Source organism: Epinephelus fuscoguttatus, linkage group LG20, assembly GCF_011397635.1.
Source record: "Epinephelus fuscoguttatus linkage group LG20, E.fuscoguttatus.final_Chr_v1".
NCBI classification, from domain to species: domain Eukaryota; kingdom Metazoa; phylum Chordata; class Actinopteri; order Perciformes; family Serranidae; genus Epinephelus; species Epinephelus fuscoguttatus.
Genome location: NC_064771.1, coordinates 14,695,820 through 14,826,331, shown reverse-complemented (window position 1 = coordinate 14,826,331; position 130,512 = coordinate 14,695,820). Strand labels below are relative to the sequence as shown.

The following is a 130,512-nucleotide window of genomic DNA, read 5'->3' as shown; positions in this document are numbered from 1 at the left end:
TGCAATTTGATGTTAAACTGATGTGCTGCACTGAGAGTTTATAGCTACTGCCAGTTTTCTCTTGTCTCTTATAGCTGGGTTTTTCCATGTACAGGAAAGTTAAAATATACAGCACATCACACAATACTCATACATACACCAGTACACCTTGATAATTTAACATACAGTTTGCTAAAAATCTAAAAAAGAATTTATTTGATAACAGCTGTCATTTTGATCAGTGACATGGTATTTTACAGTTGCCTTTCACCTAGTTTTTTCTGTTATTGTCTTGTCTTTGGATATACCTGGAAAGAGGCTCTTGGGCTGGACTGTTACTACATTTAAATTTGAGAAAATAGGAATTAGTAAAGCTCTCAAAGCTAAGCGGATTGTATGTTTTTTAGTGTGTGACAGTGATGCCACTGTACAGGCTTTTTGTCCATTATTTCCAGTGCCTGATAAGGATGTTTTATATCAATGTATAAATCTGGTTCTTGCTTTGCTTTGCTTTAAAAAAGAATAAAACATGGTTCCTTTTTTTTTTAGAACCTTTTTTCCCTTGTAGTGCTAAAAAAATAAATAAAATAAAAATGATATAATTAATTTTGCAGCTCAGTTTTGATCTTTGGAAGCCAGAGATGGCACGCTGAAATTCTTACTTCTACAAATTATTGCCATTGTACAAACTGTTTTAGCAGTTCCTGTACAAAATTTCAACCATTTATATTAACAGATGATGATGCAAATGTTACAAAGGATCTCAATCAAACTGCAATTTTGGAAAGTGACTGCCAGGTACATTCCTAAGAACTTCAAAATAGAAAGCAAAATGTTTTTAAGATTTAATTTTTGTTTTTCCGAGACTTTTTTTTAAAGCTGTTTCACCCAAGAGTAATTTTTTTTTAGCTGTGAGCTGCTCCTCTATTTTCTTTATGCATTGCATTGCGGGAGAATACTGTGCATTAAGAGCACACTAAAAATTTGTACATGTTCAGGGCATATTGTCTGCTTTGAGGATACTTCAACAGACTTCATACTAAAAACTTGCTTATATCAAACCCAGTCACCACAGTAAATGTTGTCATTGTGCGTTTCTGCAAGCCAGGGATATGTTCAATTTACCATGTAGGGGACTGTGTTGAAACTTTGTTTGTATATCAGACACAATGGTGGACTCACAAATGCAGACCAAGATGAAATCCAAGGTTCAGGGTGTTTTAATCCAGTCAGGGTCAGTATACAAAAGGCAGCACAGACATAGGTAACCAAATCAACAGGCAAAAAAAAGTCAATCTCACAAGGAATACACACTCAGAAAAACAGCAGAAAGCTCACATGAAGGACAAGACAATCTAGCAGAGAACAAAGGGAAGACACAGACATATATACACTCTGACAGGGGAGATAACGAGACACAGGTGAAAGCTATCAGACAATCAGGGCGGCGGGAAACTTGACAGGACATAGGGAGACAAACAGCAGACTTTCAGTTTCAGTTTTCAATATTATCGTTAAGTTTAGGCACACGAAACACTTGGGTAGGGTTGGGAAAACGTCATGTTTTGGCTTAGAATACTGGTTTTTCGTCGCTACAAATGCTGCTGAAAATGTCCCAACCAATGTCTCTTTAAAAAAGACCCGCTTTTGTCACCACAAACTCCTCTTGATGAAAAACTCATCTCATATACATGTCATCTTAAATCTGTCACTTTAGAAATGTTGGTATGCTACGTATGAAATTACAAATGTAACATATGCATACATACACATTGCCAACATTTTATTTTGGTGATTAGGCTGTTATATCAGTATTTGTCATGGATTTGGGACACAATATAAGACTCTAATGTCATTCTAGCAGCGTGTGACAATCAAACTTGTGGACAAAGATATTTAACTGGAACAGTGAACATTTTAGTTTGCTTGTGGCAACTGGGGAAAAATCAGGGGAACAACAGAGTCATGGATTCATCCTCTGAACAGCATGAATGTCTGTAAAAACTTTCATAAACTTCCATTCAGTAGTTGTTGAAATATTTCAGTCTGGATCACCCCTTTATCACAACACACTTTTCCCAAATGAAGATAATTAAGCCTTACTGGTGTAAACACATCATATTACATATTGCTCTATACATTAGCTGAGTACATGAGATACTTAGCGAGACATCATTTGGCACAAAGTAATATGTGCTAATTATTGACTAAGAAAATATCAGAGTGTTGAGAGAGAAAGAGTTGAATAAAATTTAACTAAAAAGGAGAAAATCCTTGAATCTTTCCAACCGTGCTGACGTTAGTCAGATTATTTTTATACCGCTGAGTACCTTGATGGTGTTTAATGACAGCTCGTCCTCTGTTTGAGATGTCACAACATTATTAATTGTGAGTTGTCTGATGAATGCCAGCTGTCAAAGACGCTGTGGAGAACTGCAGGTGCTTAGATGAATACCTACCACTTCAATCAGACGATCGACCTTGAGCTTAAACACTGCTATGGTTAAAGTGTGCAGCTTTCCACAGTTTTTTAGCAGAAGAACATTTAACGGACCTGGCTTTTAACTCTGTTACATTCACTCACATTTACTGAAGCTCTATTATGCATGAAAATGTGTGGTTGGGCAGTTTCTCAAAAATCATTCATAAAAGAATAAACCTAAAATAAATGCTGCATCTTCAATCACTGGTGGGTAGCTGTCAAAATAAAAATCAGACATGTAGAAGATGAAGATTCACTAAGAGATTTAAAGTTTCTGATGTGGCAGCTTGTTTCTCTGGATTGCTGTTTGGTTTAAAACAAGGTCCTTGGTGCAAGGACAATCTCTTATTACAGCCCAGTTGCCAGAGCAAAGTGTTGGCATTGTACATTTCTGCAAACCATGGATACATTACATTTGTACATTTCATATGCATCCTACCAACATTTCTGAAGTAATGCTGATCTGATTACATAAGCTGACTTTGTCACTGGGAGGTGGAGGGGATGGTGAATGGTGTGACACATAAGCTAGATGACTGCCGAGGTGCAGACCATCGTTTCAGACCAACAATAAAACCGTTGATGGCATTTCCAGCCTTGAGTGTGCCACCAAAACCAGGTATTTTAAGCCAAAACATGATCTTTTCCTAAACATAATAGTGTTTTTGGTGCCTGAACACAACCACACATTAACAGCAGTGTTGTTAAAACATAAAGAAATGTAAAGTTTTAACATATCCACTACTTAATAAAGTACAAATCCATGATTTGCAGAAACGTACAATGGCAACATTTATTCTGGTGGTTTGGCTGTAAATAACCTACATATAAATGCCCAGCTCCCCCAAGCACACCCTAAATGTACAACAGCTTGTGGGCATACCACTAAGCACAACAGGCTTAAAATTTATGAGCATAAATACAAAAAAAAATGTAAATTTAAGGTTTTGCGTGTGTTCCTGGTTTTGTATCAAACACTGACTAGGTGTTAATTTATCAGCTTTATCGGCCTGAGCAAAGCAGCTTAAGCTGATGTGGTGAACATGTTAGCAAATGGTTGCCCATTTACACGTACAGCAGATGCAGAGTAACATAGGCATTCATTCTGAGGCATGTTTGTTGCCATCTGATCAATGTAAGTCCAATAGTCACTCTCCTTTTAGCCCATTTTTGGCCTCCACCAGCTCCTTAAGGAAACGTGTGGCTCCTTAGCTAACTGCCCCACTATGGTTAGGTGCTGGTCAGACAGTGTGCTATAGTTTTATCACAGCTAATTCAGTGAAAACAGCTGCCTGCTGTGGCTAAAAGCAATGCTAAGTTGTGAGAGAACGAAAACATTGGGCCTCATTTATCAATATCTTCTTTAGTTTTTCCTAAATTTCAATAAAAGTCTATGTTATGACAACTAGTTTCATGATGTGTCAGCACAAAATGTGTGTAAGAATGATCTTGAGTGTGTGTAGATTACTGTTCTTAAAACAGGAACAAAGCGAAGAACAAATCCCAAATAAGAATACATTGGTGAACGTCAGAATCTTCTTAGAAACTGTGTAAGTGCATTTTAAGAGAAAATGTTGTTGTAAGAACGGTTGGTGAATGAGGCTGAATGTGAAGGTCTCTAGTCACTGGAAAAAAAGCCTGTAAATTTATTCAAAAGAACATAATTCTCCACTTCATTATATCTATTTTTATTCAATAACTTTCACCTGGGGTGGCACGGTGGTGTGGTGGTTAGCACTCTCGCCTCACAGCAAGAGGGTTGCCGGTTCGATCCCGGGCGTGGGAGCCCTTCTGTGCGGAGTTTGCATGTTCTCCCCGTGTCAGCGTGGGTTCTCTCCGGGCACTCCGGCTTCCTCCCACAGTCCAAAGACATGCAGATTGGGGACTAGGTTAACTCTAGTTAACTCTAAAATTGTCCGTAGATGTGAATGTGAGCGTGAATGGTTGTTTGTCTCTATGTGTCAGCCCTGTGATAGTCTGGCGACCTGTCCAGGGTGTACCCTGGCTCTCGCCCGATGTCAGCTGGGATAGGCTCCAGCCCCCCCGCGACCCTCAAGAGGATGAAGCGGTTAGAAGATGAATGAATGAATGAATGAACTTTCACCTGGTGGTCATGGAAGATTTGTACGCTGTTTTAGGTTCAAAGTGATTTGCTTGTAGTCTTTTCATCGTTTGTACTAAATCATCAACTTTACATCTTGCCACATTATAAATAAACCAACTATTAATCAACCAACCTTGTTTTATTCATTTATTCAGCTTTTACAGTCAGACATAAAACACAGGCTAATAAAGTATGCACAAGTACAGACTGGCCTTGGACATCTTCTTTTCCATCTCCATGTCCATTATTGATTGAATTCAGCTCTGCATAGCCAGATGGAGCCAGAGATTTTTATGTAATTGCTTTTTTTCTTTCTTTCATCCCACATAAAAGGCTACAACATACAGAGCATGCTGTGCCATTGGAAATGACATGTTGTGAAGAGAGGGACAAAGAAGTGTCTAACACTATGGCATGAACATTCAAGCAGCATAAATTGTGTGCCCGCACAAGGCCACCTGAAAAACATCCCTGTGTGAATTATACAAGTTAATCAGACGACTTTGCCCCGAGATCATAGTGTAAAGGCTGCAGCAACAAAACCCTAATCCTGTACATGGAGACTCATATCAGTCCAATGTCACGATTTCTTTGTCTTATATTATCCAGTATTATCCAGCAACCTCAACAACTACAAGTAAAGGTAATTTCAATTTAGCTTCCTTTTCAGTGAGCTTGGCATTTGACCCCTTTCTTAAGCAACATAATTAGGCCACTGTAAGCGTTGTGTTTAGCTACGTCATGAGTAACGTACAGTACAGGTCAAAAGTTTGGACACACCTTCTCATTCAATGCGTTTTCTTTATTTTCATGACTATTTACATTGTAGATTCTCACTGAAGGCATCAAAACTATGAATGAACACATGTGGAGTTATGTACTTAACAAAAAAAGGTGAAATAACTGAAAACATGTTTTATATTCTAGTTTCTTCAAAATAGCCACCCTTTGCTCTAATTACTGCTTTGCACACTCTTGGCATTCTCTCCATGAGCTTCAAGAGGTAGTCACCTGAAATGGTTTCCACTTCACAGGTGTGCCTTATCAGGGTTAATTAGTGGAATTTCTTGCTTTATCAATGGGGTTGGGACCATCAGTTGTGTTGTGCAGAAGTCAGGTTAATACACAGCCGACAGCCCTATTGGACAACTGTTAAAATTCATATTATGGCAAGAACCAATCAGCTAACTAAAGAAAAACGAGTGGCCATCATTACTTTAAGAAATGAAGGTCAGTCAGTCCGGAAAATTGCAAAAACTTTAAATGTGTCCCCAAGTGGAGTTGCAAAAACCATCAAGCGCTACAACGAAACTGGCACACATGAGGACCGACCCAGGAAAGGAAGACCAAGAGTCACCTCTGCTTCTGAGGATAAGTTCATTCGAGTCACCAGCCTCAGAAATCGCAAGTTAACAGCAGCTCAGATCAGTTCTAGCAGCAGACCCATCTCTAGAACAACTGTTAAGAGGAGACTGCGCGAATCAGGCCTTCATGGTCAAATAGCTGCTAGGAAACCACTGCTAAGGAGAGGCAACAAGCAGAAGAGATTTGTTTGGGCCAAGAAACACAAGGAATGGACATTAGACCCGTGGAAATCTGTGCTTTGGTCTGATGAGTCCAAATTTGAGATCTTTGGTTCCAACCGCCGTGTCTTTGTGAGACGCAGAAAAGGTGAACGGATGGATTCCACATGCCTGGTTCCCACTGTGAAGCATGGAGGAGGAGGTGTGATGGTGTGGGGGTGTTTTGCTGGTGACACTGTTGGGGATTTATTCAAAACTGAAGGCACACTGAACCAGCATGGCTACCACAGCATCCTGCAGCGACATGCCATCCCATCCGGTTGGCGTTTAGTTGGACGATCATTTATTTTTCAACAGGACAATGACCCCAAACACACCTCCAGGCTGTGTAAGGGCTATTTGACCAAGAAGGAGAGTGATGGAGTGCTGCGGCAGATGACCTGGCCTCCACAGTCACCGGACCTGAACCCAATCGAGAGGGTTTGGGGTGAGCTGGACCGCAGAGTGAAGGCAAAGGGGCCAACAAGTGCTAAACACCTCTGGGAACTCCTTCAAGACTGCTGGAAAACCATTTCAGGTGACTACCTCTTGAAGCTCATGGAGAGAATGCCAAGAGTGTGCAAAGCAGTAATCAGAGCAAAGGGTGGCTATTTTGAAGAAACTAGAATATAAAACATGTTTTCAGTTATTTCACCTTTTTTTGTTAAGTACATAACTCCACGTGTTCATTCATAGTTTTGATGCCTTCAGTGAGAATCTACAATGTAAATAGTCATGAAAATAAAGAAAACGCATTGAATGAGAAGGTGTGTCCAAACTTTTGGCCTGTACTGTAGGTCCTTTTTTTCTCATTAAATAGTCTCCCGTTTTAAAAAGATATTCAAAAGGAAATTGTTTAATTACTGTATGTATGTTTGGCCACGACAGTATTAGTCTTGCTAATATTATCTTAGCATAGAGAAAATGGAGCCATCAGGTGCTAATGTTAACATTAAGGTCGTGTTTACACCAAAAACAATCTGCTGAAAATGGAATTGTTTCTTATTTTCGTTTTGAAAAAAGTTCTGCGTTCAGATGACAATTGCCGTTCACACGGATCCGCAAAAATACAAAAAACGCTGAAGCATACGTGCCAGGCCAGTAGTCGGCAATTTAAGTGAAGTTAAATTAGTCCCAGAGCGCTAACCTCAATAATATTAAACAAGTAGAATTTGGAATAACAAGTATGCTAACTAATATTATACTCCATGGAAATAACATTAACACCTAACATTACATCCAAATTGTGATGGGGTTCGCTTAAAGCTACCCTTACCTTTCCTGTATTTCACACAGCACTTAAAAAATTTGAACATCCACAACTCCACCTCCCTCCAAAGGCCTACTCCCCCCTCCTCCATTACGTCCTCATTACATCTATGATAAACGTAGGCGTTGGCAAGGTAATGTTAGATACACGGAAGAGGAGAGCCAGTGTAACGTTACAACCAAGACTGTCAAACGCAATCCCAGAGTTTTCAAACTCCACCAGAGTCAGTGATGACTTATGAGTTTCAGAATAAGGTTACAGTGCTGTTAGATAGTAGCGTTAACATTACTAGTAAGTGGAAATGCAAAGAAAGATAACGTTAATGTTTCAGAGGCTACGCTACAGTAGGCTAACGTTAGCCATTAGCAACTGGATGCTGTGTTGTCATATAATGTTATATGTTATATTAGAAGCAAACAAAACATAACATTACCTGTCCTGCTCAGTCGAACGTAACCCTGGAGTTTTGAAACTTATCCGGGGTCAGTGATGACTGATGAGTTTTATGATATGACGTAAACGCTAACGTTAGATAGTACTGGTGACTGGCAACAAACAAGGAATAATACAGAGGCTCAGGCATTGGTCTGAGTTTTCGTAGAACCATATGAGAATGGAATAATTATGAGTTTTTATCTCTGGTGGAATTCACTTACATTTTAGTGTGCCATCAGCTTATTAATAGGATTTTAACCTAAACAAAGAAAAGCGTAAAATTTCCAGCTCAACCTTCTTTGGCTAATTAACAGTCTCAGACTTGACATAAAGTCATACAAGGTTATCATTACACTACGCTAACTAAGGCGTGTGGACAGTCAAAAAGTTAGCAGTCTGGAGTACACCATGTCAAGCATGTACCATTAAGGCTGACTCCTTACTGCAGGGGCCTTGGGTTCAAGTTCAGCCCACGGCCCTTTGCTGCAGGTCCCCCCCTGTCTCTCCCCTTTTGTATTTGTCCCTGTCTTTTAATAAAGCATGAAAAATAGTAAAACATATCTGAAAAAATTGGCATTCATGTGCGTGAGTCACACAAATTACCTATCTTGCATTCAAAATGATGATGTTTTGCTAAAAGGTGACGAGTTTGCACTCCTAATTAGTGGCAGCCCAAGAAATTTTTCATGAGGGTGGCCAGATGGGCCACTGAAAGTCTCTGGTTGGCACACATAAACCAAAAGCTGCAACTGAATTTCAGGAATTTAATTAAGCTGTTGAAGTATGTAGCCATCATTTCAGGGTGTTGCAACGTTGCGATCACAGCGGTTAATGCAAATTCAGCCAGTCACCATGAATTCTAAAGAACCTGCAATTTTGTTCAGTCACCACAATTTTACTGCAAATCTGACTATTTAAATGGATAATCTTTCATAGCACAGCAGCAAATGCACCAGGGGGGGCATTGGGACGCCACTGCTTTTGATTATCCCAAGACAAAGAGATGCATTTGACAGACATGGACCCACAACCTTCACTGCACATTTTATCTAATTGCTTGTTCAGTTTTGCTCAGATTCAGCAGCCCATATTGCGTTTAATGAGCTGCTTAAAGTATTTTATTTGGCTGGATTTTATTAGAGCTTATATATCCTTTAACAAACATGTAGTTTCAGCCCTACTTGAGGAGTTGTCAGAGCACTATGTGGTTGAAAAGAGCTGCCTTGTCAATGTGACGCCACCCCGACCTTTCAACCTCTCTCATCTGTTAAGTGTCGCTAATGCCACCCAGGACACCTGTTGTTGTTGTCTTGACCCAAGCCTTGAGCCTAAAGATCCCGCTCAGCCTGTGTAATTAACTCATGTCACTCCTGTGTCACCTCACCAGCTTAACCGATACTGCTGACATGAGGCAATGTGGTTTTAAACTGATGTAGATTTCCCACTAAACATGAACAATCACACATTAAGCGAATAATCAAACACCAGTTTTATGTAAATTGGACTACAGAAATCACTGATTAGCAGGAAACGACAGATAAAACACAGACATTTGCAAATTTATTTTGCAGCAGCATTTTTCTTTATTTTCCACATTTTCATTCGTTGGCAAAGCAAATGATTTTCAACACTTGGAAAACATGAAATGGCACTTTATTCTCCATACAAAGGCCACAAGACAAGACAGAGAATGCCTTATAGATGTGCTCAAAACAGACATGACATATAAAAACTCTATTTTTTCTGGACACAGAGACACATGGACACAATAGAAAATTACACTCTACATACAAATGATTAATGTACATTTAAAAAAAAAAAGCATTTTTGAGACTTTTAATCAGTCGAATCTGTTACATTTTCTGCCGGATGCTTTGTTAGACAATCCACTGCAACAATGGTACAAGTAAAAATATATCACAACATTAAAGCTATGAATATATTTCCAACATGATTTGTCATTTAAACAGGGTTTGTTCAAATGGGAAAAAGGCAAGGAAAAAAGCACTGTGATAGACTCATTAATATCACTGGTATGACTTACGTTTGCCAAGAATAAAGCTTCCCAACAAGGTCTAGTTTTAACTTATATCAAAGCTGGAAAACTCATTTAACAATAGTATTTCTACCAGAAAATTAAGCCTGTTGTATAATAATCCAATACCATCTTAAACACATAACAGATAAAGGGCCAAAATTGTACTTTTCCAGGTATCTTCCCCTTAAAAATGACTGAAAATGTCAGGATCGGATATGTGATTGATGCTGGCACTAAGCCCATTTCCTAGTTAAGGAATAGACATAACATTAGCCAGACCTGTAATCTTTCCTCACTCCCACACTGCACGCAACACCAACTCACATGTCAACGCCGAACTGTCAGCGACTCTGGACCTTGTAGTAGTAGCAGTACATGCATGCGTCTGTGCCAGACTAGAGTGGATTTTCATTACTTCAGAGCTTTCAGAGTGTGGAGGGAGGGGTGTGTGGGAGACTGTGTGGGGATGATGATGTATATTATGTCTTAGCACTGATACCTGAGGGGACCTTTTACCGTGGTGGTGGGTGTTTTGAAGGATTGAAGTACCTTAGTCATGGCGAAGACTGAAATGTTAGTACATTGCCCTCTGATCGCCAGTTGTAATAAAACAGACACCAGCCATCACATAAACTGTAAATATCTCTTTGTGCAAAGCAGATAAAATCAAGTTTTTACAACTCAGTGTTTAATGTAAAGTCCATAAACTGCCTCGCAGTAAGAGCAGACAATAAAATAATGCTGAGTGGATGAAAAAACCAGCTAATCTACACAGAGGCAGACATGAGTTTTAAGCATTGGGCAGTCGCTCCTGACACATCTCCAAAGGCCGCTTGAATGCTCCTCTCCCAAAAACTTCAACGTTGGTCGCTAGCCAGGAGATCACATTCCCAGGGATATAAGAACTGCAGTTAGCCATGGACTGGATCTCGACCGGCTTCAGGACACGGTCCCAAATATTTACCTGACTCAGCTCGCCCACGAAGGCCTGTCCGGCATCAAAGCGCCCGCCCACCACGTCCTGTAAGGGCCATAAACAGCAGGATGTGAATTTGAAAAGCATCAACGATATAATCAAAGGTGATCACCTCTATGAGATAGAGGAAGTAGTCTGTGGGACTATGGGTGGACCGGTCATTAAACGTTTGGGTTTAATGAGTCCTTTATTCCTTGCTTTGTTCAATGATGCAAATGTTGAAGCACCTAAAATGGTGCAACGTGTGTAAATGTCTAAATATCCGAGATGCCACTGACAGGATGGCCACTACAATGTTTGAATACCCCACTATGCACACTATGGCTGTATTTGGAATTACATGCTAACATACCACCTACAACGTACTTCCTACTACACACTCAATCTGTATGTATCGCATACTGTGGACTAAATGAACAATGGCTGATGAGAATGTCATTAGTATTCATAAATTTGGTCATAAACCAAAGTATTGGACTAACTACAATTTTGACCTGATGGCAAAGCTGCATAAAACCTCAGGGGATCATCAAAGCTCATCCTGAGGGGGCCATGAATGTCTGGACCAAATTTCATGGTAATCAATCCAACAGCTGTTCAGATATTGTTGTGGAAGTTTTTCTCTTAATAAAATACAAAGCATGAATTCACTGAGAGCATCTGTCTTTTCTGATTTTTTACTGCAATAAACAGAGTTTGTATTTGCAAATCCATGTCTCCCACCTTGTCAAACTGACAAAGGGAGCTACTGAAAGAGGTTCAGAAGAGGCACTTATACACAGAGGCATGTATCACGAACGTTGCTGACAGGTGTCCTTAAACACATAGTGTTTTGTCTGTGGATTCACAACATTATGTGTCTGAACTCCACGGCTTTGGTTACAATAACATTGGCTAGGAGGCTGAAGGTCGAATTCCACCACTGCTTCTTGTGATGCAACAGTTAAACACTTTCACACAGGAAGAACGAAAAGACAAGGTCTATAGGCGTAATAAAAGGCAGTGTGACTGTGACATAATCGCAAGTGCATATGATTTTAAACTGCCAATACAGGCATTTAAGTCAAAACAACAAATGTCAGCCTGACTGTGGCACTACAAAAACAGTCAGAGGATCACTAATATCATTAGGGCACATCATCTGGGAACCATGAATATCTGTACAACATTTGATGACAAGCAGTTTAATAGATGTTAAGATTTTTTACTTGATAACTGAAGAATTTAACTGGCTGTTGGTGCTAGATAAAAAGTCAGATCATCACCAAAGTCATTTGGATTCATCCTCTGGGGAGCATACTTGTCTGTACAAAATTTTAAGGCAATCAATCCAATAATTGTTGAGATATTTCAGTCTGAACCAAAGTGGTGGACTGGCAGACTGACATCACCACTCAGAGCTGGTACTGTGGCTAAAAACACAATTTATCATTCAATTGTGAAAACAAAAATCCATTAGATTTAATTTGAATTTGCTGCTTTTCACACTTTGCTGTCCGCCACGTAGCTACAAAATGTCCTCCTGATAAGAACAACCTTCAAACACTGATTTGATTTCCACAGAAGTTGACAGACTGATGCAGCTCACTCTGATATTTTTTAATAATGCACAGATTGGTCCCAAGGGAGACCTCAGCATCTGTGGGCGGTGACAGGCTTACCATTGTCCTGTTAATTGTGTTGCCATGATAACCTGTCACCATCTTATTACTGCTGCTTCAGGTCGGCTTCAATTTTCTTGTTTCCATCTGCGGTTTGCAAAGGCGCTCCGTAAATAACACTGCTTATTAACAGAACTACTTGACATTGTACTTGGAAGTGTCTGTCTTGTGATAATGTGAAAGTGCTGCACTAGGTAGTTGATGTTGCATTATTAGCGTTCTACTTTGTGTAAAAAATGAATATGGAAGAAAAGGCGTCGGTGATGTAATTCCAGGTAAGTGGCTGCTTTCTTTGACCATGACAAAAGAGTTAGAGTGATGGCATAGCTGTCAAACACATACTGCACTTCAGTACCTGCTCCTGCCCGAGGATGATGACCCCTCCGGGTTTGATGGGGTGCCAGGCCGCCAGGTTGTCGCCAGTTCCCAGCTTCTCTCCATCTTGGTAAGCGTCCCATTGGCCGTCCCGTGTGGTCCAGCAGATGCAAATGTGGTGCCACCTTCCATCACGTACCTCCAAGGGCAACTGGGCGACCTGTGGTCAAATACAATGTTAAGTTGTGGTTTGCTTACATATACATGGTTGCTGAAGGAAAACTGTACAAGCTGTAGTAAGAGATAGTTTGTGATGCTGAAGTTAAAGTTCCCCTCTAGAATTTTTTTTAAAGTAAATACTTTGCCATCATAAATATTTCGTGTACCATTGTTTTCCCACACAAAAGTTTAAAATAAAACTAATCAAAGGGGCTGGAAGCAGATCTTTTCTTTTTCCCGCACTGAAAAATGCAGGCCCCTGCTCATGCTAGGTGGGCCAGTAAAAGAGCAGTGTGTATCAAAATGGCTAGCGTCAGCGTTAGGAGACTTTAGAGAGATTCAGCCACACATGTTTGACCCTCAGTCAGATGCGTCTGTTGTGTGCCAAAATTAGCGACTAGCAGACGTATCAGAACTGCAAGTGTAGTTAGCATCTTTCATTTATTTGGATGGTTAGTTTGTTAGCTTGTAGGCTAACTGGCAGTGGCTGACACAACATTAGAGGTTGTAAAACATACAATAATATCTGCTACGAAGGGGTTTTTGGTAGATGGTGGAAGGAAGCTCCAGGGTCCGGTTTACACTCAAAAACTGCTCACTCTGTCATGTTTGATGTCAAAACGTTCAGCTACGCTAATGCTAACTCTGCTCTGTGCTGGAGGTTCCTGGTTTCTTTGTTGGTATTGTGTCAAAGTCTGTTTCCCCATAGATATATTTACCCTGTATTAGACAGTAATTTGCTTTCGTATTACGAAACTTAGCTAGTTTGTTTGGCGTATATTTCAATATTTTGAACAGACATCGCCCCCTTCAGTAGAGGAATGTGAAAACACTTCTCTAGTGACAAACTTTGCACAGATTCAAGTCAGTAAAGTCAAGGTCAGACATCTTAGGGGACATAAACTGAAGAAAAACACAATTTGAGTGGTGTAGGACATAAACATTTTATCATATAACCATAAAAGTTAAGTCAGTTTAGGAAACCATAAACTTCTTGCCTTGTCATTGATGAGCAGCTCTATTGGGTTGTTACCCCATTCGATCAGCACAATCTCATTCGCTTGGCCCGGCACGCCATAAGAGAAAGGCGTCCCTATGCCGGGACTGGCGCTGGACTTGATCCACATGCAGAGTGTGAAGGCGTACATCTCTGGCAGGCTCTTGGTGATGCGGCCGTACAGGTAGTTGGTCCTCTGGGGGAGGGACAGCTTAAACTGCTCTGGGGACTTGAAGTCTCCTCCTCCTGTAGTGACGCAGAGGTAGACAGAAGAGAAAGGGACAGGATGGGAGAGGTGTGCCGTTAGGTGTTTCCTTAAACCGTTAATCACTGCTACGGGGTGAAAGCAAGGGAACAACAGCCTCACTTCTGTTTCTGTTTGACACACAGACAGACGTGACGTAAAACCTCAACAAAGGACCCTTTTATATAAAAACTGTTCATGTCTGCCACCCCATCTCTGATTCATCAAACCCCCTCAACTCTTTTATTCCCCTGCGTGCCTTCCTCTGCCTCCTCTCCATTAGATGTACATCAGGTTGCATCCCTTATAGTCTCATACTATATGTTTTCCTTCTGAGCAATGCCGTTTTCAATTTACTCCTCCTCTCTACTACCCACCTGATTATCTCAAAACAATATCTCTCTTGATTTTATCTGTACACTTATGCTGATGTGAATTTAACAGTTGCCGAATGACATCTTTTACCTTTCTCCAGCTCACTGATCCTCTCTACCAGGGCGTTCAGTGTGCTCTCTGTCTTCAGCCTGTAGGCGGCTGTGGCATTGGACAGCATGCTCTTCTCCTCCTCCAGGTTGCTGACTTTCTTCAGGAGCTGCTTCTCCAACTCCCCAAGCCGACGCTGCAGCAGGTCGCGGAGTTCGCTGGGGAACGCAGCACCGGATATATTGGCCCGCAGCTGCTGTTGCTAGGGGAGGATGGACAGGACAACATGAGGAGGAAGTGCACAGAGATAGTCAAAGACATTGAGCCCCCTCGATCCCCCACTCCTGCAAGTGGTGACTTACATCACAGCTCTATGACGTACCTCTGTATGATGGATTGACAAGTCTCCTTATCTAGTTTCAGGACTGTATGAGGTTTTGGACAGTTTTCCAATCCTGTTTTATGAGAACTTTAATTTATACCTTTATGTAAGCGTGGCAAAAATCCGTCCCCAGCATTCTTTTTAAACTAGAACTATACCCATTTTCAAAACTCAAACATGCTATTCCCATGGTTTAAAACAGTGTAAAAAATAGTAAACAACTATCCAAATCAAAAAGCTGGAGTGCTGAAACTCAAATGATATCATAGGGTATAAAGTTTGAAGCTCCTCCATAAACATTGAACTGGGAAAGATGCACCCAGGGGACTGTTCTGAATATATGGGTACATTTTCTGTTTTACAAGTGAGTACACTACAATAGAATGAAGCCCATCTGGGTATAAAAAGAAAACAAACATTCTGTGGGTCCACAAAATCAGTCTCCCGTGGATTCAGACTTTATACTTCATGACACCATAAGTTTGACATTTGCTTCTCTGGTTTCTGGCTTTGACAAAGAGTAGCTCATGTTCACAGATATTGATTGAAAACTCCTAGGCTATGAAAATAACAGATTGGATTTTTTTTAATTTAGCTGGTGTTCCCCTTTAAAGCACTGCACTGGTCGGACGAGCATAATAAGACACATAACACACATGTCACATAATCGGCCGTGCGTGATAGGAAGTTTAAAGCTGTCCAATTAAACAATTAATCTGTTTGTCACGGATACTTCTGTTTGATCACCACAATACTTTACCTAATGATTCTCAGAAGAGCCAGTCTCCTACAGAGCAGTGAGTCGGCATGGTGTGGTAATCCTATAAATCCGCTCCGAGAATCAAACTGTGCTTTTACGCACGGATTTGGCACTGAGGGGCATTTGTTTCCGACTTACCTCCAAGTTCTCCAACCGGTCCTTGAGCCCTTGCATGGTCTTTCCCAGACTGTCAATGGTGTCATTTGGATCTCTGGGAACATCTCCCATCGTGTTTTGCTTTTCTTTGCCCCAGGGAGCCCCCTTTTCATACTTTCCCTCGTCGGTGGCTGAGGCGCAGAGGGACAGCTTGGTGGTTAGCTCGTTGATGGTGCCTATCTGTTTGGAAATCGTTTCTTTCTGCTGTAAAATTGTCTCTCGCAGCTGCATGACAGTATTTCTGAGCTCCTCTTCCTGGCTCCCGGCGTTTAGTTCGGGTAACAGTGTCACAGGGCAGCTGGCATCGCCGCTGAGGGGTATCGCCCTGCAGATGTATCGCTTTCCGTCGTCCACCTGGCTGCTCGGTGGTTGACCGCAGCTCAGGGCACACAAGCATAACAATCCATACAGGAGTAAAAACATACCGGCGGCGTTTACCGTAAAGCAAAGTCAAAGGGAAAGTAAAAAGCCAAACACTGAACCCCGAGCACTCTCTAACTAAACGCACTCCTAAGTTTGGTGCGTAAAACTTTACCCCACATAGGTATACCCAAAAACATCACGTATAACTATTTCTACAGAGTAGCGCCATCCTTGATGAGCAAAATGAAGAAATTCCGAGCAGAAAATCCGATCACCAGTGACTCGGTCAGTGTAAGCCCGCTTAATGTGGCTTGTGTTATTTCCGGCCAAACAGAGCGCGCAGTGTGGTGCTGATCGGACAGCTCCTCTTAGGAAAGAGGATTACCAAAAAAAGGTGTCTGTAGAGGCTCCCGGATTGGTTGTAGTAGGTTGACGTCACCAAGCAGCTGGGTCAGACATTTGTTGATTTATTTATTTGGAAAGTTAATTAAGCAACGAAGAGTGAGGAGTTAAGTATCTCATAACAGTTAAGCTGATGAGTGGGGGGTGCCATGCACCAGCACCGGAAAGGTGTGATCAATTTTTGTTGCATCTCAGTATGATTTCATGCCCCCATTTTGTTCTCATTTATGCTGATGTCCTCTGGTTCTCTGGTTTATTTATTGCCGCAGATAGCAGTTGTTAATTAAACATTGAATTCTAGTCAGAGTTAAAATGATCTCAATGTTCATGCGGCCAGCTCTCTTATCAAAATATGTTTGAACCAAATGAGGCTTGGGTAACAACCATCTTAGGGATGTGTGGGACAAATTTTATTTCATTCACTGTGATGTGTGCAACTTGTTTGGTTTTAGATGACTAAATCTGTAATTAGAAAAGCATCTAAAAGTCATTTTTGGAGGAAAATGACGAAGAGGAGGGAGAGTCACACCATCTCCTTGAGGAAAAAAAAGCTAAATTGTTTAATTAACGAAAATGCTAAGTAAACTTCTAGCTGCAATACAGTTTTGGTAAATTGGTCCCTTTATTGTAACAGCTATAAAATTTGATGGTGATCTGGCGTGGCTCGAGCACTCTTCTTCACATCCAGATCCTCAGCTACCTCTTAATCTCATCTCATCACCACCACCAGCGTTTAGACTCCATCGGGGGTTTTCCTAATCTACTACGTCTTTACCACTTTTCACTTTTCTTATACTTATGTGTACATATAAATAGATATTCTTTTCTCTCACAGCAAGTCTCCTCTGCATGAAATATTCATACAAATAAAGTGTCATAGAAGGTAGTTAGTCAGTGGTGTCCTGAAAGAAGGAGGCCAATAGTACTGTGTTGTGTAAGCTTGAGCCAAGTGGTATCTTGTAAAATTCAGACAAAAAAAAAAAGACGTCCACTGATACCAACCATGTCAACATAGCTTTTTGGAGTGGGGCTAAATAATGCTTCAAAGTTAGACTAAATTTTGGTGAGGGAACAACTGACATGACCATCTTCACAAGGGTCCCTTGAGCTCTCACTTCAAGATATCCAAATGAAAATGGGTTCTATGGGTAACTGAGTCTCTCCGAAACCCAAGAAGACTTGCTCCCAGTAAATGTTTTGTTCCTTGCAATCAATATACTCCTTCAAATTAAAGCAATGTTTTTGTGTTTTCAAGGAAAATGACATTCAGCCTGTTTGAAGAACAAAAAAACACCGAACATGTTCATACGGATACATATTAAAACAGGACTGTTGTTAGTTGCACTGATAATAGTCTATGCACATCACATAATTAAAATTTTAAAACAAGAAACCAAAGTATATCAGTGTGTGATTCCTTATCTCTTCATACTGACATGGTTTTCAACCAGCCTCTACTCCAACAGCATAACTAAATCCTGAAATTCAGTTTTATCTTTTAGTCTTTGGGCCCTATCTAGCCACCCCCGTGAAAATTTTCTGGAGGTGTCACTGAAGTTAATCAGCGTAACATTGTGTCAGCATGTCAAAATAAACTAGAATTCAATCCCAGGCTCCTTTTAGATAATGGACGAACCAGTTTTGATTCAGTATCATGATGGAAATGAAAAATCTGATGTTTATTCAACATAAAACATTTCACTTAAGTTTCAGTGGCAGACATCAGTGTACTTCCACCTAAAAACATTTCAGTGTTCAATCATATTTTGCTGGGTGATGGAGTGTGTACAATCTCCGGGTCATAAATTCAATAAATACAGAACTCAATCACTGCATAAGATCAGTGCAGTTACATTTACTCTTGTAAAATTCAGAACATACACTATGCTATCTGCTTGTTTACATAAAAAAAATTACACCAAGATTCAGAGATGTCAAGGCCATTTAAGGCGAACAGTTTCCCAGCCGTCAAAAACATGACAAATCATTATGAGTGTAGGTGAGTCTCTTCAATAAAGGAAGCAGTAGAGAAACAGGATGTGGTGGTAAACAATTAGCAACAGCTGCCTGCCTGGCTGTGAAAGGTCAATAAAGCCTGGTGTGCAGACTGGAAGACTTACCACTGTGCTTTGAACACGGCGTCCAACCACGCTCCAAATCACACAGTTAATCAGGGACTTCTTTATGACAGTAGAAAGAGTCTGGTTTTATTCACCAGGTAAACATTGTTCAATTTTGGTGTTTTAAAACAACGAGGAGCTCAGTTGTAGAAATTTGCTCTTCATTAAGGATCAGATAAAGACGTGTCAGTAAGAACACTGGTATTCAAGTGATTATGTGAGAAGATGTTTGTAACTAGGTTACCAGTCTCACAGGCAGTTTCAGACTATAACGTCAGTGCATTACATCAGCATATGATACCAGCAAAGACTGTTCTATTTCCAAAACACATTGTACCATTTGAAGTGGTTTGTTCAGTAGGTTCTCCTTATGCAAGGAGTCTGTGGTTGTCAGGTAATCAGCGCTCTACATGTGACTCTTTCTCTCTTTTACATAGCTAACCCCATTCATATGAAACAGGTGGTTTTAATTTTGAACGACAGAGGAAATTTTCAAAGCTTTTACTGAAGTAAAAGTACTGATACAGCAAAACTGTTACACAGTGCTAATGCATCACTGCGTCAGAAGCATTGCACTGGTTGAGGTAAGGTAAGGTAAGGTAAGGTAAAACTTTAATGTTCCCAGGGGGCAATTTGGGATACAGACAGTAGTCATAAGTAAAACAAAACAGACGGTACAATACATAACACACAGGATCCAGACTCACACACTGTCAGGGGTAAATCATGGACAATTAGTGGTCACTGCAGGTTAAGATAAGCGATAGCAGACGGAACAAAGGATGATCTGTGATGATTAGTGCTGCATTTAAGGAGGCAAATCCTCCGTCCTGATGGAAGCATCCGAAACTCAACATGGAGGGGATGTTGAGAGTCTGAGACAATCGACCAAGCTTTAGAGGGGACCCCGGTCACACCAATTAACAAATTCATCCAGTACTGGGCCATGATCATATTCTGATCCATAAGGAAGACCTACAATAACAGAGTCATCTGCGTATCTAAGGACAAATCTTGATGCGTGGTTACTCCAACATTCATTTGTGTATAAACAAAATAAAAGGAGGGAAAGAACACATCCTTGAGGGGATCCAGTAGAAGAAAAACAGGTACTTGACAGTGTCCTTTTAACTTGGAGGTGGAACTAAGTTTACCTAATGTGCATACACATATGAAGGTAGTTTAGTCCAATGGTTCCCAACCTAAGGGTCAAGAACCATCCAAAAGGTCATGAAATACATTGTGTGAGATCATTATGGGGTTGTGGGAAATGTTCTGCTTTATGCGAAATATTTATTATAAGTCGCAGCACATTGGTGAACCATATATTCACACAGGATTTTTACTCACAGTCAAAATGCCTTGGTTGCTTTTCAGACTGCCAACCTATACCATAGACTTCTACATTAAGTGAGCTGAACAGTCATTGTTTTTATCTGACTACTTGCCCTACCTTTGAAGAGCAGCTGATTTTTTTTTTTACCATCACCAACAGTGACCCAGTGTAGCACTTCCTGTTTTTTCTCCAGACTTATTCACGAGGGGTCACAAGCCAACAGTGACCGGACCAATAGTTTCATGCAGTGGCATAAGGTAGTTACAATGGGCCCCAGTGCACGCTAATATGACAGGCCCCAGAATGTACGCTATTGTGCACTTATCGTCTAACATACATATCACCCAGCAAACATCATTGCATATCTGTGTATCACAAAAAAACAAAGAAAATTAGAAATTATTAATTTAATTAATAATAGTTTATTTGGAATAAGCATATAATTTTGTTAAATATGCTATTGACTATTTTACAACCAAAAAAAAAAAAAAAAATTTCCAAGGTGGCAATCACTCACAAGGCCCCATTCTCCATCCAGCACATTGTTGGAGGGCCCACTCTCTCTATGCCATGTAAAATATGCATTTGAAAGTAACTACATCTGGCAAATAAGTGTAACAGAGTATAAGAGTATTGCCTGACACATAGAGGTAGACATGCTCACATTCGCACATACAGGCAACTGAAAGTCACCAACTAACCTAACGTGCATGTCTTTGGACTGTGGGAGGAAGCTGGAGAACCTGGAGGAATTATTAATTATTATTATTATTAATCAATTAGGCCTCATGGCTCCCTTATGACAAATCAAACAAACTCAGGAGTGCATAAATAGAGTAAAGAAAAACAAACAAAATTAGACAAAGAATAACCTTAAAAAACCATTTTCTAAATCAAAAACAAAAGCAACGACTCTCCCGTCTCCCCAACAGAGCACAGATCCCCATCCACCGTCCAGACTGCTCTGAAAGCCTCCAGATTGTTGTCTGATAGAAAGCATGTTCAACCTTCAGGCTAGCAGCCACCAGTCCCCCCATGACCTGAACACCATCTGTACACCCTGCCCTCTTAACCTTTCTTCTCCTGGATATCCAGATAGTGAGCTTAGTCATTGCAGACGTGCTTTTTCCTCACCAGATAGTTAGTCTTTTATGTAAATAGATCTGGAGTAGGGATGTCAAACTCTTTTTAACTCATGGGCCACACACAGTCCAATCTGATCTCAAATGAGCTGGTCCGTGAAACCTTTGCATAATAACCTATTAATAGCAACACCTCCAAATATTTCCCTTACTTTCAATGTAAAGAAGTATTTTGAAGTCTGATACAGATTATTTTGTACTGAAGCAGCTGACTGACAATATTTTGCACGTATCATTACGACAAATATTGATTGTTTTTTTCAGAGAACAATACTCTGGTCAGGATAGAAATGCTTCGGAAGCATCTTTTTACACCAAGTAGGCCACTCATTGTTTAACTTGCTCCTGATACCTGGCATGTCTTACACCCTGGCCACACTGTGCGTGAGCAGTGCATGACAGTTACCTCACTGACCTGCTGTGGCTCACATGCATCCGGTGTTCACACAGACAGTGTTGCTGCTGCAGTGCTCACTGCTGCTGTATTCTCATGATTAAAAGCTGGTGTTCCACTCATTTTTGGAGCTGTGAGGCCACTGCATTGTCAACAACATGGTCATGCAAATATTTCACAATAAAAGTGTTAACAAATGTCCACAGAAACATTGTCAGATGGGCTTTTATTTTGAAATGGAAACAGGAAATGTTGAGTTAAAAAGAAATATTTATATCTTTTTCATGTCTGTGTCAGATAAATACATTAGAACTGTAGTAAAAACTGTACAAAACTGTAGTTAAAATGTAAACAGTAAACATTACATCACCTCTAATGTCAGGCGAGACTCCTATTCTCTTTAGGTTCCACAGCTGAGCAGCAGCCACGCCACACCTGAGTAGCACTGCTCATGGGGCAGTGTGGCTGCTCTAGTCTGTTAACATGGGCACCAAAAAATGAACGAACAAACAAACAAAAACAAGACCTTCCACAAAGCGCGCGTGATGCTCACGCTGGCAGCGTAGCTCGATTGTTAGCCTTCACAAGTGCGTCAATCTTAGGTCTGCAAAGTCTTCCAGTGGGATGGATTGGACCATTTGGTGGGCTGGTTCTGGCCCACTCACCACATGGTTGATACCCCTGATCTCAAATCACATACTTCCGTTGATACACTTCCATGTAGTATACTATGTGCACTATGTACTTATTGGCGTAGTGCACGAATTTCAACAGGGTAGTGTTGTCTCAAACCAAACGTGGCCTCACCGGAAATGACGGCCGCAAATAAGCTAGTTAGCAAACTAGCATTAGCATTCACGTTATCGTTCGCGGTACAAATCATTACAGACTGCTAAATTAACCCAATAAACATACTGCTGGCTTATACCCGACAACAGTATAGCGGTGCTTAGTGCAAAAAACACATGTATTTGTACAATGCAGTGACATTCACGGTTGCACAGTCCCTGGCCGCCATTTCCAGTTTGAAAAGTGGTCCCTCCCCTTCCGTTATGTAGCCAAGATAGTGACCATTGAGGGCGAGAAGTTTCCATAGTTCCACACTCAACTTCTTGACCGTTTTGAGTGCACTATCTGGGTACTTCTCAGTGTGAATGCACTTATGCACACAAATATTAAGTGTAAGTACAGAAGTACGCGATTTGAGACACAGCATAAGACTCTAAACCCCTCAGCGGACGAGCTAACCTTGGACACTCACTGAATAAATGTTCCAGTGATTCCTCCTATGTGAGCAGAACAGACAGCCCACCCCATGGCGAGGATCCAGGTGTGCTACGTGTCTGTTCGCTGCTATTGCTCTGTGAAGTATCCTCCATTGGAGGTCAGCTTATAGAAAGACCGCCAGATGCCTTTCTGAGACTTCAGCTGAAAAACCCTCAGTCCACTTCAACACTTGAATCCCACCCTAAAAGAAAAAAAAGAAAGAAAGAAAGACGCACAATTATTGACCTTCACTCCGCTGTGCTACCAGCTTTGCAAAGCATGTTCAGACCAGTTACCATCATTAGTGACAGACTACACCTCCCTCAGTTTAACACAGAATGTTTTACTCTGACATCACACCTATTCTCCACTCACCAGGTGACAAAGACAAAAAGTATCTGCCGGTTTGATTTAAACTCCAGCTAATCAAAAACAGTCTCTGGAAACTGAGATATTGACTTTGATTACATCAGGGACAACACTCACATTATTAAAAAAATAATAAGATGTATAATGACAACCATATTCACAAAGCTGGAGTCTTTTACACTGCCTGGTTCAAAGAGACTATGTCCTCTTATTCTGCAGGCCTGGGGACTGCGTATGGGTAGAAAGAATGAATGCGCATGGGCGCTGTAGATGCATGAATAGGTTTTCAGGGTATTGTTGATGATTCAGACCCCGTCTCAAGGAAAGTGCACTTCTTTCTATATGAGAAATAATACAGGGTTGATCAGGCTTCATCATAAGGGCATCAGCAGCCGCAGCAGCACACTGAGAAAACACAAACCTAATGGACACATGAGTGGTTTTGGAAAGCCAGAGAACCAGCGTGTCATCTACTCTCCCCTCTCAGGATAAAGCCCCCTGTCACACACACACACACTCACACAAAAACCACACTAATGAAACGAACAGGACAGCGCAATAAGCCTGAGACAAACATCTTTTAGCAGATCATCATTACTTAGGGAACAGAGAGCGAGAAAGAGAATGGGACTGTCACATTATATGTCAAATTACCTCTTGCATTATATACGGCATTAACTGAAAGGAATATCTCATTCTGCGGTCTTCTGCCAGTGGGTTCACTCTATGGAAGGAGGAGGATGTGAAGGAGAGAATTATGAACTAAAACCCATTAGTAAAGCATGTGGGCAGGAGACAGGCCAAGATAAATAATGACCATCTTTCAACCTGACTTCATTATTTCCAACGCTGTTGAGACCAGCATTATGAAAAAAAAAAAAAAAAAACCCTCAAGTCCCCTTGTCGTATACACTTTCATTAGCGAACCACAGAAGAAGAGGAGGAAGTGTGCATGACACCAGCTTAATATGGTGACAATGATACTTAGGAACAACCTCTAAAATGTTTAAGAGAGGTAATCCAATTTGAGTTGTGACTGTTTTGCCTGTGTGACCAAATCAAAGCAAGAAGGAAAAGGGGAAAAACTAGAGGATCGATGAAAAGCAGCCATTGCAAAATCTACATTTTTTGCCGTCCTCTGAAGGACAAATAAGCAAAGGTGGGACCAAGTCATTGTTTTGCAAGTCACAAATAGGTCTCAAGTGTTTGCACTCAAGTCCCAAGTCCTAAAATTTGAGTTTCGAGTCCTGACATGTCATAATGTACTCTTCACCAAATGTAAAGCCATTTTAACACATTAGCAATACATTAAATTCTAAAGTTTATTAGTTAAAACAAGTTAGCTGGAAGTCATTGTATCACCAAATTTCCAACCTGCATATTTGGCATACTGAAATTTGTTTTTTGTTGACCACCAAATTGTTTTTGCACATGAACAAAATCATTTTTGGTATCATTCTGTCCAACTAGGACTCAGTTGCCGAATGTTAGTTCTTCATGGTTCTCTCCTGCAACTTGACTGGATGCTGTTGGACTGGCTCAGACAAAGTAGATCTGGGGAATCAAATGTCGACTTGCAGGGAATGAATAGCGTTAATGTTAGTTGATTCCGAGAATAAAGGGAAATTAATTAATTTGTGGCACACTTTTTCAAAAACACATTTTTAGTCTTCAGGTTTTTGGAAAGGTATCAAGTATTTTTGAGTTAAAAGGCTCAAGTCCAAGTGAAGTCCTTGGTGTTAAAGTCCAAGTCGAGATGCAAGTCTTTTTGAATTTTGTCAAGTTGAGTCTAAAGTCATTGTATGTGTGGCTGCAGACAACACCTCTGCAAATAAGACCTACAAAACAATAAAACAAAGACTATGTCATTAATATTTGACACCTTATAAACTGGTAGTTTCTTGAGCCATATCTCGTCTAAATATTTTAAACCCCACAATACTTCCTATTCCTGATTCCTGGCAGATCTCCATTAATGTAGCACCATCTTATGAAAGTCTCAGTTATTAAAAACATCATGTCTAAAGATCAAAATCTTGGACCAATTTCCTATGTTTAAGAAACACATACATCTGTACCAGGTATCAGATAAGAATATGATATGGTAGTATCATGTATGCAATGTGTCACGCCAACTTCATTACCTGCTTTGTTCAAAGGAGTCCTTCAGCACACGTTGGCCTCAGTTCAAGAACTTAAATGCAGTCCCTGGTGTGTCATTATTCATAAAGGATTGGCACTACGCTTGTTTTACTTGGAGCACTGTGGATCTCAGAGCATTGAGTTTACGCAGCCTCTGTCTCTGTCAGTGGGCTGCCATCTTGTGGTAAAAACAAACCATGCTAAGTAATGCAGTCATCACTCAGTATACACCAACTGTGCTATCTAAACTTGAAACATGCATAATGTGACTTTTAGCCATTTAGCCAAGTCAAGGTTGAAGAGTTATCTGTTTGCCACTGCCTTTTATTAAATCAAATATTTATCATTTCTTACACTGCACTGTCATTCTTATTACTCAAATACTTTTACTGATTTAACTGCACTGCAACTTTTATTTTGTATTTTATGCCTGTCTTTGTATATTTTAACTTTTTATTTTGTATTCTCTAGTTCTTTAATGAATTGCTTTTATATGTCCTTTATATTGTTTCTTTTGCATGTTGTCTTGATGGGTTGGATGTTTTATATAGAGCACTTTGAATCGCTTTGTTGATGAAATGTACTATACAAATAAACTTGCCTTGCCTATATGCTACATTGTATAATTGCACTATTCCCTTTGCTGCTGTAATGATGCGAATTCCCTGCTATTAGATGAATAAAGAATTATCTTATTTTATCATGTTATCTTATAAAAATTAAAAATATTATTTTTAATAAGAAGAGAAGACACAACAGCAATGGGGGTTTTCACAATCTGGCAAACCACAAATAGTTCTTTTAAACTGATCTATAAACCATTAGTAAATGTTTTATCTGCTATTATTAATATAGCCATTAGTTAGAATTTATACCACTAAACAAAATCTGCATAACAGCAATATGACTTACAGCAAAGCCTATAGAGTGATAACGTTGGCAAGCCAAAGTTGCCAATATAAATCAGTTGCCTGACTTCTGGTTAAGTTTATAATTTAGCAAACATATATCAGCAATATAGGCCTATGTAAAGTCTGCCAAATACTGCAGTATGTGTTGAAGAACTCGTCTCCCATAGAATACTGCCCACATGAGTATACTGCCGCCAGTAAGCATGCGCAGTTAGCCGCAAATGTACTTCCTCTGCCAATATCCTGGAGCCAGAAGACCATCGAAAACGATGGTCTTATAACCACTGCTTTACAGTGTATCGTTCCGCTCGTACTAGAATAAAACATTTTGACTAATAAAAAAAATATACAGACGTAAACATTGGCTGCACCGCTTCTAGGCATCTAGTTTTGTTAATCAAACATTATTACACTGTACGCATACATTCATATACGATACGGATTAGGCGGAGGGATATCACACATCCTTGCGAGTCGCAAGCTCTGAGCAACGCGAGCGCGGCGGTTACGGAGCGACGGCTTCCTGTCTGTGGTGCTGGGTGAGTGCAAACGGTCCGCTCTTTCTTAAACTTTGGAGAAATTGTGGGTGTTATCTACACCCTGCTGTATTATAATAACTTTAAACTGTCTCCTGTCTGAGAACATGTGCTTTCTTCTCTTGGCTAGCGTTTATTTTCTCTTAAAGTTTGAGTTTGACGCTTGGGGATGCGCGAGCGCTTTCTTTCTTTTGGAAAGCTAGCTTATTAGCTAACGGCTGCTAACGTCTTCTGCAAAATTAATATTATATGTGGCTTTTGTGGCTTTATTGAGCAGATGCATAAGTGTGTAACGTATCTTTAAAACGGGAAGTTTTCCACTTTGACGCCGAAAATACGGTTTTTTTAATTCACAAACACTGTCGGAGTATACGGAAATTGTGCTAGCCGGCGCTTGCAGTGATGTCATCACTGTGCGCCCGTTGAGAGGCATGTTTGTGGATCTGTTATCGGTCACCGGTCTAAGTTAAAGTTACTGTTTTCCCGTAGCAACGCTGATTTTTGCCAAAAATGTTCAGCAAATATAACATTAGTATCTTCATTTAGATTAACAACTACGCTATCTTTTCCTATGATGTCTGTAGCTTACATGAGACCACACTGAGATCTGTGCAGAGCAGACTACCGTCTGCCCCCTTTCCCCTCAGCTGCCTGGTCTGTTCCATCTACCACCATGGCCTTTGTGCCTGCGCCCAGCCCCACTGTGGTGGACCAGACCACACTTATGAAGAAGTACCTGCAGTTTGTGGCAGCACTCACAGATGCTAACACACGTAAGTTCGTAGGCCTTGCAGTTTACTGCTAATCAGGAGTTATACCAGATGCCTGAAAATGGCAGGCCTGAATATCTTGCAGTTTGAAAAGCCTACCAACATTTAATAGCATTTAAAGTACAGATTTACTTAAATTACTTGTTATTTTATGTAAGTCATAATATGGATGCACGTTCTCATGAATTTGTTATTAACCCAAGAAGTGTCATCCAACAATAATCCAGCACCTGCAGTAATATGTTTAACCTGCAGTAATCTAGAGGCATGAGCAGGTGCTTAGATGCAGGATGGATTAGTGTGAATTTATCTTTTTTCATTTGGGTAAAATTTGCATTAATTTAAATGCTTAGACATTTGGCAATTAAAAAGAGGAGTAAGAAGATGCTTTTACAATAGGACTTCATGTAAGAATGAATGTTGCTATTCTTGTTAAAAAAAAAAAAAAAAAAGGTAAAGTATTTTGTAATATTACTCATTTGGAACTTCAATAATTAAAGTTAGAAACACTTTTGTCATACAGATTTGTTAATAAATTGTATGCCCCTTCTTATTTCATTGAACTTTTTTGTTAGTACTTACTTTTTTTTCTCAGTATCAGTAAAATAAATTATGGTTTAGTAGAGGCACTTGGGCTTAGCATGGGCGATGTGATGAGAGCGATATGCTTTAGTCCAGTCAAAGGTACGTGTGTCTGGGTGAGTGCTTGTCTGTGTGAGTGTTGTTGTGTGAGTGTGATTCTTAATGTACCTTTTGAACAACCTGGACGCTGAAAGTAAAACTGATAAGATCTGAGAGTCCCTGCTGAGCACATTGAGACGGCCATGAAAAGTGGAACTGTATCATTAGCCAGTGTGATTAATGGCGACATTCTGTCCTTCAACTTCCAGCTGATGAAACTAAGCTGAAGATGATGCAGGAGGTCAGCGAGAACTTTGAGGTAAGTTTGATGAATGTTCTCAGTGTGTGCAGGAGGGGATTGATTTTCATTGTCTCTTTTGATGTATTATGATGGATTTTAAGAAGTTTTAGAGGTTCCAGAAAAGTTTAATTTTCTCAGGACCTTTTGAGTTGTAACTGAACTGAGGGAAAATGCACTATTTTTTTAATTAAATGAGTCTGCAGCAACAAAGAAAAATCTTTGACTAAATACTCATACCACTGAAACATGAATGCGGGATATACAAGTTACTACATGACGTAAGACATCTTGGACTTTCAATTTCAGAATGTGACTTCGTCGCCTCAGTACTCCACCTTCTTGGAACACATCATTCCTCGCTTCCTCACGTTCCTTCAGGATGGAGAGGTGCAGTTCCTACAAGAAAAACCTACACAGGTATGTTACCAAACACAACAGTTTGGGTTCCTTCCTATGCTCACCAATTTTAATCTATGTTCAAAAACTGTACCAACAGAAATCTAGTCTAGCAGAAAACTGATTTGGTCGCAGACACTATCCTCAATAATAATGATAATTGACCCTTCACTAAGTCCCGGCCCTTTGCGATGGTCTGTCCACATCACAAGCAATCGAGACAGAAGACAATGAATATAAGGGGAAACTTTGCCAATATTCAGCCAGCTGTGTGTGAAGATGAATGATGTTTGGTGTGCCGCCAGCTGCCAGATGGGTAGGGAGCTTCGGGAAAAGCCAAACACTGTTCATCTGCGCACTCTGTGATGACACGCAGCTGCTTGAATAATAACAAAGTTTCCCTGGACTGTTCCTGTAAGAGCAGGATAGGCCTTTATTCAGTGTTATAATCATTAAAAAGCAAAAGCATGTGTGTACATCCAGCTGGCCAGACCTTCGGTAGCTGTCTAGCTAGCTAACTCTACATTTTTCAGAGTCTGACTTTGGTTTTGAAACTGGGAAGAAGTTTATATCTCCTTCCAACCTCTCCAGGTAACAAGTATCATTAATTCATGATGTGCCCCAGTGGTATAATTAACATCTTCTTTTTCAGCAACTGAGGAAGCTGGTCCTGGAAATCATTCACCGCATACCAACAAATGAACACCTTCGTCCACACACCAAGAACATCCTGTCCGTAATGTTCCGCTTCCTTGAGGTAAGAGTCCTGTTCTCTTACAACAGAAGATGTTACATTTTGTCATTTTGCAGTATTCAGTTACTATAAAACTGTCTTTTACAGCTTGTAGTTGATTTTCCGTACTGTCTCACAGCTGATCAGTTTCCAAAGTGCTGGAAAATTAATATTAATGAAAAGCTGCTACATGTCTGTGGTAGTCATAGTTTTGTTGTTTAGTAAATATTTTACAAAGAATTAATTAAACGAGTAGGCTTTGTTTCTACAGCGGATTGGAAAACAGTGAAAATGATTGACACTGTGGATAGTGGACAAAAGAAATATTCTGCAGTTATTTCATTTCACATTCATCTTTGTTCTTTTTTTGTTGTCACAGATTGAAAGTGAGGAAAATGTGCTGATTTGCCTACGCATTATTATTGAGCTGCACAAACAGTTCCGGCCACCAATCTCTCAGGAGGTGAGAATCTCAGCCTTATTGCTTGAAAAAGAATTGAGTCGCGAAATATTGTTTTGAAACTTGCAGAGCGATGTTTTGTTGTCTAGTTCTTATAAAGATAAAAGCATATTTGTTAGTAATCCTGTGATGTCAGGGATGTGATTATCATTACACAGTTATAACTAATGACTAATACCTCATTCACAGCAGTAAAACATAAACATGAAAGAATGAGTGATCAGTTAACATTTTCTGTTGACCAAGACCTGATTGAAAAACAATAAAGGCAATAAAATACTGTTGTAGACAGAATTTTTCAGCTTCTCTTAAGCAGGAAAAATACAACAAAGAATTATTGATATCTTATTTTTCTTTATGAAAAATAAAAGGAACATGTGAACATTTTCTTGAAGTCGTGGATTAACATGTTTTCCATAATCTTCTCCTTTCAGATTCATCACTTTCTGGACTTTGTGAAGCAGATCTACAAAGACCTTCCGAAAGTTGTTGTAAGTACAGCCTTCACAGCAGGTGGCTCTGCTTTCAGTGAAGTTGTGGTTGCTTCTGATTTGATTATATTTTTAACGGAAGCACTGGGTAACTTGCCACTGTCTTCCCCTCATGTTTCTTTCTTCCTTTCCACCTGTGTCTGTGTTCTCTCTAACCACCGTCTCTTTGTGCTCCCACCAGGCCAGGTACTTTGAGAACCCACAGGTGATAGCAGAGAACACTGTTCCCTCCCCAGAAATGGTTGGGATGATCACATCGGTACTGGTCAAGACTGCACCAGAGAGGGAAGACAGCGAGACACGGACAGTAAGCTAACCAACCGTTAATCTCCATACTGCATACTTATACAGTACTGTCTGTAGCCACAGGATGGCAGTGTTGGCACACTAATAGGGGAAACCACAAAACTGCCCTCTTACTGACTCAGAGAGAACATACATTAAAAAGTACTTGATACGCTCTCTCAGCACACATTTTCAAACTGAAGTTTTATAGCATGCGCCCTCTTGTCGGTTTAATACGAAGCTGATCTGAATTTTGTCTCATTGACAGTTTCTTAGTTTTATTATATGATTAATTTCCTTAAGATGAATTTCGGTCTTTATTTTTCAAAGACTGTACTGAAAACATAATCTTACAGCAAGGAAAGAATCTTGAAGTGTAACATTTTGTAATGGAGAATGTACAAGAAGAACTGATGTGGATTTAAAGTGTACTTGCCAACCTTGAGAACTCAAAGATAGGGAGGATTTTGAAATCAAAGCCCGGGGGTCGGATGTTCCCCCTGAAAACTTTCTAGACATTCGTATGACTTGCAAAGAATGAAAAGAACAAAAAAATAAATACACTGCATCATGTTTTTTTATGTTCAATCATTTAATTCAGTTTAGTTTTTAGTTTATGACTCTAGTACTCCAGCCGAGTACCAGGAGGAGGGAGAGGGGCCAGGCTGCAGGTTTGACTCACGGCAGGGACTCAAAGCTGGCTGTCCTCCCTGGCCCTCACACCTCTGGGGTCCTGGATGCCTAAGTGAGGCAGAACGGGAGGCTCATGGTCTGTGGAAAACAGCTGGGTACCCCGCCTTGGCGGAGGAGGGCAAGCTGGGTTTCCCCCAACCCTGATGCCATGCCCGACTCATGTGGGCCTGATGATTTCCCCTTTCGAGCCCTGGGGTTGGAGGGGGAAGCGCCAGTGTGTAGGAAACAGTACACCTTTAGAGTCATAGGGCTTATACACTCTGTACAGTGCCAGAAACAGGCTGTAATAATGGGGGAAAAGGTGTGAAAATTTGTCATGAATAGGAAGAAATACTGCAGCTTTGTGAAAAACAGAAGTCTCACTGAAAAAATGGGAGGTTTGGCAAGAATGATTTAAGCCAGCAAACTTGTGTTCAGAAGTCCACTCCTCTAAACTTGACTTTATTTAGCTTTTGTTTACTAGGGCAATGGTACATCTAAAAGCAACACTTTTAAATACCTAACAAAGACCTCTTGCACTTTGTCTTCTACACTTGGAGTTATCTGAAATTTACTGGGAACAACCTTTCCATACAGAGACATTTGTCAGGTTATTTTCTAAACAACATTTTCTAGAATAACCTGATGGAAGTGTTTGTGCCAAAACATTGTTCCCAATAAATTTCTCATTATTGCAGGTGTAGAAGACAGTGCGCAGAAGTGTCTTTGTTGTGCAGTGGTATATCTGTCAGAATCGCTATGTCAGCTGTAGAAGGGTGTGGCAAGTATCCAGCTTTTACGTCATCCAGTTTTCATCCTCATTGTGTTTCTCACTTTGTCTCTGCCTCTAGCACACCATCATCCCACGGGGGTCCTTGTCTCTCAAGGTGCTGGCAGAGCTTCCCATCATAGTGGTGCTGATGTATCAGGTTTGTGAGACACTCCTGAACTTCTCTAAATATAACCATCACACAGTAACCCTTGGTAGGACAGTTGAATTACAGCAAAAAGGAATACGTAATGGCAAGAAATGTGCTTTTTGCCTTAAAACATTTCACTTTACATGCAAAGTAAACAAAAAAACAACATTTAACTTGAAGGGTTTTAGGGTTGGAAGATAAGTTGACATTTATTTTAAAGATTTTGACACGGCTAACTAAATTGGCTCATCTGCTTTTTTTGATAATTGGAGTCATGGGAGTTTTAGTGCACTCCCCCAAAAATACATCTTAAAAAGGTTTTGGAAAGAATCACTTCAGCTGTAATAATAAGTGTGTATTTAAATGAGGTCAGTTTTTCATTAACTGAGACTGTGTGTTCTCTCTGTCCCCTCAGCTATACAAGCTGAACATTCACAATGTGGTGTCAGAATTTGTACCCCTCATCATGAACACCATTATGCTCCAGGTGTCTCCACAGGCCAGGTAAGCTGTTTGTGTGTATGTGCACGCTTGTATGTGGGCTTTGTCTGAGCTAGGAGTTTGTGTGTGCCTTTAACAAATTTCATTTTCACTTTACAGCTCTCAAAATGAGTTTGGGCAAGTTTAAGAGAATGAATTTTTTTCTCTCCTCCCCATCTTCCTCCCTAGCACTCAGTTTGTTGATGCTGTTGCCCGGCACTTTGCCTGCCAAACCCGGAGTTAAAATCCATTTTGGGGAAGTTAAAATTGTAGAAATTGGCTTAGCAGGAGGTGAAACCTCTCAGGGTAGGAAGAGGCTTGTGTTAAGCATTCGGAACAGAAAGGAAATGGAGCAGAGTTAATTTAGAAAAAATACCTCAGCGGTCTCTGGCAGGTATATAGAGAGAGTTTTCTTCCTGACGCGCAGTAACAGCTGTGACGCAGACAAACAAGTCAACCATGTAGAATTGAGTCCCATATGTAGCCCCACAATTTCAACCTCTGTAATTGCCACCTACTGCAGGTATACAACATCATTAATGTCTTTGATGGAGCCAAATGTCTTTTTTATGTAAATCGTGCTGTTTCCTTTGCAGGCAACACAAGCTTTATAACAAGGAGTTGTATGCCGACTTCATTGCTGCGCAGATTAAGACTCTGTCATTTCTAGCCTACATCATCCGAATCTACCAGGTACACCTGTTTGATTGCTTTAAAATATATCCTCTTGTCAAACTTGGCCTCACATTATCTAGTAGCAAATATTTGCAGAACATAGAGATGTAGTAAAACAGACATGTTTTGAAGGATATTTTTCTGAATATCAATTCTTTTTGTGGGTGTCAGGTGATTGGCAGGAAGCAGAGTGTAACATAATGTGCTCACTGATATGAGGACACCGAAGCTTGCGAGAATAAAGATAAAACAGACACTTTGAAAAATTAAATTAAGACTTTTGCATTTACTTTACTTCATATTTAGTTTTTGCACACTGAACTAAAGTGAATGGTACAAATAGCTTCCTCTGAAGCAATCCCCTGCTACACTGACTGTGTGCAGACATTATCAGCAACAGTGTTAAAGACAGTAGAAACTCAGGCAATTGGCACAAACATCAAAAAACACTGATAATACCATAAAAAGAAGAATTCTAATAGGGGATTTAGTGAACTGTTGTTTTGGCTGTTACAGACACCCTGCCTGTCCAAATTAAATTAAAAGATATCAAATTGAAAAAAACTGAATACTCGCTCAAACATTTGACTTGTATTAGTATTGACTTGTATGGTAATTATTTTTGTCGAACATAGCTTGCCTCAGTTGACGGTGATTTTAAGAATTAATTGTGCTGTTAATAATATGTTGTGTGTGTGTGTGTGTGTGTGTGTATGTGTGCATATCCTATCAGGACCTGGTAGGGAAATACTCTCAGCAGATGGTAAAGGGCATGCTGCAGCTGCTGACCAACTGCCCCTCTGAGACTGCTCACCTCCGCAAGGAACTGCTCATTGCAGCCAAGCACATCCTTACAACTGACCTACGTAGCCGTATGTACACACACACCCACATACATACATACACGGACACACAAATGCATATAAATTAGTGAACAGGAAAATGAGAAGGGTGGGTGAATTATTTTTAATACTGGTTCATGTTTCTTTTCACAGTGCACATCATTTTTTAACAGTTTTTTCTCCTCAGTGAGAGTTGAAGAAACTTCAGGGCTAATTGTAGTTTAATGTGTTCTTCCTGGTCAAAACATTAGCGGCCTACGTTCTTGCCAAGTCACACTTCATTTTTCACATTTCACACTTCTGAAATAACATTTTTATTAGCTGTCAAACCGTGGCTTTAGACCCTCATTTGGATTTGGTGACTGAGCAGTGAAAAGTGAGACTGAATGAATGGAATAAACGCTTAACCACCCATCAGAAAGCTTGAGACAGCGATACACATTTTGCTTGATTTTCTACATGATATTGTGAGTTACTTCTGCTTCTGTGGCTCAAACCATTGTGATTGTGATTCGGCTTTTTTTTTTTTTTTTTGCCAGAGATTTGGTGTCATAGAGTTGCAGAGGATTGAGGAAACTTTCTAAACATAATTAGGTGTTTTAGTGAGAGTTGTCCTCTGGCTGCCAAAGCAGGGGATGGAGCACTGATACAGTTATCACTGCATATATTAAAACAAATGTGTTTTATTTTATGTATGTTAATTATTTTCTTGTCTTGGAAAAATGTATTATTATGCACCGTGTCTTGCAACACATGTCAGAGTCCTGTGTCAAATTGGATACACACTGGTACCCAGCAGGCAACCCATAAAAAAGGTGGCCGGGGGTGGTATTTTGTCTTAATTTTATCTGCGGTGTTGGCTCTGGGTGAAAAAAAGAAACATGCAGGTTGGTTCATGGGTGTTGGATGATAAATATATTAAAATAAACTGTGAATAATTCTAATTAAATTCAGTGTTTTAACATTTTAATCCTCTGCTGACTTTTTTTGTTGGCTCTGTCTTCGGTGCCAGCTGGAATATGAGAGCCGCTTCAGTCAGGTGCGTTACTAATGGGCACGTTAACTGTGAAGATGTACGGCTCAATATTATGAAAATAAGCACAAAATGTGTTATCTTAGTTTCACATTAATGAAATGTCCCAAAATGATCACTTAAAACATGCTGTCTACCTGAATTATTTGAACAGCGCATGGTTATTAAAGGATGTGTGGTTTTGGGTCAGGCTGCGGATCTTGTGTGGACAGCTTGGGTCGGGTTGTGGAACTAATTGGCACGTGGCACGGTGAGTGCGTTAATGCACGCCTCAGTTCTGGTTCGGGAACAAGTCTTGAAAATCATACCCATAGAGGACTCTGACATGTAGGATTTATTTATTTACCAACTTCTTTTTCTGGGGCGCACCTACAATCTTTGAATAATTTCATAAAAATGTATCTTATTCTGTTTCAGAGTTTATACCTTGCATGGACAAACTTTTCGATGAATCCATCCTAATTGGTTCTGGTTACACGGCCCGGGAGACACTCAGGTGAGTTTTGTGTGTGTTCACGATCATTTGATCTCCTTGGTGTTGGTACGCGCTCTCTCTCGTGGTTGATTGCTCAGCCAGGTGCATGCTAAGTGTCCTAGCATATTAATCAGGCAGTTCTCAGCGCCGCTGAGATTCTCAGGGAAGCGAACTCTCACCACTGCAGCACAGACCGCGCTGTCAAGTTGTCATGTACACCCGCATCTCCAGAGGGCAGGCTGCTTGCACATCCCCTCTTTAGGTCGATTTCAAACCCTTGTTGACCCCCTTCAGATGCCAAACTAGCTCACCTCATCAACAAAATAGCTGTCATTTCGCATTAGTACTACATAGGAAACAAGGCAGTTGGCGGAGACCTGGCAGGACTATCAGTGTCACTCATTAGCTCACTTTCTCTCTCCCTTTCTCGTCCACATCTCCCTTGCAGTTTCAGATGCATCCCAAAGCTGCTTTCCATATCTGTCAAACTTTTCCTGACTACTGCTTCCCCGATTACTACTTTTTCTGCCTTTTAGAAAATGTCAGTTCACTGGAGCATGGTCTTTTCAGTTTTCACTACTATGAAGTCATAAAATGTGATTATAATTCAGCTCCAAATGTTACAGTGATGTGTTTCCATTTCTTTCCAGACCCTTGGCCTACAGCACTCTAGCCGACCTGGTGCACCATGTTCGTCAGAACTTGCCCCTGACAGATTTATCCCTAGCAGTGCAGCTCTTCGCCAAGAACATTGATGACGAGTCACTTCCCAGTAACATCCAGACTATGTCGTGCAAGCTGCTGCTCAACCTGGTCGACTGTATCCGCTCAAAGTCTGAGCAAGAGAATGGCAATGGACGGGACATCCTGATGAGGATGCTGGAGGTAGGCAGCACAGAGTGTGGATCAGCAGAAAAGGCACTGATGTATATCACATACACTTTGATAAAAAAAAATGTTGAGTCATGTTTTCCCTCTTCTGTCTCTCCTGTAAATCAGGTGTTTGTGCTGAAGTTTCACACCATTGCGCGCTACCAGCTCGTCTCCATCTTTAAAAAGTGCAAGCCCCAGTCAGAGATGGGTGTTGTCGACCCAGGGGTGTTACCAGGGGTACCTGCCACACCCACTCCATCCACCACCCCTGCCATTCCACCTCCCGCTCCTCCCACACCCGTTGCCGCGACGCCTCAACCCCCAACAGCGTCCTTTGACCGAGCTGGTGAGAAGGAGGACAAGCAGACTTTTCAGGTGTCGGACTGCCGCAGCTTAGTCAAGACACTGGTGTGTGGAGTGAAGACAATTACGTGGGGCATCACCTCGTGCAAGGCCCCAGGAGGTGAGATGACACAGATCCATGCTCAACATCCATGATGGCATTAGGCATAGCATATGAATACAAAGCTATCAATAATTGTTGGATAAAACTTACATGCACTCTTTAAGTTTGTTGTTTATTCTTGTTTACTTTTCCAGAGGCTCAGTTTATTCCTAACAAGCAGCTTCAGCCAAAGGAAACACAAATCTACATTAAGCTGGTAAAATACGCCATGCAGGCCTTGGACATCTACCAGGTACAGCCGAAGCTTTTGACTAGAGCAGTTTGCCCATGTAAAAATCCTTAACAAATAATCATACGTCAGTAATATAAGACATAGCTCTGATAAATAGAATGATTTAAATCTGACAACAGCCCAGTGCAACACCTTATCTTTCTCCTGCCCAGGTCCAGGTTGCCAATAACCAGCAGACCTACATTAGAGTGGCCAACTGTCAGACTGTGCGCATGAAGGAGGAGAAAGAAGTTCTGGAGCACTTTGCTGGGGTCTTCACCATGATGAACCCGCTCACGTTCAAGGAGATTTTTCAGACAACTGTGCCATACATGGTGGAGAGGATCTCTAAAAACTATGCGCTGCAGGTACATGCCATCTCACATATAAATAAGTGTCGCATGTATAAATTGGTTTTGGATCACAGGTGATGTTTTTTCTTACAGTTACTTTAGTCAGTACAAATCAGTTCAGATAATACGGTCTTCAGTCTTAATTTACTTGTGCTCAAATTATAATTCTTGTTTTCTGTTTTTACCAGATTGTGGCAAATTCTTTCCTGGCCAACCTGTCAACGTCTGCTCTATTTGCCACCATCCTAGTGGAGTATCTTCTTGAGAGACTACCAGAGATGGGCTCCAATGTTGAGCTCTCAAATCTTTACCTCAAGCTCTTCAAACTAGTGTTTGGCTCGGTGTCACTGTTTGCTGCTGAGAATGAGCAGATGCTGAAGGTAAGAGGAGGTTATTGTGTGTTACTTGTTAGACTATTTTTTATGTTTGGCTTTCTTTACTAATATGATTGTCCCTGTCTCCTCAGCCACACCTCCACAAGATAGTGAACAGCTCCATGGAGCTGGCCCAATCAGCTAAGGAACCCTATAACTACTTCCTGCTTCTCCGGGCTCTCTTTCGCTCCATTGGTGGAGGCAGCCATGACCTGCTCTACCAGGAGTTCCTACCCCTTCTACCAAACCTGCTGCAAGGTAAAGCCTCACACAGCATTGCTCTGAATTTTATAAGTTGTATTGAAAAGACGGAAAAAGGTTCACCCCTCCTCTGATAGCATCTTTTTGCCTAATATCCAGTATTCTGTTTTCATGTTGTTAGGTCTGAACATGCTGCAGAGTGGCCTCCACAAGCAGCACATGAAGGATCTATTTGTGGAGTTGTGTTTGACAGTGCCAGTGCGTCTGAGCTCCTTACTGCCCTACTTACCCATGTTAATGGATCCACTGGTGTCTGCCCTCAATGGCTCTCAGACTCTGGTCAGCCAGGGCCTTCGCACCCTGGAGCTGTGTGTGGACAACCTACAGCCCGACTTCCTCTACGACCACATTCAGCCTGTCAGGGCAGAGCTCATGCAGGTGGGTGGTTATCTCATCGTCATGCCAGATACAATTTTTGTAGAGCTGCATGGCTGGATAGTTTAACATCCAAAAAATAACTGATTCATACCCACCCATTCGCTTAATATCACTTAACATATCTGCCCTCTAGTGGTCAACAGTGGGTGTTTAGTGTAGTGTAGCAGTAATGATTATAATCTCCTATCACAGTTTTGACAGTGATCCGCTCTTTTAAGAGAAACGGTTTAATTCCCTGCTTCTTTCCTTCTATTAACAGTAAAGCTTATAATTTCTCTCCTCTTCCTGTGCTGCAGGCCTTGTGGCGCACCCTCCGTAACCCGGCTGAGAGCATCTCTCACGTTGCCTACCGTGTGTTGGGAAAGTTTGGTGGCAGCAACAGGAAGATGCTGAAGGAGTCTCAGAGGCTGCATTATGTGGTGACCGAGGTCCAGGGTCCGAGCATCAAGGCCGAATTCACTGACTGCAAAGCGTCCATACAGCTGCCCATGGAGAAGGTAAGACTACACAGTGACTGGTAGTGAATGCTTGTTGATGTTCTCCACTTTAAGTTGTTTGCAGAACTCTGAGGAGGAAAGTTTGTGTTTGATTTCACGTTGTTGCATTTCCTTTCTCCCCCTTGCTACCTTTGTATTTCAGTTTTAGAAAGAGAGAATTAAATGTAAAAGAGCTTGATACTCCTCATTATTGTGCTCCACTGAGAGCAATACATCTTTGTCAAGGGTTTGTGTGTGAGAAGGAGAGCGAGTGAGTGGGGAGATGTGTGTGTCCTCCAGGTAATTAAATTCATCTCCTGTTTCTCCTCCTCATCCCCAGTCAGTAATCATCAATCTAGTGTGGGCTGCCATGACGGCATTATTTACTCTCACTAATGGCTGCTCCTTCTTTCTGGCTATCCATCTGTGTGTTTGCCATCATCATGGGTGCAGGCAGCACACACAGACTCACTCACTCTCACATGCCGCACACCCACATGCACAGGGCTGAAGGCATGAATCTTTAGCAGGCTCATGATACAGCCATATGGACAGTTGGCATATTGAGGGAGAGACGGTGTAAAGTGCTGTAAGGTAAACAGAGAGATTAAATAACAGTGATTTGAATAACTTGAATCTCTTCAAGATAGTATGAGTAAGACACTCTTATGGGATTTGAGCAGCATATATCTGAATTTCTTCAGCGTCTTTTGCCTCTTGAATCTTTTTAACTGACCTCTGAAATATCTTACAGTAAGCTGTGTTTTCACAGAAGTTTGCATTCTTACTTTCTCCTTCAATTTCACATCTAAGCGCTAGTAATAGAGTACTGGTCAGAGTTTCAGTCCTGACAGAAATATCCTGGTATCCTAATACACTGACAGGTTCACAATTCAGTTCTGCTGTGCCCTCATCTCTCCTCTCACCCTCCTACTATTCTTGCATCCTCCTCATCTTCTCCCCTCTGTTCTGAGTGGCATTAATTAGTTCATTTTCATCTTTTTTAAGTGCCTGGCTGCTGTGGCTTGTCAGCCCATAATGTAGAAATCATAATGACCTTTGCTTGGCCAGATGGCGCGTTGTGTTACCTCCTACAAATTAATCACATATAGAGCCTTATAATGCATTTGAATTTCCATATTGGTAACATGGAATTTTGGTATTTTACAATATAGTAAGTTGTTTTATCGAAGACTTTGAAGTAAGATTTGTTTGACGTACTCTTTTCAAGGCAATAGAGACGGCTCTGGACTGTCTCAAGAGTGCCAACACAGAGCCCTACTACAGACGACAGGCCTGGGAGGTCATTAAGTGTTTCCTGGTGGCCATGACCAGTCTGGATGACAACAAGCACGCTCTCTACCAGCTTCTGTCTCATCCGAAGTAAGTAAACAGTCTGGCTTTGGTTTTTTTTAACGTGGCATATGCTTTGGCCTGTCAGGATAATTACGTTGTTGACTTACCGTTATCGATATATGGACATGACTTTGACCAGTGTGCTGACCTCGATATTGTCTGTTATGTTTACATGCATGTTTGTTTACATAAGAATGCCTCCAGCATTTTAACCAGCATGATGCCAGAATAAACAGATGGGTGTCTCCCATTGATGCCCACAAAGCAGGGGAAGACTATAAGAAGATAGCAAAGTGTTTTCAGGTAGCTGTTTCCTCAGTGCATAATGTAATTAAGAAATGGAAGTTAACAGGAACTGTGGAGGTCAAGTTGAGGTCTGGATGACCAAGAAAACTTTCTGAGAGAGCTGCTCGTAGGATTGTTAGAAAGGCAAATCAAATATGATCTTTAAATAAGACTTCAGGAGAAAACCTGTCCTGTGTCCTCACCACAAAAGTTGGCATCAGAAGTTTGCAAAGGAACATCTAAACAAGCTTGGTGCTTTTTGGAAACAAGTTTTACCTCCCAGTAACTTCATCCTTCACTCTGTAAATCCACCACCGAACTGTCTGTATCCCAGGCCGTTCATCCCTGGCAGCAGAGATTACGGAGGTATCTGCAGTGTACCTGAAGCTTCCTTAAGATTGTTTATTAGTCACAAGAGGCGTCACTTGGTTTTGTTCTTGATGGCCAAACTTTGTATTAAGTCTCAAACTAAGTTATTTTGGCCTACCCCTATAAATATACTATGATTTTACACATACTTTCATTCTACATATTAACAGGTATTAGTAACTTTATTAGAAATATGTTAAAAAATCTTCCCATATTACAGTTACAATGTTTAAATATTCCTAAGAATGAAACATTCATTGCTCTTTCAAATGGTGTATTTGCTTCATTATGCTATTATCATTTTATCAGTGGCATAAAATGGTTTTAAAATGACAGTAATATTGTTTATTACATTTATTTCTGTGGCAGCATATTTTCCAACTAAAGTAGTCATTGTGACAGGCTTTCATATGCCTAGTTATTGTGGTGATTGTGGTACTTAGTCGAATTAATATTACTATCTCAGTTTTAATTCAGTATTTAATACTGGATTAAAGATGTGTTAGACTATTTTTGACCAAAAATACTTGTCATGTGTTTATTAAGGAACGCCTTTGACAGTGCATTTACCTCAAAACATTCTAGAGGTGATATGAACATCTTATGCATTTGACGTTTGAGTCCACACAAAGCCATGTCTCTGATTAATCATCCACCTCTTTAACCTTAACTTGACCCATCTTGGCCTTGACCTCCACCTCTGCCCATGGCTTACCCCACCGTTCCTTTCTGCCCTCTTCCAACCCCACCCACAGCACCAGCTCTGTTTATCATCTCATCTCCCCATCACATCCAACCCTATCTCGCCACCTGCTGACATGCCCTGCTTTCAGCGTTGCTCGTCATGTCTTCACCACTTTCCCCACCACACACACTGCCTCATCAATTCCATCTCAAGAGCGGGAGTTGCTAATTACACACTCGCAGGCCCCCCACCCATCCTCTGGCAGGCTACACCGTGAGGTGGGGACACATACATGAACAGACAAACAGGAAGGGGGGTTAGTCACATTACCATCATTGATCCTCGGGCAGGGGCTAATTGACTTTTTCCCTGTCTGTTTACGCTACACCATGCCCCTTACACTCTCCTGTCATTATGCACTAACACACTCATGCACATGAATACGTCTGTGTGCACATTTCTGCGGGGATAATGAAGTGTGTCATTTATGATCAGGGGACCTGTGCAAGCCCCCTCCTCTTGTAAGCTGTCTCGATTTGCAGTGTCCTCTCCTTCATTTCTCTCTCTCTGCCTCCTTTCATCTTGTTTATACACATTGCTCTTTGCCTCAGTATTTGGGCACTGTAAATATACCCTTTCAGTTTTAAAAGAAAAAAAATCCTAAACAGAGCAAATCATGAAATGCCAACTTGAGAGAAGGCAGAAGTGTTTGAGTGGCAGGCCCCTCGATGAGTGAAGGGCAATCTATCTGACATTCTGTCAACCATGCCGCCCCCTACTTTCTCCAGCCGCCACGTTCCTTGCTAGCCTCTATCCTCTCCTCTCACCCCCACCCTCCCGCCACTCCGCTTCTTCTCTCTCCTCCCTCAAAAGAGCAGTCTTTTAAATGGCAATAATGAAATGAAGCGATCCATCAGGTCTGCCCCTGGCGTGTGGCATTATAAAACACAAGCTCAAGCATGGAGAAAACAGCTGCTCAATCACACCAAGGCCCAGTTGCCTTCAGCTGCAGTAAATAACAAAAATACCAACAGGGGACAAAGAAGAAGGCAGAGGAATAGAAAGGCAGCAGGAGGTAACAGGAGAGAGGAAATTTATAGACGAAGAGAATCAGAGTTGCAGGTTTGGTGACTGCAAACAGGCAGTGCACATGGATCCCATTTGGAATATTAGCAAAATGGGCTGAACACAAACCTTTGAATGCTTTTTTTTTTGGCTTAAATAAAGTTTCAGTGGTACAGCCACATATTATTATATTGTCCTTGTTAATATGTAATCCTCTAATTCATTGTGTGGTTTTCTCCCCCATTAGCTTCGCTGAGAAGTGGATCCCCAATGTCATCATTTCTCACCGCTACAAAGCACAAGACACGCCTGCCCGCAGAACTTTTGAACAGGCCCTGACTGGGGCATTCATGTCTGCTGTGATAAAGGACCTGAGGCCCAGCGCGCTGCCCTTCGTAGCCAGCCTGATTCGCCATTACACCATGGTCGCTGTGGCTCAGCAGTGTGGTGAGGGACTGGAGCTCTTTCTACTCCCTACGTCTAATATTAGCTTTCTGTTTTGCCCTGGCATCGGCATCGATTCCCAGCTGCACAAGAATATCAGTCACTTTCCAATTTGTCCTTTCACTGGTTTTATTAAAATTAAGATTTTCAATTTGTATTTGAAACAAACTAAGAGAATAATAGAAATTTAACTTTTACTTTTACTGTAACGCATAGGTATAGCTCTCATATCTTTTAATCTTTAGTAAGATGATATATGTTTTATATTAAACATAATTTCTTTCCACTTGCCCACCTCTGCCATCCCAGGTCCGTTCCTGCTGCCAAGCTACCAGCTGGGCAGCCAGCCAAGCACAGCCATGTTCCACAGTGAGGAGAATGGCTCAAAGGGCATGGATCCGTTGGTTCTGATTGATGCCATTGCTATATGCATGGCCTATGAGGAGAAGGAGCTGTGTAAGATTGGAGAAGTGGCCCTGGCCGTCATCTTTGATGTTGCCAGCATCATTCTTGGCTCCAAGGAGAGGGTAAGTCACTGTGAAGAGGGTGTTGAAGGGTTCAGTTATTCGTGTATGTAATAAAGAGATTGGCACTAATGCTAAATGTGCCACTTGTTTTGTAACTGTTGTGAACTGTGCTGGCATTATAACTTAGGAGTTGATCTTTCTCTCAATCCTGTGTTCGATCGTACCTTCGAATACAGTTGTTCTGACAAAAAGATTATTGCATTTCCATATTGATGATTGGAATGAACATCTTGCTATTTGTGATTATTATTCTATGTGTTTTATTGGTGTTTTCACATGTGGTCGTTTTAAAATGGGAGACAGTTAATTATCTCAGCCTCTTGTCTACATCTTCAGGCATGCCAGCTGCCCTTGTTCTCCTACATTGTGGAGCGTCTGTGTGCCTGCTGCTATGAGCAGGCCTGGTATGCCAAGCTCGGCGGTGTGGTGTCCATCAAGTTCCTAATGGAGAGACTGCCTCTGATCTGGGTGCTACAGAACCAGCTCACCTTTCTCAAAGCCCTGCTCTTTGTCATGATGGACCTCACAGGAGAGGTGAGAGTCATTTAAGTAAAAGTCTGTTTATTATTGAGGTATTGGGCGCAAAGGTTTGCCCTGCTTTCATTTGTTGTCGACATTTGTTTTCTCATGATGTTTTACAAAGGCTTGTAAGTTTCCTCTCTTGTAGCACCACTTACTGCAGTGGCATTGAACGTATTAACTTATTGATTTTCACAACAAGGTGTCAAATGGAGCAGTAGCCATGGCTAAGACCACCCTGGAGCAGCTGCTTGTGCGCTGTGCCACTCCACTGAAAGATGAAGAAAAGACTGAGGAGCTGCTGGCTGCCCAGGACAAGTCTTTCCATATGGTCACGCATGACCTGGTGCGAGAGGTCACCTCCCCCAACTCAACCGTCAGAAAGCAGGCCATGCACTCCCTGCAGGTGCTGGCTCAGGTCACTGGCAAGAGTGTTACCGTCATCATGGAGCCACACAAAGAGGTGAGACCAAGGACTGAAAAGTTTTCTCTTACTGTACATGAGGATTTAATGCTGTGCAAGACCTTTATGTAAAATGCATCAGCGGAAACTCAAAAAAGGTTACAATTACTGAGAGTGTGTGATCACTCTGGACTGAAACGCCGAGAATCTTTAAATTTTCAAAATATAGTTCAGAGTAAAATACAGAATTTCTTTCAGTCTCCTTTAATTAATTGTTGCTGACTGATTGTTTCCTTCCCTTCAGGTGCTGCAAGATATGGTTCCCCCCAAGAAACACCTGCTGCGCCACCAGCCTGCTAATGCCCAGATTGGTCTGATGGAGGGCAACACCTTCTGCACCACCCTGCAGCCCCGCCTCTTCACAATGGACCTCAATGTCATGGAGCACAAGGTCTTCTACACAGAGGTATGCAGAATGCAGAAGTCACACACAATTTTCAGATCAATTTTCTTATTTAATTATTTATTTATTTTTACCAAATATTCATTCTGTTGTTCTTGTTTTTATGGCTTGGACTCTATCAGATTTAAACATCTTAAATCGCTACCTTTAGCCCTCAGATTTTTTACCTCTGACCTTTGTCTTTTTTCCTCTCCTCTCTTTCTAGCTGTTGAACCTGTGTGAGGCAGAGGATGCTGCTCTGATGAAGCTGCCATGTTACAAGAGCCTTCCCTCTCTGGTTCCCCTCCGCATCGCTGCTCTCAGTGAGTAGGCCCCGCTGAAGTTGATATTGGTCTCTTGTGTTGTTGGAATCTTGCAGTTGACACTTACTTGTCTTTTGTGTTCGTTGCAAGTCATTCTGGTCGAAGCGAAATACCTTAAGTTTGCAAACTATTCATAATTCATGCAACTACTGGCATGTCAGCAGAGACTGTTTTGAAAATTACTGCTCACTTTATTTTGTTACTTTGTCGTGACTGTTACTGATGTTTTTTTTTTATTGTCTAGATGCCCTGGCTGCTTGTAATTACCTGCCACAGTCCAGAGAGAAGATCATCGCTGCCCTGTTTAAAGCCCTCAACTCCACCAACAACGAGCTGCAGGAGGCGGGCGAGGCATGTATGAGGAAGGTCAGTGCAACATCGCTTGTCCTTTTCCCTTTGTTACTTTGTAATAGGTTAAGATCTGAGTGATAACACATTACATCATGCCTTAGAAGAAATGTTATGCTTGGAATTGTTATTGCTCCTCAGTTCCATCATCTTTATCAGGTATAACCAGTCTGTTTTGATGTGGAATAGGTTTTAAAGTGGAAGTTTTATTTGCTTTAACCTAACATTATAGAGTATTGGTTGATTGCACAGTATAATGGCTATAGAATGATGACACCATCAGCGTTTAGATTGGTTCCCTATAAGCCTTGCTTTCACTTTACAGTTGTGTCCACCACTGGGTACAATCTCCCGGAAAAAATGAAGGCAGAGGAAGTGCGTCAACCATTGCGCATCCAAAACAGGAATAGGATTGCACTTTCGTTTTATAACGCACAGTCTCCAGAACCTGCTGTAAGATGCTTGTCGTCTAACAACACCATCTTTGTTTCACTCCCATCTTAGCATCTTTACATTGGCTCCTGGTTTGTTTTAATTGAGTTGCAATTAATTTCAAGACTTTATTGATTACTTAGAAGGCTCAGACCTGGGTTACATCACTCACTTCAAATGCAACTCCCTTTGATCAAAAACCACAGCCTGAGACCCACAGACATGACCTTTCTAAATCTGGATTAAAGACCGTGCCTTTAAGCTCTGAAGCAATCTACCCAAGATCACACTGGTGAATTTGGTGGCACCCTTTAAATCTTTTCTTTTTAAATCACATTTTCTACACCTTGGAAATGGCAGTCTACTATGGCGCCCTTATGCTTTCCCCTTCTATGTTATCTGTTTGTATCATTTACTCTTATGTTATTTTATGTTTTGCTTGTGTTTTTTTTATGTATAGTTTTTTTATTACCTTGTTTTTCTTGGTCCTCTTCCTTTAGTCTTTTATCTGTATCACTCATGTCATTTGCAATCTTAGAGGTCCTTTGTTAATCCTCCCCTCATACCATTTCTCCACCCAGTTATCTTCATATGGACCTCCCTCTGCTTTATCACACTCTCCATGAACCAGCCCTGCTTCTATTCATCAAGTATCCATACCATCTTAGCCTCTATCCATCTACCTCGCGCTCTCTGTCCCTTTTCCCCCCTTCCATTTCTGTGTCCTTCATTTTCTCTTTTTACCACCATCACTCCTTTTCACTATCCTGTGAGTTGTTTTTTTTTTTTTTTTTTGCCTAGCTATTCTCTGCTCTCTCCATTCTTTCATCTCTGCCCTGCTCGCACTAATGAGCGTTGCCATGGACCGATCGATACAGGATGGAGTGTTTGTTCTCAGCACTGAGAGGAAAATGAATGTGGCTGCCATGCATCATTCCCTCCTGTCTGTGTGAGGGTGTGTGTGTGTGTGTGTGTGTGTGTGTGTGTGTGTGTGTGTGTGTGCGCGTCATCAGTGTTTGGTGTTGGCATGTATGCTTGTTTATGGCTGGTCATGCCCTCATTTGAGTGGCCTTAGTTTCTTAATGGAGACACAAGAGGTAGCGAGCAGTTCACGGGACTAGAAAACCTGACAAGGCCACGTCTAATGTGGAGAAAAAATGATTTGTGGAAGGGCACTGATGGTACAATGTTTGATAACGACAGAGCCAAACAAGCCTGTATTTTGAGTCATGATATTAATGTCAAAAAATCTGTGGGGCATATTATTTTTCAACAACACTTTCTTGTTTCTTTCACAGTGCTAATTTTAAGAGTTGTAAAATGTATTTGAACTTTTTGAAATTACAAATGACATTTCCTTGTTCTCTATTTTAGTTCCTGGAAGGTGCAACCATTGAGGTGGACCAGATCCACACGCACATGCGGCCCCTGCTGATGATGCTGGGTGACTACCGCAGCCTGACGCTCAACGTAGTGAACCGCCTGACCTCTGTGACACGTCTTTTCCCCAACTCCTTCAATGACAAGTTCTGTGATCAGATGATGGTGAGAAACTTTGACCTCTGTGCGCCTCTCCTCACATCTATTATTCAAAACACATGACAGCACAGAATACATTTTATAATGGCATCCATCTTAAAACCAAACCTTTTGACTGTGGCAGTGTTGGTGTCAGGCTTTAATCTGTAGACTGTTTTCTAGAATCTTAATATCTGATTGCATATTACCTATACAACTTTTCTTTTTCATTACTAGTTTCTTATTCTAAAACATGTTTAATAAAAAAATAAAATTGATTAGGCCTGGTGCAGCAATGATTATTGTCTGCACACTTGTTCATTATGAAATAAAGCTCTGATGCAGAGATTTTGTTAATTAAGGCAAGATTTGTCATTTATTACTTGAATCTTTTGAGTAAATATTCTGTATTGCTATATATAGACAGACATGACACTGTCTCAGCCTTATTTCTTTCTGTCTCTCAGCAACACCTGAGGAAGTGGATGGAGGTGGTTGTAATAACACACAAGGGAGGCCAGCGCAGTGATGGCAGTGTAAGTATACGTCATTTAGGCAGTTCCATACACGCTCCATACAGTGGTGAGGAATTGAATACAAATGTAAAACTTTGAACAGTCATAACATGTATTCGAATTTTGTTAAAATGTAATATAAAAGCAGTCACCGCCTGTTGGAGCAGGTCAATACAGCTGTCTCCTGCCACCGTTTTTGTTCTGTCGATCCGTCCTGCCTAAACCAAACAGCACACACAGAAGGGGGCAGAGAAATTGCCCCTTATACACACAAAGCCATAGTCACATGTAGTCAACACCTCCTCAGTGTGGCCTCCTCCCAGATGAGTTGTGAGTGGCCGTATTACAATCAATGATTAATTAGGCGCCAGGCAGGCGGTGGTGGGCCCAGCGCTGCGTCTCCTCATTATCTCCCCGACAGATAACCTTGTAAAGGCAGAGAAAAGGTGAGAGACAGAGAGAGGGGAAAAAAACTGCTGCCTCTCCCTCATAGAGCCCATTTTTTTCCTCCCTTCTTTTTATGTGAGTTCATCCTGCCCCATCTCAAAATGGTGTGTTTAATTAGATGCAAATTGGCCCTTTGTCTTTCCCTCCCTCCAACCACTGGTCTTTGTGCGTGTTGACAGCAAGGCTGGCAGCGACAATAAAGCCAGGGTCAAGGGGTCAATTAGCCAAAGTTGATAAAGACAAAAACTGGAGAAAGGGGGATGGAGCAGGTCTGAGGAGGATGGTCTGGAGACATGAAAGCTGGTTTTGACAGGGAAGTGTGTATGGAGCAGAGTTCTGGGGTGTAAGAGGAAACAGCTCATAGCGTCACTTTCTCTATTCCTGACCTGATATCTGTCACAAGTTGTGTTTTTCCTCTAAATATCATTGATTCTGCGTTGCTCGACTGATGTTCCAGCACAGCCCCTGCCTGTTATTCACCAAAAGCTGAGGAAAGTTGTTCCTGACGTCACTCGTAAAGGTTGCTGCTGTCTGCCCATTCATTTCATTATCACCCTGTCTTATCTGCTCACCTTCCATATGGAACAAAGACAGACAACACGCACCCACACAAAAATGCACACATACTGCTCTGCTGACTCTGATCATTGTCTCCCGTTCCGGTACAGCCTGCGTTGGAGGGCGTTGAGGTGAGATGTGACCTGGTGTTGCGCCCTCTGTTGGTGACTCTCTGTCAGTGATTTCAACTTAGTTGAACCAATGTTGTGCTGTTATATTGAACCAATGTCGTGGTAGTGGTGCTGGTGGAGTTGCCCCGTATTTCTGTGTCCGTGTCTGTGGTCGTCTTCAGAAATGTTACTGTCATCTCAGCCTTGCTCTAACCTCGCATTTTGACTGTTTTAGAAATGTCCAGTCACCCCTCTTTCACTCTGACTTTTGCACCTCTAAGATATTGATAATACAAGGTTTATGAAAACGATCATGCATAATGTCCTTTATTTGATTGTAATCCAAGATTTCATGCAAGTATGGTGCCCTGCACCTTTCCTGTGGGATATTAACTGAGCACAGATTGCATTTTCAGTGGTTTGACTAAGATTCATCCTCGTCTTTCCACAGTGGCTGTCCATCAGGACTGTCTGTCAGAAATGATGCCCGTGTCTAGTTTCATCATCTTCCCAGAAATTCATTCACTGCCTTTTTTTTCTCCTGCTCTTTTCTCTGACTCTCTCCAGGAAATGAAGATATGTTCAGCCATCATTAACCTTTTCCACCTGATCCCAGCCGCACCTCAGACTCTGGTCAAACCTCTGCTGGAGGTGGTTATGAAGACGGAGAGGGCCATGCTCATAGAGGTAGGATGCCGACTTCACGTTATTCATTCTAGATTTCATTGTTATTATGAGGGCAGTTGTGTTGTGTAGAGGAATGAAGCAAGAAAAGAAGAGTTTGGTCTAAATTAATTGGTACAGTGGAAAAGATGAGGAAAGTGTCTTGAAGTTCGTAGCTTAATGTCGCGACGTACTTGCAGCCGGTGAATGACTGTGTATAGTTGCACTTTGTCCCATTACAAATCCTCATCAAAAGCTTGTAAGTACAACTGAACATCCAGCAGGAATTTGATCTGAAATTGGAAATAAATTTACAACATGAGCCACCAAGTTTACATGTTTCCCTGACATTAGCATGTAGCTTTATGTAGCAGTGTATGTAATGCACACACCTGCAATAGCTTGCCTGGAGCAGATGAGCTGAAGTCTTGAAAGAGAAAATGGTTGGAAAAAAGTTTTTGCTCACAGGGATTATGTTCACATACATTTTCATTATTATATGAAACTTTGGTCACATTTAAAATGAATATCCAACATTGTACTATTAAATGTATATCAAAGAAAATAAGAAAGCACAAGAAGTCCCCTTTAAGACATTTACGGGAGAAGTAGGCAATGCATGTTAATTTTACAATAAATACTTTGAAAACTCTCTCAATAATCTCATTAATTTCTTAGATCCTGCGATAAACCCTCTAATCCTTTTTGATCTCTATCTGATGTATGGTGTTATTGGCAATTATACTCTGTTATTCAGCGCAGATCTTCGCAAGAAAGTGCATTTGCTTTCATGAAATCGTTGTAATCTTTCCCGTTTCTGTCTGTTTCTCTTCTCCCTCACTCACCCCTCCTGAACCAGGCTGGCAGTCCGTTCAGGGAGCCTTTGATCAAGTTCCTGACGCGTCACCCATCTCAGACGGTGGAGCTGTTCATGATGGAGGCTACGCTGAATGACCCCCAGTGGAGCCGCATGTTCATGGTCAGACGCTGGCAGCTCTAAGTAGCACTCCCTTCAGTCTTTTTATTGACACATTTGCCATTAAAACTGCATTTTGCCACCTCAGTAATAGGCTATAATCGGGGATATATTGGGTGTTTTGAGGCTCAGTGGTCCGGTTAACACCAAATTGAGACGGATCGCTCTCGCTAAAAATTCTTAATTTTCTGTATTATGTTTCTTTAAATGCGTCGTTACCAGGGGCGTCATAGTGGGGGGAAAAGTGGGACTGATTGCTCAGAACTTTGTGCTACACTCCTGGTTGTTATAGGTGTTGATCCAATGCAGTAAACAATGTTTTGTCTTGTTGTTACATACAGAGTTTCCTGAAACACAAAGATGCCAAGCCACTAAGAGACGTGCTGGCCTCTAACCCCAACCGCTTCGTCCCCCTGCTGGTTCCTGCTGGCACTGCAGCAACTGTTCGACCTGGATCACCCTCCACCACCACAGCCAGATTGGACCTGCAGTTTCAGGCTATTAAAGTATACCTGTTTTCATTACGTATCCTGTACACACACTTACAGACACATTTTGTCAGGGTAGATGTATACATGTAGAGTAAACTGAGGTTAGTCAGTGGTGCTGAATCCTAATCTAAATACTACCTAACTCTCAGTGTTTCCGTCATACAGTATGCCCTCCAACCTTCTTCCTTTCTTCATCCCCTCTGTTCAGATTATCAGTATCATAGTGAAGAATGATGAGGGTTGGCTGGCAGGGCAGCACTCCCTGGTCAGCCAGCTGAGGCGAGTCTGGGTTAGCGAGGCCTTCCAGGAGAGACATCGCAAAGACAACATGGCTGCCACCAACTGGAAGGAGCCCAAGCTGCTGGCTTTTTGCCTGCTTAGCTACTGCAAGTATGTGCACTTATTCAAATTGCCAAAATGTTTGACAAAATTGTCTGACAATTGACGTTTGATATGACAATGTGGGTTAGGATGTGATGAGAAACAAAAAGTCCTCTCTTATCAACTACTGCTGATGAGCCTTTGGGCCAATGGATACTCTGAAATTAACAATGCTACGAGTAGCGCCAGACTTAATGACTTAAGTGACCTTTTGAGTACTGTACTCGAGTTATTAGCTTGTTTAAGGACTACATGTTAATGATGCAAATTTTTAAAGTAAGTGCAATTTCTTTCTTTAACTAACTTAATGGCATTCCAATCATGAATGACCTTCTCAGCCCACCTCTCTGTCTGAGCACAGAGAAAGTGCTTAAACTCTTGGTGCACTGGGCACTTAGCAGATGTTTATTTCAGACGCTGCAATTAACCCCCGACCAGTCCAGCCAGTGATTTTGAAGTGTATTCATTCAGTCAACCTTCTAATGATTAAGTTTTTTTAAGTGTAATTACCTGAGTCACATCCAAGATTATTTGAAACTTCTGATATACAATACCACTGTTGTTGAAACATCTCTATCTGTACACTGAACCAATTTACCCCCTCTTTCCTCAACAGACGTAACTACTCAGAGATCGAGCTGCTGTTCCAGCTGCTGCGGGCCTTTACAGGTCGCTTCTTATGCAACATGACCTTCCTGAAGGAGTACATGGAGGAGGAGATTCCCAGGAACTACTCCATCGCCCAAAAACGGGCCCTGTTCTTCCGCTTCGTTGAGTTCAATGACCCACACTTCAACGATGAGCTTAAAGCTAAGGTATGTACGACGTACTTACATAAAATTCCCAATAGCTTTCACCATTTTGCCAACTATCTTCGATATTAAAATGATGGTCAGAGGTATAATACACAGCCTTGTTAACAACACTGGAAAAAAGTAAAAGAAATGATGGATACATTTAGTTTAGTTCACAATTATGTTTTTTTTAATATGTAAAATGTCTTAATTTGGAAGAGTTGTCAGAACATGGGTAAATTGTTTACTTTCAGTAAAACACTACACTGGGGAGGGATTAAGGGTCCCTCTGCAGTTTTGCTGTTGTGTTTCTCTTTTGTTTTAGCACAGCAGTTATTACTTATTTTTGGTCTTATAAAGCCTGCTAAAGAAAAAAAATACATATTTAAAATTAATATGCTAATTTATGTGGCACATGTTAGCCTTGATTGGAGAAAAAAACACATATGAATTATGTTTTGGACTTTCTGCATTGTGCTGGAAAATTGATTAAAATCTTGGATCATCCATAAGCTTGCAAAAAAAAAAGAGAGAGAGTTTATTTTTGGCCATATTGCCCAGTCCTAGACTTAATGATGCATTATAAATCATGTTTTTAAAGGCATCTCATCAGCTTACTTACTTTGCTTCCTCAGTGTGGGACCTGATCTCTGTGACTTTTATGGTTGGTGTGTTTTGTACCAGAAGTTCTTTGATAGAGTCAGGAAGGTCATTTTGTCTGGTTCTAGACCCTCAGAGGCTCACAGATGAATGCTTCTGTCCTCTCTACCTGACCTGCTGCTGCAAGCATTACAATCATTCGGGCTGCTTTTTAATTAAGCTCACTCTCCCGCATGCATGATCTCGTGCACACATACACACGCACGTACTCTCTCTCTCGCTCTCGCTCTCGCTCTCGCTCTCGCACACACACTCACACATTTTGCACAGCTGTAATAGGCACACAACCTGGCACAGAAGAGCAACAGCACTGCTGTTAAGTACAAACGGGTCAGTGGGGAAGGCCTGCCCCGGCACACTATAGCACATGGCCAAATGGCTGTGCGGCAAAGAACACACAACTGTACACATACACACAGATGCACACACAAGGAGCTGGCAAGTGCACCCAGACTCCAAAATCCAAGGACATACACTTGTATTTATGCTGCTGCTCACTCCACCCTGCCCTTTTTTGCTCATGCTCAGTTTGAGTTGCCTCAGCGGCATATGGACTGGTGGGAGTTGGGGTGGGGTGGCAAAATCAAGGCAGGGCATAAGTTCAGCTCAGTCACTGTGGTGTGTCTTTTTAGACCCAAATGCTGCATTTGAATTTTTTGGCAGAACAGAGTGAAGTCTCTCAGATAGCAGCGCCGCAATACCCCCACCCCTCATCAGAAATATGCTCATATTGTTGTTTTTCCCTTAATTGTCCTCCTCTGGTGCACAGCAGATGCTAGCTGTGCATATGAGGCGGAGAGACAGACAGACAGACAGACAGAAAGGAAGAGAGTGGATGTATCTGTGTGTGAATATGTTTGTGTTGATTGGTGTATGAGTCGTGAGCAAGAGAATGAGTGTGGCAGTCTGACATTTAAGTAATTGCCTTTAGCATTTTGCCGGAAGCATAATATCACAGGGAAGTGTGTCTGTGTGTGTGCACGTTCTCAGTATGCCTGGGAGTTAGATGGAGGCTCAGGTTCTTGCCTCACAGGGGTCTCTGAGAATATTTCACTCTGAGCGAGACACAGAGAGGAGTGTGTAGGAGAGAGACAGTGTGGGACAGCAGCAATGAATCATCTGCGATGGCACAGACTGACCTCATGCTGCTCCTGTATCGTTTTTTTTTTGTTTCATCCAAACAGTTCTTAGAGAAAACCACTTTTGTTCAAAAGTGTCTGGTTATTCACGGAATAGATTTCAAGCAGACAAGCAAACAAACAAGTGTATGAAATTTATGAAGCACAGCGCGTCTGTTTTGCATTCTGGTACTTCTTTTTATGTTTCCGACATGGCATGCAGCTTAGCAGAATTTTCTACAATGTCAGAATATGTCTACATGCTGTGTGAGCATCATCTCCTCAGTGGAGATTAGAATCAAACTGTAGTGTTAAGTTGAACTAACAAATACATATTTTTGTTAGTTCCTGTTACACTCATCTTTAGGCATGTGCATTACCCCTGTAAAATGTGTCTTGGGCAATCAGATCACAAAAGTGATCAGCGCTGAATACAAGTGTAAACAGCCATAAATTGATCCTATCACTCAAACCACTTGCCAAGATGGTCTGGGACACACTTGACCACATATCTTTTGTAATGTAAATTAGAGCTTGATGTAGAGTTGCGAGATCAAATCAAGTTTTTGTCACTGTATTGCCCTTTTCTCACCTAAAATGTCTTTAGACACATATTTTAGTGCACTGTTTGGCTGTTTTAGGAGGGTTTGTGAACAGAAAGTGGGCACTGTACTGTTTGTTGTACTAGGCTGAAAAACTGAGATCAAACGGTAAAACTAAGCAGTGCTGATTATGAACAAAGATTCTGTTACTCTGTTGCCGATTTCTCGCCTAAAATGTTTTCAGAAACACAATATAGTTTACTGTAATTCAAGATCTTTTGTCATCAGCCGGCTGCTGTGTTGTTTCCTGTATCAAAACAGCCAAACTACCATTACATCACCCACCAGTGGGAGCGTTTATTCATCCAGTGTGGGGCAGTGCATAGGTAGTACTTAGGTTTTCTACCTTATGAGCAAAAGCGAATGCCGCAGCACATTTTCTCTGTTTTCCCTGGTCATGTAGCACCAATTATTCGACTCATTTTAACTGCATAGACAGCCCAGTTTGAGACAGACTATCTTTCTAGCAGTGAAAAACCTGTTAACAAAGGATTAATTAAAATACAAAGAAGAAAAATGACAAAGAATTTCTCAGAACATGTTTTAAAAAGAAGTACAGCAGTTTAAAATGATTAAAATGAGTGTAATTGCATTATCAACACAGATTAAATGCCTTTTAGTTGGCTTGTCCAAGCAGTAGAGTTAAGACACATAAAAAAACCATTAAATAAAATTACAATATTGATGCTGAGTTGTTAATATCAGTGGCTTACCTTGATTATGTGAGGGTTGACGTTTGCCCAGAGTGAAAGGAGAGCCTGTAGCTCTTCACCTAACTGTGTGTAAAACTGATCTACTGACAAAAAAGTAAGTGCTTAAAATACCCCACTGACTTTAAAACCAACTTATAACTTATAACTAACCAAGACAACTAGTGGTGGCTATTGTAAAAGATGTCCTGTGGCTACTTCACTATAAAATTCATGCATTATTTGCACATACCTGGTGTGTACGGGGGCATAATACATATTCTGGGCCCCCCTTGCCACCATCCCTCCCTTTGTGGTTGGAGAGGAACCCCAGTGGCACTGCAACACAAACACACACACACACACACACACACACACACACACACTCTTGTTGTTTGTTTAAGGGTATGGAAATGGGATTTAAGATAATTAAGACACCTGCAGAACGAGATCTCGGCTACTTGCCCAGAGGTATTGTGTGTGCGCACATGCACCAACACACAGCCCGCAGAAGCACAACAACTAATGGCATTACAGAAATTTGCTGTGATCTCACCGTGATTGATGTCGGTGACGCTTAGAATTAATAGGAACAGATGAGACTGAAGAACAGACTGGCGCTCCATGCATTTTCTTTGTATCTTCATTTAGGGGTGCGCGCGTGTTTCTGCATGCGTGTGTGAGTCCATCAGCCATGCATGTACATTGTGCAGAGCCCGTTTGAATAATGTGCTAGTGGAGGAGCTTGAATATATGCTGCCACAGCTCGTTCTCCACTGAGCGATGCCCTGTCCTCCCCAATGATGGATTGAATAGGGGGGTTCATTAACAGATAGCAGCTTCTTTAATAAATGCAGTCGTTAGCTGTATTGTGGTTGGGTTATTTCTGCATTTTACTAGCTAATCAAGCCTTTGTCTTCATCCGCAGATGCCTGGTAACAACCCCTGCAGGTTTCAGGGTGTTCGTTAATTGCATTTTCATCCCTTGCCTCAGCAATCATTTAGATTTTATTTTATTTTATTGCTCTCAGTGCTTATGGATTAATTAAGATAACATGTTATGGTTACTATTATCTCAAGAGAAGAAACTGTTTTCTTCTGTGAAATGTCACATTTTTATTACCATTGTTTTGGGCCACATTTGACATTGTTGTGCCTCAAGTGCTCCATGTTCACGCTCTAATAGAAAAGTTTTTGTCTGAAAGTGTTTTTTCCTGTTACCACCTGTGTCCCTCTAATTTAGAATAGATTTGAGAGTAGCTCTTTGAAAATCTGAAGTAGGACTTGGTACAGTTGAAAAAATTGTGATGCCAGACTAGTATCCTCAAAGCGATACTGATGCAGGTAACGTGAATTGAGTGGGAGAGTCTGCCCGAACACGCACATAGTGACAAGGCTAACTGTTAGCATCACACAGCTAACATTACCTAATGGTTATTATTGGGTTTGAGGACAGAGTCGAGCCATTTCGGTGTTGGTTTGGTGGGACCATTTAAAGGCTCAATGTTGGATGTTAGCTGCTGCTGCTGCTGTGTAAGTGTGTGCTTACCAGGCAGATGTCGAGATGCCCGTTGACCTGGAAGAGAGCGGGTGGGATGGTCCAGGATAAAACCCCCAACACAAAAACAATTGAATGCAGGTTTTGTTTGACTGGAGAAGTTCCAATACTTCTTCCATTTTCTCATATGAAATTCAGACATTGTGCAGAGAATCGGGTCTGGGCGTTGTCCAGAGTTTCTCTTTCGATCATGTAACACGAAACGGGATTGTCTGGGACCATTTGGTTTGGATGAGGGATGGCGCTTGGGTAGAACGTGCAGGAGGCAGGAAATGATGCAGATTACACTGCAGTCATGTAGCCGGTTTGTAATTTGGTCATTGGTGTCAAGGTAGAAACGTCATGGACACGCCCACTCGCTCGCTGTGATTTCTCCAGACAGTGACCTGCTCTATTCACACGAGTTCAATCAGACATTACACAGATTTTGTACTAAAGAGCTGGCAGGTTAAAGTCTGTTTAATGTCTGATCCAACTGATTCCAACCGAACCAGTTTGCAGTGCATGTGTAAAAGGAGCTGAAGTAAATGGTAAAAAATGTTTTTTTAATTCATAAAATTATATCAACATGTGTTTTTCTACTGTCATAGGTACTGCAGCACATCCTGAATCCAGCCTTCCTGTACAGCTTTGAGAAGGGAGAAGGTGAGCAGCTGCTTGGACCGCCCAACCCCGAAGGAGACAATCCTGAAAGCATCACCAGTGTTTTCATTACTAAGGTACACATGCACACATACACTTGCAGGTATCCTTTCCTCCCAACATCTTTCCTCACATTCAGTCTGCTCACACACACACACACCCCGTCTTCCTTTGTTCATTACTCACCAGCTTTGTCTCTCCATCCGTCTCCCTGATTTCATTACCTGCTGCATTTCCTCTCATAATGTCTTATCAGTCCAGCAGATCTCCATACTCCCAGTCATCATCAACTATGTCCCACTTAGTCTGATTCTTCTTCTCCCAAGGCCTCCACGCATTACTTGATCATTTAATTGCTGTCATCCCATCTTTCCCTTCTTCCTTTTCGTCTCTTCCATCTGTCTTTGTTGCTCTCTTTCCCTCCCGCCATCCCACCGGTCGCTCTTTCCATCACGTTTCATTCATCAGGCCGGACTATAATTCCTGGTGTAAATGTCACAGTGTGACCATGCTAAAGGTCAGCATGTTTGTTTGTGCTGTGGCAGATCTCATCACTGACTAACACCAGTCCTAATGGCCGCTAATGGCTCCTCTACGGTATGGTTAAAACTCATTTCCTCACTCAGCCCCCCTCTTTCTGAATGTTCTCCTCTCCTCTGTACTCTCAGGGGAATACAGATGTTGATGGGTTGATGGGTGTTGTGAATGGGGAGTTGTCCTTTTGTCATTATGTGGAAAAAGTATACTGTCGCTGTGGTGCAATGTCATTCAAATGTAATTTATGGAAGTGAACATTAGTCAGAACTGCAGTATATGTTGGCAGTGCAGGCAAACAGTATATTCAGTAGAATGTGTTGCTCTTTCTTATTGATGCACTAAAGGGGCATTAAGTAATCCAAGACTTCTATTGACCTCTGTCGGCACCTGGTAAGAATTACAGCTGCACCAACAGGTCTTAGGCAGTTTTGTTCTCGTACACTCAAAAAATGTGTTTTTGTTTTGTACACAAACATCTGACCACCTGGGAAAATAATAATTGATTCACTGTTATTGACCCTGCACATTAAGGGCCCTATTTAGATGGTCTAAAGCGGACGGCGGAGGGCGCGTAATCCATGTCGCAAGTGTCATTGCTATTTAGATGCAGGCGCAGTTATCATTTTCACGCCCTGCACCTTCGTCGTCTAACTAGCAAATGAACTTGCGCTTCTCTGGGTGTGTTGGTCTAAAATGAGGAGTGGTCAGGCGCAGTCATGGCGCGTTGCTAGTTAGATGACATAAAAAGCAAATGCGCCAGTGACCAACAAAAACCTGGTCTAAACTCAACGGCGCAGTATTTCGCTGTTAAATAATATGCGTCTCTAGGCGGGTGCACAACGCGCCTGCACTCTGCTCAGACACACACGGAGCAGCCACACATAATCATCATCGTAATTCGGGAGGTCCAAGCTTGCAGTGTCCGAATATGCGGAACTGCGAGCAGACCTCCACGGGCTGATGATCCTGTAAAATGAACTTGTCTTTCTCAATTGAATTGTGATCATTTTGGCATGTAAATCACAAAATCAAAGATGTGAAAATGTTTGATAAACTTTATTTTGACATAAACACAACAATAACCAGCTTCTGTGAACTAAAAACGTAAACGTATAGCCCTACAAGTACAAATGTATATGTAAAAAAAAAAAAAAAAGCTTTTAGAACATAAAACTAAATATCATCTTGTCAGGAGGAGGAGGAGGAGGATGACCCCAGCTCCGCAGCCAGACCAGACGGTGCAGCCACGGGACCAGCCCTTCCTGCACCTTCAGGCGGGGGGGTTCAGGATGCTGGAGAGGGAGCTGGGCTCTCTAACCTCCCGGGTTAACATAAAATAAATTGAATAATTTGCAATTTGTTGACAGCGTTTCTCCCATGCGCTCGCGCTCTCTCTTTCTCTCTCGCAGTCTCACTCTGTTTCTTTTCTTTTGTCTTTTCTAAGATGACAGATGCTGAATATATACTCCCTATCTGATGCTGTGGCTGTTTGTGGTTGGCTGAGAGGGATGTGAACTTATTAGATTGCAGTTGTGTTAATCAAATCAGGTTGGGTTTCCATTACGCATGCCAAACGGTGCCAATCCACTTTGATCTGACATCAGATGTGACGGGACAGTTGATATAGAGATACATTTATCGTCTCCTCAGCTGTATAACGCTCACTCTTTGCAGTTGGTAGGTCCGCCATCTAACTAGCTCTCCGCCGTGCGCTCCAATCGCACCACTTTTAAAGGGAATGAGAGGTGACACTTTGATTGGCTTATGGAATGATATGCCCAAAACACACCCATGACTAATTCACAGAGTAAGTCCAACCCTTTTAGACTCTCCGCCATGGCGCACAGTCTGAAAACGCGCTGTCTAACTAGCAAGTGACTGGGACACGCCCATGCGCTGCATGCCTGGCGCTTTGCGTTTTAGACCATCTAAATAGGGCCCTAAGTGTGCTTACTCTGTGCTATGGGCAGCAAAAACTGTACCCATTTCCCTGTCACTCAACAGTCTTTAACCTCACATCTCTCTCATCCCTCTCCAAGGTCCTGGACCCAGAGAAGCAGGCTGACCTGCTGGACTCGCTGCGAATCTGCCTGCTGCAGTTCTCCACTCTCCTGGTGGAGCACGCACCCCACCACATTCATGACAACAACAAGTCACGCAACAGCAAGCTGCGGCGCCTCATGACCTTCGCCTGGCCGTGCCTGCTGCCCAAAGCCTGCGTGGACCCTGCCTGTAAATACAGCGGCCACTTACTTCTGGCTCACATCATCGCAAAGTTCGCCATTCACAAGAAGATTGTGCTGCAGGTGAGGAGGAATACAAAGAGAGAAGAAGTGTATGTTACCAGATGTATACAAAATAGAAAGGTATGATTAAAAAGTACCTTACCTTGCCTCTGTACAGGTCTTCCACAGCCTGCTGAAGGCCCACACCATGGAGGCTCGGGCTATCGTACGGCAAGCCATGGCCATCCTGACCCCAGCTGTGCCCGCCCGCATGGAGGATGGCCACCAGATGTTGACCCACTGGACTCGCAAAATCATTGTGGAGGAGGGACACACTGTACCGCAGCTGGTCCACATACTGCATCTCATTGTGCAGCACTTCAGGGTGAGCAGATGTATAAGAACACACACACAGACATTACAGTTTATCAATAATGCACCACCTTCTGTGGGCCCATAACTATTGTATATCATCTGGGCTGGGTGGGGCAGACAGAACAGTCAAAACAAATCTGTTTTCTGTCCCAATAATATATAGTACTCATAAGGGACTAGTCTGTGTTGTTCATCCCAATTTTTAACACCCTACATAACTACTGATTACTATATTAGTATAGAATATGATTATCTTATACTTACATTTTGTGGTTAACTGAGGTAAGATTCCATAACATGGAGTAAGAGGGCAACTGTCACTGCAAATCCACAGCCATTTGTTGCTGCTGCCATCTCTCTGCTCAGTGTGGCTTCGGCAACTGCAGTGAGCCACATGGGGGGAAAACAGTTGAGAAGCTATTTTTACTGATTATCTGAGTGCCCTGAATTAAATGATGCCTCTTAACCAGTCCTAATGGGAATGGAGCATCATCATTAAAAGTTGGATTATCTTGTATGACCCAGTTAATAGTTTTTATGATACTAGTTGGCAGGCTTAAGCAGTATTTTCTTCATACATTCATACCTTACCTTGACATTTCACATTAACATTTGAACCAAAACCAGCACTGGCTCCGATATGATTCTGTACTGGTAACCAAAGGCACCCTGCTATGGTACATCACTGTCTCTATAATAACAAAAATGTAATTTTTGAATAAGCTGCAGGGGGTGACATAATAGACTAAAATGCAATCCTGGTCCTCTGTTCTTTTCTAATCACACATAGAGCTAATCTTCTGCCTCTGTCTGTCTGCGTGTGTGTGCCTAGCAGTGATACTAGGCTGTTACTAAAATAGTATAGGAAAGAAAATAGACCAGATGCCAAAACTGTTGATGCAGATCGGCTCTGCAGTGATAGTTTTAGCTCGCTGGGAAGCTGATGTAGCAGCCATGGTACCCTGAGGCCGTCTCCAGGCTTCAGAGTGCTTCCACCTCCTGTCTGAAGTTGAACCAGTTGGCTACACCGAGCTTCAGAGCTCTGTGGCTGTCCTCCAGGCTCCGGGGTGCTTCCCAACCAGATGCACTCTCAAGTATCAACGTTTAATGTGAAATGGTACTCAGTAGTAGCAATATAATTTGGTCAGTACTGAGTTTGGTACCCGACAGTAAAAGCTGAGCTGATGGTCAGAATTAACGAATACCCTGGCACACCGTAATACCATGATACCACCCAAGCCTACTAGTTGGTTCACTGAATTTGAGTTTCATATTGACAGCAGACACGACAACAGCTTTGTGCCCTGTTGCCTCCTAGTCAAAAGCTACATCATTCATCACTGGGCAGCGGAGCTAATGGTAACCGCCTGCTGCCTTTAATCGCCTTAATGCAGACACAGTCCCAGGCACACCCTTCTCAGAGATGATCAGCGGAGTCAGAGAGCGCCAAGTCTGTTCACAAGTCAACACCAGCAAAGGATCATTGGCCTTTATGTTCGCCTTCCTCCTTAAACTTCAGCGACACTTTCTGCCCTCTCACTCCGTCAGCTGATGTTTGCTGCCTCGCCAGTCAGAGAGCGGCAGTCTCTTAGCAAAAGACTGACATTTTCCTCAGCTCCCCTCTCTATCTCACTGACAGGCTGCTCTCACTGGGCCAGATGACTAATCTAATGTAATCACATCAGCATAATTACGCTGGGGAGAAGATAATGACAGACAGATGAGAGACTTTGTGCGTGTGTGTATGTGTCTGTTTGATAAAGAAATGGAGAGATTGTGTGCGTGTTTGTCTGCGTGCACACGTGATGGACAGGGCTTAGCCACTCTGTCATTAAGGGGCTGTGAAGCCCTGCTCTATCGACTATAATTACCCTCAAAGTGAGAAGCTTTAATATTCTTTGACACTGGCAACAGCCCTCAGATAGACATCTCATCTCTTGCTCTTTTGTCTGCATGTTTGAGAGTCCCAGTTCAGTTTGCGATGAAGCTAAGTGACTCTTGAGTGTGACGCTTGAGAGTGTGAATTCTCGGGGCTAAGTGTGTGTCATCATGTCCTTGAGACTAAGTGGGAATACGACTTCAGAGTTTGCCTCTTCTGACTCAGTGTCTCAAAGTGATTGAGCACCCCGTTAAACTTTGCATGTTTTATTGCCCAAAATCTAGAGCAAAATATCAGCAGTGTACAAAAAAAAAAATCTCACTTTCACCATAAATACATGTTGTTGCCTTTGAGTCTCTTTTTATTTTCGTTAGCATTCATGATCATGATTGTGGGCAGGCTGACCGGATCTGTTTCAGTGAGGTGGCGCTGATGCGAGGCAGCATTGTAGGCAGTTCACAAGGCTCTCAGTTGCCTGGAAACCTCTGATTTTTAGCCATTTAGACAAACGGCCTGCTTGGGAAACCTTAAGTTTGGTTCTCGGAGAAGAATCGCACAATAACTCACTCTTGTAATTGCTTTTGGATGGTTGCTAGGGCAATGAAGCCAGTCTCATTTATATGTTTATAATACTGGCAAGACAGTCAATTTAACCTGAAGCTAAGGGAAGGCAGAAGTTCTTCTTGTCTGTCGTGGATGATCTGAGAACCAGACTAGCATGTCAAAATCAAAAGTGTAAATTAATATGAAAAACAGTGCTGGGGCTGATCAAGGCATTTGGATTCGGCTTATTGAACTATAAAGAGCCTGATCTGATCCTTTGTGTCACCTCAGCTGTCACGCAGGTGTTTTTACTCGCGGAGCTTTCATGCGCAGCTAAGCAAAAGCCTGGAAGAGTTTTTTTTTTAATGTAATCTATGGAAAAGATGTACAGACAATGAAAACGAACACGGAAAACACTAACAACTTATATAAAAACGAAATACCATTTCATAGAGGTGACGAGCAGAGGCCACACCGATGCAACAAGCAGTGGAGAGAAATTCTCTCGAGACACTGACAAGGCCAAAGACAAAAAAAGAGAGGATTTGCTATTTTGTACTTTGTTTTCTAAAATAAATGAATAAAAAAAACTACTAAGGAACAGCTTGGATGCAGGCAGTTTTCTCTTAATGCATTGCAGAACTATTCAGTTGTCCAATATATACATTGGATTGATTTTAATAACTATAAAGTACTTGAAGTGTGGACTTTGTATAATTAGGAAAATTGAAGTATCAGATTGGGACTTTACATCAGCAGATACTCACTATTTAATGGATTGAGATTGGGGGCAAAAAAACTTGGTTGGGACGTCCCTTTTTAGCCCTACTGAGATTCATGTGTGTCAGTATGTGTTTGGGCTCACCCTCTGATAGGCATGCAGGCGGGAAGGACGAGTGTATTTGTGTGACAAAGTGGATGTTTTTCCTCTCATGCAAAACAGGATTGTTTGTAAGCTTATAATCTTGCAAAATGTATCACTCTTTCCCCACTCTACCAAATTTGGATTCTACATCTGGTTTTTGCAGAGTGGAGGCTCAAGTTGTGCATGCAAAACAGGCCCCAAGCTACAGTGGCATTTTATTTAGAAGTCTATCTATCTGTCTGTCATTGCTTCTATATATGTACTTCTTCTGTTTCTTTTGGAATATTATTCCCTAAATTTTTACTTGTGTCTTTCCAGGTGTACTACCCTGTGCGCCACCACCTGGTGCAGCACATGATCAGTGCAATGCAGCGTCTGGGCTTCACCCCCAGTGTGACCATAGAGCAGAGGAAACTGGCTGTGGACCTGGCCGAGGTCGTCATCAAATGGGAGTTACAGAGGATCAAAGACCAGCAGGTGTGTTCTTGGATTGCCATAAATAACACAATCACAACAAAAATCCAGGTTTAGGAACATGAATTTCAGTCCATGTCAGGCGCCTTGTTGTCATTACTGTGCCATAATATGTCCCTCACTTTGCACAATGCTTTATTTTAAACTTTGCTAATGCATCACTGCAGGCTGGAGATGCTTATTATTTCACAAGAAAAGACCATTAATCATAGAGATAAAAGTGTTTTCTTAGTCGTATTCCACAAATACTCATGGCTCATAATGCTATAGTTAGAAACCTTGATAATACACACGTTTCATTCTGTAAACTGTAATTATGCTAACTGAGGGACTGGTCTTCTCTCCCCTCCTGTCCCTTTCTTTGGTGTGGCAGCCGGAGTCCGAAGCTGAAGTAGGGGCTGGCGGTGAAGGGACAAGTGGGGGTGCTGTGAAAAGAGGACTGTCACTGGAAGCTGCTGCTGCAGCTGCTGCTGCCGGACAAGACGTCAAGAGATTCCGCACAGCAACTGGGGCTGCCTCCACGGTGAGATCAATCCACCATCAATCAGTTGCCAGTAGAACGTGGCTGTGAGTGACAGGTCCCTGTGGCCAGTCACTCCAGCCTGGAATTGGCAATACAGTCGTTAATTATCTGTTACGAAGCTCGACCTTTCAGCCTGAATTTCCACTGTAAAAAAAAAAAAAAAAGTCAATTAATATTAAAACATTTATTACAGGCTCAAATCATCATTATAAATATATAGATATAGATATATAGATGTGTAGATAGGGATGGGTTGATGCTAACACAGTCCATACATTATTCGTGACTTCAGACAGACTATAAGGCAGACGTTGCGCTAGACTTTTTCATCGCCCGTCATCCGGTCATAATCTATTTTTACCGGTCATTTTAATTTTCGTTTTTAAATGATAATAAAGATATTCAAAGACATTCGTTCTTTTTTAATAAATCCAACAAGCAAGTTATAAAGTGTGCATTAATAAGGACATGAATGAAAAGATGAACAGACCTGTGCCATTAAGCTTCGCCCTGGACACACCGGACGGCACTAACGCATGGGATGTGTCCAGGGCGTTATGTAGTTATGCCTGTAGGCTCAGTGACACAAAATTAAAATTGTAATGAAGTGATTAGGGTATTGAAAAATGTGTTCGGTTATGCACTGTTGTGTTTTTTTTTAATTGTAAACACGCTATTTTCTCCTCACGTTCCACAGTGCGTGCTGTTGTTATTTTATTTTGAAAATTGGCCGGATTCTCTCGTCTTTTCTGTGTCCGACTTCCTGTTTGGTACGATCCGCTCTATCCAGCTTGACAGAAGCGCTCGCGGCTCGCATGAAAATTAGACCAGACGCCGAACTGAAGCGCTGCCTCCACGGGTGCTCCGCTCTGCTCAGCAGCCTGTGTGGACAGTCAAATAGGTTAACATGGGCACCGATTGAAAACTGCCTTTGCTGCTGGGCGCTGCGCTTCGGCTCCGCGTCCGGTGTGTCCAGAGCGTTATGTCAACAGCGCTACATGAAGCAGATGAATGACTTTTTCTCTGCAGTGTGAAAACGGCAGCCACTTAAACCACTGACTGTGCACTTTGCCGCCAAGTGGGCACGGGTGGTAATTGCAACTGGTTAAAATGACCGACAGCCTTCAGATTTTCCGGTCATTGTTGTAAAAAACCGCTCAGTGACTGAGAATATCCGGTTAACGCGACCCCTGCTATAAGGGAACGAATTCAAGCCCGGGGTAATTTTCAGAAACCTGTCAGATGAGTTTTGGCCCAAATCCAATCAGGTCTAGGCAGAGAATCCAAGCTCCACGCCAAAATTAACAACTCTATCCTTATGCCTTCAAAATTCTTGCTGGCTGTCCCTCTGTTCCACACTTGATTGGAGAACACTTGGAAAGATACTTTGATCAAGCAGCCATTTTTACATCTGTCTGAGACAGAAATTGCCAACAGGAGGTGACAGCACAGTTGTTGTTGCCTTAATCCATTTGTTTCATCTTGAATCCCACTGCGATCTGTTGTTTTTGCAGCCTCCAAACTGGATGAGATGCCTTTGTTGCAAGAAGTGCTTGTTCAAAATCAGAATCTAAGTTATCAAATTACACTACGGTCAATCTCTGATACATATAAAGTTGTTTATTTTTTGCCCTCCTCTTGTACAATGACGTTTGTCTTGATGAATTTCTGTATTAAGTATTTTGCCTCCATATTTCAAACATATATATAATTACATATTTCTTTTTTGATTTATCTATCATGTGTTAAAAATCACTTTAATACTAATGTAAGCTACTGTACTTTCTGTAAGCACCAGCACAAGTCGTAGTGGTTATAGTCTTAATGACGGTGTATAATTTTCAGCCTCTTTTACTTGATGTCAGAGAAAAATGCAAGAGCAGCATTTGTTTCTGCTTGAGACGAGGAAATGTTAATTGCTCAGAAAGTTGCCAGGATCATTTTCAAAAAATAGTAGTTGCTGCCTCCTCTTCACTAAAAGCAGTGCAGACAAAAACCTGACTTTGTGCCGGCTCTTTGATATTCCCTCCTAACTAACTTGGACTCTGTGCAGCGTTTGCACGGCTGTCACAGAGTGTTATTATGAAGGCTGTTTAGTTTCTTAATAGTTTGTTCTTTGTACTCAAACCAAAAAAGATCTGAAATATTAAAAATTCTAATGTCTGGACGTGTGTTTGTAGGTGTTTGGCCGCAGCCAGTCCATGCCAGGTACAGAGACCATGCTCACCAAGCCTGTCGAGAAACAACATACGGACACTGTGGTCAACTTCCTCATCAGGATTGCATGCCAGGTAATACCCCCACCATGACCACCACACACACTCACACCACACTCCATCTCTCTTTCTCGCTCTCTCACACACACACACCAGGTACAGTTCTGCCATCCATAGTACCTGCCAGGTAGGACACAACTGTCCTAACCCCTTTGTGGTGAAGGTAGGACACACCTGGTGGCTGTCGTGAACACATCTCTACACACAGACACACACTCATACACACACAGTCCTTTATGTGTCTCCTCACACAGCTGTCCCTTGGTCTAGTGGCAGTGATGACCTTGGTTACAGGCTTGAAATAGACTGTTGAGAATTCACTCACCTTGACTCTTCCTACTTTCTTTTTGGGCCAAGCTCCATTCTCATTGTTCATCCAACCATCTCTGTTGAATATGGCCCTCTGTATAACCGCTGGAGATCACTCACTGTTCACTGAACAGTCTTAAGAAACATAATCTTCTCTTTGTATTCCACTTGATAAAGGCGTATTGTGATTCTAAATTGATCCCTGTAGAAAAATTGTATCATTTTACTGGCCTTCGGGGATTAACATCACCCAAAGAACGCCACACCTAGAGCTGATAGGGATTCATTGTCCAGGGTGGATGCCTGTCAGCATGAGGGCTTTTGCATGGCTTCCGCATTGAAGGACAGTCTCCTTCCTGGCTGTGCCACTGTTGAACTCTACCTGCATGCATGAAATTATTAAACATGGTGACAGTCCTTGTCCCGTCTTGCCCTGTGTGATTACTCACCTCGTCAGGACATCATTGTGATATTGAAGATGAAGACCCATTGTCACTGATAATGATAATGATAATGATACCAACCTTCTTCCTCCTCCTGTCTAGGTGAACGACAGCACCAATGTGACCGGGTCTCCAGGGGAGCTGCTGTCCCGTCGCTGTGTTAGCCTCATGAAGTCTGCCCTCAGGCCTGACATGTGGCCTCGCGCTGAGCTCAAGCTACAGTGGTTTGACAAGCTGCTTATGACAGTGGTAAGATGGCCTTCACAGTGTCAGTCAGTCATTACAGGGTTCAACATTAATGTTTCAAGTAGATCAAAAGTCTGCTGGCCCAAAGTCAATTTTTACTTGCCCCTATACAAATTGTATCATTTGTTAGCAGTTACCGCTACCCAACCAAACTCTTGTTTTCCAGGATAATTGAAATGTTTCCTTGGAGTTCAGCTCATAAACTTTGTCTTTACCTGCCGCCATTTTCTTGCAAGTGCCTTATCAGTACTGCAGAAGTGCACCTCTCAACAGAAATGAGAAGGAAGTGAAATGGCTTGTCGTGGGCAATCGGGCATTGTTGTGTCCTGCATTATACACCTTATAAGGCTGCCTTTATGATTTCTAAGGCCAGGTTCATGCTTGTGTTGATGACGTCTTTTGGTGCTAAGCTGTTGTTGCTGCTGCATTTTCCAGAGATCACGTGTCAGTCACTGTGTCCAGACCTCAGATGGCTTTTCTTTGGATTTTCAATTGATGAATATTAACTTTCTAAAAGTGTCTGGCTTATTTTTTTTTTCTATTTTGCACATAAGTCAAATAAGTTCAACAGACAGTATTTGTGAATGTGAGCGTGTCAGATTATTTGAAGTTGCTCGCTCAAGTGCATGTCATCAAAAGTGTTTTAGGCAAACAAGTCTGAATAAAATTTGAAATATTCAGGCTTGTTGTTAGAGCCTGGAGCAATAATCAACAAACAGTAAAGGATAACTAATGTGTCTCTGCTGTTCGCTTTCCCAGAGACTGCAGAAGTTTCCCTGTCTCTGCTTAAGCTCTGTCTTAGTGTTTGCTCTAACGTCTCCAAGTCCTTTGTCTGTTATCAGTAATACATGAAGTGAGGCGCCAGCCGCCATAATGACAAAATAATGACAGTAGTGTGATAACAGGAGTCTATCCGGGTTGGCCTATGCCTTCTTCGTTCAACCCCCACCCCTCTCCATCCTAAACTCCTCATCCTTGCTTTCTGGATCGTCCCACTGTGCTTCTCTGCAGCTCTCCTCGCCTTTTTCCCCTCTGTCTCTTGCCACCACTTCCTCCTCTCATCTCTTCTTTTCCTTTCAGCCTCTTATCGCAGCCTCTCTTCTTTCTCCCTCTTTTTATCCATTGCTCCTCTCCTTCTCTACTCATCTCTCTGGTCTGATTCAGCGCCACTGTTCAGACAAGGTTATCGCCATGCGCCGGCAATTGTCACGTACTTCCCTTGTTCCCTTTTGGGGATCACTGCATCGGCCGCGCCTTTCTCTGTGCCTTACGCACACACACACACACACACACACACACACACACACACACACAATCAGCCCTTCCAGATCCCATGGGGATGGTCTGACAAACAAGGCTTTCTGTAGGTCTTATGCAGATGCACATACACGGGCCCTTTACCCTTGGGAGCATGCTCTACCTGCCTAGCCATCTTACTCAGACTAATGAACAATGCTCTAAATCGGATTACCTTTTATCATCTCATTGTACTGGCATGGCAGTGATTAAGAGTCAGGAAGAGTGGCGTGAGAGGGCAAATGAGGAGGGGCAGGACACACACACACACACACACACACACACACACACAAACCTGCACACGGTCGCACACTCATGCGCATACATACATATGCCCTATCTACATTGCTCCAGAGACAAGGTCCCATTCTGTTAATACAGTGCCAAATCAATACTACCCTAATATCTACCAGGAGCCTTATCACAAGAGTCACCTTGTTCATTAGGCAAGATTAGTGCTATGGATCTGGCCCAGATTATCCTCTTGGCCCCGCCATCGTTGTAAACCTTGATTGCAATTTAGACAAAATTAGGACCCAATGTTGGCCATTGATCTTTAGTTTAGCAGCCATCACATTGCCTCGGTTCTTTTGTGTGAGAAATACCTCTGTGTGTAGATTATTGATTCCTGAGTTGCCTTGAATTTGTATGGAATAAAAAAATCAGTCTACTGAAATTGCACAATAGTTTTTCTTGCTTTGTTTCAGGTTTATATACTTATGTCTAAAAAGATAAGCATCGATATTTTTCTTTGACGCTTGCACATGTCTACTTGGTTTACACTTGTTTTCATCTAGTGACCTCCTGGTGTCACTGTACTTCTGTGTCCTCAGGAGCAGCCAGCACAGGCTAACATCTCCAACATCTGCACTGGACTGGAGATTCTCTGCTTCCTATTGACAGTGCTGCAGTCCCCAGCCATCCTGGCCCATTTTAAACCCCTCCAGCGGGGCATCGCCGCATGCATGACCTGCGGCAACACCAAAGTCCTGCGGGCTGTCCACTCCCTCCTTTCTCGCCTAATGAGCATCTTCCCCACTGAGCCTAGTAAGTTGCCACTGCGTGAAGCGATAGTTTTGATCTTTTGAAATAGAGTTGTATGAGGTACTTATCCATAGTCGGTGTATTACCTGCTGTAGATGTTGGTCTGCATGCCCCCAGTTTGGAGAAGCAGGTGGGAGTAACACCGTAGGAGCTAAGTAATGTGTTGATGTGGACAGGGGCGGCAGCAAAAAGTATTTTAGCCACCTTCCCAATGGGGAAGCCGTTAACGGTTTCAGTTCCCCATCTGTAATGTTTTCAAAGCCACCAAATTAAAGCGTTCCCCTAAACTGATCTTGATTTTATGAGGTGGCTAAAATTCGTTTTGCCGCTGGCCCTGTCCAGAGCAGTGCAATGTTAAACTTAAGTGGCAGTACTCCTGACTGCTTCTCCAAACTAGGGATGTGACTGACATCTACTGTAGGTAATGTACCTGAAACAAATCCTCTTCAAAAGCTCCAAACTATTCCTTTTAATGCCTAAATTCTAACTGGAACATGTCAGCTAAACTCATAAACTTAAGAAAGCATTGCATGTCTGAGTTGTGTAAGATATTCTTCCCTCCCTTCTGTGCACATTGAAAATGTGCCAAAAATATTTGGACCATTGCTTTGTTGATTGATTCTTAAATTCTTAAGTTTGCTTTTGTCATGCGGTGAGCTTAAAGCAAGGCATTGATTTAGATTCTCAGCTTTTCTTTGTTTGAAGCAAACATTGCTCTCTCCCTCCAGGCACATCATCAGTGGCATCTAAGTATGAGGAATTGGAGTGTCTGTATGCTGCTGTGGGCAAGGTCATTTATGAGGGACTTACCAACTATGAAAAAGCCACAAGCAACACCAACCCCACACAGCTCTTCGGTAAGACCTTCGGCTTTCTATCTCTCCCTATTTTCTTTTTCTCGGGCGGGTATTTCTTTCTGCCCCCTTGTGCTCTGTTACTCTCACTTTGTTGCTTATAAACCCTGTCTTTTGTTTTAAATATTTTTCACGCTCCCACTCTGTCCCCACAAAACCAAGCCACCTCAGTCACTTTTAGCAATTAAGCCAGTGAGTGGGTCGTTAAAATGCAAGCCGATGAGCCCTGCCACTTGGGCTAACATCTGGTCTGTTTAAACTGAGGCCACAGTCCAGCGGTTTGGGAAAGGTTGTCTCGGGAAGGATTGCTGCTTTCGGCCACCCTCCCCGTACGAACATTACTGTTACCCTCCCAGATTTCAGAGAGTATTTATGGAAAAGGCTTACATTAAAGCTTATTCCAAGGAGACAGTTATGCGATTTTTCTTTCTTTTATTTGAAATATGCAGTAGCTTTCCAAATAAAGGGCCCTCAAGGTGACAAATGACTATTGGAGAGCGGTCTAAAGGTAATGCTATTTTATACGGTTTCCCAAAATGGCAGTTGTGGTCAATAAAAAGCATTTGGTATCCTGCTGTCACAGAGAGGCAGCGCTGATGTGATGGGGGATGACATTTTAACATTTGTCTCCCCTCCAGGGAGCAGCAACAGAGAGGGACATTACTCATACCTTTCCCTGCCTCTGTGACAAACTTTTGTTAGATTTCCTCAAAAAAAAGTCCTTGTCATGCTGTGTGAATGAACACAAGCAGGCTGCAGGTGTGTGTCTGTTACTTTGCCCCACAGAGGTTGGGCTTCTTGTCATATTGTTGTATTTCCCATTTATTTATTTTTTCCACTCTCTTCCCTCATCCTCCTCTCTTCCCCTTCATTTGTCTTCCAGGAACACTGATGATCCTGAAGTCAGCCTGCAGTTACAATGCCAGCTACATCGACCGCCTCATCTCTGTGTTCATGCGCTCACTACAGAAGATGGTGCGGGAACACCTGAGCCCTCAGCAAGCCAACCCAGGGGTCACTGAAACCAGCACAGGTACATAGACATGAATTAGGTGGAAAAATATGAGGAAGCCAGGTGCACCCAAACAGATACACACATAAACAGTATACCTTATACAACAACATGAGTTGTCACATACAAATAAGGCTTGTGCCAATTTGTAATCGGATTGTATATTGAAAATGGAAAAAAATGACTGACAGTTGTTTTTTCTTTGTCATGAAAAGTTAACATTATGGATATGATTTGGATTGTGATATTGTTAGCTAATAATGTCAAATGGAACATAATATTGTGATTTTGTTGCACAAGCACAGGCACATAGACTTTTGAAAGGGAGCTGTTGTTTGAATTGAGGAGACACTGGTAATAAATAGATTTTTAAACATTTTTTTAATTATTTTTTATGAAATGTTCACTCTCTTTATAAATGCTTATTCACGTAACTTTAACTGTGTTGCTTGCAGTAAGCTCAGAAGTGTGATTATTTTGAAGCTCTTTAATCCAAATTAAATTCTAACATTAATAACAATAATTTAAAAAATGCTGAACAAAATAAATAATTAGATAGAAACAAATGAATATACTTTTACTACTACTAAGACTGTTATTATTAAGGAAAAAAAATGTAATTGTATGTAACTCCCCCTTGCCCTCCTACTCCCATCACCCCCTACAGGTGATCCTGAATAATGACCATTGGACAATGTGAAAATCAAAACAATCACTCACCTTTAATATAAATACACTTAAAAACAAGTTGAGTTCACAGCACCTGAGACACCATGAGATCCACCAGACTGTGCACCAGACATCTATTACCATTTCATTTGAACTTATTCTGCGGTTACAGCCGGCTGACATTATCAGGAAGGCTGGTGTGTGTACTTTCCCCAACCCTGATCCAACAAGGGGTTGTCTGTGTGTGAGGTCAGTTGTACAAAACACACATGCACACTCATGTGGTGACCTTCCTCAGACTCAGAGCTCAGACATCTCAGGTATCTCAGCAGTGCCTGGCTCCATACAAAGACAAGTATCAGAAGTTCTACATCAATGACCCCAGCTGTGTTCTCAATAGCTGTTGTGGTCAGAGGAGATCCACTCTGCAGATAGTCTGGTTTCACAGGGAATGTTCCTCAGCTCTGGTTCCCACCCTATATTGTCTTCGTGTCTCTCTCCGCATAAAGCAAACAGATGGTCACCTTGTGCTGTTTTGCTGTGGGTTTAAAAGGGTAGACACTGTTTGACACGGGGCTTCATGACAGCTTGCCTTGTATGTCAGGCAGCAAGGGTAAAGAGAGGAGCCTCACAACCGTTGTTGTTTAAGTGCTTTAGGTTGTTTACCTTTTCTCATGACTATTACAGCATTCACTGAGGCTCCCTGCTCGCTGTCTTCTCTGAGCTTGGCTTCACCAGATTTATAGAAGTCAGGCAGTACATAATTCCTGTTGCTACTTCTCAGATGGGAGGTAATGGCTGTACGATGCTATCAGTGCTTTAAATTGGCTCCTAATGACTGTATCGGGAAACAGAGACATTTACCCTCCACTAGGCGCAGTTATAGCCACTAGGACCAAAGGCTATCTGACCAGCAAGGCCCTTGCCTCTGAAGATCGCCCATGTCTCGCTAATCTAATAACCTTAAAGTCCGTCCAGATTGTATTGAAACTGTTAAATTGCATTTGAAAGCTATCACTGTAAAAAATAAATAAATAAATAAATAAATAAGTAAAAAAAATTAAATATATATAGAAGTGCATGACTCACATAGCAAATGCTGAATTGGTGATGTGTGCACAAATGTGCTCAAGGTCAGCCTGACTCTTGAGAAAAAAGGTGAGACTTTCTGTTACAGCTCTTAGATGTGAGAATACAAAAAAGTCTGTGCAGTGGTTGTTAGCAGATATTGAAAATAGACGCATCTCATCTTAAAGTTCATTCATGCAGAATCATAATTTTAATCATAATTTGTTTCACTGATTCTTGAAAACACCATTAGGAGCACTCTGAGGAGGCAGGGGACCTTTTTTTAACAGATTATCTTACTTGTACTACTGTCAGGATATAGAGACAGTTATTAGAAAAAAATGTCGTATTTTGTAATTTAAAAAAAACCCAAAACAGTTACCCTCTGTACCTTAATACTAAAATTGCTAACATTTTTCGACTCTCTGTATATTGGTAGCTTGTTTGTCTCAGTCCTGCTTCTGACCGTTATCCTCTCTGCTCTCATAGTGACCAGTGAGCTGGTAATGCTGAGTCTTGACCTGGTGAAGACTCGACTGTCTGTCATGAGCATGGAAATGAGGAAGAGCTTCATCCAGGTCATCCTCACCTCGCTGATTGAGAAGTCACCTGACCCCAAGATCCTCCGTGCCGTCGTCAAAATTGTCGAAGAGTGGGTGAAAAACAATTCCCCAATGGCTGCAAATCAGGTAAGAAGGAGGCTTTGCTCAGCGAGACAGTTCAGAATGTTAGACTCTGAAAGTTAGACAAATATAATGTGCACAAACAAATAAAAATGTGTGATTCAGCAGATCATCGCATTATTTCTTTTGATAATAACAGGTGTGAATCAGAGAACTGAATCAGCAAAGTGCATTTTTAAAAGGCGTGAAACCTTTTGACAAACAACAAGCAAAGCACAATTTCTAAGCCCAGTTGATATTAGCATAATACCCACTGAGGTGTCTTTGGTCTTTATTTTCTTTAAAGCTGTAGGACAGCACATAGTAAAGGGCTGAGCTGGACACAGAGATGCACTTACAGGATCAAAACTGAATAGATTTGTCTTTTAAAAATTTTCTCCCCTCTACCTGTCCTCTTTCACTTCAATTTTCATAATGCCCTTTTCCTCTATGTCTCCTTTGTAACTGACATCGCTCTTTCCCCCCTCCCTCTCTCCCTCCCTCCAGATGCCCAACCTACGCGAGAAGTCCATCTTGTTGGTGAAGATGATGACCTACATAGAGAAGCGTTTCCCCGATGAACTTGAGTTAAACGCCCAGTTCCTGGACCTCGTTAATTACGTCTACAGGTAATTACCACCATTCATCACATGGCCAAATGGCCGTGCCTCTGACGCCACTCCACCCTTGCATCCATCTTAACAGGAGGAATGAAGGTCGGGAGGTTGAGGCGCGAAAAGACGCAGGAGTTTGGGTCAAGGAGCAACAGAAAATGGAGATGAGGAGGAGGGGTTTTGAAGCACGAGCAGTGTACCATTTATCTTTTGCTTTAAGTTCAAAATAAGGATAGGGAAAGATAGATCATGGTAGATAGATGGCAATGCTTAGAGTCAGTTGGTGGGACATAAAAGCAGAGAAATTAATTGAAGCAGTAAATAGAAAATAGGCGGAGAATATGATTGTGGCATTGTGCAGAAGGGGTCAGAAAGACAGCAGGTAGTGATAGAGATAGATAACGTGCCAGGGTCTTTCACGGGGCTACAGTCGTGTCAGGACTCAGCCAACTCCTGACAGGACACCCAGCAGGTGGGGGCCAGAGGGGAGAGACTGTCTTAGTGCCCGCTATTCATCAAACCATGGCTCTCTTTTTCTTTCTGTTTTACACACGCACACACACACACACACACACACACACACACACACACACACACACACACACACACACATTTAATCAGCCAAATGTACCCTGCATCCCTTCACCCCATCTGCTCTTCATGTCAAAAGATTTAAAATGAGCAGTAAAGCCATGATGGACAGCAAGTAATGATAATGGAGGGATAAAGCAGCTGTGCCAGAACAATGTGTAATTAAGAGAATGGCGCAAATAGGGGCAATATGCAGCTGTGGCAGCCTTGCCTTTGTTGTTGCTTTTATCCCACCTTCCTTGTCTCCTTCTGTTATGTGAATCATACCCATGAGGCCCATTTAGTGCGGCAGGATGATGTAGAAATGATGACATTTGGTATTTAAGCGTTTAATGCATGCTGGTTGGTGCTTTACTAACAGTGAAGTATCCACATCAAAGATGCTTAATTTCACTGAATATTCAGTGTTAAGTGCCATCTCCTCACACTTGAGTGATCCTCAGTATTACATGACACGGCTGTTTAAACATGCATGTACCTTGTTTTTCGAATGTTGCTATGAGTTAGCTTTTTGTGCTTTAAACATGTTCGAAATCTTACCTGGTTGCCATATTTGCAAAAAGCTCTTTAATCCCAAGCAAGACTGTATCCTGCTGTTCAGTATATGTGTCATTGTGGCTGTGTCGGCAACTACTCACTACTCACTTCATGGAGGAAAGACAACTTGCTTTGCCCGGGGGCCACTTTTGCAGAATGTCAGGACACCAGAGGGCAGTTCATAAACAAACACTTACAATATTTATCAGTGTATATAATAAATGAATTTCTTGTTTTTAACCTTTTGATATTTGCTGTTCTCACTCATCTTTGTCAAGAGGCAAATCCTGACACAGCAGGCACTTTTTTGATTTAACAAGCTTCATTTGATTATTTTATTTATGCACTCTGGCATTTTATTTACATTTAAAGTACATAAAAAATACCCCAAGTGTGGATCAGTTTGTTTTCATTGTGAATTAGAAAATGGTCAGTGGGCCCCCCGGCACCCTATCACGGGCCAGATTTGGCCCACAAGTAGTAAGTTAAGTATCACTGCACTGCATTATTAAGTCCACTCTAGAGGGAGTTTGCCATTTTGTCGTGCTGTTAGAATGTGTAGTGAGAATTATTATACCCTATATTGTGGACTCAAAGTATCCCACATACATTGTGAAAAGTAGTGTACAAGCTAAGGTCACAAACTAAGCACTATATACCATTATGCATTGCCTTGAAGAAACTTGCATACAGGCGGACCAAACTGACAAAGTGCAGCCTTTTGTACACATGATTGATATTGGGTGGCATTACTACAGAGCTCTTAGAGCTGTTTTATAAAAAGCATAATGAAGAAGTTTTTTTTGATGGCAGTATAGTTTGTTTTTCCTTATGATGATAGGCAATAGACAAATAGATGAGTTGTGTCATGAAAATAATAGGTTTAATATGAGCAGAGCAGCGCACCACAACACAAACAGCTACAAAATACTTTTTATTCATTAATTTGGGCAAATACGCTTAGTATAATATCATTTATTCATCACCAAAATTGCATGCAGGTAGTTATTATGGATAGTCCACCAGCCAATGTTGATCTGACGCAATCTAATTGACGAAATGAACAGTGCAGATAGAATAACATGAGTTGTGGCTTAAAGTGTTTTTCATTTTACTGATGAGTTCACTATATAGTCCTTTACATAAAACTCTGATGGCGAGTAGGGAGTTGTGAATGATTTCAGACACAGCCTATGTCAATACCTATGTAGACTTCTTTTGTGGTAATTCCTTCAGACATAGAGGTATATAATGATATTTGGTAATATAATTTATTTACCAATGCATTTATTCACTGGGATGTTAACTCAGCCCTTAGCATCACAGTGATTATTTTCAGTGCGGTTACAGTTACTAATTACTCAAAAAAGACAAATAAGTTACCCAAAATACAATACAACAACAACAACAGCAGCACAGTTGATGGCTTCCAAACTGATCACATAGTCAGCACATCTCTTGTATGCTCTCAGCAAAAACTGACTGATAAGCTTCTAAAATGTTGAGTTATTGCAGAGAAGTTGTGCTACTATTTTTCTGTTATTTTAGTGTGTACTTTATTGTTTGGTTAGATATTGTCACTTGTTTTTTAACAGTTGTCTCACTGCGGTGTAGGCACTTGCGTCAGTGCTGCGACTGCTTTCAGTTACAACAGATGTTCTAAGTGGATTAAATGTTTTATTATCAACAAAACGTTTGTGTTCTGCCTTCATGAATCATGCAAGATAATGGCTGAAATACGGCATGTAAGCTCTCTGCTGAATAAATGTTTTGTCCATCGCATTACTCAGGGACGAGAGCCTTTCAGGAAGTGACATCACATCCAAGCTTGAGCCGGCCTTCCTCTCAGGGCTCCGCTGCACTCAGCCACTGATCAGAGCCAAGTTCTTTGAGGTGTTTGACGCCTCCATGAAACGGCGTGTCTATGACAGGCTGCTCTACATCTGCTGCTCTCAGAACTGGGAGGCCATGGGCAGCCACTTCTGGATCAAACAGTGCATAGAGGTAAACAGAGAGCTGCCTCTGATCCTTCAGTCGGCCTTTCAAGCCTTTTATCCAACATTAAAAATAATGCTTTCTTTTTTATTCATAAAAACTTTTATTTATTTTTATTTATTTATTTTTTTTCTTCAGATAGCCTCTTGTCATGCCTCTCACTTGTCATGTCAGTTACTGTCACTGATCTTGCACCTGTGTGTGTGTGTGTGTGTGTGTGTGTGTGTGCGCGCGCGCTTTTTAGCTGTTGCTGGCAGTGTGTGAACGAAACACCATCATCGGCACCAGCTGCCAGGGATCCATGCTGCCGTCTATCACTAACGTCATCAACCTGGCTGACAGCCATGACCGTGCTGCCTTCGCCATGGCAACGCATGTCAAACAGGAGCCGCGTGAGAGGGAGAACAGTGAGACCAAGGAGGAGGTGGGACACACAAACAGACAAACACACACACACCCCACAGAGCATCAAGAGACATGCTCTCTCACATAAATTAGCACATTGTGCCATTAAGAGTGTGTTACATACCGTGGTCCTGACAAAAGATGAAAGCCTTGCTTCTTAGCCTCTGCTCTTTGTCTCTCTAAAATGAGCCCTAATGTCATTAAATGCCCTTTCAATACAGCATTGTGTCTAACGTGAAGTCGAAATGTCAAAGCTCTCCCAAAGATGATTGTGTTTTTTCTCTTGTGGTCTCCGGCAGGATGTGGAGATAGACATAGAGTTAGCACCAGGTGACCAGACAGCCATCCCCAAGACTAAGGAGCAGGCTGAGAGAGATGCAGGCAACCAGCTGCACATGCTGACAAACCGCCATGACAAGTTTCTTGACTCGCTACGGGAGGTCAAGGTAAGCTTGGTTCTTTTGGAACCAGCCTGTACTCTATCCCTCAGTTCAGAGGGGCTGACAAAACTGATTCGACTTTGAAAAAGCAGGTGGGAAATGATATTTCTAAGCATTATGTTGATGACTTTTCAGAATTAGCCTAACTATCTGGCAATATTAGAGAATGTAGTGTTTGAGATATTGAACTTTGTTGCAATTTAAAACATTTTCCCTCATCTATATTGTGTAGAAGTTTTTCATAATCCAGAGCCCTGCTGATTTTTATTCTAGCTTTTAAATGAGAAACTGATTTTGACCTGGGACATGAGTCGAATGCAATTAACCACCCAGTAGGACGGTAGATGAGAAGCACTCTGGAGTCCCGAAGACAAGGATTCACTGGAACTGAGTCAGCAGCTGTCAATTTATTCTCTGCTCTGTTTTAGACGGGGGCACTTCTGAATGCTCTGGTCCAGCTTTGTCACATCTCCACACCACTGGCTGAAAGGACCTGGGTTCAGCTCTTCCCTCGCCTCTGGAAGATCCTCTCTGACAGGCAGCAGCATGTAAGTATGACTTAATGGCCTCTGTCGACTTAAACCCAGTGCAGAGAAACACAGGGTGAGGTAACTTCAATTTCCATACACAGTATGTTATAGTGTTATTAGTGCTCAGAGTCTGACAGAAGCACACCAGTGGTTGAGGTTATAACCAAGTCGTCATATTGTCAAATACTGTAAATGTTCAATAAGGAAAGAAAACATGCTTCATTGTGCTGAAGGATGGTTTTAATAGGGATGCACTGATTTTGAAATGCTGGAACCAATACCGATACTCATGTTTTTGTTGTTGTTAAAATCCAAAATGTGTCAATTGGCTGGACAATTCAAAATGACAGTTGAGTCTCTTAGAATATAAATGATCAGTACAGATGCACACTTAGTTCTTGTCTTTATCCCCAGGGTATTTGGGGATACCACACTGCCTATGTGTTCTCATTGCATACACACTCATTCACTCCCTATATTGTTTTCTGTATCTCATCAGTGACGTCAGCAAGCAGACAGTAACTCTGACCTTGGCCATCCCGCTCCTGTCTCAAAATGTGCAATTCCACTTAATGAGGACAGATTCATTTATGCTAAATATGGAAACGAGAAAGCAGGGGGAGGAAAGCTGTAATGAGTTTAATGAACCACATGCATATAGAGTATTTTGAATCTCATTGAAAGGCCTTTATTTGAAGTGATTGAGCTCTTAAACATCTGAAAGATGCAGTCAATAGAAAGATGGTTTCAAAATGATGATATTTTCTTCTGTGACAGGCATGAAGTCACAAATATGTCACATGTGTTTATTCTGATGCCTGCCTCAGCTCGGCGTTTCATACCACTATTACACCATATCAATTTATAGTGAAAATAGAATGATCACTGGTACTTAGGCTTTATGTCTCTGGGGGGATTATTACATGGCAATGATAGAAAAGCATATTCTTCTTGGGAGGGAATTTGATGACATATTCGGCCCTCTCCACTACCGGCCTAATTAAAGTGACCATCAAAGGCATTAATTATTCCATGCTGTCATCAGGCAGTGGAAATTATATTCATTACCAATACATCATTTATTTCTGAGTGTGTGTCAGTCATGATTATCAGAGCACTAACTCCGCAGTCACACTCAAAGTCTATTCTGTCCAAATGTGGTTTGAGAGGCACTGATATCATTGAGTGGCCCTGTGCAGCTCAAACAAGTAAATATTTTTTTTTTTTTTTGCAATGTCTTAAAGGGGAAGTTCACCCCAAATTAGAAAAGAAAAATACAAATTTTCCCTCCTGCCTGTAGTGCTATTTATCAATCTAGATTGTTTTAGTGTGAGTTACCAGGTTTTGGACATATCAGCCATAGACATGTCTGCCTTCTCTACAATACAACAGAACAAGAAGGCACTCACTTTGTGGAAATGCCAAAAGAATACATTTGGAAAAACTCAACAGCAATGTCTCTTTCCGGAAATCATGACCCACTTACTCAAAATAATCCACAGACCTTGTGGTGAGCAGTTTAACCAAGAAACTATTTTCTTTCTACTGCACTACACCCGCCAACCTTATCGCCGCACAGAAGGAAGCAAGCAGGCACTGACGGTTCACCTAGCACCGCTGAGCTTACTAACGTTGTAGCTCTACCAAGGAAGATGTCATTAATGTCATTGTCCTGTCACAAGCACAAGCCTGTCCTTCATGAGTAGATGCACGCTTCCTTTAGGGCAGTGATATGGCTGGCGGGTCATGACTTCTTTAAAGGGACATAGCTTTTTAGTTTCTCAGATGTATTTTTTGGCGCTTTGAGCACCACAAGATGGGTGCCATTTAGTTCCATTATATTCGAGAGAAGCCTTCACGGCTGATATCTCCAACACATGGCAACACACACAGAATTTCCCCTCTGGGATTAAAAAAGTATATCTTCTTCTTCTTCTAAATAAAAGTACAAGTACTATATAGTCATCATTAATTGAAAGTGAGTATGACTGGGTGAAATGGCTGTAGTCACTTGCATGATATTAATATTTTCCAAAAGCGGTTTGTTGATTTGATTAATGTAAAATCAAAACTCCGAAAAATCACAAGTGGCTTATTTCTGTAGAAAAGGCTTGACCTGTTGTCATGTTTCTTGTGGTCTTAATACAAAAAGGCTGCATACAATTTGTCATTTTTCCTTTTCCAGTCATATCACCTGTTTTCACTTACCTCACTTTTCCTGTTTTCTTAACAGCTCTGTTACTGGAAAATGGCATCATGTTGCATCCCATACATGCAACAGAATGCCTTTATCAATAAGCCGTATCAGAGTACTGCTGCTTAAGTGAATCTGGGTAGTTGATGAACTCTCTTTGTCCCCCCTCTCTCCAGGCGTTGTCAGGAGAAATGAGTCCTTTTCTGTGCAGTGGCAGCCACCAGGCCCAGAGGGATTGCCAGCCTAGTGCCCTAAACTGCTTTGTTGAGGCCATGTCCCAGTGTGTGCCTCCTATTCCCATCCGCCCCTGCGTGCTGAAGTACTTGGGCAAGACACACAACCTCTGGCTACGCTCCACTCTGATGCTGGAGCAGCAGGCCTTTGAAAAAGGCCTCAGCCTGCACAGCAAGCCCAAGCAGAGTACAGAGTTCTATGAGCAGGAGAGCATCACACCACCTCAACAGGTAATGTATTTGATTTAATCCTGGAGTTGGCAATATTTGTGTTTTATGGCAGATAGTTTCCACTAATTATTAACTTGACAGTTGCCATTCTTTACACAATGTGATGTTTCTTCCAGGACTTTATTCGTTAGGAAAGAAAAACCTCAAAAAAAGATATCACGTGACACACGAGGCCAACAGGCTAAAGAAAATATTTTAGTGGTAGCTTTTAAAAACTGCCACTGTTCCTTTTTAATTTATCCTTCTCCTCCACAGTAGAGGATCTGGAGATGCTATATTTGTCATGTGTGTGTCGCAGCCTCATATTTAAAGTTGGCAAATCTGCCTCTTATCCTGTTTGAACTAGACTCATTAGCAAAGCTGCTCTCATTCAATCCACAATTTGATCACTGCAAATGTTCCAATTTGTTCTACTGCCATCCACATTTTGTTTCACTCCTCTATAGGAGATTTTGGACTCTCTAGCAGAGCTCTACTCTCTGCTCCAAGAGGAGGACATGTGGGCCGGCCTTTGGCAGAAGAGATGCAAGTTTCCTGAGACCGCCACGGCCATTGCCTACGAGCAGCATGGTTTCTTCGAACAGGTGAGAGAAAGCTTAAAAGGCCGCTTTAAAATGTATGTATGATCTTAACTAAGTGCACACTGCTGCCAGTTTATTGGGTTCATCGTCCTGCATATAAATCCCACCTCCATGAAGGTGTTATTTAACTTTATGGGCTGTAATTTGTGGTGCTGTTAAATTAAACTGCATTTTACTGAGCTGTGTTTCTAATCTTATGTCCAACCCATTTATATCAGTGAGGATAGAAAAAATGTTGCAGCAAGTTGTATCAAGGCATGCATGCTGCACTGATTATCATTTTATTCTCCTCAAAAAGCTTGTATTAAACTATTTCCTGTGTCTGTTCAGGCCCAGGAAAGCTACGAGAAAGCAATGGAGAAGGCTCGAAAAGAGCATGAGAGGAGCAACGTTTCCCCGACCATCTTCCCCGAGTACCAGCTCTGGGAGGACCACTGGATACGGTAAGAGTTCTGCATCGCAGAGGGCAGTCTTGTGTTACACATCAAGAGAGCCAGCAGAGCACAAAAGATAGTGGATTTTTACTTTAATACCTTCATATATATACTGCTCACCATTGATTGTTCAAACCTGATAACCTTTATTCCACTCACATGAATTATACAGCAGGGCATCCAGAAACCACAATATTTGAAGAATATAATGAACAAACTAAATCTCTGTGTGATATGTATATTGTTCCTTCATAAATCTGTCCATGTCATCTTTTTCTTTGCAGGCTTTTAAATATAATTTTGTTCATATAAGAATTTGAGATTGTTGCTGTTACTGGGGAAATGTGTATCTGTCAGCAGGGAAATTTCCATCAAGTCCACTTTCATTGTGATGTATCTGAATTAAATGACTTCTTAATAACAAGCCACAGTCTAGGATGACCACCATGCCTCCCCTGCAGAATCAAATGACTCTCCCCGTTGTATGCCCGCCTAAAATATTGTTATTTTACTAAGGGTTCAGTATTAAGCAGGGTTGAACAATAATGGTTGCCTGATTGCCCAGTAAATGTGAAAAATCCAGAAGGTATTTTACAAAGCCAAAATGATAACCATTGAATCTGAATCCATGCAAACATATCACAGTGACAGCTCCAAGTGGCACACTGTGAATTGCACTAAAAGAAAATATACATTTACTAAAATCTTGTTTTGTGCATTTGAAAGTAACTCTTTAAAGTTGCCTAAACTTTTCATCTCCTTTGTCCTCATGTCCAGCTGCTCGAAGGAATTGAACCAGTGGGAACCCTTGACTGAATACGGCCAATCTAAAGGCCACTCAAACCCTTATCTCATGCTCGAGTGTGCTTGGAGGGTTTCAAATTGGGCTGCCATGAAGGAGGCTCTGGTACAGGTGAGGAGTGTGCGGTCACTATGTACAAAATGTATTCATGTATGGATTTCTACACATATAAACGCACATCTGCACAGAGAAGTGATCTCACTGTCTCCCAAAGGTTGCAATAACCCCTAACAGTTTGACGGAAAACAGAAATAATAACCACAAGTTCTCACCGACACAATCACAGACAGCGTGGAGCCTGTAGGCTTGAACCTAGTGAACCAGAGTTTTGACTGCTTTTTTCATTTTATTCCCAGTTTCCGGTATAGTGCTGTTTATTAAGCACAGTGAAGTATAGTAACTTGATATTTGGACCGTCCGGCCCCATCACAACCCAACACCACCCAGGAGACTGAGAAAGCTGGCTGTAAAGCTGTGGAAATGCAGTTCAGCTGTTTGCTCCGTTAATTTATTGGCCTCATGTTTCCTAAAACAAAGTGTAGACGGGTGGCGAGCGTGCGATAGTACCTGACATATAACAAATACTCCTGCTTTGCTCTTTCAAGGAGACTTGGAACCAATCCATTGAGCCACTCTGTCCTGAGGTGACACCTAATTAAATTGTCTGGATGGCAGCACCAACTCAGCCATATCCTTTCCTCCTTGTTTCATTCCTTCCTTCCTCTGTGTACCCATTTCTCTTTCTTTTGTCTCTTACTTCTCCAACTTCTCTTCTTTACTCGGTTTTCTTCTTGTTATTACTTCCCTCTCTACTTCCACTTCAACCTCCATCTCTTCATCCCTCGCTCTGCAGCTCTGGTTTTAGCGGCTAATATTTACGACAGCTGCGCGCGTGAATAATTACCCCGGCATCTGCTGCGGGGTGATTTGTTTTATGGTGGAGGAGAGGAGCAAGGCTTTCAGTTGCCTGCCTGCCCGCCGCTCACTGGCTCAGAGGCGAAGTCCAAATGTCCCCGCTTTCAATTAAAGCAGGCTCTTGATAAGGGCGGCCCTGTCTCCAGGATATTCATCAAGCTTCACCCCTGATAAGTGTGCTCTGACCGATCACTGTAATTTTCTCCCGCATCGAAGAAGTGTACACAAATACACACCTATTCTTTCTCATTCTCTTTTCGCTCTTCCTGTTTTTGGTCTTCTTACATTCTGTCTTTTCTCACTCACTTACAAACACACAACGGTTTGACAGTAGGTTTGACGTAGCAGATTCCCCCGGGCTATTGTTTGTTTAGTGTTAATGCACTCAGCGTTTTAATCAACAGCAGAGCCTTTTTCTCTCCTCCGCCTCTGTGTCAGGCTCGTCAGGTTGATTAGTCATTAGTACAAAAGTCCTGCTGAAACCATTCAGGAAATGAATTGGAAACAGTATTGTTGTGTGTTTGTACTAAATTATGCAAGGAAAGTGTCATAGGCCCTTTCCCCTCGGATGTTTTCATTTAATTAAAGCTGCCACACTCCCAGCGCTATGAAGAGTGTGCGCTATTCTGCTTGACATCATACGGACAAACATTTAGAGACAAACAGCACGCAGCATACACCGACTGTGTCTGTTCCTACAGAATATGTCACCAATTTATTTGCTTATAACTGAATTCATCTTTTAGTTAGCTGCAACTAACAGCTCATCTGTCAGTCAGCTTTTCCCAAAAGTATACATTCATGATGAACTGCTCATGTGTCATGATACAACATAGTTATAGAATTTATGAACAAAGAGAATCAAAAAATATAATATGTATTATTATCTCAAACAAGGTATTTATTGAGGAGTTTGGCAGAGTTCCCAGCATTTTATTCTGTGAGCTACCAGTATGGATTTTGCATGGAAACTGGTGGATTGGTTCATAAAACAGTAAGATAAATCTGTTTTCCAGTGCAAACATAAGTAAAAGTCTTCTGGAGACGGCAGATGGTAGAATAGGTTAAAGACGGAAGAAAGAAATTTACATTTATGCTCTTCAGATGAATATAAACAACTGAAAGTAGAATTTCCAACAGCAGCAGTGGTTTGGTGAATCATCTTGATATGTGGAAGCACTTTGAGTACAACAGATATTATTTTTTCCTTTGCTATTGTGAGACTGAGCCTACTGCCTATCATCCTTTTATTGCAATTATACCAAGTCACACCATTTAATTTGATAGTGGTGTATTAATAATTCAAATGTAATAAGGCAATCATTGCCTACCTCTTATCCTTTTAGAAGCGAATATTGTTTGTTAAAAGGTTGTTGGGATTTTTCTAAGTGGGGTCATATGATAGTCCATTTATTACATGCAGTAGATTGCGGTCGGCATGCTCCCAGTTTAGAGAATCAGACAGGAGTACAGCCACCGAAGCTAAGCAATGTACCACTTCAAAGCCACCAAACTCCATTGACAAAAACAGTAATTTTACCTCGTAGAACACGGGAGGTGCTGGTCTACCGCTGCCTCAATCTCTTAGTCAGTTTATGTTATTGTGTGACTTAAGTGAATCTGAACTAACCCTTTAAAACACCAATATCACACAGTAACACAAACAAACCAGCTGATCGAGGCAGTGGTAGAACAGCAGCAGCAAAGTACTGTTTTTGTCAGTGGAGTCTGGTGGTTTTGAAGAGAGCATAGATAACTGCTGCTGTTCCCTGTCGGAAAGAGCTGTCTGACAAAAAGGTAAAGTGGTGAAAGTATTGTAAATATAGCATTCACTTAAACTGACAGATTTATTTTTAGGTCGTTGAAATATGTTTTGCTCTAAGCAGTACATTGCTGAGCTTCTGTGGCAGTACTCCTGTCTGCTTCTCCAAACTGGGGATGTGTCAACCACCATCTACTGTAGGTAACAAACAAACTATGGATAAGTACCTCATACATCCCCACTGCAAATTAGGTCTATTCTTAAAAAAAAGTTGATTAAATTTTCTAGCCACAGTCTATTGCTACAACTTTGAGTTGAAACACAAACAAAATTGACTTTCTGTGTGAATTTTCCAGGTGGAGCTCAGCTGTCCTAAGGAAATGGCATGGAAGGTGAACATGCACCGCGGCTACCTGGCCATCTGCCACCCAGAGGAGCAGCAGCTCAACTTCATAGAGCGGCTGGTGGAGATGGCCTCCAGCCTGGCCATCCGCGAGTGGAGGAGGTTGCCTCACATTGTTTCCCACGTGCACACACCACTGCTGCAGGTCAGTGTACAGTTTCTTCTGTTAAAAAGGCCTCAGTTAGACTGACACAGCAGTCAGGAAGCCAGGATGAGTGGTGAAGGGAAGTCAGTTTATTGTGATAAGCACTTGAAGAGATGGGTGTCAGGAGATCATTGGTAGCCCTGAGACGTTGTTGAGTAACGCCGATAACGGCCTCTATCTCCCTCTCTCACTCCATTTTGTAAAATTGAGATAGATGATTAAAAAAAAAAATCAAAAAAAACTCTAAGCCTCTTTGATTCCACAGCGAGAGATTACAATAGACAGGGGCAAAGATGAAAAAGGAGAAGGAGAAAATTGAAAAAGGTAGAGAGCGAACAGACATGGGGAGAAAGAGAGAAGAAGAAGAGGGAAGAAAGAGTTAGTTTAGAATAGCTGTAATTACTTCCCTGCCATCAGATACCATTTGATTAAATACCTGCAGCAGAATTACATTTACATGATGAATGGGACGGTCTGAATGAAGGTTAGAAATGGGTCATCAGCTGATATTAACAGATAATTGTGAAAAATATTGTATTGCCTAATTTATTTTGTTTTGGGAGATTTGACTTCGGAGCGGGGGGGTTAAGTCTTCAGCACAGCTCTGATTCACTACATTTATCTTTTCAAAATGGGTATTTGAATTGGGTGACTATGTTCTTTGTTATAGTGTGTGTGTGCGAACGCGCGTGTGTGTTTTGGCGTGCGTGTGCTCGCATATGTGCAGTCCAATTATTTACCCTAGCCGAGGGAAAACAAGCTATTTATTCCTCTACCCAGCCAAGCGGCCTGTTGTAAATCTCCATTCCAAACTCTATATCTCACATTCACGACTCCATGAGCCTTGGAGAATGAGAAGCCCAGACTCCGCAAATACAGAAGGGTTCAAAATACCATTTGAATCAAGTTATCATCAAATCCCAGCTCTTAGCAGTGACTGACGATCAATGGATTATCACCCACACTATCGATTACGAGGGGTTGGCATTAATATTGATTGATGAGTAGTTATAATGGAATGATTGATTATATGTTCACAAAGCGGCTTTGGGCCAATCAATGAGGCTTTTTCTTTTTTTTTTCTCCACGGGATGAGATAGAAGCCCTCGCTTATCATTTTCCCATTTTCCCATCTACTTGTCCTTTTTTCTGTGCCATATCGGAGCAGATTAGCCATTGAAGTAATGTAGGAAGACATAACAATTTTCCCCATTCAATTATTTTGGTGGCATGAAAGAAATATTGCTGGACTGTACTTCCAGCGCAGAAATGTTGTGTAAGAGTTCTGTGACATTTTTACTATATGCATATACCCCAAATTACTTCTACTATTTATTCAATCAAATTTAGCTGAAAAGAGCAAGTGCTTATCAATTTGTGTCAAATGTCAACAGTGCTATATGTTAATGTTTTAGAGGGTTGGGGTTCAAACTCAGTACTTTTGAGGGTATCGACCAATTTAGGTCAGTACAGCTGAGTACCAGTCACTTTAAATGTGTTTCAAATATTTTTACTGAGCTGTATTTACAGAAAACTGTTTTGTAATAATAAGTTCAGGGAAATAAAATAGATAATGTCGAGGATAGGATCGTATTTTGTGGTTAGAATAGTATCAAAAATATTCAATTAAAAAGAGAGGACGTGCATAAACTGAAAAAAGAGGATATAAAATGAAACTAAGTGTGAGCATAGCAGCATAACTCAGATAAGGGGATAAAGAAACAGTGATTTTCGTGTTTTATCTTCCCCTTTGGTCCCCGTAATCTTCCTAAACCTCTTCTTTTCCCATGTCCCTTGCCCTTCTCTCACTCATTAACTCATACTGTAAATGAAACATCGTGAAAGTACATGTGACAACTCAAGAACTACACCTTGTTTGAGATGTGTTATGAAGGGTTGTCAAAGCATATCATAATGTTTTAGTCTGCCTTTTAAGACATATCTCTTCCACTTCGCATTCAATAAATCAGTGCCAGACTGTGGTACCTGAGAGGGCATCTGGGTGAGAACACCAGGTCCCAACAGGAGGAGGAAGTGCTGTGAAGTGCCTTGAAGCCAGCAGCGATAGTTTCAGCATCTGGTCTATTTTCTTTTTGTCTTATTTTAGAAATCGAAAAGGAAAAGCATCAGGGCTGTTTGGAAATTTTATACATCCTCCGCATATTTATCACTTGTGTCTCAACAGAGAGCGAGAGACGAGCAAACGTACATAAAAGCAGACAAACAGACAAAGACTTGGCTCTATACGTGATTAGGAAAGAGCAGAGGAGCAGAATTGCTTGTTAATTGGAGTATAGAGAGAAAAGGGAGATCAAGACTATGTCACTCCTGCAGCTTGTTCAGAATTTACTTTTACTTGAGAGTTAAGTACCAAAAAAAGATATTGGACACTAATGTTTTGCTGAAAGAGGGTATGAGGAGTCATTGTTTTTTCTCAGGGCTGTGTTAGAGATGTTCTTGTCTGGCTGTCTGTTGAGGTAGATGAGTTTCGTCATTTTGATCCATCTCTGGAGGCTTTCAGCCCTGGGATTGTTGAGTCTTAAGGCAGTGACCTAAAGAGGGTTAGCCCCAGGATTGTCTTCTGTCTTCATATCTGTCTACACCCTGACAGTGACAGTCCTCTTTTTCTAACCATTTCAGCTTCTGTGTTTTATACACATGATGCTTTTACCTTTTACCATATTTTCCATTAATGCAACAGTCTAACACTTAGTGTCTTTCTTGCTATCACCTTTCTTCTTGTCCCTTTCATCTATCTCTTGATCCTTGTTCTTCATATCTCCCCTGCTATCTTTCCACCTTTTAACTAAAAGCTGATCTTCAGACACTCCGTATCAACCTTTCAACTGTGTTACCACCCTATCTTACCTTTTTGATCCTCCTCCTTTACCTTTCTTTTCATTAAATGCATTTAAGTATTTCAGGGAAGTTCTGCTTGATTGTGCTGTGCACCAAACACAATCAAGACATCCAGAAATATTGTGATGGAGATGAGGCAGAAATGCACAAGACATTTTATGCATCTCACTGTGCCCTTAAAAACTTAGTATGCATGTCAAGACACCCTGACGCAAGCAAAGCTGAAAACTGAAAACAGAAGAACAAACAGTTAACTTGAGATTTCTTTAACTTCAAACAAGTGACCAGTCACCGATTGACAGCAGATGGACTCCAAGTGTGCACAGTGGTGCAAGCTGAGCAGGAAATTTGGCTAGTAGCTTGCATTTGTTAAGATGTGTAGACAAAATATTAACAAGATTAAGTGCAGCTGGTACACTGTCTGGAGCAAATATTTGAAGCAAGCCTGGGAACACAAAATACTAACTGTAAACAAAAAAAAAGTGGGCCACTGCAAGCATGAAAAGCATTTGTTGGCTGCTGCTTTAGATCTGCCACCTTACATGCATCGTAAAAGTTAGGGGCAAAGAGTCAAGTGAGTTGTGGTTGAGATACTTATGATACTTTATGAAAGATACAAAAGGTTGAGAGCAGATTTTTACTTCTTATTTTTCCCCCAGGCGGCACAGCAGATCATTGAGCTGCAAGAAGCAGCCCAAATTAACGCAGGGCTTCAGCCGGCCAACCTGGGCCGCAACACCAGCCTCCATGACATGAAGACTGTGGTGAAAACCTGGAGAAACCGACTGCCCATTGTTTCTGATGACTTGTCGCACTGGAGCAGCATCTTCATGTGGCGCCAGCACCACTACCAAGGTACGACACACACTCTGACAGACCCAGTACGGCTTTTAAGTGTGAGACCAGTGACAATGAAACATTTTACGTCTACATGCGTGACTTTTAACATATTGTGCATGTTTTAACGGGGTGCCATTCTCATGCAGACACTCTCTCAGATTGCTGCTTAGGTATCCACTAGTTCCACGAAGGGGTCTTCTTTAAAAGCCACGAGTTGCAGAACCCCCTCGGGGTCTCTGTACATTTCCAAATGTCAGCTCGCTAAAGCACTTTCTCTCTCGCTGCAGGACATAACACACACATACACTCTGACACACGCGCACACACACACACACACACACACACATATTTACCTTGCTCAGTGCTCTCTCCCGCAGTGACTTTGAAACCATTCAGAGAGGCAGCCACTGCAAAATGTGATGTCTCAAGCAACTTGAGCTCCAACTCTCACTGTGAGGTGCTGAAATAATGATAGGACCGGTTCTGCAGCACCATGCCAATAAAATCCACTTCATTTATACGTGACAGCCTTCAAACTTATGTTAAAGTGAAATGGAATTTTCTTGATGAAATTCATCGCCATGGCCCATTTACTGTTCAATACGTTTCGTGTCCCCAGTGCCCTCCTCTGCATTATGACAGCAGAGCTTTCAGAGTGCTAGACGATCCCCAATGTTCATACTACTGTAAACTCTCCTCCTTTTTACTTTCTTCTTCAAACATGACACCTGTATAAAGACAAAACAAATATGTTCCTTATTGTTTTGTTTCTGTCCACAGCCATAGTGACGGCATATGAGACGAACACACAGCATGATCCAAACAACAACAATGCCATGTTGGGAGTTCATGCCTCGGCTTCTGCTATCATTCAGTATGGCAAGATAGGACGCAAACAGGTACTGATTTAGGCTTATGAGTGTTTTTACTTCAAAATATGCATGGGATAATGTACAATGAGTAGGTCATTATAGCAAAATGAACCTCAACCTTTTTAGTCATGTTTGTGAAACCATATCACACTGTTTTCTCTCCAGGGTTTGGTGAATGTGGCTCTAGACATCCTGAGTCGTATCCACACCATCCCCACAGTGCCCATTGTTGACTGCTTCCAGAAGATCAGACAGCAGGTCAAATGTTATTTGCAGCTGGCCGGCGTCATGGGCAAGAATGAGTGCATGCAGGTAAGATAGAATGTGATCTTCTCTCCTGTACATAGGGATGGGTAATGATAAGCTCCTGGACAAACAGTGCTGCTATCGGTATTTATGTAATGATAATTCATTCTTATATATCTTACATTTTCAGATTTCTAACTTTAACTGATTAGATTTTGGTGATCAAAGGTCAAGGCTACTGTGACCTCACAAAACATGTTTTTTGGCCAAAACTTGAGATTCATACACTAATTATGACAGAATGTGTAGTAGGACAAAATGATATAGTGATGACATTATATGCCCAAAAGGTCAACTTCACAGTGACATCATAATGTTCTGCAGAAACACTTTTCTGGCCATTATTCAACGTCATAACCGATGAACAAAAGGGGAGACGTTTGATCAGATATTAAATTGGTGACTCTAATCTTGGTGCCCACCTTGAAACTGTGCTGATTGTGTTGATGTTCTGTGCTGTTGGGGGGGAAGATGTGTGTGAAGCATTCACGTTTTCACAGACACAGATGTAAACTAGAAGTGCTGGTGTGCGAAGGCGTACAACTACAAGGCGGTAATTCTACATTTTAAGTTATTTTTGTTTTCTATTTCTGTTAGCGTCTGAGAAGCTCAGTGACTATAGTTATTTGTAAATTTTTAATATTGTTTATGTTTAGCTTCTGGTAGTAAATCAGCATTACGGCACATCTCCATCAGGCATTTTGTTGACCAGGCATTTGTAGCAGTTGCTCCTCATATATATGACTGTTAAGTCTTTTCATGAATTTTCATGTTATGTCTTTATTTTTTGCAACATATTGTGGAGAATAGAATAGTATTTGGTATCGATAAGGACTGTCAGTTTTGGTAACTGTTTCATTAAAAGCTTAACAATACCCATCCCTTTCTATGCTGTAGCCTACTGTTTCACATTAGACAATTACTATTGGCCATTTATTTATTTGGCCTATGCACTAAATATGGATGCCCCTGTTTTTATAATGTTTTACTGGTAAGAAATGATTTTTTAGAACATTATACTTGTTGTTAAAGTAAGTGTAGTGTTGCCATAAACAATAGTTGCAAGTAACTGGTATAATCTCAGCACTTTTGATCATCAGGATTGTTTTGTAGAACTCTGCCCCATAATTAATAAGAAATTACAAATGTCACTGTGTTAACGCGTGTTTGTCATGTTCAAAATGACTCGTGGTTTTATTAGCTTGTAAGTAACTCCTGAAATATTTTATTAACAAAATCACTCTCTAGAAAGAGCACAAATCATTTAGGTTGTACAATCTAATTACGTGTGATCAAAATATGATAAATATACCGCACCCATGTAACACCTGCACCATAATGCAGCACAGCTGCAGGAGATTTGGACCGTGGAAATGCATACTTTGGAAAAAGTCAGCCTCAACTGAAGAACAACACATTTGATTCATTTAGTGTGATTTAAGTACTCGGGTTGTCTGTTTGCAGTGGCTGGAGGCGTTGTTAGCGGTACTTTGAGTGGGAAAAGTAGTAAGAGCAAGAAGTGTTTGGGGTGGCTCTAGGTGACAAGTTATAGCAGGGAGACTTATAAGAGAGTGTAACTCAGGAGCTTGCTCTTAAGCCCATGGAGTACTCTGATTAATAGAAGCAGTTCAGCACACCACAAGTCATTAAAAGTGCCAGTAGACACTCTTCTCCCTCTCTCTCTTTCTCTCTTCTATCTCATCTCCTCTGGTTCTCTCTGTCTCTCTCTCCCGCTACACATCGTTTGTCACAGCAGTACATAGGGGACACCTAATCAGAGGCTCACCATAATGGAAGTTTAGCTCCCTTAACACCTCTTTTCTTACTTCTTAATGAACACCGAGCAGTTTGTTTGTTTTTCACCTGTGATTACGGCCCTGTCTAAAACAGAGTGTCGTGGTGTCTTTTTCGCGATTCCTCTCCCTAGCGGCGACAAAAGTTTCTTTACTGCAGTTTGTTGCGAAGTTAAACCCCTGATGTTCACTTCCTTGTCTGTTAGGGTTTGGAGGTGATAGAGTCGACCAACCTGAAGTACTTCACCAAGGAGATGACAGCTGAGTTCTACGCTCTGAAGGGCATGTTCCTGGCTCAGATCAACAAGTATGTCCAAAAGTGCTCCAGCTGTCTGCTCACTGACAGCCTTTCCAGCTTTGCACAAGCACGTCACATTGTAGCCAACTTTGATTTGCTTCTTTCACCTTTTTTTTTTTTTTTTTTTAAACAATCTGAATCTACCATTCTGTCTGTCGTTGTCTTCCCTTTGTTCATTATCACATTATCCTCAAACTGTGTCAGCGGTCCCTTAACCCTGCGTGGGTGTTTCATCCTGTCAGGACATGGCAGTCATATTTAATCGGCACTTCCTGCCTCAAGCTGACACACCTTTGAGACTACGTTACTAGGTAACCCCCGTGACGTGGCTTAGATGTTAATGCACATCTGAGTCATCAGCTTGTGACCGTGTCAGCACTGTGTTTTTAGCTGCAGGGGTTGCCTGTGGAGCATACAACTCGCTCTTTCCATGCTTTGCTGGGCCATGCACACTCACAGCCACACTCTTTAACACCCTTTTCCCCTTCAGCAACCCCCCTTTACCCGTCATCTTTGACGTGACATGGCGTCCTGAGGGGTGAAAGACAAATTGCGGAAGGCTTATTAAATGTATATGCAGCTCAATAATTAACTCGAGGCAATTTGCAGGAATCTCTGGGATCAGCAGAACTTGCCTCCACCTCAGCAGGGTTTATTGCAATCATTAAGTTTCCCCTACACTGGGGGAGAATTAACAGCAGAGGGGGGGTTACGGCTAGGGAGAGTCTTTTTTATATGTGTGTGTGTGTGTGTGTGTGTGTGTGTGTGTGTGTGTGTGTGTGTGTGTGTGTGTGCGTGCGTGCGTGTGCAACCACATGTGCTAAGGATTTTGCGATCATTCAATTAAACGGGTGTCAGAGATTTGACAGTCTGTTGGGTGCCTGTGCTCCTGTTGAGCCTCGTAGTCGAAACTGTTAATGTACTTTAACACTGGCAAAGTGACTGAGGCAACCCCATTAAGTATTACTGGAGGGTCTCCGGCTCTGACTCCCATAGCAATCAAGCTCCCATTTCTTAATCACATGCCAAAATGCCTTTTATAATAACACATTTTAATTGATTGGCTTGGGAGACATGTCACTGTAAGTAAGCGGCAGAGTAGTTTTGGAAGTACTCCTAAAATGGAGGTCCGTTTACCAACTGTGGCTCAGTCAGGCTTTTTCATTGACAGGCCTGTCTCCTTGTTTTGACTGCGGGGCGGTGCGTCTCAGGGTGCCTCTTGCATCTTATTTATTAATCAAAGGCTGAAAGGTGTGTAACAATTATTCAGAGTGCGTGCCAACGTGAGGTTAGAAGCCGCTTGGCATGGTGAAAACAGCTGATGATTCAGAATATATTTCCCTGTCAGCATAAAATGGTGCAGTCAAAAAACTTGAGTCTCCTGCCAGATTTCCCCTGTCTATTTCCTTGCCTGCTATTTAACACTTTTAGAATCGAATACTCAAGGTGTGACTTCTAGATTGCTGTACCGGGATATATATTTAAAAAAAAAAAAAAAAACCCCAAGGATTCTCAAGTTTATCAGCCTGCAGATTCCTCTAAGATGTAGCAATGCTCTTCACGGTCAGTGAATTGTATACAGATAAATACAGCCATTATGCTGAGGTTTTTTACCTTGCCGCAGCTGTCATTTCTGAAAAAATAGGAAGATGTTAAGCTCATATGTCACCCAGTATTACATGGATTGATCTGAGCAGTATGATGAGGTTGGGTTCAACTCATATTACAATACAGCAAAGTGCTTGAAACCTTAGTGACATTAATTCATGCTGGGTTAAATGTTTACTCTCTAATGCCGAGGGGAAAGGCCTTGAAGATTACAGCGAATGAAAAATGGTGCTTATTGATGTGTAGTACATAATTCAGAATGTGATCATCATAATCTGTTTCTCGCACACTTCATCTTTCTCCTTTTCTCCGCACAACTAATGCATCCATCTCTTTCAGCCCTCCCCCTTCCCTTCAGTGTCCCTCCCTACTTTGTGTCTCTTTTTTCTTTCTGACTTCCCTTTCATTAAATCGTACTTCCTCTCCAGCTACCTCCCTTCTCTCACTTGTTCTTCACATGTCTATCCCTCACTCTCTAACACTCTTCATCTTCCCGTTCTTCTTGTTCCAGGTCAGAGGAGGCCAATAAGGCCTTTTCGGCAGCAGTGCAGATGCATGATGTCCTGGTGAAGGCCTGGGCCATGTGGGGCGACTACCTGGAGAACATCTTCGTCAAGGACCGCCAGCTCCACTTGGGAGTCTCCGCCATTACCTGCTACCTCCACGCGTGCCGCCACCAAAACGAGAGCAAATCCCGCAAATACCTAGCAAAGGTAATAAGCAGTGCTAATATCGTCAACATAATCTCTAGTGTTTATCTCTTGTCCATAGTTGTTGAGGGTTCATGAGTGAGATTTGTTTTCTTTTTGATGGTGTTTGCATTTAATCTAGCATTAGGGCTAAAGCGCAAAGCTGTATTACATGGACACTACTGCAGTAATTTCATTCATCTCATAGATTGTGTGACATGAGTAGACTGCTTAACAGACTGATTTAAGATAGAGCCCAGGTGCTTATACCTCTTAGCCCTAACTGGCATGTCCACATCCACTACTGCATCTAACCACTGCTGCAGTAAAACCAGTCGCCTCAATCGGGCCCTTTTTCAGACAGAGTGACCTTTAATTCCCTCGTTTCCTGACCCCATCCAGCCAATACATTATTGTTTCTGATGAGAAGAAAGACATTATTTTCTACCCCTCTCAGACTCTGCCCCAGGTACCAGCTGAGAGTAATTTGATTGATTACAGTTCAGCTGTAGATGGTGTGGATGGGTTCCCACGGCAGATCGATGGCGGAGTGAAGGCCATCTTCTGGCACGGGTGGTTAACAGTCTAATGGCCTCCCCTGATACCCCAATCTCACGATCCCACCACACGGACTGACCTTTTTCTAATAGTCTGACCAATGCTGACCATACTTACCAGTGAAATAAGACCTGTGTGGGAGATGAAGGGGTCTACTCCTTACTAACAAGCATTGCACCTTCTTGCACAGATACACACCAACTCATTCAATACTGCCTCTAAAGTCCCTCCAGAGGTTAGCAAAGAAAGACCTCTTTATGCTTTCATAGTAAGTATAGCACTGATACCTGCTGTGCTCAGGTCGGGTGGTTCTTAAAGGGACAGTTCACCCCAGAATCAGAACTACACATTTTTCCTCTTACCTGCAGTGCTATTTATGAGTCTAGATTGTTTTGGTTTGAGTTGCCAAGTGTTGGAGATCTCAGCTTTAGAGATGTCTGCCCTCTCTTGAATATAATGGAACTAGATGGCACTCAGCTTGATGTGCAATAAGCGCTACAGTATAAATTTGTAGAATTCAGCAGCAATGTCTCTTTCCAGAAATCATCACCTGGTTAGTCAAGATAATCCACACATGCTGTGGGCGGCTTTCATGTAGGAACTGTTTACTGTTTACCGAACTATACTCACCAACTGTATCACCTCACAGAGGAGATCATCTACTGCTAGCTCACCTTTGTATCTTTGATTTTGGGGTGAACTGTCCCTTTAATATCAGGGAAGGCAGCAGCATCAAATGAGATGATCACAGCACAAACTGTTAGAAAATTATGGTCAGTTTAGGTAAATTCGTGGTAACGTTTTGCTTCATTAAAACACTTTCACAAAACTGGATCTTTTGTTTTATTATTTATTAATGAACTGGAGGAAAGTAGAACTGAGAGACTGTGAAATATGTACTAAAGTGCCTGCTGGCTTTCAAAGAGCCACAGCAGAGTCAGATTAGAGAGACTCATCCGAAGAGCAAAAGCTACCTCCATGTGTCAGGCTGGATAAATAATAAATATGGTCTTGCCATGTCCAGTGTCAGCATCAGGCATTACCATCATTATCTGCTCTAATAATGGCTGCTACCAGCTTCACATTCCAATTAGATGTTTTTCTTGTGACTCCCCCCTGTTATTGTGCTGCCAAGCCTGGTTGGCAGTGCTTAGTCCTGATGGGTGAAGAGAGATGACCAGTCATTATCAGTAATTATACACAATCTGTGTACCCGGGTCGGCTCGCTGAAAAGAGCCCGGGGGGGTTGAGTGGGGTTAATGTCTTCATCATAATGTAGATGCACACACAAGCACACCAGGGGGGGAGGGATCACCTCCATGTTGGCTCAGCTTTGATCATAGTGATGTCTGCCAAGATGAACTTGTTCTGCAGCCCTTCTCCTGCTGTGAACAGAACCAGGGAAGCAGTGATGGTCTGATTAATGATAGAGACCTTACCTCTTACTATTCAGTGTCTTAGAGTAGTTACATTATTGCATTTGTTTATCCCTTTGTTTCTTTCCTCTGTCACCTCCTGCCTCCACCTTCCTCCCCGTTTTCTCACTTTTGTTGTGTTCTTGTTTCATCTGTAGGTGTTGTGGCTGCTCAGCTTCGATGACAAGAACACCCTGGCAGATGCTGTCGACAAGTACTGCATTGGAGTGCCGCCTATCCAGTGGTTGGCATGGATACCGCAGCTCCTGACCTGCCTGGTTGGTTCAGAAGGCAAACCTCTGCTCAACTTAATCAGCCAGGTGAGGCCTTGACGAAACTCTCTATCCCGCAGCCAGATCTAGATCCCCATTGAGCTTAAGCCAAAAAGCTCTTGGCCTCTGTTATTGACTCTTAATCAATGAAAACATCTGTCAGACAGGTTTGTCACATAATCTGACCACTTAGAATATATTTGAAAATCCTCTCTCCTCCCCTTGTTGCTTTTTCATTTTGTCTTCTTCAGTTTCATGTCTGGCTGTCTGCTCCACCCATCAGTCATTCACATTTTTTTTCTCTTGGCCTCTTTCATCCATTTGGGGCAGCACATCTGGCTGGTGTTTGTGCATTAGTGCTCATGCACATTTTTCTAATCAAGATAAATTAACTGCATTCACGCCAAAGTGGCCTCTCTCCTGCTTCCTATTTACCAAATTAAACATTCAGATTCTTCCACTGTCACTTTTCCACAGCAATTTATTGGCTTTCACCAGTCCCTGGTGAATTGGTTTTTAAATTATTTGTTCAAGAAATGATTATAAAGTTAATATTGTACGCATCCGCACTGCGGGAACAGAGCTAGTAATTAAACCGAGGACTAATTTGCTTTGCTTAATGGAGTATTATTTCCGCACAATTTGAAGAGGGTGATCTTCAAAGAGTACTGTGCTATAACAAACAGCCATCCTCTCAGCAGAGCAGGAATATTGTACAGAGGATATGAGAGAGAGTGTGGAGGAGGATAAAGAGAAGAGAGGGGAGAGACAGGGTTTGAGAAACAAGCGGGCAGTGTAAGAGATTGATGTAGTATCGTGGAAAGACGCTAAGTGTGTGATGATTACTTTGGGAATCCTCTTTACTTTTTAGAATGTAGATAAAGAGGAAACATCACACTGATGGTTGGTTGTTAAGCTCATTAACAAGCTGGCTTAATGCAAGTTAGCTGTTAAATAAATGAACAAAGCAGTAGAAACATACTGAGTCACTTGCATCCGTGTTTTTATCTTGGATATAACGCTAGTCCTGTGATGATATTTACGCTATTGACTTAATGTACAACATATGGGCATGACCTTGATCATTTTGCTGATCTTGGTATTTCCCATTGTGTTTAGGCTACATGCGTGTTGGTATACATAAAAATGTCACCAGCATTTTAGCCAACATGATGCCAGAATAAGAAGTTGGGTTTTCCCTGACGATTTTAAGCCTTGGGTGCAGCAGTTCTCCCTTGTTTTTCCTCTTCACTCCAGCCTAATTGCGCAAGTCTGAAGAAAAACAAAACTTCAAAGAAAACACAGTGTAGCTTACCGGTAGCCTGCAGCTCAGTCCTGATAGTCGTTAGCTCACAATACCAACCCGTGGCAATGAGCCAAAAAGTCTGTTATTTGTAGTTGTACCCTCCAATAACTTCATCCTCCTCAGTTAATCCACCACCAATCCACCCACTCAGGTCATCTATCGCCTGCAGAACACTAGCTGGATTATGAAAGTTCAGAGCTTTGCTAAGCTTGTCTATTAGTCGAAAGAGGCATCACTTGGTTTTGTTCTCGTTGGCCAAGTTTTGTAATAAATTTCAAACTGAGTAATTCTGGGCTGTTCCTAAAAAAAAGTACTACAGTGTTATACGTGCTTTTTTGCATATATTCACAAGTGTTAATTAACTTTTTATCATATTCCAATTCTAATGTCTGAATATTCTTAAGAATTAAAAGTTAATTGCTTTTTGAAAGGGTGTCCTTGCTTTGCTATTGTATTATCAGTATATGTGGCATAAAATGGTCTCAAAATGACAATAGTATTGTTTATTGCAATTACTTCTGGGACTGTATATTGTCCAACATTAGTAATCTGGATAGGCCTAGATAACGTGTTAATTTTAATTTCAGTCATCTAGAGTACATTTAAAAACGGACACGTGATTGTCGGAAGGTTCAAAATTGTGACCTCTTAGTTACAGTTCAGTCACATAAACCAGCACCTGCCTTTTGTATGTAGATAAATGGATGTCACTGGGTGACTGTAGAGATTTCCCATCTTCGGTTTGCCTCGTCACCCTGTAATGACTGAAGGGTAAAAGGTTGTCACCCATTTCTTCATCCCCTTTTTTTATGTAGAGAGAAAACCACATTTTAATGCATGGCAGGCTTTGTCTCTGCCGCTTGCCTGAATTATTTAGAGTTTCTCTGCGGCGGCGGGATGTTTAAAAAACGTATGTTGAAATATTGATGAAGGTGAGGAGAAGAGCGCCTGGGGGCAGACGGGAAGATGAATCAGAAGTTAACAGAGTATCTCAACACCCCTCCCCTCATGGGCTCCCCAGCCCCCCCTCACTGCCTCTTCCTTGTCTACCACTCGCCCTCTTCCCCTCAGCCCACCTTGGCTTCGCCAAAATATGACAATTCTTATCTTCCCATTAGCGGGCTGATCTCTGGTACCTCCTCTTCCTCTCTGCCTTCCTTCCTCTTTCATCTTTAATGCTGCTGTTAGCTGCCACTTAGAACTCCCTCTTCCAGTTGCTTATGACTGTAGTCCTTAACCTCTCATTTCAGTAGTCTATTTTTCAATTTAAATGGCTTAATCCTCTCTGTTTTTGAGCAATGTGACAATGAGAATCACAAAAATTAAGTTAAAAAATATGAGAGATTAAGAGAAGACAGTGTGTTAAGATTTGCAGAATACTTTATATGTATAGGGGTTGCAAATGTGCTTTTATTCAACTTCAGAGTGCAGTGGAGTGTACACAGTTTCCATATACTGTAAGTATTCACTTACAGATATGGGTAGTTTATGCATTTCTTAAAGAGGTAGGAGAAATTACTTATTTAGAGCTGTTCATGACTGTGGCTTTTTTTACTGGAAGCATTGTACAGATTGCCGTACTTTAGCCACAAAAGAGCAGTTAAAACCTTTTGGTGTTGGCCGAAGGTGCTCCATAGCTGCATTAGCTCACCACTGAGGAAGTTGAAAGTGTTTTCCTAGATGTGGTTCAATTTGATAATAGATTTCATTCCTCCCTTTTATATCGTCTCCAGGCTGTCCAGGTTCAGACCTCCAACAGCAGCAGCCTCTTTCACCAGTTAGTTAATCCTATCTGTCTCTGCTGCCTTGGTGCTGCCTTTACAGCACACAGCAGCTGACTGACTGTCCATGTAGAGTCGTGAGTTGTAAGGATTGACGGAGCTGAGTCTCTTGAAGAATTTGAGACATGTCGAGATCTGGAACAGCTCTTTTAGTAAGGAGAACTACAGTATGTTTAAGTTAGCTTTGGGCAAACCCATTGTCATCCATGGCAGCTTTAAAACCTGAGCTAGTCCTTGTGTAATCTTGATTTGTGCAGTTTGAGAATCCCTCTGAAGACCTGAGCAAGATCTCAGAGGAACGTGGATAGAGTCAGAGAAAGATTAGAAGTTCCAAAATCCATTTAGCCTCAGGCAGAAGTATGAGAAAAGCTTCTTCTCTTTCTTTCTCTATCTCTCTCCTCTACCCCCCCCCCCCCTCCACCACCACCTTCCATCCTCAACCCACTCTCAGTCATATTGAACTCAGTTTTGTTGTTGAGATGTGGAGGTATCCCTTTCTGCCCCACAGGCGTATAGAGGGTCTAGAAAGGATCAAGTAGCTATGTAATTGCAGCCTATGAAATTGTGTCTCGAGACCTGAGAGAACCTTGTGGTTTGTCTTCCACCAATATCAGTGGGCCTAAAGCCAGGCTTGCACATCCCTCCTACCTAGAATTTCAAGGAAAGTCTGTTTTTGTCCCAAAACATAGTATAAATGCAGTATGCCAAAAATACCAGGATGTCTTACTGCATCCAGTCGCATTTTTCAGTATGCAAGCCACCATGCTTTTCTCGCTATTTTGCCCCACAATCCTGTGTGTCACATCAGCTGAGCTGCAGACAGGTGACAGCTCATTGACAGCTTACAGATGCCGCAATGACTATAATCAGTCAATCACAAACGGTCTACAAAGTGTGCAATTATTACTTAAAAGTTAATACTACATACATTGCTAAGTAACAACGGAAGAGTTCTCCGGGTTGACTTGGCGTGCTTAGTGAATGGTGTTTTGTTGTGTCTCCAAGGTAACACTTAGTGATAACAGTAACATCTGCTGCTTTCCAAATAGCACACCCTTTTCTTTCCAATTCAGATTTAGCACTATGGACTGCAGCAGATATATGAGCAAGAGGGTCAGAGTTCAAGGTGCATCGCTATGACGGAGTACAATGCCCCAATTGTTTGTGTACTCCATGCAACAGTATGAACTTGTAAAGTTAGCTGCTGTAAATACAGAAAGTAAAAAGAATAAGTATGCCATAAACAAACTCCAAGTCAGCCATATTCTAAGCCCTGAATTTTGAGATGAGACTAAAAACAGGACATCCAACATTTTTATTTTAATTTCTCATTTACTTATGAATATGCTACTCTCAAATGAATATTTATAAAAAGAGAACTTTCCCTCAAGACCTAGAGTATTGCGAATGTTCAGAGATAGAAAAGCTGTGGGTTAAGCAGCATGTTTTACCTCTGCTTATAGTTTTTTAAAAAAAACTTAGCATATCTGTAATTCTTGCCTCTGTAGAATTTTAGGGAGCTCTATCACAGCTCATGTTCTTCCTTTAGGCACTCGCTTTGTGCAGTCACAGTGATAGCCAAATGTCACACACACACACACACACAAATACATCTGCGTTGAGTTGAGTCTACCTCTCTCATTCAGAGGGTGATTCCTTTACATTCTCTGTGTGTGATGTGTCGCAGTGGATGCCCTCTTCTATTAGAATGTCATTTGGTGACAAGTGTGGAATTGTTATTGTCGCCACATGAAGGGGGCGTTTGAGGATCCACTCAGAGCTTCTACTGTACGATGAAGACTCTTAACATGTTGCCATGTAAGCTTGCAGCACTACATGAATGAATGGATGATGAATAAAAGAAGCCTGCAGTGGGTGAATTTGCCTTCACAGACCCGCTGTATGCTGCCACATTATGAAGTTAACTGCATCGACCATTTCTAACCTGACAACATAAAATAATCTAATTTGGGACCCAAGCTGTTGTCCCAACAACAGAGTAGGAATACATCAGACAGGCAATACATCTTCCAGAGTAGGCCTTCATCAACATGTAGTAGTTGGTTACACCAACAATAAATCTCAAAAGACTGATACCTGATTTGTTTCCCTGCTATGTTGTAAAAAAGATAAAAGATGGCAGCTCAGGCTTTGGGTCTAGGCCATAGACCAGACTGGTCTATGAAGGTGTCATGGAACGCTCAGGTTCAGGCAAGGTAGCAAAACAATAATCAGACAAACGTTTTGTTTTTTTTTAACAAGAAATACATTTCAACAGACATGTCAAAATTCTGATTCAATCTCTCATCCAATTAGGGGGTATATAATCTTCAACTAATCAATTAGTCGTGGGAAAAAAAATCTTCACGTTATTTTTGCTTCTGCAGTTGTATGTCTGTCACCCTGCAGTAGTGCTGTAAATTTTAGTTGCTTCAAAACACACATTAAATATGGCTTCATAGAGACAGTTTCAAACACAAGTATGCAAATTGGCTTCACTATAAATCGCAGCATTGACAGACAAACACTTGGTTTATCTGGACACATTTCCTCCACCATTACAACATGCTAACGTTATTAGCACAAGTCTATGGCATTTTTCATTGTGTAAATTAGCCTAGCTACGGGCGATCTTTTCCCTCTTCTCCTATAAAACCAGGGACAACAGCCAGCAACATTTAACAAAGGTAATGGCACATAAATTGGCACCATTACAACTCACAAGATTCACAGACAAAACAGCTGTCTTATACTAAACACGTTTTCCAAATAAATACAACATGCTAATGTTATTAGCGCCAGCCTCTGGCATTTTATATTGTATAAATTAACCTAGCAGCTAGAGATCTTTCCCTTGTCTCATATAAAGTCAGGGACAACAGCAACATTTAACAAAGGTAAAGGCACTCAATGTGGCTCCATTACAACTCATAAGATTCATGCCCAGTGTAACATTAGACAGCTGTTCAGACTTCCAGACTACACCATAATAAACTCAAGTAGAAAAGAATATATCTACCAGTTATGCTGGTATGGTGCAGTAGCTTGCCAACTTTTTCAGCATTGATTTTCAGTTCTTTCAGATTTAGTAGCAGACATTTTCAGTGAATACAAAAATTTTGATTTCAGTAAATGATCTATCTTGGAAGCTGTACGACTCAGGGTTACTGATCCTGCCTTGTAAATGAACTGTGACCTGAGACCGATATATAAATTATACACCGCAGGTAGACACCAAAGTCACCTACTGCATTACTTATCAAAGGATCCCTACTCCACCAAGTTTGAGGTGATTTTGCAATGTGTTTAAAACTTGAAATCTCCTATGTCCCGACTTCAACCATTAAGCCTTCCAATGTTGTGAGTGACTTTTCTTGAAAGTCTTGAGGGCAATTTCATCATCAGTCACATTCAGTTTTGTAATTCAGCCATGACGTGTTTTTAACTTCCCTAACTCCCCTGACTCAAAGCTTCAAACACTCCCTCTGTTACAGCAGAGGTCTCCGGCTGTATCAGTATGATCTCTCTCCCTCTCGCTGACACACATGCACAAACAGTATCTCTCTGTCCCACTCGCTCTCCACCTCCTGCCTTTCTGCCTCTGCCTGCGTCCTCTCTCTCTCTCTCCTCTGCGGTCCTGAGGGGGAGTCTTTGAAATGTAATCTGTGACCCTCTTTTATCTGCTAGGTGGGACGAGTGTACCCCCAGGCTGTCTACTTCCCTATCCGCACCCTTTACCTGACGCTCAAGATTGAGCAGAGGGAGCGCTACAAAAGTGGTAAGTAAACATGGCTGGCTGTAGTGTGTTGCCTCTTTAGAACTCTCTGAACATTAAAAGCTCTTTTCTGCGTCTATCATGGTGAGTTATTAAATGTTCATGTATGTATAGGGCATGAAAATGTGTTTACAGCATATGGAATATGCTCTGTAATATTTTCCCCCCTCTAGATTTAACATCTTTTAATCTGTTTTTCAAGAAACTGTAGAATTTGCTCGGTTTTTTTTTTCCTCTTGTCTGCTTTTGAATTGTTTTCTTCTCTGCCTCCTCTCACATGTCCCTCTCCACCACTCATCCTTTCCTCCTCTTATCCACTCTTCTTCCCCAGATGCATCTGGACAGCAGCAGCCCAGTTCAGTGGGGGCCCAGCCTCACTCAGGGGCCTCTGACCCAGGGCCCATCCGAGCCACCGCCCCAATGTGGCGCTGCAGCCGGATCATGCACATGCAGCGGGAGTTACACCCCACCCTGCTCTCCTCACTGGAGGGCATTGTGGACCAGATGGTGTGGTTCAGGGAGAACTGGCATGAAGAGGTGAGAAGAACAAAGGTGCTGGCGTCCTGCGCGTCTGACTTTGTCACTATCTGTGTGTGTTTTTAGTGTATCAGATGGTGAGAAAATAATACAGCCGGTTGTGAGAATTTTCATGCGTCTGTGCAAATGTGTGAATGCAAGTTGGAGTGCACGTCTTGTGTATATGTGTGTCAAGCCACCTGGTCAAACAGATGACCCCGGTCTCTCTGGTGGGCCAACACATCTGTTTTGTCTAAGGTGTTATTGTGACTTGTCTGCAAATAGGTTGTCACTGTCTCTGACAGAACTAGTGTGTTGCCATAAACATGTTAATGGCAGAATATGTTTAAGGCAGCACTTCTGTACATTTCACATGAAAAGATTCTTTATTTTTTAACCAGTAGTTTCTAGTTTCTAGTAGTTTCTACAATTTTTGTTGAAGCACATGTCGGCTTAAATCATCCATTCAGTTAGCAGTGTTTTTTCTCCTGCTAATTGTGTTGGATGTCAGTGCAGGAGGCGAGCCTGACACGAGCATCCAAACTAAGCTTGGTGCTGCAGCTGTTGTAAATTGTTTTAGCCGTGCTAGGCAGAATCCAGGCAAGGTAGCTGGTCTGTGGGTGGAGGGGAAGACTGGGACAAAGAGGCAGCAGGAGAGAAGACGGAGACAGGTGATGGATGGGTTCGGTGAGCGTGTAGGATGGGGAAAGGGATTTAGGGCCGGAAGTTTGTTGGTGTGTGCGTGTGTCTGTGTGATTATCTGTGATGGTTTGGGGCACTCTGCAGCAGCTGCAGGCTCTATGCTTCGTTCCACTAGGCACACAGGGGGCAGAGGCATGCTACACCATCATCTCCTTCCATCTCTCCCTTTCTCTGGGTACTGTATGACATCACATCACTGCACCTTTGTTCCATAAGAGAAGTGTGTTTGTATTTTTTGCTGTGTTCGAGTCATAAACAAGACTTAAAATTAGCACCTGCCCACTCGCTGAATTTGGGTAGAATTCAGCAGTGGTGTGTAACACAGTTACTCTAACTAGCCACTTTGGCAGGTAGCATATATTTATAAAGACACATCTCTCTCCTGCATCCAGGTGTCATCTCACTCCCTCTTATTTTCCTCATTGTACTCATACAACTGAGGTTATATCCAGTAACTACTATTACTAACAGTAGAACATTACCAGCAGAAGCACTGGATGTTTTTTAAAACTTCTGTGATGTGTACTGCCATGCTACATGTGACACACAGCAGAGCAACAGTTCCAGTCTGTTTGCCTGTGTTGCCTATGTGTAGGACAGCAACCTTCAGTGTTGAGAGGCTATTACTCATGACATGTAGCCAATCAGATAGTGCTGTGGGCAGGACAGTGAGCAAGGCTATAAAGTGGCTATTACAGTCAGAGAGGTGTCTGTATCAGAGCCAGAGTAGCCTTTTTTCATTCATCAGTTAAAAAAAAAGAAGCAATTTTGCTAACTGCAAAAAATGCTTTTTACTGCGGCCAATAGTCGGTCGATCCCTGACTAAGATACAGAAGCATATTTGAAATCATGTTTTGAAAATTGGGTTTCATGCAAAAGGAGCTTTACACACTTACTGAAGTGTTTTACATTATAGTCTTGATTTTAGAGTTGTAAGTCTAGTTCCTCAAGTAAATTTTATTAAACTATAGTTAGATTTAATCCAATAAAATTGTGGCTCGTGAAAATGCTGAGTGGCAAAAAATGTTGATGTAATAAATGAAACTAATGAACAATGCTGCGACATCTCTAATTAGTATTACTGGAAATTGTTCTCACTAATTCTTTTTTCCTTCTCTCTCTTTAGGTCTTGAGGCAGCTCCAGCAGGGCCTGGCTAAATGTTACTCAGTGGCCTTTGAGAAGAGTGGTGCAGTGTCTGACGCCAAAATCACACCGCACACACTGAACTTTGTCAAGAAGCTGGTTAGCACCTTTGGCGTTGGCTTGGAGAATGTCTCTAATGTTTCCACCATGTTCTCCAGCGCTGCCTCTGAGTCGCTAGCGCGTCGGGCCCAGGCCACAGCTCAGGACCCTGTTTTCCAGAAGATGAAGGGACAGTTCACAACAGGTCAGTTTGCTGTTAGAATAAACTCACGTCTGTTCTGTATAGACATAGGACTATACAGAACAGACAGAAAGAAAAACAAGTGTTATAGAACCCTTTCATTTTGGGATTGTTCTTTGCAAACACCTGCTTTCACTCTCCTGTGTTTACTTTTTGAACTTAGCTGTTTGTTCACTTAAGTTTCATGGCTGTCAGCCATGTTAACTTTTTGCATCACTGCTTTGCATCTTGGCAACTTTGTCATAACACTTGGAAATTTGGAGAGACATATAAATGTAATTTTTCAGGCAACTAGTAAAGCAGATGTGTGAGTATTTGACAAGGTGTGACAATTGCCCAGGTAGCGAATCCAGCAGCACCTCTTTGCTCTTCTGCCTAAAACCTGACATCAGCCACCTTTCAGCTAACAACAGCCGCACTGGTGTTACTGCATGTCCACACTTGTTTAAATGATGGGACAGGGGCCCAACTGGCCCTCTGTAGTGATATATTAAGCTGGTTACATTATATCTGCGCCAACACTTGTGCTGCTCATTCAGCGCTGTCAGGACGGACTGCACTGTCGCTTGGAGCAGCTGGAGCATTGGTGTTCTGCAATGTAATTAAGGTTTCTAACCACATGATTTGATTTAGGGAAGGGCTGAAGGTGGTGACTGGTCAGAAATAGGTGTGTGTGTGTGTGTGTGTGTGTGTGTGTCAGTTTGTGTCTTTATTACACTGTGCGCACACGCCCACAGTGGTTTTGATTATACACCAGTCAGCTATATTCTAATCTAAGCTGGTGCAGCACTGCGGTGATGATCTCAACAAGCACGAAGCCTGTCTCAGGTTTGATGAAATACAACAGAAGACTCTGAGCGCTCTTGCCTCAGCTGAAACTATGAAACGGTGAACTCTGTTGTTAAGGTTCAGTCTTTAGTCGTGTTCCAAAACTCTGTAGAACATTATTTGTCAGACTACATCTCTCTACAGTAACTGGAATGAAATTATTTTATTTCTTGGCAGCTGTTTCTGTCAGGGTGAAATGGATTTTCAGTGCAGGGTTATAGACTTGAAGTCCACCAGAGTAAAATGATTTCCACCATATTGGCACTGGGCAACTTTGGCCATTTTATATTGAAATGTAAATGTGCTTAAACCCCAGTTTGGCTTACTATCAGCAGCCAGAGTGGTTGGAGCTGAAAGCCTACAGTATTTATTCACTTTTCAGGGAACCAAGCATTGCTTGCTGTACCAAAAGTGAATATAGCTCATAAAATATTGGAAAGGGTATGTGAATGTGAGAGTACGCTGCGCGCTGATGCTGTTTTGGCACAGAGATTAAACACTTATCTCCCTTTCCCTGTTAAATGTTGGTTCAGAACAATTGCAGTGTAGTTATTTTGTTCTCACTACAGAGTAAACGATTCTTTGGAGAGTAGAACTGGCAATGAATTACCAACATTAACAATCCTCATCTGTCACTGAAGTCATCAAAGTAGGATGATATACAATAATACCTATAATAAAGTCCGCTGAATATGTCCATGGGAGGTTTTTAATGTTGGACTGTTACAGTAAAATGTCCACTGGGGTGTGTTTCACTTGTCGTTGGACTTCTTCCTTCAATGTTTGACTAGAAATTGCACACTATTGTCAAATATCATAGAGGTAAATTTCTTTAAAAAAAAAAAAAAAAAAAACAGCCTTCTATTGAGATGAGCCACTAACAGTATGAACTGCAGCCAGTATGTCGTTTGTATTGTTATATTGGCTGCATTTTTTAATCCTGAAACCTCAGAATATTCCTAATAGCACACATTCTACTTTCCCAACCTAATCTCCAAGGTGTTGCACGCTGATGTAACATCAAACATTAGGAGTTGGAAGACACTCTGCACTGAGAGACAGTTCTCTGATCCATCCCCAGTTTTGGATTAAGACGTTTCAAAGCAGAAATTCTGTGATATTCATGTTTATGCTTGTAAAGCAACGATGAAGCCTTCAGTCATTTTGGCGGGCGTGTTCAGATTCATATGCACACTGAGGAATCCAACAGGACAGGTGCAGTTTTAGTTTAGCCAAGGCCCCCTCTGAGACATTTTCCTCTAAACAATCATTCTCCTGTTTTTGGAAGCCACGTGTCTGTTTTCCTACATTACATAAGGGAGTTGAACCACAGTTCACTGGTCCCAGTTTAAACACGGACCGTCTGCAGCTTCCCCCAGCGTTCAAATAAATGTCTTTGCTGACTCCTTTTCACTTTTACAGGCTGGCTGCACATACATGTTCGCTGAATTAAACTCACAGCACACAGCCCAGTCTCTCCTTGTTATTGCATTTCCACCCAGCAACTCCTTCCTCTCCTCCCTCCTCCCCCTCTCTGCTCTTCAGTCTCTCCTGTGCTTTTCCCCTCCACTGGTCCTGAGAGTGGCCAATAGAGCTAATGTGTTTGGCCCTGGGATAGTGGAGGACAAGGACTGCGAGTGAATGAAAAGCAGCTAGGGGGGGAAAAAATGATCACCTGACTCAGAGAGAGAAAAAAGCTGTAATAAAGGTGAGCCAGAGCTGACGAGCACAGAAAATTACAGAGAGGAGCTTATAAAATGGAAGAAAGGAGATTAGCAGATAGAAAACAATGGCAATGAGAGTCAGAGAGGAAACATCAAGACAGGTGTGATGGCATTAGCGATCAAAAGCATGGGAACGGCACACGGGCCGACTGAATGAACAACACAAACAAGAGTGAGCGAGACTCAGAGCGAGCTCCGCGCTGATGAATCTTACCAGATGTTGCCGTGCCAGCTGTGCTCACGCAGCCAGGCATCACCAGGGCTTCTGCGTCGCAGGGTGCCTGCCGACCATCGCTACCCAGCTGTCCCCACAGCGACATGGGAGCGGGGCCGACAGAGACTGAAACCACACAAGCCTTCCAGAGCAGAACAAACAGGGTTTACAGAGCTGCTAAGCAGCCAAGCTCCCATTCCCCGAACCACGTTAGTGGCTCACTCGCTTTCACAGGGTTTGTGGGCCGGAAAATATGGGTTTATGTGTGCACATATAACATTTGGCAGCAGGGAGGCATTCAAATCCAATTACTGCGAATGCTATTTGCATGAGTTACTGTTTTAGCAGTGTATCTGTTCCAGAGACTTTTGTCAGAAGAGCGTCTTCTAAAAAAAAATGCACAAGTTTTCTGGCTGTTAATTCTGTGCCTATTGAACAGTCATTTGTCATGCTGAAATGACATTTACAATGGTTAAATGTAGGTCTGTAGCAATTTGGCTTAGCACCTATGTACCTTCAGTTGGTTGTCAGTCATAGCTTTAAATGTGAACTTTTATATACTAGAAACCCCTCTACACCCACACACGCTGCTGTGATGACCTCTGATATGCTCAAAACTTCAGCTCACCAATCAAACATAATAAAGTTAGGTTGACTCCATCCCCACCACACACTTTCAGACAATCCCACGCTGAGTCAGGAGCAGGGCAGTCCATGAGGGAATGATGGTTCTATGTACAGAGGTGGCCCACCTCCCGAGTCTGGATCCATAATTTGGCACAGAAGTGCAGATCCTCTGCTGTGGTCTGACAGCCAGGCCAGGTAGGGCAGGATACCAGGTTTCCACACACAGGTCAGAGAGCAGCCTGGCTACTTTCCACACCATGCTCTGTCTCACAGCATCCTATTCCCCAGCTACCTGACAGAGAGAGCAGGGGTCAAAGATGAGTTCAGGGGGACTGAAAATAACTATCTTCTGGTGTTGCTGGCTGTGTTGCAGGCTGTGTTTCACTTGCCACAGGGCACCCCTGTATGTTTTCTCAGAAAATACAATTTCAGCTTTTTCAGTTTTAATGTTGTCCCACTATTGATTATAAATAGAGCTCAAAACACGATGAAATATTGGTTAGTAATTGTTTCAGAAGGGGTCTTTGTTGCACGTTTAGTTTTAACTACTTTGAGTACTCAGGTATTTTTACGAGTTACAATAACTTAAAGAATGACTCTTATGTGCAACACTCTCCAGATTTAAACAGGTTAAATGTTTTATATCTGATAAAGATGGAATGATATTACTACATTGCTTCATGGATTCGCTGGAGTGGAGCATGTCTCGCTTCTTCTATTTGTAAGCATTATACGCTTTTATGGTGCTGAATTGTTGTCGGGTTGCAATTCCTCAGGACTGTTTCAATTTTACCTCTGCTATCGAGGCAGGTGAATTGCAGGCAGACGGATAGCGAAATAGGGCCACTCCGAAAAGAACATTGGCTGTTTTAAAGGGCTTATTTAAAGTATTAGGAGGTCTCACTCTGGGAGAGATTGAACGGGTTTGAAATGGCAAGGCCTTGCAGTTTCATGGATTCATTATAACAGGCGACACAACAGGGTGTACTGAAATAGGAGAGGTAGGTGTGTGTGTGCGTGCGCGCATTCATGTTACAGAGATGTCCTGGGGGCTTTACTCCAAAATGGAAAACCTGCCTGGCTCACTTCCCCTCCTTCCGTTGTTATTGCCGCAGCTCATCACAATATGTTATGTGCAATATGAGTTGTGACTTGAAACAGGAATTTAATACTTTAAGACGCTCATTTTTATAGCTCTAATTTAATCAGCTCCCAGCCTCCACCAGGGAGTTTTAAGTCGATAGAGCAAACAGCTCTCCTTGTGCTGCCAGCCTGCAATGAATAACTTATCTGTGAAGTTCCCTTAAGCAAGGCACTTCACCACACTGGTGGAGTGGAGCGGTCGACAGTGCAACACAATATTTAGAATGGACGTTTCCCAGATGTACGTTTGTGTAACTACTGCCCACCCTGAGGCCGTCACTGGGAAAAACAAGGTGTTCTTAGTCCATGTTACTGAGTAAATAACGGCAAAGTAAATACCCAGATCTGACTTTAATCAGTCTTAACCGTTTGTGGTTTTAAACAGGCTGTTCATCGGTTGCATTAACATCTCATCTGGCCAATGAACTCTCAAACGTTATTTCCTTTGATTCTATTTATTTTTGTTTAACCATATTTGACTCAACTTTGAGCGCTATCCCCTGTGTATTTGCTGCTTGCATGTGTTTTAACCCCTTGTCGTATTTTATTTGTCAAGGTTACTTAGAAACACATTGGTATTTATAGCACAGGTCTCGGAGCATATTGCTGCAGGAGAGGTCAGAGGTCGAACACACAAAAACACACCTGGGAGCTGACCACTACCGTTACAGTCTTGTAATGTTGGCGGCTGAGAGCAGCTCCTCTGGAACAGTTATAGGGGTTAGTGTCTTGCTGAAGGGCATTTTGAGGGTAGTTGATTAGGAGCAGGAAAGTGTAACACATTGACCCTTGAGGTTTTCTTCTGGCCACTTCCATTATTTATCTGTTCATTTCAATTTAAATAGTGCATTTCGCTTGCAGTCAGAAATTAAAAAAAACTGAATATACTGGCAGATTTTGGTGGGAAAAGAGTATCAGAGGGTTGGGGACATGTGGAGATGAAAAGGCCAGTGCTATAGCAAGATTCTTGTTTTAACAGTGCCCTTTTTCTCCCTGTCAGACTTTGATTTCAGTGTGCCAGGCTCCATGAAGCTTCACAACTTGATCTCCAAGCTGAAGAAATGGATCAAGATCCTGGAGGCCAAGACCAAGCAGCTGCCCAAGTTCTTCCTCATCGAGGAGAAGTGTCGCTTCCTCAGCAACTTCTCTGCACAGACAGCCGAGGTGGAGATCCCCGGAGAATTCCTCATGCCCAAACCTACACACTATTACATCAAGATCGCAAGGTAAGAGAATCTCCTACGCAAAGACACCTGGCCCTTGTAAACATGACGGTATATAACACCAGTCAGAGGTCCATCTGTGTTCTAAAAATACTTTGTGAAAGTGTTTTCTCTGGCTGATGAATGTAAGAGATTCACCTGCTCCTGTTGCCTGTGGATAAAATAGAACCGGACAACACATACGCATGGAATCTCACAGCACAATTGTACCCGCATATCATTCCTCCCACATCGTTTATCACTTCAGTTCTGTCTCTCTTGCACCTCCCACTCCAGGTTCATGCCCAGAGTGGAAATTGTTCAGAAACACAACACAGCAGCACGTCGTCTCTACATCCGCGGCCACAATGGCAAGATCTACCCTTACCTGGTGATGAACGACGCTTGCCTGACCGAGTCGCGCCGAGAGGAGAGGGTCCTGCAGCTCCTCCGCCTCCTCAACCCCTGCCTGGAGAAGAGGAAGGAGACCACCAAGAGACACCTCTTCTTCACTGGTAGGACCAGGGATAAGAAAGATGGGTGCCTGTGTGCATGATCTTTAAAAGCATATAGGGACAAGGAAGGAACTTTAACCAGAATAATGTCGATGTTTTTCAAGAAAATAGGAAACTCTCTTCACTTTTTTATACGTAGTTCGTCACAGATCTGATCAGAGTGCGTCTTATGTGATCAGAAACACATGGTCACCTCCAGGGAACAATTATTGGCAGTGACCCCCCCTCCTTTCATTTTTTTTCCTCATTCTGTCGCTGTCTCACTCACACACCACACACACACAATTTCAATTCGCTTTCAAGCGCTATTTCCTCTCCTGTCATCCCCCTGTGGTTTGCCTTCGCCCAGATGTTTGCCCACTCTCCATTTATGCACTTGATTGGTTTGTTTAAGGGGAAATATGGACGGGGAATTCAGCAGTCCCTTCCAACCCATTTCCTCCCAACTGGAATGGCTGGTATTGATTTGATTTGGGGTGCTGGTGTATGTAAATGTTTGGCCTGCTTTCACTTGGCGAGTCAACGCACAGCTCTTTACCTCCTTTGACCCTGCCTGGTGTTGAGCGATGGCATGCCCTCGGTGCAGCTGTTTCTCAGCTCTGAAGTATTTTAGTTGTAGGTTTAGATCTGTGGTTTACACTGTGGTGAAACAGGGACTGTTTGCAAGCAAGTGCAGCCAAATGTTTACAGTTTGTGTGTCACTGACTTGGTTGTTTTCCCTTACCTCCTCCCCCACTTCCCTGCTCTCTCCTCTTCTTTTTTCTCTCGGGCTTCCCTCCATCTCACTACTTCCCTCTGCTCTCCTCTCCCCATTTCTTTCCCACCTGTGTCCTGTCTTCTGTCTCTCCCTCCCTCCATCTCTCCAGTGCCCCGAGTGGTGGCAGTGTCGCCTCAGATGCGGCTGGTAGAGGACAACCCTTCATCCTTGTCACTGGTGGAAATCTACAAACAACGCTGTGCCAAGAAGGGCATCGAACACGACAACCCCATTTCCAGATATTATGATCGTCTGGCCACTGTGCAGGCCAGAGGCACACAGGCCAGCCACCAGGTATGGGTACAAACACACACAACATAAATGCTGCATAATACCGCTGTGCAGCGTGGTACAGTTGCGACCTCCTTTAGTGCCCTGCATTGATTTGCACCCTTGGTGATTGAATTGTAATTTAACATTAGCTTCACGCAGCCAATATCACAGATGCTCTTTATTCAGAATGCAATAAAGTGCAAGTAAAAAACTAAACATTGTTTTATTTTAGTAGGTCTTTATTCATATTACATACATTTTATTTCACTTGCACTGGCAGTATAAACCTATGTTTCCCAGGGCAGTAAAGCCCCTTTGCATCTAATTAAATTGAGAAGAGAGTGAATGAGAGGAGGCGGAGTTATTGAGGGCACTGGAGCAGTGTGTGTGTGTGTCTACTCGCTGTTGGAGCGAAGAGAGAGCAAGAAAGTAGCATCTTCAGAATTGATGTGCATTGGTAAATCTAGATTTTTGGCCATTGGAACTCTGAACTGTGGACATCAAATCTAACAATATCGAGTTAAAAAGGGCGGACCGTTGCTTTGAAATAAGTAAATTATGAATGTGAGGCCTGATATCAGCTGGACCCCGGGCGCCTACTTAACCTCTACTCCCTTCTCTTGTTTACTACCAGGTCCTTCGGGACATCCTGAAGGAGGTACAGGGGAACATGGTTCCTCGCAGCATGCTGAAGGAGTGGGCTCTCCACACCTTCCCTAACGCCACCGATTACTGGACCTTCCGGAAGATGTTCACTATCCAGCTGGCCCTCATAGGCCTGGCCGAGTTTATGCTCCACCTCAACAGGCTCAACCCTGAGATGCTGCAGATAGCACAGGTAGGAGAAGCACGCATGAAGCAGAAACATGTCGGACTCTCTGTCAAGGGCAAGTGGGATTCATATGACGGGGGTTAATTTAATAGATATCCACTCTCATAGATGCATTAAGAGATCACCATTATGGTCTCCATATCTGGCCGTATGAATTACCATTCTCCCCCATGACATTCACGCTATCAGTCAGCCAGCCGCTGTCAATGCGAAGGATGTTTTGACAGAACGTTATATTCAGTCCCTCTGCTCTACAGCTATCAAAGACATTTCAATTTGAAGAGGCCGTGTTTGTGTGTGCGAGCGTCTGCCTTTCAGTCCACACGCATCCTTCTGCCGCTCAGGGTCCACAGACAGCTTTCTCAAAGTCATTATTAAAGATGATTGTGTCAGCCGGCCACCCCACCCCTCTGATCCTAATCGGCCTTTGCTGACAGGCGTTCCTCCGGGCAGCTAAGCGCTGGTATTAAGCCCCCTCTCTGCCTGTTCCACTCCGCAGATCCCATTAGACACAGCAGGATTACGGTACGGAGAGCATACACACACACAAACATTACACACAAACAGAGGGAGAGTGCAAGGACAGGACATCACAGCCATAGCATTGTGCCCCACCCTGCATAAATGGGACCTTATGCTCCTTCAAGTTGATGCCTGTAGGCTCTGTGATGTTTCGAGGCATCAATAAAAAAAGAAGTACTGCTTTGTGGTGTCCATCAGGGCACAATTCAGTCATTGATTCCAATTTTTTTCAACATCTGTCTTCATAAGGCATCACATCATCCCTTTCCCTGTGTAATAATCCCTCTATCTCCTTGAATATCGTCGACAGTTGTTCTGAAATTAGCTATTATCTGTCATGTCTCCCAGGTCACTACATCCAACACACTAATTTTGCATCATCCCATTCACACCAGTCCCAAAATGAAGCCATCGCTGGCCACTAGTGTGGTGATTTAGCATTCCGAGCGCTGCCTCCACAGCCAACTGTCTGCTGGCTTATCTGAGCCTCCTGGGGGTTGCTGGTGTCTCAGCCCACTGCCTTGAGGCCCTCCGCTGGGGCCTGGAGGAGCAAATGACAGTAGGAGAGAGAGAGAGACAGGAGGGGAGGGAATTAAAGAGAGGGAGGAAGGGAGGGAAAGAGGCGAGACAGAGGAGGAGAGGGAGCACGAGCTGGAATGAAATGCTCTGCAATAAAGCTGTCAGAGCCACTCACCTTTTCATATAAGGGAGCTTATCTTCCCTAGAATGGCTGCTTGTGTAGCGGTCCTCTCGCACATAAATGCAGGCTTAAAGATGAAAACTTGGCTGTATATATTTAAGTCAGTGGGGAGCAGTGGGGGAGAGGGGAGTGGGAGTGAATTGAGGATTATAGATGTTCTGCTGCTGATAGTTTGACGTGTTACTGTGTCTGGGGCACGCAGATCAATAACTGCAGCCATTTCGTTGGTGTGAGCTTGTTTTGTAACTCCCATAGCCTTTCTGAAGAAGAGTTATTTTCTTGCAGGGTGCATGTGGTCGAAGGACTGCAGAACACTGCATAAAGGAATATTTATAGATATTCTTTCTTTATTTGTGAGGGGTTATGAGCAGGTACTTCTGAGCGGTCCTCCTTCACACACTCTTGCTGCTTTCCCATGGAATGAAGGAGAGGATAGACAGCAAACTGAATATCATTTTAGTGGACGAAAGCATGACTGTGAAACTAGGTGAGGCCGGCAGAGAATAAAGGTAACTGTAGATGGCATTGCTGTTCAGAGTTAAAATATGTGAACTTTTTGCCGTGCTCTGCAACGAAATTTACAAACGAATGTTACGTAGCTCTTTCACACTGGATGGAAACATGGGCGATATGGATATTTCCTGGACATTAAGACTGGACATTCCCTGTGCCGTCCAAAAGGCATTGTTCATCTGCCATCCATCTGTGAACACAGCATTATACATCTAGCCTACCTCACATTTTTGTAAGACTACTGATGTGTATTGTAACCTACCTTTTATGCAATTCTTTGTTTTTAGGACACAGGAAAGCTGAACGTCTCCTACTTCCGCTTCGACATCAACGACGCCACAGGCGACCTGGACGCTAATCGCCCTGTTCCATTCCGCCTGACGCCAAACATCTCCGAGTTCCTGACCACCATCGGTGTCTCCGGCCCACTCACTGCCTCCATGATTGCCGTGGCACGATGCTTCGCACAACCAAACTTCAAGGTAACCTGGCTGTTCAAAAGAATTGTTCCATTCTTACGATAAGAGATCATTTTCACCCAGCTGCAGTTCCTCTCGGCCCTACAGAGCATTTTAGCACCTATCAGCTTGTTGTTTTGGTTTTATGGCCCGTGAATTTACTGTTTTGGTTCACTTTTACCGCTCTCATCAGCATCGTTTTCAGATGCAGTAGGCAGTATTCAGTGAAAAACTCTGCTTGCTCAGTACCAAATATCACACAGATGAAGTTGGAGAATAACTGTTGTCAATTGAGTATTTAGCGGCTAAAGAGACAGATATCAAGAATTGGTGGAGACAAAAACAGCTTAAAGGAGAGTGAAGATTGGACCGTTGTCATCTGATTTCTCTGTATCTGCTGGAAGTGTTAATGGACAAATGTTTTCTATCAAGTATGCCTACCCATTTTTTATCTACTGTAAGTGACACTATGGCAGTGTTGGGTTTACAGCTTAGGTCCGTCGCCCCCAAAATGGCCAAATAATTAGCTATTGCAGGTATGCTTGGGTGGTATCACATTATTATGGTATACAGGATTATTTAGATATCCTGAAGGTGTGAATTTCAATACCATCAAAAATTCAGATGCTCTTCTTTCTATTAAACTGATAGGAGATGCTGTATTGAGGTGATGTAGTGTACAGCACACATCACCAGAGGTCAGTCCCAACTCGTGGAACAGGCAGCTGAAAAGAGGGAGACTGTGAGTGGTGGGGATAACGTTACAGGACTAGTTAAAAAAAAGAAAAATGCCAGCAGTCTGTTTGGGAGTATTGCCACATGTGACTTCATCAACACATTATTCAACACATCATTTTGTTCAGCTCACTGTTGGGTCGATATAATCCATAAGTATTTAAACCCAGGAGGACATGTTTATGTATATTACAAACACAGCATTGTAAGCTAGACAATAACATACATGCTACACTGACTTCACCAGCAGCTCAGATTTTAAATTTGTATTTTACACAATTACCATCATATACTGTATACTTTGGTAAAATGTCAGGATGGTATAAAGCTTTGAAAAAATAGATACCGACCAAGGCTTATTGCAGGTTTAAGGTTTAGATTTTTCGCACCCTTGTTAAAACTCTGTAAAATGTGCTAGTTTGTCAGAAAATGTTGAATCACACTGTAACAATATTGCATTTAAATGTAAAATGTGTATATAAAAATGACACTTTCACAACCTGACCCAGATGGCACAAGTCCCAGAAATGGTGAAATGTGGGGTTCAAGTCAGCTGGCAGTATCAGTGAGGATATACATCATTCTGTCATGAGCACACAGTGGTTTGTTGTCGAATTTAAGCTCCTGCTGAGTTCTCCAGATATTGTTTAGCACTTAAAGTTAGATAAACCCTCAGAGGAAGTTCATCCAAACAAAAATAATGCAATGAAAGCACGAGCAGTCAGAGGGTTGTATAATGTATCTGCAACAGGGCAGTAATGACAGGCATGTGGTGTCTATGTATAGGTCTGGCTCATACTTCAAGTCTGACTGATGTTGAGGGAGCAGGAGTGCTTAAGATGCAAATAAACAAAACACTCCACATTGTGAACTGGTTAAGCCAGTGCCAGGGGCCTGTGGTCAGAGAAAATGGACGTTTCCAGGGAACACAGCAAAACACAACAAACACCTAACAATCATCCACTCAAATATATTGAAGCCTGAAACCATACAAACACTTTAGATAAGGGTAGGGAACTGTGTGTACCTAGTTAGGAGATGATTGCTAGTGTTGTGGCTCCATCATGGTTTAGATGGTTATGTATTTCAGCTCTGTGTCACCACAATGAGCTGCTTACAACTCAGAGAGATTTCCTTGAGGGTGATTGACACACCCTTAGTTGGACTTAACAGCTTTGTTTAATGTGTATGTGTAAGATTGGCAATGACTTAACATAAACTGAGGTTTTATCATGTTTCATTGCTCTGGTTCCCATGACAGACACTTTCAACATGTGGTCCACCCAGAAGGTTTGGCACACTTAAATAAACAGTATTCCTTTGACTTATAATTGAGAACTTCAGATAGATGCAGTGCTCATTAAATTAGCTAGGAATCAAACTAGCAACTATAATTTGTCAACTACCACCAATACGATATTGTTACAGCGGTATGAAAAAGTTTATACACCGCCTAAGTTTTTGCATAATTTGTTGCAACACAAAGTACAATAAAAAAAAGGTTTGGGAATATTTTTTAAAGTATGAAAATTTGACCAAAAACAATCCTAAGAAAAGGTCCACTTACATGCTTTTTCTGGCACTTTGAGCCACATCTTCTGGTCTTCATCAGTAGATGCTGTTCACTAAGTTGTCATCATAAATATGACGCTTTGATGACATGGAGGGGAAATCATAATCCCTGCCTCTGTTCAGAGATGGTCTGTGACACCAAACATCAGACAACTGCAGAAAAAGAAAGTAAGATGTGGTTGAAAGCTACAGAAGAAGCAAGAATTTGGAACTCAGGTTACGTTGTTTGTTTGTATTATTTCAAGGTCAAGAATAAACTTAACTGCTCTGCATTAAAAGTACTTGTCATCAGGATGTTAGTAAAAGTGAAAAGAAGTGAAAAGAAAAAACACATTTTCACCTTTTTTTTTTTTTTTTTTTGATCAAAAGTAGTGATTACTTTGACAAGGTGTCAGCTTTTCATGAACACTTCTTTCTGAGTCAAAGCTAAGAGAGGAGTTATTTCATGTCTTCTGACATGCCTACTTTGGTTAATTTGAGGAAGTGCACACCAACTGCTTGAAAATATTTCTGCACACTCAAGCCCTGTTTCCACCAAAAGTAACACCTGCAGACATGTACAGAGACCATAAATCTGTTTAGCGTGTCCAACACAGACAGTACCCTAAACGTGGGTGGGTTTTTTGCCCAGATCTTGTTGTTTTCCCTCCTCAACGTCTACACCTTTTTTTATCATGCACATCAATATTTTCAGAACAGAATAGAGCAGGCTAGAATGAGAGTTTCACTCAGTGGGATGTTTGAAAATAGAGGGTTTGTGCATTGAGTCCTTGTCAGGCAAGAGCAGGGATTGAGTGCTGTTGGAGCGCACCAGAACAAAGTGCTGTCGTTTTTTTCTCCAAGTGAGGGGGAGCGTATGTCATTCAAGAGAAACAAGAAAAACAAATTAAATCATCAGTTGTCATAGTGATATTTAAGGTATGCTGATGGATTCACAGTGTCAACTCATGCATTAACATTACAAGTAAACGTTCCACCTTTAAAGTTGCTAGTAGCTGCCGGCATTCGGTACAGTGCATTAAAATATATTTCTCGGCCTACAGCTGCTGCGAGAGGCAGCAAAGCATCCTTTCATTTTATAGTACTGGTTTACTAATGCATATAAACCTTGCCATAGTTCAAACAACAGTTATATAAGCTTTAAAACCAGCCACAACTCAGCCCTGAGCAAGTGTCTCAGACCTTCATCAGAGTGTATATGAATTAACAGTGAGAGAGATCAGGCATAAGCAATCAATCAGAAATCTCCAGATCTAAGAGAACAAGTCTCAATATCCCAAACGAGTAGAAAAAAGGGCTATCAAGGGGTATCAAACATGACCATCATGAACCATAGACCCCAAATTCTATGAGAAATAAAGAAAAACGTCTTTAAAGCATAACACTTCCAGCCAAATCCTCATTAAGGCCCATTTTTGCCCTCAAAAAATTGCCACAAGAGTCTCTGAGAACTGTCTCTAAATATGATCATTGGAGGATCCAGTTCAAGTGATTCATCTTTTATTTACACCACTGACTCTTAACATTAACATCTTCTCTTCCTCTGCCTCTGATAGGTGGACGGCATCCTGAAGGCCGTCCTCCGCGACGAGATCATCGCGTGGCACAAGAAGACCCAGGAGGACACGTCCATGCCTCTGTCCCCGGCCGGCCAACCAGAGAACATGGACTCCCAGCAGTTGGTCTCATTGGTCCAGAAGGCTGTCACAGCCATCATGACCCGCCTCCACAACCTGGCTCAGTTCGAGGGAGGAGAGAGTAAGGTCAACACCCTGGTGGCTGCAGCAAACAGCCTGGACAATCTGTGTCGCATGGACCCAGCGTGGCACCCCTGGCTCTGAGAGGAAACGATGACGTGACACGATGGAGGGGAAAGAGAATATGTTTTTGTTTACTTTTATTATGTATCTGGCAAACACAGACGAGTGTTAAATGTACGTTACTCTACAGTGTGACAGAAGCCTGATGGACACGTTGGACTCTTCGTCTCAGAGTGGACTGAACTAGTTTGCAAAGTGGAATCAAGTGAAAACAAAAGCCCTGACTGTCACATTGATAGTCTGAACAGGGCTTGCCAGTATACAAAATACTTAAAACTGGACTGATACAATCTTTTTATCAAAACACAATTTCTCCTTCAACTTCTATTTATTTTTATAACTACATGACAAGGACTCTGTGTGATGCCAGTCGCTCTGTCAGACAAGGACACAGTGCAGATGTTTGTGTAGGTGTGATAATGAGCCGCTTACTCAAGCTTATGGGAGTTATTTTGTTTATTTAAGAGATGGAAAACAATTCTGTTTGCTTTAGCTGTTGTATTTCTGCATCAAGAGCTTAACATTTTTACACTGATGGATTTCCCCCGCCTAAACTCGTCTCAGACTTGAAAAATGTGTAGCTTCTTTTCTAGTCCTGCCGAATAAGGAATTGTGTGATCGTATGAAATAGATGACGCTCTTTATTTTTTTTTTACCCACTGCCTGAACTTCATTAATATGTGACTGTTCCAAAAGCCATTTTACTTTATATTTCTTTTGTCTCTCCATCAGCCCTGTTGTAATGTAACAAAGTGAGACTTCAGGGCAAATTGACACTGTAAAAAGCTATAACAGCTGTAATGCAAATATGTCATTCCCAAGCTGGCTGTGTACGCATATTCCCCTTCTTTTTGTAAAGGTACAATACTTTTTTCCACAGAAGTATTCTCTCTCGCCTTGTAAATAAGCATTTTGTTTTAATAAAATGCTCTTTTGTGATACAGATGCTGCTGGTGGCTCTTTATTCATAGGTCCAGTGTCGGATCTAGGAGGATATATTGACAGAAATTAATTATAATAATCACCTGAATATAAGAATCATGTTCTTTTGTAACCTTATAATGAGCTGTTTATATCTACATAGGGAGCAGGTCCTCGCCCACTGAGTCGGCCGTGTTGAATTGCCATGTTTTCATTACTATTGTTAGCAGCCCCTCAGCGACGCTGCTGGTCACTGAGGAAAAACATTTGTATTTTTTAACATGAAACTGATTTATTCAGTGTTTCAGCTGGTTAAAATCACCAGAGGCCTTTACTACAAAGCAAGGTAATTTCAGGGTTAACTCGGGGTTTTCAGTACTACAAAGCTGGTTCTCTTTTTATCAAGATAAATCACCATAAATCACTTTATTGTTCCACAGCTCTATTTCCACAGGTTTTAAAACAGAGCTTCCAACAAACGGAGACACTTTACAACACTTAACACATGATTTGAGCAGCATTTTAACTTATAAAAACTTAATTATTATTTATCATTTATTATAAATGCAACATTTCAGTCAGATAGACCTCATCAGTTATTAACTAGGTTACTTAAACCTGGCATCATTTTGAGGTGTTTTATGTGACCTATTCAGAGTAGTTTTCGTCCTCATCCAACTAAACAGCCAAAAATACTCTATACTAATGTCACACAGGCCCATAGCTCTGTGATACCTGCACGTAATAGTAGTGTTTTTACTGTTTCTAGATTTTAAGATTACAGGGTATCATTTACATCCCACGCCACTGACATTTCACTGTCTCGTAGTCGCAGACACTTTCATCTCATATGAAGCAGCCTCCTTCATTCATGATTCTGATGATGACGCTCATACAGTAATTAACACTCCCATGTCTTTAACATGAACACACTCGCGGCTGGAAAGGAAAACCCAGACTGAACTAGTTGATAACCAGTTTTGTAGTACCAGTTATCCAGATGGCCATGGCTAAGTTGAACTGGCTTCATAGTACAGGCCTCAGGTGCGTTGGTTTTGGAGAGGAGGAGACATCTGCTGATAATTTGTATGCTCCAATATTGTAATATTAAAGTATTTACATGATACTTTACATTCTAATTTGTATGTTTCCATACACACATTACATGTTAATTGAAAGGAATAGTTCCCAGGAAAAACAATGCTTTTACCACGCATGAAGATCATTACAGTGTATGAATCATATCATATAGGTCATCTTCTCTTGTAGTCTCATTTCTAAAACAACAATATAATAGGCATACTGACAGAAAACCATCACTACAAAGGACAGACTCTTCACATCCTGAGACACAACACAGTGAAACTAATCTTTGATATTAATTAATTAGGCTTCTGTCTGTTTTATGGATAAGTCTTACTCAAAAGGTGCTGCTTCAATTAAAATTTAGATTTAGCTCATGTAGGGTAGACATGTCTATCTGGACTAACAAATAATTTTTTAAATAAAATGAACAGAACTTTTGTAACTTAAGATATTTCTGATTAGTGCTGGTAGTGAGTACAGTAATCTATTCCTGACATGTAACCAAGCCAGATTATTATGCATTGCAACCACATTTGATCTGTATCCAGAGCCCGGTCTCACTCCAAAGTTGTCAAAATCTGGTGCTTGGGCGGTGACTAGCGGTGTCGAAAAAAGGTATAATGACGGCATGATACGCAGCCAGTTGCCATTATAGTTCAATGGCGTGCGGCAGCATCAGGGGAAACGCAACAGGACAAGGATGAAAGTTAAGGCGGCAAACGTCCAACTTGGGTGGGTGGTGGATGGGTCCAACAAACACTGCCTTTACCCGAGAGAGCGGTGTTCATGTCCCTTAAGATTCTAAAGCCAAACCCTGTTATCTTTTCCTAAACCTAACCACTTCCTTTTGTTGCCCTAAACCCAAACATGTGTTTATTGTTGAAGGAAAAAAAACTCAATTCACGGTGTTGTACCAATGTGCGTTTATTTTGAAAGAGACTGTCAAATTTCCTGTGAAAACGGAAGTGTATTTTGAAAGAAGACAATGCATGTAACAGGCATAACTTGACACGGCGTCCCAGAACGTCAACAGCCAACACAACACAGGCTTACATAAGTCTACAATGGTAAAATATGGGTCCCTCAAGAAAAAGGTTGGGAACCACTGCTTTAAAAGTATCATGACAAAAAATATCTGAAGACTGTCAATGACAAACATACCAGAGGGCAAAATATCAAAATAAAATAATGTTTAATGGCTGTGTTGTTGTTTTTTTTTCTTTTTTGAGTGGAACCTAACTCAGTGCAAGTTTTTCCCTTTCCAATGTGTAAGGGACCAAGCAGTGAGGCAAGCACACGAGAGTTTGTTAACAAAATCATGGGGTTATTTTTAACCCCCAAAAATGCGTGAAAAAATTACAAACCAAGAAATGAACTAATATAAAACTAAAAAAGAGGTCAACATAACATAACTATATTCAATATAATAAGTAAACAAAGTGTTAACTAAACAACCTGACTCATGAGGGAGCACATGTAGTGGCTTGGCCAAACCAAATAATACACAAGGGCTAAACAAAATGGACGGCGAGTATAACTAAATACAAAGCAAAACTAACTAAACCCAGATCCCCCCCATGACATGGCAGCACATGGTTCGATCCAATTAGTTGGCTCCAGGATTTAAGAGTCCTCAGCCCTCAGCCAGCCTTTCGCTCCACCAGGAGTGACCTCCCCAAACAACCAAGGTAACTCCAAGACTAAGAAACAGATGATTAATATCAAACAGTTTGCCTGTGTAACTCTGCAGTGCTAGAATGTGCTCACTTACCAAATCAAACCAACTGTGTGATGTGAATTGTTGAGGTATGGTTGAACATAAATTAAAGTAACCGATAGATACGTTTCACTTTCAGTTCAGTTTTAAATCATCAGGTTTTCGTGAAGATGCATGTGTTTGGGAACTACTGAGCATCCGCCTGGATAAATGAGACTTGTATTATATTATTCTCAAATTCAAGATGACACGGCAGAACTAATTGACATACAGACGGCCATTTTGTGGGTGAAGTATTCCTTTAAGCTGTATATTAGGATCATTTCAACCAATGAATCTCAAAAATGAGTTCCAACTATGCTCACAATTACCATAACGCAAAACTCACAATTACTTTTCTTCCTGAGTTGTTGTTGTTTTCTTTCCCCCCAGTTGTAAAACAGCAATAATAACCAGTAATCCCCATCTGCGCCTCACACCTACTGCATCACTGTCACAGCCATAATCACCCTGAAGGACGCACTCTTGGATATTATTGCTGTAATAACTCATGCTGCGAAATGACTCCAGACGAACCGCTCTCTGACGTTAAAAAGTCTATTGCCGTCATCCTTGCGGTTCACAGTTAGTAGACATTTATGGAGAGGCATTTCAGCGCAGCAGTGTTGAATGAAAGTGCTGCTCTGTCTCATGGAGGTACAATAACCTTGTGGTCATTCCCTCCCTCTGGTTGGAAAGTCCTGCGGAGGTGTGTTGAGGCGTTTCTCTCCTCCCCTGGTGTTTGATTAATGCGTGCCAGTAGATCTCCGAGTGGGCTGGCCTCGCTTGACTTATACACACTGTCAGCCAGCCCGCCTGCACTCGTAAACAAAGGTTATATCTCTGTTCGCCTCTATACAATCCACATACACAGCCTCTGCCTCTCAGCATGTTTACACGCTGTCTCTAACATTTCTCTTCCTCTCTGATCCACACAAGAAAAGAAACACTGTTTTGTCTACAAGCCCCAGCAGCTGGTAGCTTCCAACATTAACCTCCTACTTTCATGAATTCTCTTTTTATATTTGCCAGTGTTTTTTTAAGAGGCTGTGGTGTCTTCGTTAGGTGCATGTGCAGGAAATACCCATGATTCCATCTCACATTTCTCCTCACTCAATGAAAATGCTTAGACAAAAAATCAAGTTGTCTGGTTTCCTGAAATGTGAGTCATGCCAGTTTACAATATCTGCATGATTTTAGGCTCATAAGTGCAGCAGAGACTCATGGGAATGGCAATAGTTTTGTAGGTATTATGGCTTTAACCAAAGTACTGGAAAAATAAAGTTTGACCTGATGATGGCACGAAATGAAAAGTAATGTGATGTAAAGTCATTAGGATTCATTTTCTGCGGTCCATGAATGCACCAAATGTCAAGGCAATCCAAGATATTTTACTGCTGAGCTGTTGATAGCATTAAAGGAACAGTCAGGGATCACTGAAATCAGTGGGGTTCATCTTCTGGGGACCATGAATGACTGCAAAAAAAACAACAAAATAACAAAAAAAAACAATGGGACAATCCTTTCAATAGTTGCTGAGATATTTCACTATGGACCAAAGTGGTGAGCTGACAGACTGACATTAGCTATGTTTCCATCCAAAAGTGATTCGAATCATTGGGAAATGCACATTAAAAGAAATATGAATCCTGTGTGTTTCCATTAAATGTACGGACTTTGGTGAAAACTACAGCTCGCGCGAGTTTTCCGCAGAACCGGAAACAAAACAAGTCTCACATTCTTCTTCTTCTATGTTTTCTGGCAGTTGGCAACCAGCTTGTAAATGCATTACCGCCTTCCCGACCTGGAGTGTGGATATCACCATGATCACCATGGAGAGAGGTGTGCTATGTCCTGACTTAATTCGAACATAACTGTTTCCATCCCCCGTTTTGTGTATCAACATTTTTTCGAATCAACCAAAACCCGGCTAAAGCGAGCGTATTTTAGTTTGTGTGAATCAGGGGGTTTTAATTCGAATTTTGGCGTTTCCATCATAATTTTCCAATGCGATACTTCTAGATGCGCATCTAAACATGCTGGAAACATGGCTATTGTCATCCATAGAGGGGTTATCTGGTATCTGCAGGGGTTGAAATTGGAGGGGCAAATATTGCCTATTTTTCAATAAAGTCTTTGGAAGCTGTAGTCCAAGGTATATACACTCAATTCTCCCATTGAAACGGTCATCCTTCACCTGGCCTATATTAAGGACTGGTTGTGCACAGACCTTCGCATATAAAAACCAAACTTTCACAACAACTTTTTTCAAATAGCGATATTTTTACTTAAAATGTGCATTATGTAAATTCTACCACTAGGGGTCACTCAAAATAATGACAAAAGACGGGGGATCATTGACTGTTAAACAACCACCATTGCCAATGAAAATCTGTGACATCACTCAGGCAGAGGTTACAAAATGGACGTTAGGTTTGGTCATGTTTATGTCATTTCATTCTAATAGCTAACATAACGTTAACTTGCTAACGTACCATTAGCATTAGACGAGTTAACCACCCATACAGCTACTGTACTGTAGCTAACGTTATGTGGCAAATTCAATCGTTGGGTAGCTCAGCACTGTTATCTATGAGTGTGTGTGACATATCTGGGCTGTGTTCAGCCCCAACAAAACATAGCAAAATGTTTTTTTGACACAGAAATGGTGGTGCGTTGATCATCCTGTTGTGTTATGCAAGTGCATTGCCTTTGAATACAGTGGGGTTTTATTCAATTTAATTCAATTAAATTCAAAGGGGCTTTAGCATAGGGAA

At 41.9% G+C, this 130,512-nt stretch overlaps 2 protein-coding genes across 2 annotated transcripts; one reads left to right on the top strand and one right to left on the bottom strand.

Annotated features, from left to right (window-relative positions):
- Nucleotides 1-9,526: 9,526 nt before the first annotated feature.
- Nucleotides 9,527-16,791, bottom strand: nptx2b (neuronal pentraxin IIb). The gene is made up of 5 exons (XM_049562598.1): nucleotides 15,986-16,791; nucleotides 14,748-14,967; nucleotides 14,040-14,284; nucleotides 12,863-13,042; nucleotides 9,527-10,891 (listed from the first exon to the last, which is right to left on the bottom strand). The coding sequence occupies exons 1-5, from the start codon at nucleotides 16,424-16,426 to the stop codon at nucleotides 10,661-10,663; spliced, it is 1,317 nt and encodes a 438-aa protein (XP_049418555.1). The 5' UTR covers nucleotides 16,427-16,791; the 3' UTR covers nucleotides 9,527-10,660.
- Nucleotides 16,792-26,923: 10,132 nt separating this feature from the next.
- LOC125880294 (transformation/transcription domain-associated protein) lies at nucleotides 26,924-124,917 on the top strand. The gene is made up of 72 exons (XM_049562597.1): nucleotides 26,924-26,987; nucleotides 27,569-27,757; nucleotides 28,645-28,694; nucleotides 28,983-29,093; nucleotides 29,725-29,829; nucleotides 30,185-30,268; nucleotides 30,700-30,756; nucleotides 30,938-31,063; nucleotides 32,565-32,642; nucleotides 33,049-33,137; nucleotides 33,710-33,806; nucleotides 34,522-34,660; nucleotides 36,081-36,159; nucleotides 36,789-37,023; nucleotides 37,138-37,474; nucleotides 37,612-37,709; nucleotides 37,862-38,056; nucleotides 38,230-38,421; nucleotides 38,508-38,673; nucleotides 38,798-39,054; nucleotides 39,351-39,551; nucleotides 40,762-40,913; nucleotides 43,538-43,737; nucleotides 44,044-44,261; nucleotides 44,598-44,795; nucleotides 44,983-45,243; nucleotides 45,488-45,649; nucleotides 45,852-45,948; nucleotides 46,193-46,314; nucleotides 48,103-48,273; nucleotides 48,714-48,782; nucleotides 50,444-50,563; nucleotides 51,399-51,518; nucleotides 51,857-52,021; nucleotides 52,215-52,396; nucleotides 53,004-53,202; nucleotides 58,399-58,527; nucleotides 61,027-61,293; nucleotides 61,391-61,597; nucleotides 65,193-65,351; nucleotides 65,722-65,871; nucleotides 68,052-68,162; nucleotides 69,002-69,148; nucleotides 71,275-71,488; nucleotides 72,214-72,342; nucleotides 73,223-73,372; nucleotides 75,578-75,777; nucleotides 76,258-76,379; nucleotides 79,283-79,496; nucleotides 79,732-79,911; nucleotides 80,192-80,338; nucleotides 80,761-80,880; nucleotides 83,233-83,520; nucleotides 83,967-84,104; nucleotides 84,432-84,544; nucleotides 85,313-85,448; nucleotides 88,371-88,562; nucleotides 92,081-92,276; nucleotides 93,042-93,160; nucleotides 93,299-93,445; nucleotides 95,439-95,539; nucleotides 97,650-97,851; nucleotides 99,959-100,120; nucleotides 106,847-106,937; nucleotides 107,266-107,471; nucleotides 109,279-109,540; nucleotides 115,074-115,299; nucleotides 115,573-115,790; nucleotides 116,657-116,841; nucleotides 117,455-117,658; nucleotides 119,675-119,869; nucleotides 123,709-124,917. The coding sequence occupies exons 2-72, from the start codon at nucleotides 27,658-27,660 to the stop codon at nucleotides 123,991-123,993; spliced, it is 11,544 nt and encodes a 3,847-aa protein (XP_049418554.1). The 5' UTR covers nucleotides 26,924-26,987; nucleotides 27,569-27,657; the 3' UTR covers nucleotides 123,994-124,917.
- The last annotated feature ends 5,595 nt before the right edge of the window (nucleotides 124,918-130,512 follow it).

What these genes read in the sequence shown, in the direction of transcription:
- nptx2b (XM_049562598.1), bottom strand. Translation starts at nt 16,426, where the DNA reads ATGTTTTTACTCCTGTATGGATTGTTATGCTTGTGTGCCCTGAGCTGC. An exon ending in ACCGGTTGGAGAACTTGGAG is followed by an intron (nt 14,968 to 15,985) that starts GTAAGTCGGAAA and finishes ATCCTCCCCTAG; the next exon opens with CAACAGCAGCTGCGGGCCAA. An exon ending in GATCAGTGAGCTGGAGAAAG is followed by an intron (nt 14,285 to 14,747) that starts GTAAAAGATGTC and finishes GCGTCACTACAG; the next exon opens with GAGGAGGAGACTTCAAGTCC.
- LOC125880294 (XM_049562597.1), top strand. Translation starts at nt 27,658, where the DNA reads ATGGCCTTTGTGCCTGCGCCCAGCCCCACTGTGGTGGACCAGACCACA. An exon ending in CGCTGTGGCTCAGCAGTGTG is followed by an intron (nt 43,738 to 44,043) that starts GTGAGGGACTGG and finishes CTGCCATCCCAG; the next exon opens with GTCCGTTCCTGCTGCCAAGC. An exon ending in CAACCCCACACAGCTCTTCG is followed by an intron (nt 72,343 to 73,222) that starts GTAAGACCTTCG and finishes TTTGTCTTCCAG; the next exon opens with GAACACTGATGATCCTGAAG.